The 121896-nt window shown below is 40.7% G+C and overlaps 1 protein-coding gene across 1 annotated transcript; it reads left to right on the top strand.

The window, feature by feature from the left end:
* Positions 1–299: 299 nt before the first annotated feature.
* ZNF827 (zinc finger protein 827) lies at positions 300–103923 on the top strand (the record flags this gene model as incomplete). The annotated part of the gene is made up of 14 exons (XM_080344160.1): positions 300–342; positions 25334–26344; positions 31086–31258; positions 41566–42049; positions 53489–53722; positions 66591–66839; positions 67546–67603; positions 72063–72166; positions 93279–93416; positions 94963–95134; positions 96538–96704; positions 99773–99964; positions 100078–100255; positions 103116–103923. The coding sequence occupies 14 exons, from the start codon at positions 300–302 to the stop codon at positions 103921–103923; spliced, it is 4011 nt and encodes a 1336-aa protein (XP_080200286.1).
* Positions 103924–121896: the final 17973 nt, after the last annotated feature.

The following is a 121896-nucleotide window of genomic DNA, read 5'->3' as shown; positions in this document are numbered from 1 at the left end:
TTGCCCGCCGGGAGCACATCCCCGGCCGCTGAGGGATACTGCGACCGGGGACAAGCCAGGTGCACGACCGGGTTGGAGGGGGGGGAGAGGAAAAAGAAAGAGAGAGGGGGAGAGGGAGCCCTTCGCGGTGGCTCCGGGAAAACCGGCTTCAGCTCCCTTTCCCCCGGCGAAGAGGGAAAACCCGCCCCGGTTAGCGGCTCCCCCGGGGGGCCCGGCTTTGTGCCTGTCTGTGCCCCCCCCTCCCGGTCTTATTTGATCTCCCGTTAAACCAAGGAGGAGAATGTGAAAAAAGGGGGAAAATGCCCAGGAGGAAGCAGGAGCAGCCCAAGCGCCTCTCTTCACGTAAGTGCCCCCTCTTTTTGCCATTTTTTCCTTCCTCCTCTCCCCGTCTCCTTCCCCTCTGCAGCCGCCTCCGTCGTTTCGTGCATTAGTTTAGGGTTACAGAGGTGAAACTGACAAAGACACAGCCTGGGTTATTCCTCTTTTAGGTCTGAGCTAAGGCAGCCATGTTGGTGATGAACAGCCTTGTGCCCTTTTAATTTTTCCTCTCTCTCTCCTTTCCCCCCTTCTTTCTTCGTGTCTCTCGCCCTTTCCTCCCTCTCCCTCCCCTCGCCCGTGATTGTGCATTTGTGCTGGGGGGGGGGGGGAGCGGTGTGGGTTTCTCTTTGGGGCCGGAGGGAGGGGGGGGGTCTGTTTTATTGGGGTGGGGAGGGGGGCTAGCACCGGAGGAGAGGGCGGCGAGAGGGGAAGCGACTGCTGGCGTCTTGTGCGGAACCAGCCGAGAGGTCCGTCCCCGGCTAAAGGTTGCGGCGGGGCTGGGCGGCCCGGGAGCGGGGGGAGGCGGGCAGCAGAGGGGGCCGGCGGCGGCGAGGGCACCCCGCACCGACCCCACGGCCACCCTGTAGGGGGCCGGGGCCGCTGCCGGCGGGGGCGGCGGGGAGGCAGACCGTGGCAGGCAAGGTCCCTGCAGAGCAGGGAGAGGCGGTGGCGGCAGGCTCGGGGCTCCTCCTGGCCGCAATGAAATGAAGGGTCAGGCGAAGCCAGGCGAGACTCGGGCTTCGGCGGCGCTGCCCCAGACGAGAGCAGCAGAGCACAGGGCTAGAGTGCATCCCGATCCTCCCGCCTGCGGGCACCCCGTGCGCACACACACGCACACACACACATCCCCTGACACAGCTCACCCTGCTCTGCTCCTTCTCACTCGCTCCCCCCCTCCCTACCTATTTTTTTCCTCTCTTTGCAAAATAGTTAACTTTTCTCCCGCTCTCTAGCCCCCCTCCCCTTGTATTTAAGCGCTCTACAGCTATTGAGAGTGAGACGAAGGGGAAGGGACCTAAAAATACCCTGCCCCTACTTGGCCCCAGGGTTGGTTTAAGGAGAGCGGGGGGTGGATGGTGGGGTCATTTGCCTGTCTCCGGCACATCTGCTCCGAGCGTGCCTGCAGCCCTTCCGCACAGGGCGAGAGCTGACCCGCCGGTGCCGTAGCCGGGCTCGGTCATCGGGAGTTCACCGGGGCGACCCTGGCCCCTGCCCGGGGGGCGCCACTGCAGGCGGAGCGCGGCCCGTCCCCCTCTGCCTTATGGGCGAAGGGGCTGGGGCAGCGTTTCTCCCGCACCCTTCCGTACCGGCACACGGGCCGAGGCAGCGAGTGTCGATGCGGGGGTTGGCGGGATGGGGGCAAGGGGGGGCGGAACTTGCAGCCCCGCAAATATTTCACTGTCCTTTTCCTTTCTGCTGGAGTCAAGGGCTTGACTAGTGGTGTGGGGTTTTTTTCGGGGGATTTTTTTTTTTTTTCTTCCTCCTCCTTTTCTCCTTCCCCTCCTCCCGCCGTTTGCCCCCGCGTAGCCCTTTCGTTGTCCGCCCGCTAGAGGAACCGAGCCGCCAAGCCCCGGCGCTCATTCCCGGCGCAGAGCGCCGGCCGGGGTGGCGGGCACGGCGAAGGTGGCGGGAGCGCGGCGCCCGCCTCTGCAGCGCCCCGGCCCCGGCGCGGCAGGCGGGGGCAGGGGCCAAGCCCGGGCGCGCAGGGCCTTGCGTGGCCGTAGAGGGGCGTTTCGGTGGAGGGGCCGCCGCCCCGTTTTGGCAGAAGCCCTGCGGGAGCGGGGAAGCGAAAAGGGGCTCTCGGGGCCGTAGGAGGCTGCAGGGCGGGCGCTGCGGCCGGCCCGGCGGCTGACCTTGCCCTCGCCCCCGCCTCGGTGTGGCTGCCCTCCGCCTGCCGCTCGGGCTGACATCAAACCTGGGCTCCATTTTAGCTCGCTCGGGCGTGCCGCTCCCGTGAGCGGAGCGGGGGCTCGGCTTCGGCGCCGGGCTCTTGCCTGCCCCTGCCTCCGGGTTGCGGCGGAGGCTCCCCCCGGGCCCGACCTCCTGACCGCCCGCGCCGGGGGAAGTCACGGCTTTTTCTGGGCCAAGGAACAATTGCCTTCATTGTGCAAATCGAGTTGTGCGTGTGGTGTTTAGTTTTTCTTAAATGCACGGCCTAATTTGCAGTTTTTTCGGGTTAATTTTCTAGTTTAATTCACGGGAGTTTTTTCCCTCATGTGTGACACGCACATGCTATATGTCACACACGAATGCTACTGGGTTTTTTATTTTTTTTTAATGGGCCTTATGTATTTTCTTTTACAACTAGATTACATTAGATTAAAAGCTATTGTTTAGCAGTAATAATAATAATATATTGGATAATTCAGAAAGAATTGTAGGAATACTGTTGTAGTTTGCAGTTCTGCAAATTCAGAAAATACCTTGGAGTCCGTTGCGTTCAGTGTGCAAATGCTATAAATACTGATTTTATTTTATTTTTTTTGGCAACACGTTGCTTTAGTGGGTACGCGGTGTAAAAAACAGTTTTATTCTAGAATTCCTACTGGTTTCAGCAATACATTTCATAGAGGAACACTGTGTGTATTTCACTTTAAAGTATTAATGATAGCAGAAGAATGTGAAGTGCACTGTGGGCATCTGGAAAGAAGATGGCTAATACTGTATTCAACCTTAACTCTGCCCCGTTGTGGGTATTATGCTGTGATTCACTCCAAAGTTTTGTTACAGGTCCCTGCTGGTGCATGAATGCTCTCCAGTGCACTTAAATGATGTAACATTTTACTGAACCTCTCTGTGATGATTTGGATTCTGTTGCAATTGTTTGGGAAATAAATAGTAGGATGTTGGCATACAGGATAATTTACTAATGTTACAATGTAACTGAGCAAATGTAACTCAGCCTGGGAAGTCTTGTGGAGTCTAGTATAACTTAGGTAGGAACTTAATTCTCTCAGAATCTTGGGGCCATAATTAATTTATTATAAATTCTTACGTACCCTAAAATACAACTGAAGAATGGTGTCACTCTGCTTGAAGTGACAGTGTACAGCTGCTGACTGGGACCTTGATTTTTATACTTCTGTCCACTGACTTAGTGGGATGGCCCTCGTAAATTTAGAGGTAATTTGACAAGAGAAGACTGCACAGGCAAAACACGTGCTATGCTGAAGTTCTCTATAAAAGAGTTTGCTAGAGATGTATCAGGCTGTTGTAATAATTTAATTTAGAGTCAAGGAAGTTGCTAGACACTCACACTTCAGTGGTTGAAGGGAAAAGAAGAATTAATGTTACTGGATGTGGGAATACTTTGTTTTGGTGGCACCTGTTTGAAAGGGCAGAGTTAAGGTTGAGCTTCCAGTCACTGGTGGTGTTTACAACATAATTTAGCTTGGAAGGCTCCTTTGGAGGTTGTCTGGCCTAGTCCCCTGTTCAGAGCAGGACAAACCTCAGAGTTCAGTCAGGTGGATGAGCCCTTTGACACTGATATTAGCACATAAGTGGAATTTCCATGTGTAAAGAAGCCCGTTTTTGGACACTATTTAGTTGTGGATGCCAGGAGAATGTTTTCACCGACTCTCTGTGAAATACAAGAGAAAGTGCATCCTTTTTCATTTAAGACATAAGTGAATGAGGAAAGGACTTTAGGAATTCCTGTGTCGACAACGGCTCATGCATACCCAAATGAAATACTGCAGCAATGTGGACTCAGTTCACAATGACAGAGTTAGGTCCGTAAGTTAAAAATTTGCCTGGTGCATGTGTGTCTTGTGATTACTTTTGGGTACAACTAATTTTGACAGGTCAATTCATTTTCACTGGGAAGTTTAAAGGAATTCTGCTCATTCCTTAGAGAGTGTGTACGTGTATTGTTTATTCCCCCCCCCCCCCACTTCAGTGCTTAAATTCAATTAGCATCAGAATCTTTAAAAAATGTAGTTATAAATACAATTTTGCTGTTTTGCTTCTCCTTGTTGCCTTACTTTCCATTCTACCTCACACCTTTATTTTCTTTTCTGAGAATTCCTGAAAGTCTGTTTCCTGTGAACTGCACAAATGTGACTTGGAAGAGTTCAGCCTAAAAAGTAAAAGTTTTCGGAAGTTGCAGCCCACTATATTGCCTTAAGTGTAGCAATCAATACTCCTTAGGGTTTGATTCTGCCTTGAAGGCTTGTAAGCACTGCAGTTTGTGAATTAATACTACACCACCATTTATACAAAGTTTGCATTTGTTGTACAATATCCGGTAGAATTAGATGCTATGTTTAGAAGTTCAAGCTACTGCTGCTTTCTGAAGAGCGTGTTTAATGTAGGATAAACTGCAATGGCATCTTGTGTTGAATTTATTTTGTTGAAGAAGGACATGCAGAATTGATATAATATTGGTTTAAATATCAAAAGCTAGGTATGCGATAATGATGGGGAATAATTCTTCTTGCTTTCATGGTCAAGTGTGGTGTTAGGTATTCCAGATACTGTGGTGAAATGTTCAGCTGTTTCTGTAGAGTAAAAATCCCCTTGCACTTTGTGAAGCTTTTTATTATATTGGTTTTTATTGCTGGTTATATCATGAGAGTGTAAAGAAAATACTGTCAAACAAGTAAATTATCAGTGATTTAGAGCTTCCTTCTTTTTTATTTCTGTAGCTTGCTTCATTTGATACTTTCTGATAGCAAGAGAAAATGTGTTGAATGGGTTTTTCAAAAGACGTCCCAATGTCAGAAAAGCCTTTACCATCATTTGGCATTTGAGAGTTGCCTCTAAGACAAAAGGCTTTTACCAGGACAGAAATCTTTCTCTTTTAATAGAGTTTATTACCTTTCTAGCAGACATTGTATGTGTAAGGGGAAGCTTTTAACATATTTTCTATTTACTATTTTTAACTTCTTACTGCTGCAGGGATCATCATATAGTTCATTGTCGACAAGAGGATCCATGTAGGGAAAATTATTATTTTTAGGATTATTAGGTTAATAATTTCATTGCTATCATCATGGTTGGCCTGGTGGAACTACAACACAGCTCTCAAATGAACAGCAGCCTTTTGGTGGATAGATAAGCATCCACATTACTCCATCTGAAAACACTGTTGGTTTGCCCCTCTCGTGATAGTGAAGTTGTCATAGACTTTTCAGAAATACCTGCTTCCTTTATGGGGATTCTTTCTGACGTGTGAAGTATTTGTCTCTTAAAATTTGTGATTTTTTCGTTTGTTTGTTTTAATTAGACAAACTAAGTCACCTGGATGGGGCTATGAGCAACCTGACAGAGGGGTTGGACTAGATCACCCTTGATGGTCCCTTCCAACGCAAACTATTCTACGATTCAATGATGAATTTCTAAAGCCATTAAATGGTAGCCTATGTTTTAGTGTTATCTGATAGTCCAAAATAGGAATAAATTACACTGGGGTATAAATTGGACTACCGAAGAGTCAATGTTGTGCTCATTAAACTATTTAAGTCTTTAGGATCTTATGAATTAGATTTTACAGTGGGAAGGGGTGCAAAAGGTTGTAAAACAAAACCACTAACTTTTTAGTTGGCCAAACAGGAAAACCTGCAGGCAGAGCAGTGGAATGGGAAATATAAGAACATGCGGACAGAATACATTTTGAAATTTTAAAACAGATGAAGAGTATGACAATCTTTGTAACAGAGTGATTGTCTTTTTCATATGTAAGAATGCAGGAATAGGAAGAATTAAGAGTTAAAAATAAATAAATAAAGAAGAGCCAGGAGGAGCTGGCTGTTCAAAGTGAAGTATTAGTAATTTCCTATAATTTAATCAGACCAGATCCCAGAGCAAGATAATGAAAGCATGACCTACAAAAGAGGACTTTTTGGAAGTTAAAAGGGTTTCAAACATGAAGCTTCACAAGGCATGTGATTTGTCTTGAAGAATTGTACAGAGGACTTTTTTTCTTTCCCATTGCAAAGAAACCATAATGTAGACATTAGTTCAGATGGTGAGGGAGAGCTCAGATGACTTACGTCTGGAATCCTTTACTGTTACAGCTGTTAACTTACTCCAGAGTCATGCTTGAAGAGCGTATCTTCTCCTGGTTTCTGCTATGCCATTTTTTTCTTGCCTAGTTTGCCATTATGGTGCATTATTCATGTAATTTAGGTTTACATATACAAAACTCTTCAGGATGCATGGAGGCTAAAGTATCATGTGTTTCACAGAAACAATAATATGCAAAGAATCGGGACTACAAAGTAGCTAGCAAGATGTAATAGAGCCCAGTTTTCAAGGGGGTGAGGCAATTCTTTCTTCTCTCTGCCCCCCAACATAAAACTTTTTCTTTTTATTCCACTTTGAAAAATTGGGTTTTTAATGAAGAATAATAACTGATAGGGGCATGAAGAATAATAAATTATGTTGGGCTAAAGAAAAAAAAAACAAACAAAAAACAGGTAAACAACCAAACCAAAACAAACACCAACAACCACTCAAAAAAGTGGATAATATCCCTTTCTCCAAAGGTACGGTTTGCTTGGGGTTTTTTTTTGAGGGTGCTTCTGCTACTGTTGAAGAATTTTTTTAAAAAAACATATTTAAATAACAAAACTCAGACGTGACCCGTAGTTCAATTGAAAGGACACATACTGCAGGATACAGTCCCCATTAGTTCTGCACACATACACTGCTTTGTGGCTATTTTACTGAAGAATTCAGCAATATGTATCCATAAGCTCACATAAGAGCTTGTCTTTTGTTTTTTCTTTTTCTTATAGACTGACTCAGGGTCACAATTAGGGAAGTGTTATTCTCCCAAAGACAATTCCTCTTTTCCTCATTTAGCTTCAGTAGCATTTACAGGCTGGTATCCTATTTGGTCTAGACTCCAAACCTGTCTGAACCTGTGGGTGTAGTAGTTAGCTCTGTTCCTTAAAGGTTTTCCTGCCTTTCAAGGGTTTTCCTGCTTGTGGTGTAGTTACACTGAGTAGTAGAATCCCAAGTTAAGCCTAACACTAACATAAGCATGTTCCAGTTTGCAGGTTAAGTGAAATTTTAAGAATTTACAAGTTTTATTAATTTGATTCCAAGTTTGATTAATTGAAAATCGTGGAAGTGTCATGGCTTGGTGTTGGTGTGGGGTTTTTTTTTGTTTGTTTGCTTGGCTTTTGGGGTGTGTTTTTTATTTGTTTGTTTTTTTGAGAAGCATGCAGTAAGGAGGGAAAAACTGTGCTGCATAAATAGTCCTTTCCCTCATTCTTTTCAGTACTTTGGCAGTAGGGATGGAAGCTGTGGGGGAAGAATAACTAGTGCTGGTAATATAGTAAGACCAAGAGAGAGTTGTTTTTATGCAAAACTGATGATTTAGCTACTGTTTAGAATAAATTGTTTTAAAAGTGAAAGGGTTACCAAGTGGTAGAAGTCTTGTAATGAATTATTTAATCAGCAGTTTCAGAAAGCAGAATTAGGTTCCAAATATCTGCACAGTTACATTTATTTGGGATGCTTTCTCACTAGGGCAGAAATAAAATTTTTGAAGCAACTTAAAGCAAGCTACTGTCATCATCCCTTTGAATTCTGCATAGTTCTACCTCTAGGGATTCCCTTCTTCAGGAAGGTTTTATAGCTCTGCGGGCCCTCGTCTGGGGTTTGCTGCTTGGATGTGTTTTTCCTCTTTTGCAGGGCTTTCTGTATAGGTACGAAGAATTCTTCCCTACATGGTCTTAAATTAGGAGGATGGAAGTTTTATCTCAAGGTTTCTGTAATGGAGAAAATTTGGCACAAGCTCACTTTAAAATTACAGCTTCCTATTTTAAGTGGATGTTTTGGACATGCCCTGGGTCTTGGTGCATGTTAGAGTTTGTAAGATGCTGTATCAGGGCAAAAGTGAGAGTTGCAGTGAATTCTTAAAAATAGATGGTAAGTAGCTTTTAGAAAAATGCATTGAAAGAATCGATGGCTTTACAAGTGTGTATTTAGCCTTATGAGTGATCCCCAGGTGTGACTTTATTAACGAACAGGAATTCTTTGCAAGTCACTTCTACACTTCATTTTGAATTGTGTAGCAGTACAAATAGTTATTTATCTCAAAAAAGTTATTTTCTCAAAAAGTAAAATAAAACCAGATCTGTCACATGCTAAGTGGTCATGCAGTGCAAAGTAGGTAAGGAACAGAGAGAGTGGCAGGCAAGTGCGTTTGGTGGCAGCTGATGGTGTAGCTGTTTGTGTTTGCTTGCTTTCCTGAGGCACAGGGGGAGTCTCTCCCCTTACAGACCCCTGTGCTAAGTCTAGACTGGCAACTAGTGATCGAGGAGCCATTCGTTTATCTGTGTGTGGAGCAGAACTTCCCCTTATCTACCTCTGTATTTCTAGCACTTTGAGGCCATGAAGAGCCCTTTTCAGGCACCAGTGTAAACGTAACAGCCTAGAGCTGCTCTAATTTCTGCCGCCCACAGGCTCTCACCCTGCTCAGTGCTCTGGAAAGGAAGGGCTGACACAATCCTTTTGTCAATTCTGCATTGCCAAAGGGAGTTCTTTGCACAGCAAATAACTCTGAAGGGGGCTCTTCTGCCCACTTCGCGGTACTTTTACATTGCCCATAAGGTCTAAATAGACTTTACCATAATTGTTTATATTGTCTTCCTGCACAGTGCTGTGCCACATTGAGACAACAAAGCAAGCTCTAAATAAGCCACCTTGTGTACAGGAGGCAGTTATCACAGCAGTCTACCCAGGTTAATTCAGCTATAATACTTGTGGATATACTCAAGCTGGCTCAGATATCACTACATAGCACTGCGTTATTTAGTATAGACATACTCTCATGAGAATTGGAGTAGTTGTCTTTGAAGGCATTTACTGGCCTGCATAAAAAGTGTTGGTAAAGCCCCCAGAGTTTCCAGCCAAGAAATGCACTTTGGAAAAAATAAAATCGAATCCCACTGCCATTGGCACACTTGTTTATTTGTTCAGCAGGAAAGCCAGCAATGGAATGGACATGAACATGAAACTTCCTCTTTGCTTCTAGCTGTTCCTCTGCATCTGAATTTTAGATGGATTTTTAGGCAGAATGTAGAAGTGGGTTTCTGCCATTTACACTGTCTCTGTGCCCTAAATAGCCATAGCATTACTTTCTTGTACCAGGAGCTTGGCACAAAATCCTGAATCTCTTTGAAATAAGGTCTGGGGAATGTCCACTTTCTGTTCAGTGCTTGTACATTAATTATGTGACCTCTGATTTTTCTTAAGGTTGAAAGCTGAGGCGGTGACTTTAACAATGTGTCTAGGAGTCAGGAGTGCCTATTCCACATGGAAAGGTCTGCTTCTCCGTGTTAGCCTAACACTATGAGTAGCTTCCTAATCCTCTCTTGTTTGGCTTTGCTTGTTAACTCCAAGCAATCCTCTCAGGGACAGAGAAAGCAGCTGTCTTTGGGACCAAACACAGCATGACAAAACAAAAACTTCTTGAAGCTTCCCTTAGATACGTTACCATAATATCATCCTTGTGGGAGGAATTAGAAACACTGAGAATATAATTTGCCATGTTTTAATCTGACTTTGGGAGAGAGGAAAAATTAAATTATAGGGAACTAGATTCCTGTGACATTTATAAGGAGGAATAATTTCAGTATCTGAAACTTAAACCTTTTGTTTCTGAACTAGTCAGAAAGCTAATGTGCATAAAGCACCTCAGGTGAGTAATGGGGCAGAATAAAATGGTAAATCAGGAGCACATTATTTACCAAAAATAGAGCAGGTGAAGCTGCGTATAGCAACAATAAACAGACTAGTCAAAACAAAGGAGACCTTTGTTAGAGCAGGTATTCTGGCCTGACGTCACCTGTTCTGCTTGAATATTGTCATACATACAGTTTGTGAGCTCTTCTCTTCACTTTGTGACCCCTTCATAGAGGTTGTAAACACAACAGGGATAATTAAAGGCACTGTAGCAGCTTGATCTGAGGCTTCCCATGTTTTGTTTATTGCAGCCTACATATTAAGGTGACATAGGGATTTCTATTTGATTTTGTTGTTTCTTTTACCTTGTTGATCATGAAACAACCTTCATAAATGTGTTCTAAAGAAACAATTCCATATATTTTAAAAGTTATTTCTGAGAGTCAATGTTGCGAGTGGCTAGCATGGGGTTTTCTCTTTATTTTAATAAAAGGGAAAGTTCACAGTATTTGCTGTCATTACCTTTCCTGAGTTCCACTTAACATTATTTTTAATCTAGGATTTACTGTTTATTATCAGCAATGGGCCAACTTTGCAGCCTTCCTCTGATCTCCCTTGTGCTGCTGGATGATGCAAACAATATGGAAGTTGCCTTGGCTTTTCCAGACAGGTGTTCTCATTGCATAGGGATGTTCCGAAAGGGGAAGTAATGCTGCTGTTCTGTACATCTTTCTATCACTGCAACTTAGAATAGACTGTGAATCAGAGATGGAAAGGCTCAGAGTTGGAGCCATAGCTGGAACGCACTCAGATCTGTGTACTACTAGTTAACAGCCATTTCCAGCTGCTGTTGATGAGCAGTCTCTAGGCTGAGCCTAGGTTAGAAAACACAAGGAAGAATCAGCTGTAAAGGCTTATGCTGTGTTCCTCCTTTGCCAAAGACTCACCTGTCACACAGGAGCGAAACTGGCCCTATGGGTAAACTGAACAGAAGTGTCTGGATTATTGAATATGTAGAGGTAACGATTCTTTCGAAGTGAGTGGGATGAATTGCTTCTGCCAGAATGCCACTAGGGCTCTTGTAAAGCTGTCTTATTCATGCTCAGAGAAGGAAATAACGAGCTGACCAAAAGAGTCAAAGTAGGCATAGGTCAAAATGTACAACAGTACATGATATCATCAAGGCAGGCAAATGCAACCGCTACTTTGACAGTTTTTCAGACTCCAATACATCCTTTATATGAAGGCAAGCCAGCCTTCTGCAGCAATATAGAGACCGAGAGATAGAGGCTGTGTTCTCCTTCCTTCCTTAGAAGTTAGCTTGGTTAACTTTGTGCTCAGGAGATGAAAACCTCCCTTTAGCAAGCAAATTTTTTTTCTCTTGCTATTTTACTGGTGCTGTAAGTTGTAACTGTGGTTTGGGGTCCAAGAGTTTTAGACTGCAGTGACAGAGCTGTTGGGGTTGTATGATGTTTGTGGGGATGTCATGAGGACAGTTCACAGACATGAAATCTCCAGCTTTTTTGAGTTCTTGCTTTTCCTTCTTTCCTGTGGCTCAACAGGAAGTTCTCTTCAGACATTCTTCACACATATTGGGAGTTTCACAGAGAGCTTTTTTGGTTTTTTCCCTGCTTTAATCCTTGTGTACCACCACTACTACACTGATGAGGACTGGTTTTCTTCCTTTTCTTTCTCCAAAACCACTTCTGATATAATCACTGCTTTTATCACTTGATAATTCTTCTGTTATTTCACTCTCTGCCAGTCAATATTTATGATAAATTTTCTAGACCAGCTCCAGAAGATTGGTCAGGAAAGGCAGGAAACTAGTAAGTGTCCCATCAACTTTGGTTTTCTACAGTAGTGATAAACATCAGAAAGTGCTCTCAAGGATTACCCTGTGTGTGAGAATGACAAGGAAATATTGTTTCCTTCTTCTTTGTTATATCTGTATAGTGCATAGGAGTATAAGCTAGAGAATCAGCCTGCTGTCTTAGGCACATGTAACTCAACAAAAAGATCGTTTCAGCCTCAGAGAGAGCCCGTGTTCTTATTAGATGTCCTCTAGCAAAGATGCATTTGGCAGTTTCTCAGGGAAACCAAGGTAATAACGGTTGAGGTTGTATATCTGTAGCAGTTGTCCATTGGAGGAAGGGAGGTAAGCAGGAAAAATGTGGGAAATGTGCTCCTTGAAATGACTGGATATCTTCTGGATGTTGCTGTATGTTTTTACAGTGCTGCTGAAACCTCCTAAAGAGCTTTCCTCAAGTATTAAAGCTATGCTGGGCTTACATTGGTCTATCCCTGCACAAACCCTGCTGGGAATTCACCCCTTCTCAATTCTAAAATTTGACTGTGCCTTTGAAGAGACACAGGAAACCAGGTCTACTGCACAGTCCTTTGTTTTTAATAACTTCTGTGTACAGAGGAAGAAGGATGGTATATCATTATAATTTTGGTTTCCGCTTCTGTTCTCATTTTCTGGAAATCTCTTGCTATTGCCAGTGAGAGGAAGTATGGAAAGAGGAAGTTTACCTGAGAGCATGTGCATCTACCTTGCCATGGATTTGATATTCCATGTTGAGCCTAAACCAGCTCACTGGCAAGGACAACGTCCTTCTGTGGTTTTCCCATACTCCCCTTGCACTTGTGAGGATTGGACTGTTCTTTGGATTCCTACCAGGAGCACTGAAGCATCTTTATCTTGAAGATGAAGTCAACGCTTCAGTAGAATTTTGCCTGTCTTTCCCTTCCTCTGTATATTAATGATTTGTGCCTATTTTATAGAGGGGCATGTGTGGCCTGGGGATAAAGGTGATTTGGACTTAATAGGAGGAGCTGGGGGAAGACTGGGAACTTCATGGCCTGTTTATATGCTCAGCTGTGCAGGAGGTATCGATGGAGAGACAGCATGTGCTCTTGCTGTGCTGTTCAAGTGAGCTGTGAAAGCACTGAAAGTCATGCACAGAGCAGGAGTAAACATGGAGACAGCAGCCTCAAATAATGACAGCAAGGGAGCTTTGTTTTCTGGAGCTGTTGCTTTGGTGTTTAGAAATCTTTTTTAAATAAACCTGTTGTAATCTTGTTTACAGTAATTAAGGATTTCCTAGTAATTTAAATAGTTTGCTTTAGCAATGTACAGATCATCTTCGCATGGGTACTGGTAATATAAGGATTAAAACATTTACACAAGAATAAAAGTCAAGGAAACAGGTAATTGACTGATTTATCAACCTTAGCAGACAATTTTTACTTATACATCGTGGTAGCCATGGTAAATTTACTCTGGATTGCTTAAGGCACAATCCTATATGGTGCGTACAACACATGAGGGCAACTCCTTGAAATGTATGGGTGAAGGAGCAGGTAATCAGCTGGTGTGGTTTTGGTGCCTCAATTAGCCTTTTGGTCAATGCTTTGTCCCCTAGGAAAATTTGGAATTGCCCTGTGCAGCATAGCTTAGAACATAGGTGAATGATAGCTTTTTCCTGGAGGTTTTAGATCAATTTTAGCATTTCGGGTAATGTGAGAACTTTTTGTGAACTGTTCTCAGGCCATAACACTAAATTGCAGTTGTGATTAGGGAGTTATTTATTTTCATTACAAATTGTTTGTATGCAACAAAGTAACATGTTTGGACACTTTTCTCATTTTAGTCAGCCCCTTTTGCCAGCTGAAATGACACTTGCAACTTCTCATCTGCTTCCTCTCCAACTGTAAGGAGGACTAAAATCAGGTTGCTGTTGTGACCCTGTCAGTTTTAAATGACTAGCCACACTAAAATGAGTTACATGGATTGAGGGTAAGCCAGTGTTGTAATATTATATAGCATAAGCGATCACCTTATTCTTGGCTGCTATAAAGTGTGAGGAACACGTGCGGATTCTTGTAACTGCTTTTTACTGTTGGGGTTGTGACCACGCTGCAGCTTGCAGTGCATTTCAGGCAGTGAAGATGTATTTTGTTGCAGTAGAGAGTTGAGAGCTGCCACTGCAGCCAGTTCTGGGGAGGTGACAGGTCAGGTGCGGGCCTTAATAAAGATGAATTGTTAACTGGTGAAGGCACTGAATTAAGAGCAAGCAGTTACAGATGTACCTCAAAAGGTACCAGAGAACATAGGTGTGCAAAATAGAGAGGACCACCAATTTTATTTGTTACCAAGTTAAATGAAGATTAGAAAGCAAAGCTTTCCTGTCTTTTTTGGCACCTAGATCATACAAAATGTGATATAATAAACTATTATTCATATCTAGAGTTAATGCCTTACTTCAGTTTTGCCGTGGAGGTTTCTTTTGTTGTGAAGTGTTCGCTACATGAAAGTGACGATGGCAAGGGTGCTTCTCCCAGTTTTCTTCTGGTGTTTCCCAGAGCCTTGTGGATACCACTGACAGCCAAAATGAATATAGTCACTTTAAGATACCTTGAACCATCCAGTCAGCAGATAGATTCCCTAAACCATGTTTTATGCTTAATCTTTGTCTTGGAGACTGATCACTGCAGTGCCAAAAAACGTTGTGGAATATGCAGAAAGAAATTCTGCTGGTCTTACTTGATCTGTTAAAGGCAGAGGCTTACCTCTCAGAAAAAATGGATGAATTTTCTTTATTTCTGAGCCTTTTATTCCAGGTCATAGATCAAGTTTTTGTCTAGTTCCATGGTCATTCATATGTGCCCACCCCCTTCCTTGAAATCCACTTTCTTTTAAGGGATGAAATGCATTAAGAACTGAGATTGTTATTCTGCTTGTTTTCTTTCAGATATCTTAGTAACATAGCATGATCTTTCAATTTTCTCAAGCTGAACTGTCTAAGTGAATGGATCTTGTCTGCCATAACATGGAAACAGGACTGTGTAATGATAAAGTGCTGAGTTACTTCATTGCTTGAGCTCATAGCGATTGCCTACTCTGACCACACATTTCCTTCCTTCCAGCTTTTTTGGTTTTTTTTTTTCCCTTTTCTTTTTGTAATTCAGGAATAAGTGTAGCCTGGGATTTTGTCAGGGGAAAATAATAATAATAATTATTTTTAAAAGTCTGTATTTTGGTGTTTCTACGTCAAAAATACAATAGAAGACTATGACCTAGAACTGAACTACTACAAAGCAAGTAACCACTTGAAAATGAGTAACTGAGCCTCTGGTTTGCAGGTAGACCGTGTTTAAGATAAGGTAGTTTTGTGTTTCTGCTTAGAATTTCCTAATCAAGACACTAGTTCTGTGTTCCATGAGCAACTTTGCAAAGAAGATTTCATTAATGACCTGCCAAAGGAATAAAAATACTTACTCATTCATGGAGTTAATTGTGATTCAAGGATGGCTTTAAAATATTACTGATTTCTATATTGACCATTTGGCATTAATGTGATTACCTCCTGAAATAATTAGATGTAGAGTGGAAATTAAGTTCACTCACTTAGAGATCTTCTTGCTGTAGCCAGCTTTTTTTGCTGGATTTTGTTTGCTAGAGTTTGGGGTTTCATTGCTAATGAAGGCTCATGGTGGGAAATCGTAAAATATTTCCCCTCCTTTATGAAGGTCTTGACTCTATATGGTGAGGATGATAGAAGTCTTGAGAATAATCTTTAACTCTCCTTATTTTGGGGGTGCCAGCATCCCTATTACCTTTTGGTATTTGATACTTTCTCACTACAACAGCCCATTGCCATACACATCTATCTAGAGCAGGGCTGTCAAGCCTGTTTTTGCTGGAGGCCACATCAGCCTCGTGGTTGCCTTGAAAGGGCCGAATGTAATTCTAGGACTGTGTAAATGTAACTACTCCTACATTCATACAGTCCTAAAATGACATTCAGCCTTTTGAAGACAACCACGAGGCTGATGTGGCCCCCTGTGAAAATGAGTTTGACACTCCTGATCTAGAGTAAAACAGATGAACAAGCAAAGTAGACTAACTGGAAATAATTTAAAGGAGATTTTAGATTTCCTTATAACTACGAGAAGGCAGAATTTCTCATCACTGTAGTGAACTTGACATGTGAGCCCACACTTGTAAACATGCGCTGATATGAGACACTGCTGTTCCAAGTGCAGGGAATCTCTCTAGGTGGGCTTGCACATGGACCACGTAAACCATCAGAGATTGTTAAAGCTGATTCTCGGTTCAAATAGAGCTATGGGAATAACAGTTGATCTCCTGCATATTTAGTTTGTCCTCAAATTTATAATACTCTATTGGAGTCTTAATCGATCTCACAGCTGGTTTTAAATAGACTCCAGGGAAGCCTGAAATTCTTGATAAGGGTCTTGAATCTGGTTCAGAAGTTACTGCCTAAAAAAGTGTTTGGTTTTATAGCAAATGGTTTATCATATTGCTTGTTTTCATCAGGCAAAAGATATGTTCCTTTGACATGTTAATATACAGACTTCGGATTTTCAGTTGGCCATATTCCTTTGGTGTAAAAATCAGTGTGGTCACTATCTTGTGCTTTATGAAAGGCTTGCCCAAACTCAACTGTAGTTTGTTGTAAGATGTTCATGAGGGCCTGTGGAAAAAACTTCCAGTAAGGTTGGCTGTGGTATTTTGTTCAGTCCCCATAAAAGTGTTACAAGAAGGACATCAGTACCATAAAATATGTTCTGTAAGAAACATGATTTTCTATTATTATACTGACACTTTAGGTACTTTATTAATTTGTCTTTGGGCTACTAGCCAGCCTTTGCAGCATAAGCAGTCCTCAGAAATATTTGTTTAATCTGAAAACCTTAATCATAAAAATCCACAGTATTTGTCTGCCTTCTCTCCAGGAATTCTAGGTATTGGTCACGTCAGCTGATGAAAACTTCTTGTGTGGGGTGTTCTTTTGTGGGGCACCGTGTAAGAAATGGTCTTCAAAAATATTCCCCTCCTCTAAGGCCATGTGTGTTCTGTTCTGTTTTGTGCATGCATCTTAAGTACTTCAGCTCACTGGGGCTCAAATAGTGGCAAAATCCAGCTAGGACAAAGTAACTCTAAATTGTAGTAAGACAAATATTATACATATATCATTATACATGTATGTTATTATATATATGTGTGTATATATTTGTAACATTGTTCTACATTTGCATTATATTAAAAGATATACTGCTCTGCCCACCTACTTTTCAGGGTTGCTGATTATGAGGCTTCACTCTTAAGATATTATTTCTTGGTCTTTAGGACTTTTCTCAGGACGATGGTGGCAACCAATTCTAGAGAATTTTTTATTAGTGTCAAAAAAGTCTATACTGGCCAACCCAGCTATAGATGTCCTGGATAATGGTTCTCAAGCAACCTGCATGATATTGGAGGTTGTGGCGATCCTGACTGCAAGAGCCAGCTCTTCCCTGGGAGGTGTAGTATGTTGTTGAGGTTGGGGGGGGCAGGGAGAATACTCTGGTGTTTTTCATTAAGGTGTGATATGCTTTGCACTCCAAAAGACCTCAGGTGGCTCCAGTTGTTGACTCCTTCTCCTGCTTCCTCTTTCACATGAGTTTTGTTCTGGTTTCTTGGCAGATTGTTTTCTGCCAGATTAGTGAGTTGACATTGGCTCCTCAAGCAGTCAAGCAAACAGCAGAGCAAATGTAAGGGAGGGCACAAGACCAGCACTTCTGTTGGTCATGAGCTTTTGTCAACTTAACAGTGTCTCCTAACTGCACTCTAAGGCAGTGCCTCTTCATTTGGTGCTTAAATCTCTGAATCCTGGTGAAAGTGACAGTCCTCAAACACTGATCCACAGCTATGAACTACTTGCCTAGAACAGAAACATAGTTAATCTTTCTTGGAGGCAAGGTGCCAAACATCCATCGTACTAGGAGTTATGTTTTGAAGAACTTGTTTTAGGGGAGATCAGACTTGTTGTCACTATCAGGTCCCATCTTGTCATCTGTCAGCAGCCTTGAGAACCTTCATCAAGTAGTGATGGCTCACCTCAGGAGAAACCATGTGTTTCTGTCCTCTTCCATGAATACTTAGCTAGTAAAAGAAGGATCTTTTTGGCAGGTAACGATATCCATTTGACACATTTATTCTGGGGCTTGTGGCTGAAAATAATAGGTCACTGTCTCTGTTTCCCATCTACCACAGAATTCTTATCCTTTGAGGGAAAGGAAATAAAGACAGTTTTATGTTGTCCATGATAAGCTTTTTCAGTAATCCATCCTACTTCCCTTCTTCGTTGGAAGAGTCCATCACACCTGGATTCTGTCTTTAGGAGGAAACTGAGGTGCTGTACCTGTATTTTGACCTTCTATGGTTGGATAGCAGTTGGCAAACCTGAATGCATATTTTTTCTGCACATTCATAGTTGTTTGTGCATATGGGCAAAGCATCTTCGAGACTTCCAGTTACTGCAAAGTGAGTAACAGGTTTTTCTTTAATCTTGTTCATCTTGAAGCTCCTTTTTTTAAAAAAAAAGCACTACTAGATAAATTGGTAGGTGAATATTCTGGGATTTTCTTGTAAGTGGATTTTTTCAAAGTCACTTTAAGTTAGGGATAAAAGTAGAGGATCTATGCCTTGTATTTAAAAGCTGTGCCTTTCTTTTCCCCTCTCTTCCTTCCCTCCAGTTAGGAAAATCATTATTTTAGAAGATGTGGAGATGAAATACAGAGTCCTACCTAGGGTTGCTTTTCCTGTCTAATTGTGTGAGTATTTTCACACATCTTAAACACAGGGGAGAAGTACAGAACAGAAGAGCTATGGCTTTTTGGCAGTTCCTTCTTGCAGCTGTGCTGCTCTCTTTAGGTCATCCTACAATAGAGAAATTTGGTTCACCAGCAACGCTGCTAGAACCATTTTGTGATGAGGTCAAGAGCTGAATAATCATCCTGTTGATAAGTGAGTGAGCCAGAAATTCCACTGAAAGAGGACAGTGACTTTCTGTGCCGCTTACCTATTATAGGTCACAGAATTCATGGAGGGAAAATGGGGGACTGAGGGCACTCTAGCACATGACTGTTTATGTAACTGTGACTTCTAGGTTTTCTTTGTTGCTGTTGATATAATAAAAGGAGTTAAGGCAGGCCTTTGTGTCCTTATTAAAATCATGATTTTCTTGCAAGCATCCCTATGGGAAAGTCAACATAGCTGCTGCTCTGGATGTATAGTCCAATCAGATGGAGCTGTAAGTGCTTTTTAGAGGTGGAGCCCGTGGGATGCTGGTGCACTCTCTACCCAGTTTCTCCAGAGCAGTCCTACAGCACTCACATCCACATGGTCTGGTGGGTGTGGGAACCCACAAAGGTTGTACAGCTCAAAGAAATGACATTCACTTCTTTTTGTTGGAAATGTTTAAAAAACAACCTGAATACAAAAAGCATGGTTTGTAGGCAGCTAGGCTGAGCAATTTATATAGGATACCACAGAAGAGACTTCCCATATAGGACTGCCATTTTTAGGCCTATACGTGCCACTTTCTGTAGGGTCCAGTTGTGAAGCCAGCAAGGGTTTATGTGAAGCTGACATTCAGAGATGATGTGAATTAGAAAGTGATGTGATATTAGCAAGTGATCTGTTGTAACTATTTCTTCCCATTGCTGAAATGATGCACTTACACAGTGTACATAGTTTACCTAAAGGTGCCTACTGTATTCAGTCCTTAGGTCCTTCATTCTTTTCTCCTTTGTATTATCTGGTCTGCACTAAATTCTGATGTGACACTTTTGTGGATGATAGTTCTCTCTGAATGTGCTGTTTGCACTTAGGACTTCAAGTTCATCTCCTCTAATTTCACCCTGGAGCTTCTCCAATATGGCTTTTTTTTTCCATGTTCCACTAAATGTGTTCTACCCAGGATGGCTAGCAAACAGTTTCTGGCAAATTTCAAGGTTTCTGTGCCAGTGGTACTTAGTATGTTTGGCTGAAGGAAGTGAGCATCCTTCTGTATTCCAGTTCTAAAGGGCGTAAATTGACTGACTGTCACAGAACTAAGATGGAGACATCATTGGCCTTGTGTTCTCTTCTGGAATGTGCAGCCATCATGTGATGGTAAACTCCTCTTATTTGGATATTATGCTGATGATAACAGTTATAATGGAACCTGTAAAGAGAGGGTGTTCTGAGGTGGACTGTGAGAAGAGTGAGCTTTGGTCTGATCCCTAATCCTTATTTGAGGGATATAAGAAAGCAGACAGGAGGGAGTAGGACATGGGAAGCCATCAGGAGGCCAAATATGAACACACTAGTTTACTATTTGCTTCACTTCTTCCTTGTCCATGACTAGTTAAATGCCTTTATAGATGTCTGTGCCTTCTTGGTTGTCAGCTGCTGCTTCTCATTCATTCCCATTTTCTTGCTATTCTTGATAAAAGTCATATGAGGCTAAGTTCTAGGTTGCTCAGTTGTTGTCTTTGCCTTACTTTTGATGCATCTGCCTATTTTCTTAGCCTTAAACTGATCGCTCATCCGAATCTGTGTTTCCTCAGAACTCCTTCATTTAAGTTTGATGTGTCCTTTTAAATTCTTTAGGTATCTTTGCAGAGCTCCTCAGTTCCCCAGTGTAAACCTATCACTTAATCCTAGCTCTTTCAGTAGTGTTTAGTGTAGAAAATACAGAGAATGGTTTATGATAGATGTTAGAGATGGAATAAGATAAGCTGTTGGGGCAACAAATTAGGAAGATGATCTGGGTGCCAAAGAGCCAACAAATGCAATTTTAACTTTATTTAGATTGACACAAACTTGAATGAACATATCTGAAATCCTTATATAGATTAAGATATTTGATATCAAGATAATAAAGATGAGGTTTGGCTTTCCTGTCCCTTTAAATACTGGCCCTGTATATTCCCAGATTTTTCTTGAAATGTAACTGCTGAAGTTAGGGCAATCTTACCTAATTTATCTCATCAGCGATTTTCCTGTGCACGTTTTTTTTTTATTTTAAATGATTTGACTTCTACCTACTTCTACATTTAATTTTCATTCTGTAATCCCATAATTACAATTTCCATATGTTTCATATCACTGTAGCATATGGATTTGCAATGTTAATTCTGTATTGAAGTTCTTTACTCATTGCACTGAATGATTAAAGTGAAACTTTGTCCCTATTACCATGAAAATTCAGTTTCTTTGGAGTGGGTTCTTTAACTGTAGCCTCTTATCAGATAATCTCTGGTGATCCAAATGGTGTTCTTTCAATTATGTTTTCACATCCCATGTCTGTCGCTCTGTCCCATAACCTGGAGACTGTTCCTGTTTCCTTTTGCTACACAGGCTGTTTCTAGATCTAGCCTACTGCGTTCATATTTCTCCACTCCAAGTCCTGCAAAGTAGAACTGTGGATCATCTCAGACTTGCCAGTTTTGTGAATGGCATGTGTATATTATGTTTCATACAGTTAAAGTTTCCTGCATTTGAATTGGGTGACTCAGATATAAATCAACAAACATGTTTGTCTTTTTCAGTTTTCAGATAGAAGTAGTTTGGGCAAGTTAATATTTACATTTCAAGTCATATCAGGGTCAAATTCTAATCACTGCTGTAAGTAAAAGGGCAGATGCTCACAAAGTGAAATAACATACTTTGGGATCAACAAGATTTGTCTCTCAAACTGATCTCTTGAAGAGGAAACAGAACTTCTCTGTGTTTGAAAACAAGCAGATGAGTGGGCGAGTGAGAGAAACTGGCGCTTCTTCAAACAGTGCTTCAGCACACGTGTGGCTTTGCCAGAGATTGTTTGATATTGGGCTACATCACTGGCAGCAGCTGCCCAACAGTATTTTGGTGCCTTTTGCTATCTCTGACAGGAGTGAGAAGTACTTGTGTGAGGCTCCGGGGTGCTGTGTGATGGGCTGTCCCGAAGCATGCAGGACCTCATGCCAGTGATAAATGGTTTGGGAAGCAGTTCTCTCTCCAGAACTCCCATGGAAACCAGGAAAGAGAAGCGTTGTCAGGTCTTGACTCTTGAATCATGTTGAGAAGAGACAGTCTCATGAACTGTTGCTTGGTAAAAGTTGGTGAGATTGCCAGCCAGCAAATGAATGAATTTGCACCAAATGAAATTGGTGCAGATTTGCCCCCAACTCTGAAGTTACTTTTTCCTGCTTTGCAACTTCTGTGTGGTTTCTTAACCATTCTTAGCATTTCAGGTTGCAATAGAAATGAAACGCCAGTAGCTTAATGTCCATAAGTAATTCTGTAATAAAAACTACAGTATATTTATGGTGGAGAGAAGAAATTTAAATGTGGTATTACATTTCTATTCCTGGCTTTCAAGGACTTTTCACTGGAGCTCCTTAGCTGTGTTACAAGAGAAGGGAAAAATGTCTCATGCAGATCTTCTGCCACAGACCTGGAAAACAGCTGAAGTTTCTTGACAGACACATAGAAGTTGGCTCCTGTTTCAGGCAAAGCTGGTCTGGGTATCCCATGAAGTCTCTGAGTTCTGCGGGAGGGTTTTCTTTAATTTGAAATTGTAGGGGAGATGGTGGATTGGGCTGATTTCTCCTGGAGTTCACAAGCTTGTTCAAACTCACAGACTGACAAGTTGATGTGAATTGAAAACCTTCCCTGAAGGCCATGAATGGCAACTTTGCTTAGAAATGAAATTACCACTCTTCTAAATCAATTCACCGATGTTTAAAGGGGGCTTGACTGAGCTGACGATGAGACACTGATGCTGGCCTTTTCAGCATTAACCTTACAGCCTTAAAGTACAATGGACTTGATACTGCAGCAGCTGAAGGAATTACTGATAAGAGGAAAATCAGAACTGTGTCAGCAGTTAGAGATCTGGTTTCTGGGTACAGAAGAAACTGCACTGGTGGAAAAAAAAAAAAACAAAACAAACAGCTGGCTTTGGGCATAGAGATGCTGCGAGGAAATTTGCCCTTTGTTATGGAGACTGCTTGAAGATTTGGAAGTGCTTGAGTGATTACAGGTAGATTAGCAACAGGAGGGGGAGCTCTCACCCAAAGAGGAGGGAAATTCTGGACTTGGTAGCAAACCTTTAAATGAAGAGTACCGCACTGCTGCTGCTCCCTGTCAATAAAATGTTGGTGTCTGCCTTTCATATAGGCAAGACCAACAGAGAACGTGTGTGTCTGGAGAAGGAAAGGCAATCCATGTCCTGCTTCTGTCTCTTCTGCTATCGCTACTTTGTTGTTGTTGTTGTTCTAGGCATAGTGTAGTTGTGTTACTGTCAAGGAAAGCTGTGTTGCATCCCTGCTGTAGCAGATTATTTCCTTTCCCCACCCCTTACCATCAACTTCAAATACCAGTGTCCTGTTCCTGAGATACTGTGAGTGTTCCTGAGATGTCAGCTTTAGAGAAGAGGGATTGAGAATGAAAATATATGCAGGACATTACTTTTATGGTTAGAGTAAAAATAGGTGCAGGAGAGAAGGAATAATTAATTTCTGGTGCAAGTAGGATGAACAGCATTGAGAGTTTTGTAAAACAGTGCTATTTAGCTGGTATTTTAAAGGCTGGTTGCAACTAGGAAACACATCAATGTTAAGAAATTGACGTACTTGGCAAGGAACAGAGAAGTTCAGGGGTTTAGTAAACTAGAAGTCTCTGTAAACCAGAAACCCACTTCCTCTTTTAACCGTTTATGCTTAAATATCTCTCAAACTGGAATTTTTGGATCTAGAACTTGTTTGCATCTGGGATGAGTGGATGGATATCTCATCTGACTACACCTAACTGTACAGACATGCCTCAAGTTACTTTTTAGTGTTCACGGGGTGGAAAGGGAATACATTCAGTTCTCCTCTAACCAGCATAAGTGCTGGCTTAGCTGATTATGATCTATCTTTATTTGAATGTACATGGTATTGGCCTTTATGCGCGTGTTATTGTTAACCTTGCCATGCCTGTGATGTTAAGTTGGATAATGTAAACATAATTTTAAGTAAGTACTTTGGGCTTTGCTTGGCTTTTGTTTGTTTTGAATAGGAAAGATGGTAGCCCTCCTCTGCTTAAATGACTAATCAAAGGTAACTAAGTGCTTTTATTGTGGGCTCTTAAAACACTGGTGAATTTTTTTACGAAGAGTTTTGAGAAAAAGGAACTTATTGTGAGACTATTCCTTATATTCTGTATGACATTAAAAAAAACCCCTTTCCTTTCAGAGTATATGTTGGTATCTATACACTTCTGATACAGCTGGCTGGATTTTCCCCCCTTAAATTAATTGGATCAAAGCAATAATATAAATCTAAGTTTTTCTTCGTCAGCTTCTCTCCAAGTTTTGTAGTTTGCCAGAATTAAATAGGGAATCTGGGAATAATACATGATCATAGATACAGTACATATCATGCAGTATTATTTCCCACATGTCAGTGGAGGGTTATATTAAATCCCTTTGTTTTGCTGTAGTATGATTACAAAGATTCTTTTGTAGCTTGGGACATTGAGTCTAAAAGCAAGAAATGTGAGAGGTATCTGGCAAGAGAAGATAACATGAATTTAATTCTAGCAGTGCTTTTGTTCTTGACTACGTTCTGATGGGCCAGCAAGATTTGCAAAATAAGTGTTGGTCATATCTGTGTGACTTTGAATACCTATCAGGAAGAAGAGCAATCCAGGGTCACAGTGCTTTAAACGCTGTTAGTTAGGTCTCGGGAGGGACTAGATGTGTTGTAGTTAACAGAGAGGAGAAAATGTAACTAATGTAACTAACTGCATAGAGACCAACAGGGTTTTTTCTGTTTTTTTTCCTCCCCCCCCCCTCCACCCCCCCCAAGTTTTGGATAATCTTTAAAACTTTTACATGAATGAAGAGTGACAAGCAGGTAGTGTCTATATAAGAAGAAAAAGACCCAAAGTTTAGTTTTGTGCGTGTGATATATTCTTTTCCCAAATAGTTGGAGAGATGAGAGCTGTAGCTTGCCTTTATGTATTAGTCATTTCAGCTTTTCAGGAATGAATTGTGTATTATCAGCACAAATTTATTTTAGATAGGGGTCACTGCAGGATTGGGCTGAGATTTAAAGTCACTGGAAGAAACTACTTTGAGTAGCTACACACCTGATCTGCTTTTGAAGGCTTGCCTATGCCAGCTGTACAGAGACACAAGTATCCAGTAATTTCTAGGCCTGTTAAATCCCTGCTTTATACCAGAGAGTTCATAGTATTTTACAGGACGTACAGACTATACTGATAATGAAGAATTTGCAATACATGAATATATTATGTATATTTGTATTGTTGCAGTTTTAGCTGTTCTAGTTATGCTGACTGAAGGATGACAGGCTTCAAAGAAACACTTACTTATTTTCAAAAAATGTTTTCCTGGTCAGTCAATCCAGGCTGATGCCGAGTCCATGCACTTTAGGGGGATGTTAGGAGAGTATTTAGGAGGGTCATGCAGAGGCCAGGCATACTTCATGCTAAGACGCTATTTTACGCAGATTTGGGAATAATACTGTTGTTCTTGGTTCCACACAGATGGTACCAGACAGGAAGAAGTGGAAGGTGAACTCAGTGAAGAAGAACGCTGGTTTGGAAATTCTTCAGAAACTCCTTCAGAAGCATCATATGGAGAAGTCCAGGAGAACTTTAAGTTGTCTCTCGAGGACAGAATCCAAGAACAGTCCACTTCCCCAGATACTTCTTTGGGAAGTGCAACTCCTAGCAGCAACACAGCAGAGCTGGGAACCGTTGAAAATGAGGCACTAAGAGACACATTACAGAGCAAAGAGCACCTTTCTCCTGATGTGTCATCTCTGTGTGAAGAAGAACCTCCTGGTCCAAATAAGCCCCTGAGCAGTAATTTGAGGCGGCTGCTGGAGGCTGGCTCCCTCAAGCTGGATGCTGCTGTTACAGTCAATGGCAGAGTTGAGTCCCCTGTAAATCTTGGCTCAAATCTCTCCTTCTCTCCACCTGCTCATCATGCCCAGCAGCTGAGTGTTCTTGCCAGAAAGCTTGCTGAGAAACAGGAACAAAGTGACCAATACAATGCAAGTAGTCACTTTATTTGGAATCAAGGTAAGTGGTTGCCAAACTCAACCACCACCTGTGGTTTGTCCCCTGATTCAGCTATCCTGAAACTGAAAGCTGCAGCCAACGCTGTTCTGCAGGACAAATCACTTTCAAGGACTGAAGACACTGTAAGATTTGAATCCTTTTCCTCACCGTTTAGTTCTCAGTCAGCCAGCTCCACATTAGCAGCTTTATCTAAGAAAGTAAGTGAAAGAAGCATGACTCCTGGGCAGGAGCACCCGCCTCCAGCTAGTTCTTTCCTTTCTCTGGCTTCTATGACCTCTTCAGCTGCCCTTCTCAAGGAGGTTGCTGCAAGGGCTGCAGGCACTTTGTTGGCTGAGAAGAAGAAATCACTGGTTGCTGAGGATCCCCTGCAGCTTTCAGAGATGAAGCAAGAGAAAGCAACTCCACCACAGTCTTTGGAATTATTGTTACTGCCAGTCCCTAAGGGAAGAGCATCCAAACCCACTAATACAGGTATGGATACAGTTTGAGCCACTAAGGAGAATGTATTTGTTTTGCTATAGGCTTATATAACACCTCTTTGGCGGGATCTGGACTTGCTTTGGTTGCCTGTATTATGAAAATAAGAAATAGGTACTTTAGGTAAATGACAGAAGAGCTTTTTAAAATGCCACTTGAAGACCAAACTGTCACAAAAGTTTCCATATTTGAAAGATATGAGTGTACAGTTCAGTACTCTTTTTTTTTTTTAATTCCTTACAATGGTATTTCCCCCTCTCAACAAATTCAGAATAAGTCCACAAAAAATATTTAATGGAGAAGATCAAATAATCTCTGTTAGGGAGCTCATGGTATCAGTGAGCATGTACAAAACTAGTGCTTTTGAAATACTGGACAAGGGAGAATTCTCCCTCCTGCTGTCTCTGTCACAAATGGACTTTTGTATAATCCTTACTAACCTGTCCTAATTCACCAGAGTATATTATTATGTTGCCACTTTTCATTAAAATTTTTTGCAGCAGCATGAACAAATTTCATGTTTGGTCTTTTACAATCCTTTGTCATTTTCCAAAAAAGCAAACTGCATTTCTCTAATTTGCTCAACAAGAACCATTTTACACTTCTGACTTCCCTCCACTAGTTCTAGCTGTCAGCAGTCAGGGAATCAGGCTTACAGGGAATGAGAAGAAACAGTCTTGTTAACAAAAGCTTTCAAGAACTGGTAAGCCATGCAGGGAAATTTAAATGATCCATCTTCAAAATAAGGAAAACTAAGATTTCTTTCATCTCTTTCTATAAGAAGTTCACATCACAGGTTCGTATTTCTGGTAGAACATACAGGCTTCAGGTTTTGGTGTTGTCCCTGCAATGATGCTCTGCTACAGAAAGGAAGGAAGCATGTCAGGTATCTTCAAGAGATGTACAATTGCTCAAGTGGTTCAGAATACTGGAGGTTTATCAGGCTGAGTTTTATCATGTTTACTCGCTTGACTGTACAGGTGGAGCAGACTGGTGGACAGACATGAAGCCTGACATGGACACTGTATAATTGCACTGCCATCTTTCCAACCTAGCCTTTTTGTTTAGGGATATGATGAGGTCTGATCTGTCCCTGCGTGACTCTTAAAAACTCACAGCGTAGAAGCTATTGGATGGATGGCAGTGCTCATTCCTCCCTTGGAGGAAGAGCGGGCGGGATGCAATGAGGTGCAGCCAGTACCAGTTTTTTCCTCTGAGTTAACATGTGTTCTACAAATGCTTTGCTGGTGTGTTTTGCCAAGGCAATTAAAGTGGCAAACTATTTTTGGCATGGGTCTGGCCTAAGGTTTTCATTAGCTTAGATTAAGTTCTTTTCGGAGTAACATAAGCTAAACCAAAAAAAGGTCCTTTTGTGTGGTAATAGGAATACCCACACTGGCTACACCAGTGTGACTGTGGGCGTGAATTTAACATGACTTTCCCCGTGAAGACTGGCCTTCATAAAAGGCAGTCAGCTATGCATAGAAAAGGAGGAAGGTTAAAATGTATTTGAAGTTATTATTTTATTCCCTGCTGAAGAAAAAGCTACTCACATCATAAATTTCTACTGAGGAAAAGTAAATGGTTGTAGTAAAATCCAGATTCTGTGTTTGACCAACAAACTATAGGATTTGTCTGTGCAGCTTATACTAGAGGAATGCTCTGTGCAAGTGTGCTGGTAGGACCAGCACTTAATAAACTAGCTGGGATGCAGCAAATTCCTAGTAACTATTCTCTTTGTGGAAGGCCAAAGCATACTGCTGCTAAAAGATGACAAATGGGGGCTGACTGCCTCAGGTCCTTGGTAACCAAGGAATAACTATTCACTTTTTATAATATATGGGACTAGTATCCCAAGAGGAAGAGTGTTCTCTTTCAGTTCATATGCACTGGGCCAATGCCAGTTGGCATCCAAGCAAACTTTATAGTGTAATGTTCATTACAAAAGTTCTCTAAGTCCCTTTTCTGATATGCTATTAAGGTTTTCTTTTCTAAATAATTAACTGACTGAAAATAAAAAGCAAGCTGTTGGTTAGCATATATGGATGTTGATTATGGAAAGCCAGATTCCTGGATTCCTTCAAACATGGAGGAATGCAGCTTGCAAAAAGAGGTCACTGTTTAGTGACTTTTGATTGAAGACTTCACTTCTGTAGAAGTTGAGTAGGGCAGCTGAGCATGTGTTTATGCCATGATAATAAATATCACACATTCCCAATTTCTTTTGCACCTACAATCTTATGGCACTAAAAGCAGAAAACAGTATTTCATTTTATAATATTTTATCATTTTGTTTGTGTCTGATCGCTCCTTGAGCCATGGGGTTTTTGTCTTGTTCCCAGAGAGGGACCTCTTTTCCCAGTAGGCCTAGCTTGAGAGGTGTTTTTTTCCCCTCATACTTGAACATTTATGGCACTGGTGAGTTTGCTTTGTTGTTATGAATCTTATTCACTTACCCACCAATTTCAACTAGCCTCGGTTATGAGATCAGTATTCAATGAGATTAATTAGGTGTCTACAAGTAAGGAAGAGTAAAGATGGAGGCTCTTTAAAGAGAAATATGTTAATAACCATGTTGAGCCATTTGCTCAGAATTATCTCAGGCAAGAAGCTGGAGCCATAGCTTATCAGAGCATAGTCACCTCTGAAATGGCATGTCAGGTTTTCATTACTTGCATAGGTTATTGTGAAGTGGTACAGAGAACACTAACTTCTCTATCAATTTGTAAATATTGCCAATTTTAAAAATTGCTCTTGTGTTTGGGATGAAATTTAAAAGGAAGCCTGGAATCTCTGTTAAAGTTTTGATGTTGTTATTGAAAGAGTGTGGGTGGCACACCCTAATTTACTGGCTAAATGCATGTTTGGTGTCACTTTTTGCCTGCAATGCTTGCAGTTTTGTTCCTGAAGTTTTTTTGGGAAGCACTGACTGATTCTCTCCATACTGGAGTCCCTCTTTCCAATTAATTGACACTGTGTGACATAAAATAAACATCAATAGAGATGAAGGAAAGCTGAAGCCTTTTTTTTTTTTTAATGCTGGGGTTTATATAGTGAAGAGCTAACATGTTTCAGCTTTGGAGAGCACTGACGTAATTCATGTGTACCATTAATTGCCATTGTTATTGGTGAAGTCACGTGCATTCAGCCCAGTTCTTTGCGTATTTTGTAATGTGCTAAATTACTATTGATCCATCTTGTTTGCAGATTTATTTTTAATTGGGTGGAAAACTGGTAATAGCTTGTAACACATGTATTTTCTGGATCCTTTGTGATGATAACCAGAGACGGGAGAAAAGATGTGACTGAAGGAAAAGAAGTGATAGGTAAAAATGCTGCCAACATGTTTTTATTGTGGGTTGTCTTTCTTCTGCCTTTTGTGAAGAAGTAAGTAAAGGTATTGGAAAACTGAAACGCATGCAATTATAGGATCGGTTTTGGCTTACTCTTTAGAGATGCAGAGCAGGCAACAATTTGATAGTATGTTGAGCATGACAGAATATTTCACAAGGAGAATTTCTGAACTTGCAGAAGTTCATGCTTTGATAGCGTGTCCTTTTTTGTACTTACATAATGACTGTCTAATCAGTTGAATTACAGTGGTTTTGTTTCATACCTTATAGCAGGAATTATATTTTAGGATATAACAAATCTTCCTGGAGGTTTTTATCACCTAGTTCTGATGTTTACTATATCCTTATCAGAAGGAAATAACTGATAATAATAAGATTAAATATTCTGAGAGAAACTCCAAACAGCAGGATGCACATTGCTGAGCTCTGGGTATTTGAAAATAGTCTGTCTTTTACAGTGAGGAAAAAACCTTCAAATTCCATGGTAGTAGTAGGCCTTTCTTTATACTGAGCAGATGAAATCATGGTGAGAAGATGAATTTGTGATTAGTCATGTAAAGTCAGCAGCAAGGAATTTCTCTTTCCTTCAACCTTGAGATGGCTCCACACCTGATAGACTAACCATATTTGCTTGATAAATGCCGCCAAAGCCTTATCTTATCTTAGGTGAATTGGCCACTAAAACACAGTGCAAACATTTAGTAAGCGAGTAGATTTAAAGCACTGGCAACTAGACAAGCAGAAGAAAACCCACAACCTGAAGATCCCTGATGGCTGAAGTTGTGGCAGCTTCTGCTCGAGCTGTAACTAAATGCTTTCAACAGCAGGGATTCTGAAGTCATTCACTTCTGGAGTTAAATATGTATATCTGATATGCAATACCAGCATGCTTTTCAGTTAAGTTTGGATTGTTCTCTGCTTTATATCCTGCTCCCCTGCTGGCTAACCGTCAGATACAGGATACTGGATCAGTTTTTAAGTTAAGCATATTTTCCATACCCTACTACAACCAACCTTTGATAGGAAATGAAACTGCAAAGTGATGATTATGAGGGACATCATCTCAGTTGAGTTAAATTATAAGGAACATTAGGACTAGGTGAAATAGGGTAGCATCCTCTGCTGCTTAGCCAAGGGATGTTTGGGACATTAACCTTTATAAATTATGACCTTTCTTAGAGGGAGAATAACTAGATTAAGAGGAAATGGGATTGCAGGGGGAGGAGCTGAAATTTCTGGTACATGCTGTTGTTTAACTGATGTGTCTCTTTGCAGATGAAATTCTAGCATTGAAAAATGGTATCTTGAGTATGTTTACAAGGGGAAAGTATTCGACAAATGGCTGTAAAGGATCCTCTCTTTTTCTTCCCCCTTCTGCTAAGCCTCAGAAGAAGAAGGAGGAAAGCCTTTCCAGTGTCCCATCTGTGGCTTGGTTATCAAGAGGAAGAGTTACTGGAAACGGCACATGGTGATTCATACAGGTTTGAAAAGTCATCAGTGTCCTCTCTGTCCATTTCGCTGTGCACGCAAGGACAATCTCAAATCACACATGAAGGTAAGGGGAATGTTTACTGACAATCAAAATACTTGAATCATCAATTGAAAAATTATAGTATAACAAATATATTTCATTTGCATTTGCAAGATCAAAATTTCCCTAGTTGTACTACTAACGATGCCTTTATTTAAATAAAAAGAGAAAGGAGGAACTTTTTTTCATTTGATTGCCTTTCCATTTTGTGGAATGTGGAAACTGTCTTGGGTTATGTCAACTGAGTGCAGCACAAGCTGTCTGTGATGGACTTAGTTCTGGACCTGGAACTACCAAAAGCAGGGATATTAGCTGAGATATGACACCATGCAAACACAGCAGTGCTACTTTTCTGGGTGCCAGCCAGTATCTCTATGTGCCATTGCATCACACGAAGCCAGCATACCAACTTGGCCAGCACTAGCAGGGGATCTGCCTGATACTTTTCTATTGAGAGGCCTGTAGTTTTACATTCTGTTCACTGTAAAATTTAACTCTGGGCACTTCAGGAGTGAAGCATCCAAAACAAAACGGATGACAGATTATACTGTAATGTTTTGTTTTCAAATGTTTTAAGTAAGTTTCAACTGTGCTTTTAACTCAGCCTAAATTTTAGGCTCAAACTGAAGATAAGCTTTTGAAGGAAGCAACATCTGTTTTGATATGGAAAAAATAAACATGTAAAGAAGCTCTCTGTCCATTTAGCTGAAGTGCTACACAGTGCCTGGTCTTACAAGCTGTAGAACATACTTAGTGAAGTAAAAATGGTACTTGTCCCATTAGCCCATGGATGAAGAAGCTAAAGTGCTAGAGGTTTTCTTTGTTCATGCCGTTGAGTTATTATAATAACAGTGAAATGTTTTATTATTGTTAGCGTTTTGTCTGTTTTGGACAAACGTGTGTGTAAAAGAGTACTAGACTGGTGTGGAGGGGGACAGAAATGCTATTCAGCTTTTTATATGGTACTGGGATCACTGGACAGGAATCTAACCTTGCTTATACCTGAGTAAGTATTCACTGCAGTGTAAATGATTCAAATGATGCCAATGATCGAAACAGCAGATCTTGCTTGTTTCAGATCCTTGCTAGGTCTGAAATCATCTCCCTAAAGCCTGAAGGCTCGTCCCTTAACTCTCCTGCTGTGGATCAATGCACTATTCCCAGGCATCCTTGGTGTATCATGCTAAGCCTTATCACTTACAAGTAGGTTTGATGTTTGTGGCTCTTTGCTTTAGGACTTGGTGTTCCATGTTGACTAGATCACTCGGGTGGCCATCCTGAGTAGAAGATGGGTACTAAAAATGGGAACACAGTATGATAAGAAAGGGTTTTTGTTTTCAGTTGCTGACAGCCTGCACAAAACATACATCACCTAAAAGCTTGCTATTGCCTGGCAGGGGCCTGTTGTCATCCCCTGCTTTGTAAAGGGCATTCCTATTATTCCCTGCAGAAATTCTTGTTCTCTGCTTTTTTTGCAGGTTGAGGGCCTATCCTTTCCTTTTTGGCATGGTGGTCACAGGTAGATGTTGGAGAAAATTAGGGACTCTTTCACCATTTCTGTGTGATATCAAATTGATGGCAATCTGACAACCTCGTGCTCTTTTCTGCTACCCACCTAACATAAACCCCTTTTTTAAATGAGCCCATGTCATCTTAAAAGATCCCTTGTACAGCCATGTAATATATACTATTAATTATTTGGTAATATAGTAATTATTACTAAATAATGTTCAGTTAGATGTCATTGAGGTCAGAGTCAGGCCCAGAGCTGCTTGACACAATGAAAGAGATTACAGCCTCCTTTAGCTGTACTACGGAGATAAGATCTGACGTCTCTTCAGTCAACGCAGACCAATCATGCAAGTCATGATGGACTCAACAGTCTTTGCTGGTAAAACTGCTCCCTGTTTAAGAGAAGGCAATTGTCCTATAAAACTAGATGGCCTGTGTTTGGTCGTCTGTCCTTGTTGTAGTCTTATGGATAGATGTAAAGAATCACAAGTACAAGAATCTGGAAGATAATATTTTAGCTTAATTTCAGTGGGTTTCATACACTTTTCTCAGCTGAGTAGGCCATTTGTAAAAATAGTTTCTACCACATGAAAATTGAGGCATGTGAATAAGGTTGGGGCATGTTAGTCATGTTCAACAGACATAATTTGTGACAGACATAATTTGAGTTCCCTTTGGTGAAAGTATAGATTGATCACAAGATTAAAAATAAAAAATATCAGATTTCTTTTCTCATTATAAAAAATTGCTGTTTTTAAATTTGTCCCTAAATAAGTATGAGTTTATAGTAACTGACACATATATAAGCCAACAGATTTTAAAATGGAATGAATATGCATCAGAAATGGTACAGCACAGCTGGCAGCTACTTAAGATGCAGCATTCTGGTTATGCTGGACGGATGTTTCAGTTCTCTTCATTGTCCTAGGATCCTTTGGGAGGTACCTGGCCTTATCTCCTTCCTGGCAGGCAACCACCAAGGCAGAGCTGCCTTGAGCTCTACACCTGAATCTCTCTCCTCGTGAATCAATTGCGGCTATAGGTGAAGATACATTTTTCAAAATCAAAAATCTGCTCAAAATTAGGGTATTAAGCTTGTGTTTGTTGTTCATTATAAGCAAATTTTTATTCTAGGATGCTATCACAAGCCAAGCTTTTTTCCTTTATGCTGCTTTTTGGTTTTCAGGTTTTACATTTTATTGATTAGGATGACAGACAAAATCTGTTGAGGTGTTTTCTCCAGCTGCAGTCCTCAAAATCTATTAGTGTTGTCTTTTTTTCCCCCTAGGCAGCATAACCCTGAGCTGAAGCACCTTCTTTTTTTCCAGGTTCTTGTAGGCATTTTCCATTGAAACTGGTCATTTAGAGGTTTAATTTCCATGAATGGTTTGTGTGCGTGTCCATACAGGCCTTCCTTATTATGTGTATCTTTAGGTTAACAAATAGTAACTATATAATATAAATACTGTGTAATTTTATGGTAATTATAACATGTAAGACTGATTAGCCCAGAATACAACATTGCCAACATTTTTGGTGTCTTGTCCCCTGCTATAGAATGTCCTAATAGAGAGCTGGATTGATTTCAGCCCTGACCATATTCAGATCTACGTGTGCTACCTACGGTGTTGATGAAATATTCCTCCAGTAAGGGCACTTCGCCAGGACCAACACACAACTGGAGGCAAGGAAGTGAAAAGCAAGAAGGGAAGCAGAAGGAAAGTTTCCACGCAGGCATAGAATGAACAAGAGAGGCTGAAGAGACTGCCTTTTAAGGCACACAGCATTATCTTTAATTGTTATATGGTATTTAGATTCCACAGTAATAGGCACCTTAGTAATAGGCAATCCTAAAAGAGACACAATACTGAATTTTATTAGTCTGTTTTGGAGACAAATTGTAGGATATGCATAACCATAAGTTTTGGCCCTTATTCCCAGGAATCCAGAGGTAGCATCTTAGGACTTGACTCTGGTGTTGTGGTGTGGTTTCCAGGGGTGCTGAGAACACTGAAAATGAAACTGGACTAAATTAATGGGTAACCGAGAGAGGTGTCTTGTCCAAGCAGACAGAAAGGGCTGCACTTGAGTCTTTTTCTCTGCTTATCTGAACATATATTCAGTTGGAATATGTTGTTTTCTTCTTGAGAAGAAAGAGTATCTTGCAGAAAGCAACAGAAAGAGGTGGTGTAATTCTGCAAGATGTTTTCAGACTTTTCTGTTTTTCCTGGTAGGGAAGTAGAGATTAAATTTACCTCAGAGCAATGCCACAAGCATCAGTCAGATTTTGGCCAATGATCTTTGGATCATGCACGTATCTTCCTAAGCAATTGGTGGATGGATAGGCTGTGAGATCATACAAATATGTTCCAAGAAAGCAACAGGATATTAGGCTGAGCGCTGGGAAGGGGGAATGAGGAAGAGGAGCATATGGCCAAAAATAATATCTATAAATGTTCCTTGTGCTGCTATATAGACATAAGGCAGAAATGAGTAAGCCAGGTCTTCTCGCAGTGAAAAAGAAGTTTGGCATTGTGGACATGTGCTGCGGCGTGATGGATGGCAGAAAATGAGGGAAGATTAAGCTTAACAGAAAAGAGATGCAGTGGCAGGCAGGTCATGTGATGCTCAACCATGGGATCTTCATGCTTCTGTTCCTCATGCAGAGGGACCATGTAGTGAGAGCTCAGATGAATATTCCTATGTAATATGAAGAGAGTTATAATCAGCCTTCTGATTAGGGAGAAGCTATTCATTACATGATAGCAGGAATAAGGAAGGGCCGTGAAGAATGTAGCCAGGTGCTCACTGCCCCTCAGTGATTTGCTTTTCCCTCTTTCTTCCTTAGGTAAGGTCAGAAAACTGAATAAGCATTCCTAGTACATTTTGTTGAAGTACAGGACAGGTTATTTTAAACCATCTTCAGCTTATTGGGAGAAGGAGGCTGGCTGTGTTTTATGGGAGGGTTTTTTGTTTAGTTTGGTTTAAGCTAACCTTAAAGAGCCCTGGGAGGCACATATGGTTCCATTACCTCACCTCAGCCGAGGGGAGGGAATGCAGACTTGCACAGCTTTTCAACAAGTGAAATCTGTGCCTTGGAGTCTCAGATACATACCACAAGTGACTTCAAATATCTGTCTTTTAATCTTGTCACTTTTCATGTATGAGACAGGAAATACATTGAAATCTTAAATCTTAAAAGAAAAAAAAAGGAGAAGAAGAAATTTTTCTTGGAACACCTAGTCCAGTCCAGCCCTGCCCTGCAGAGAAGCTTTTTTTGTTTACTTTCAAGCAAAGCGAGGAAATAGTTGCAAAAAGAAAATACTATATAAATAATGTATGTGTCCTGAGGGGAAGCAGCATATCAAATCTAGTGCCATAGCGCTAAACTTTTGCCAGTGCAATATTTTTAAAAATGAGGGAACTTATCAGAAAAGAGCATGAAATGAAAAGGCAGAGGGCACATGATAGATGCAAAATAGAGCCCTCTCAAGTGTATTCAAATGCAGTCACAGAAAAAGGCATTTTACTAAAGGATGTTTTTTTTTAAAAAAACAACCAAACAACAAAGAAAACCAAACACACACACACACACACACACACACACACACACACACACACACACACACACACACACACAAAACTCCCCAACCAACAAAACCCAGAGAAATGAGTGATTAAGCAGGTATGGCTAAATGACTGGGTCATAGTTATTGTTGGTTGTAGTAGCTGCTTAAAAAGATGCCCCTCATTAAAATGTTAATCCACTTGAAAGTTGGTGAGAAAAATAAAACTTATAGTAGGCAAAGCAAAAGCGATAATCAGGTCCCAGAAAGTAAGTAAAGACTGAGTAGGCAGAAGCAAATAGAACAATGAATGGATTCAGCACCCCAACCCCCTTATGTTCTGAGTTTGTTTAGGGATGTAGGTTCTCAAAAGAAACATTTCCTTTTACTCTGCGTGTTTACAAAATAATAACCAAAAATATCCTGAGTCCCTCAAAAGAAAGTTGAATACCAGTCCTTCTCATCCTGTGCCTCATAACTAGAAGAGGAAAGTCTGTGTGAAGTACTACTCCAACTTACAGAAAGGGTAAAAGATCTGCCTCACCAGTACTACAAAACTGCAGGATGTGCCTGTGTCGGTTTCCTTCACCCCTACTCCCCATTGTACCCTCTTGGGTGGGATGATGTGTATTTCTAACTGTGATACATGTATATGGACCAGTTGTACTTCCAAACTGGCTGGTAAATCAACAGGGATGGTGCTTTGAAGTATTAAAAGATTATTAAAGAAACTGAGTAGGCAGAAGCAAATAGAACAATGATAGAAGAAATGTTAGTATGTCAACAAAAAATGTAACGGAAAAAAATACAATTATATGAATGATGTGATATGACAGGGACACGTGGTTTCTGTAAAAGAAAATCGTGTGTTCTTCTACTAAGATGTTTTGAGCATGTCAGGAAAATCATGGACTTCACAATCAGTTGAAATTTATTTGGTCTTTAAAAAAGCCTTTGGCAAAGCTTCTCACTGAGAAGCTGCCAAATAAATTAAGTAATGTGATGTACTATGGCAAATTAGAAATTCACCAAGAGACAGTAAAACAAAGGGTAGGAAGGAATTAACAATTTTAAGCATGACAAAAGGCTATAACAGAGGGGTGTTCCGTTACAAAGAGTGCAATTGTGCATATTTTAGCAATTGTGATCTGCACAAAATGATGAGCGTGGGTAAGAGAATTGTAGGCGATACAACCTCTTCTATGCCTGAATCAAGATTAGAAAAGGCAAAGCTTGAAAGGGAATAAAAAGGGGCCGGCTGACAGATAACTTCATTTACCCCCTTGTTTATTGTTGACAAATACAAAGTACTGCACCTTGGAAATGAGTCTAATCATGCACCTGGCTGTCTGATATAGTGAACTATAACTACTGAGGGAAAATATCTGGGTGTCGTCATAAATAGTTCAGTGAAAACCTTTTCTTGGCATGTGCAGCAGTGGTTAGAAAGTACATTAGCTATTTGAATGCCTGTAGAATAAAATGGAAATAACACTAAAAATATTACAATGCTGTTGTTAACATATGGTATGCTGCCACTTACAATATTTGCTTCTGGTCACTGTGCATCAAAAAGATGTATCAGAAATAGGAGGGATTTTGAAGGCTGGCAATGAAAGTGATTAGTGGGAACTCCTTTTGAAGTAAGAAGCTGAAAAGAATGAGACTGCCAGGTATAAAAGAGGTGTAATCAAAATAATCCATGTGATAGAGAAGATAAATTGAGTGGCCTCTTTTTTTTTGTTTGTTTCTTATAATGTGAGAATGAGAAGGTAGCAAGAGAAACTAAAAGAAATAAATGGGGAAAAAACCACCAACAACAAAAGATAATTTGTACCAAAGTCCTCAAGCTAGGCCTAAAGTTTGTAAGGAGTTTATACTCCTGTTGAAAATATTGCATACATGATAGCAAACACACACTGGAAAAAATGTAGAACCACAAAATGTCATCTGCAACTGGGAAGACTGGGGGGGTTAAAATAAAGATAATACAAGTACTTTGCACAGTCAGGGAGAATATCCACAGTTAAATGAAATAAACTCGTAAAGTAGAAGTCCTTAAATATTTCTGACATAAGTCAAGCAGTAGTTCTATGGGATTCTGAAAGAACCATTCTCTGTGAGCAGGTTGTGTACTGTGGTTGCAGCGTAATTCAGAGAGATCCAAATCTGGCAGCAGCCGAGCTCAGGGACTTTGGAGCAAAGCTGTCAGCTGCCCTCTTGTCTCCTCCTGCCTATGGTTGGTGCAGCAACAGCCTGGTTGGGTCTGAAGAGGACATCTGATGGTTTAGGGAGTGTTAGCACACAGTAAGAGCCATTCCCTGTCTCCAGGAGGGAGCAGGCAGCTTTTTGGACTGTAACGCTGTGTGACCTGGATCTCCCCTGTGGCTCTCTGTGTAGCTCTACAGGGTTTCTTGTTTCTTATTCTGCAGCAAGTAGTTGCTTCCTTGTCTTTTCCCTCTGAATAACTCAGAATGGCAGTTCTTTGCTCTTTTAGCTGCTGTCAAATGAGAAAATAAGGGATATTTTGTCCTTTAAAGGGATTTTAATGCTCAGCTTCTGCTTCTAACAGTGTTCAAATTTTTAAATAAATATGGTTATTTGTTTTTGAGAATGAAACAGAATTTAAAATCTTATGTTTGGACTGGACCCAGAACATTGGGGGCTAAATATTGGGCTTGATGTTGTTCCATATGGGGTTTTCTGTAGATCTAAAATTCTTCCTTTCAAAACTCTAAATATTTGGGTTTGAATTCTGCCATTCTTTAGCTGCCAGATAGAAACATAGTTTGTTCTATGAGAAGATGCTCTGTTGCCTTTGGGCAGGAGAAAAATCCGAATTGGATTAATCAGTCCTCCCTATTCTCATCCATTCTCGAAAGATATTGCAGGGGTGGCATGCCATACTCATGGGAGGAGAAGGTGGGCTCCCACACAGAGTGCACCACCTGACTGTCGCAGTGACAGCCTTTCTAAGACACTGTATTGATGGCTGAGATAAGGGACCTCTAGAAGAAGTGGTTAAATATGTAGGCAGGGAAATGTTGATTGAAGGGGATCCTAGAGAGAAACTCCAGTGCACAGAATCTCAGTGGGTGTAAGAAATAAAGTTGCCATGGTGAGAGTTCTTGCTACTGTTGGTACATCCCAGCGCTCTTCACGAAGAGCTCACAGGCCGTCCTGTTTCCAGTAGTGTAGACAGGCAATCTGGTTGGCATTTCTCTTGTAACCTGTTAATATTTAGAATCTATTGTGCTGCTATTCTTCTGCAAGTTTATTGCTTTAAAACTGTCTTAGGTTAGCATGAGTTTCTAATTTTTTTGTAGTTGTTGTTGTCAGGTGCAATTTTAAGATTCCAGAATTACTTTGTCTGTAAATGTTATGTTTATACGATACTGAGAAGGTCATTCTGTAAAGTGCCTGGTCAAGAGAAATTCTCTCTTGCTATATGTTTGTTTAGTACCTAATCTCCGGATCCCTCAAAGAATTACTGAAAGAAAAGTTATACAGCCCTAATGAAAAGTGTCTTCACCAAATGCAAAAGGACTAAAAGAGGGACATCTCCCAGCTTCACATTTATGCAGATCTGAATTTGAGTCCTGTCTACGTAGAACTAGGAATGCTGGATATGAGCTTGTGACTGAATTCCTCTTGCTATATAGAAAATTAATCAGGCCAAATCTACAACCATGAGAAACACCAGCCTGAGTTTTGACAGAGCTGTGTTTGCACCAGAACTGTGTTGTTACCCCAGAGCTCTGCAGTATCTGTACCAGGACTCTTGGGATCTAGAACTAGCTCTGCAGGAAACTGGTAAGTGCTGAAAGCCTTATCTAGAGCTGGGTCTTTCAGACTCCCTGGTATAGAGCCGAGCTTTGATTAGAGCTGGAGCTTTTGGGCTCCCAGGCTATAGAAGTAAACCTCGGGTCCCTGGCACAACTGGCTGCTATATAATATATATATAATAGCCAAGCCCAGGGAGCAGGAGGTAATTGTGCCACTCAGTAAGCTAGGGGAATCGCTCCTCATTTGCCATCAAACCTCCCTCTGTTTCAGGTGAAATATTTTGCATTGAACAAATTGCCATTTTCCAACAATAATCTGTCTCACTAAAATGTTTCCAACCAGCTCAAGTCATAAGTGAAAATGAATGCATGGAGCTCAGTTTGGTGCTAGTTTGTCCTGATCCCATGTTCATCAGTTAGTATGGAACAAACGTATGTGTTTGCCAGTCTTTCTGCAGGGAGTAGTTCAGAGTGCTGTTGTCAGGGTTTAAAATTCATTTATGAAGCTATAGGGAAAAAACTTTTCAGTATACCTGCCACTATTATGCTGGACTCAATTATTCTTTCCCTTTCATGAGTACTGTGTTAAACAATAAATTGTATCATTGTATGTATGTAGTTTATATTAATGAGTCTGTCTATTCAAACAATATGTAAACCATTACATGTGGATGGATGGAGTTCTCTTTAAAAGGTAATCAGGATTGGGCCTGAGGATACTAGGCATTGTAGTCATACTGGAGCATGCAGTCTCTATGAGAAAAAGCCTGCAGTAAAAATATGAAGACAGACGAACTGTGGTCATTAATGACCAATAAAATAGAATAAATGACAAACACCATCTCTCATGTTTGTATTTTCTTGTAACAGAGCTGTTTATTTTCTAGTAGAATTAATTTGCAGCAAACTGTTTCAATAGCATCTTGGTATTGCCAGGTGCTGTTTTTTCACTCTAATGATACATGAATTGCTGATGGACGTTGCTATGCAGGTTGGTGTTTTGCTGGGTTGCTCTGAACAATTGTTATTTATGAGTTTGCACAGAATGATTATGCTTAGCAGATCATGTAATAGATAGGGCTTTGTTTGGTTGGTTTTTAATCAAGAAAGCTACTAGTTGTAGCTTGGAAGTCTTTTTATTCACTGACAGGTCATCGGGAATCCTTCTGGTTGCAAGGACTGTTTGATCCAAAGCAGACTTCTGGAACATCTGTTTCTGCAGCGTGGAAATGTTTGGGGTTTTTTTTCAGTTGAGTCTGATATTTATGTTCTTTGACTTCTGTGTGAACGAATCCTACTGTTCTTGGTGCCTGACCTCTTTCAAGTGCTCAGAATGAAGAGTTCACTCATTAGTTAAATTTTCCTTTTTTTTTTTTTAATGATATGAGAAGTGTAGAGTTGAGATTTCTATAATGCTAGTAAACTGGTTTGCTTAATACATGCTTTTATCTTTCACCTCCTGAACCAGGTTCATCAGCACCAAGACAGGGGCGAGACCTTTCAATGCCAGCTATGCCCTTTTACCTCCTCCCGCCACTTCAGCCTGAAACTCCATATGCGTTGCCACCAACATTTCCTCAGGACAGAATCCAAAGTGAAGGAGGAAATACCAGAAACTGAGGTGAAGGGGTCACCACAGTTAAATAGTGACTCCTGCCCGGGACCACAGAGGGAAGGAGGTGGACCTGACCTTACGGGATCAGCATCTGTATCTAAAACACCCGATGTGGCTGGGCAGCCTAGTGGAGGTATTCCACCTTTACTGGTGAAGGAAGAGCCCAAAGATGACAATGGCATCTCAGCTGCACCTTTTGCTCTTAACACTGTTGACAGAGCCCCCAACAACACAAAGCTGAAAGACTCTTCTGACTTTGTGGTCAATACAGCATCAGCACTATTCAGCCAGGACATCTCTGTCAAGATGGCATCAGATTTTCTTATGAAGCTGTCAGGTAATTGAGCAGCAAGTGGCAGCTTCAGCTGCTCCTTTGTGGGCTAAGAAGCAATTTGCCTCAGGTTTCCTAAGTCATGGAATTGCAGGGAGTAAAACATTGCAACTTCTTAACTTTTAATTTCTTGTTTCTTTTGATAAGGAGAGGTGCATGATGGAGGGAAGAGGGGAAATGGAGAGAGAAGAGAAGGATTTTGCTGTTTAATTGCTGGGGTTGGGAGTGAGAACTTTTTATCCAGGCTTTCATTACCTTGCCAAATCTCATGTGGTGTGGTTTTCAGGCATGCTGAATACCTGTAGTTCTAGTTTGAAATCACTGAGGGTCACAAGTGCCCAACATGTTAGAAAATTCAGCTCTTAACTTCTCTGCCTTAGCCACTCTGTTAAATAGGACCAATAAAGTATTGGTCACCCTCCTTTTAGAGTAGCATATGAGGTCTAACCAGTCAATATGTGTGAAGTATGAATGTTGCTGTATTTCTGGATTATTAACACTTAAAAAAGGTAGTCCTAGAGATTCATGAGCAGCTCGTAATTTTTATTTTCCAATTTTAATTGGTATCTAATGCAAAGCATGTGTTTATTGTGTTTTCTTTCGTTGGCAGGTTATTACTGTAAGAATGATACACATATGTGAGACTGAAATAGAGGATGTATTTGGAGTGAATCTGTTCTATGTGTGCTCATATTGATTTGACTGAACAGTTCAGAATTGTGGATGTGCTAGGGGGATGCTGTATACTAAATGTTTTCAAAACTCACCTTTAATTCTTAAAGAAAAAGAAATTGGGAAAAATGTCACTGGAGAAACTTCTGTTTCACAAGGAGATGGCAGTCTCTATGGCAAGTTTTAGACTTTGGAGATAGAGGATAACCTTTTCAATAGAGAATAATTGATCACCTTTTTCCTTTAAATGGAATATAAGTTGCATTTTTGTCAATGTTATTGTCAGCTGAACTAGGAAATTAGCTCTGTCCTAATGCCATTGCCTTGGTGAAACTACGGGCATTTTTTGGGAAATGCTTGATGCTTCCACCTGCCCAGACCTTTATACCTCTGGGATTGCAGTTCCGTGTGGAATTGAGGAGACTGGATAAATGCAAGAAATGAAGCCTGAGGCTTCATGGAGCCAACCAGGAAAAAGGAATAGAGCTGAGGACAAGCAGGAGGTGAAATGGGCTAGCACAAATGGTTTGTTGTGTGGGTTGGAAGAAGCCACAAAAACCTCCCCTTAAAAACAAACAAACAAACAAACCACACAAAAAACCCACCACCAAAAGACAAACAAAAACAACAAACAACAAGAAACCAAACTGGTGGGATATTTTGTTATTATGACCAACAAAAAATGAGTGAGGATGAATCTATTTTGCTTATACATATTTTTAATTGAGTTTTGAGTTTGGACTCTATATGGCATCTATTTTATATGTTGTCTGACAGCTGTCCTGTATATGTTGTTGTTCTGATGTCCATCTTAAATTTGGATTGCTGTGTGCTAAGAGGTTCCACATACCAACTGCCCTGACCTGTAGATGGTAGTACTCGTGATGGCTGCATGTAGCAAGAATGGGAGCAGAAAGCAGGAGATGGGGGGGAAAGCCTGAAAGTTTTAGAAACATGCAACATTTATATGTGTTGTTTTTCATATAGCAGTTGATGGGGAGCTGTTTACGGTTTGCCAGACGGTCGTGTTTTCGGTGTCTGATCTATTGGCATCAGAAAAAGGATACAAATGTACATTTTTCATGCAGAAGGCCTATGCAGTTATTTTATGGTGACTTACTAAAGGTCTTGAAACCTGACTTGTGTGCACTGTTACCTAGCAACATGTTATAAAGTCACTGGGGGAGTGAGATGTATCTGTAATTTTGTATGTGTGCATATTGGGATGAAAATGTACTGCCAGTCACCAAGTTTACTACACAAGGAGAGCAATGTTACAAGGAAAGAAATTTCTTTTCTCCTGGGATTTATATTGTGCTATATACATTTAGTTCATGCTTTCTTCCATACAGGGTGCATAAATTTAGAGTAGAAGTAGTTCTCTTCTACCAAGTTGACTAAGTAATAGCTGCATTTTTTGACTTCTTACTGTGCTGAACCAAGTTCCTTTGAGTGATATATTAGGACACTCTCTTGTTTGGCCCATCGGAACCTCAATTATTGACCTTACCTTTTCAATGATGTAAATCGTTTGACATCTCAAATTGTATATGCCAATTGTAACAGCCAACACAGATTTGTTGAGACCAAATTATGTCAAAACAATCTAATTTTCTCCTCTGACAGGCCTTGTGGCTAAGAAAGAAGCAGCAGATAGATATCTAGACTTTTAGAGTCTGGCATTTATTCTTATTGCATATTGATGGTTTAAATGAATGTTTATTTTTGCTTGCCAATGTTTACTGCCCTTCCTCTTCTCAGCTGGTGTCCATTTGTATGCCTCCAGTCTCAGGGGAGACCTTGGGGCCTATTGGTTTTCATTTCTGGGCAGTTTTGGCTGCTTCTTTTTCCAAGCATCTGACTCAGAGGAGTTCTTCTTTCCCTTAAGACCTAAGAGTTATGGTTTCCAGTACCACCTCAGAGCAGAAGTTCAACTGGTGCATCTATGGTGGGAGACGGTACAAAATTGGTGTTTATCAACTATTATGAATTTTTAAATTGAATCTTAATAAGCACATATATGGTCTTGACTCTCAGTATTATTTCTGATTGTGCAATGTAGTACCTTTCTAGCCTAGATGAAATGGGTATCATATTGTTGGAAAACAGTACACTAAAAGCAGTTCCCAGTCGAAAGAGATGTGTAAAAAATGTGCAACTATTCAACAAACCATTGCACAAATACAAAACTAGGGAACAACTAGCTAGGTAACAGTTCTGTGGGAACAGAACAACCTCATACTGGTGCTTAAAAGACAATTATTGTACTGGGATGTATACAGAGAAACAGCTCCAAAGGAGGAGGAAACAGTCCTGCTCTTCACAGTTTCACTGAAGTCCAAGGTTTTGGCACTAAAATTTATGAAGAGTGTGGACAGTTGGAAAGACTTGAGAGGAGAGCAGCAGAAATGACTGGAGGTTTAGAAAACATGTCTAGTGAGGATGGATGAAAGGGAGTGAGGTTGTAAAGCCTATAGAGAAGACTAAGGAAAGTCATTAATAAGCCATTAATGCATTAGTAAGTTTGCTTTGGGGGAAAGAAATAATCTGTTGGTGATTCATCATAATTAGGACAAAAAGTAACAGGTTTATCTTACTGCAGGGTTTAAGCTGGCATTAGGAAAATCTTTCCAAAAGTTGATGTAATTAAACTTCTGAGATAGTTTGGCTGGAGAGATTGTGGCATCTCTGCCACTGGAGAGTTTTAAAAACAGGTTAGAGAAATACCTGCCAGATATGGTTGATCACATATTAGGCAGTAGGGTGGACTAGATTTGTCTGTCCCAGTCAGTGAACCATAGGACATCAGAAGCAGTTGCAAGAAATTCAAGCTGAACAGCATAAAGCCGCAAGCTGTAGAGAAACAAAGTGGGAAAAATATGTACAGATGTTAGAAGTTAGACCTGATTTTGAGTGGGACAGAAATCAATTGTGATGACACTGCTCATTGCTTGCCTGAAAGATTTTTAGTTCCATGTTTTCTGAAATAAGGCGTAGCACAAACCACCAAATGTAAATCTAAAAATAAACCCTGGAATTTTTTTTCAAGATTCCACTCTCTAGGTCCTAGCTTAAGGCAGGAGATGCTTTTAAATTCACAAGAAATTTAAAGGAATTATCTGAGATTTTATTTAAATTCAGAAAGGCTTATTGTTTGTAAAGACAATTAGCAGATGACTTTTGTAGAAACTTGAAAAATACTTGAGCATGGGCCTCTTTTTACCTTCAAACCTTCCCACTCTTTTTTTGGTGGGATGGCTTGTATGCTTCAAGTTGCCTGAGTACTTTGCTGGATCAGTGAGTGCTTGGCCACAAGGTTTTCTTTCCTGAGTCCATTAATTCCACATTGAAACTTTATAACTGCATTGATATCTTTATCTACAGAATATTTGCTTTTCTTATTTCAAAACTTTCAGTGGTGGACATTATGTAACACATCTTGTTAAATACTGATGTCCTTCCACCCACTTCCCAGGCTTGCTTTCTTTTGTAATAAAAACCGGATTTCACACTGATCCAAATTACAATGGCCAGCATACTCTAGTGAAGTTATTACTGTTGCCTGTGTTATGTGCTGATGTTACTTTTTATAACATTAGAAAATAAATGAATCCCATCAAAATGAATGTGATTCTTGCGCTATTGATCTCAAAGGAATTCTATGTGGAAACAGTAATTGTAAAGCATACTTCATTCCTGGCTTTGTTCCCCGCTGCTCTGCGTTCATCAAGTGCATTACTCTAGAAAGCTTGTCCCTTCAATCTTGTGATGGTGTATATTATCAAGCATGTCCAACTTCTGCAGTTCTTTTATGTTCCCCAAGTTACTCACATGGCAAATCTTTAATATAGAAAGGGGGAAGGAGTGATAACGTGGAGAGTTTGGGGCTGGCTATGTTAAACAAATTACAAACGATGTTTTCTCACAGTTTAAGTCACATCTGATGTCACTACCACGTGAGGAGTCAAATCTTTATTTTGGAAAATAATTCCACCATGGAATTTTGACTGTCCAAATCACTTGGACATTGCAGTCATGTTTTTGTAGCTGGTTCCATTAATGGAATAGTGAAACAGTGAATCATCAGACAGCTACATACAAATATTAGTGGATAAGCTAAGTAGTCACTTAGCTTATTTGTTCTGTTTGGCTCTTGAAAATTACTGCAGTTCTTAAAGGTAACACAAGTAATTTGAAATGTTGCAGCATTTGCCATTGACAGTACTGAAGTGGCTAGCTTGAACTGTTCAGACAGCTATTTTTAATATAATAAAAGCATGTCCAATTAAATTGTCATAATTGATGTATTTGTGTAGCAAGTTCCAAAGCAAAGACCATGCTGCCTATATTTAGGATTCATAGGTTATGCCAAAATGTAAAATTTCAATTAGAATATGTAAGTGCGCAGGACTGGCAATTATTGATCCATATCCTTAATTTGAAAATACTGTGAATTCCATAATGCTGCTGTCAGTGTAAATACTCCTGATGTCATCAAGTTCTCTCTTTGAAGTGTCTCTCCAGAGTCACATTTTCATAATTTCCTTATAGATGTCTAATTTCAAATAAAACTGGAAAAGGGCAAAAGCATGGCAAATTAAAACTTGGGCAAATAAAAAGCGTATACTAATCTTTGCCACTGATACATCACTCACCCTTATGATCTCTTTCCAGCAATTGCTAGTATAACATGCAAGAATTTCCCACCGTTCTTAAAATCATACCCATCACATTTAATAACTTGAAAGAATATGTAGAATTTAGCAAGATAAAGCAATGTAGACTCTATTCTAATGCAGTCATTGAAAATGCAGGATAACAAACTGGTTTTTTGTGTACTCAGCCCAATACAACTTAAAAGAAGACATGAATATGATTCTGGACCAGCTCTGTGCTTACAATTTAGTTTTAATATCTACACAAACTGTAATACTTGGAGTGTAAGACTAGCCTAGCCTGATGACTCTTTTGCTTCCCTGATTACAGCACTACTCTGGGCAGAAGTCCTAGCTCTTGAGCCTTCTGTCACTTTTATCCACAATGGGAATTGAAGGCATTGTATAACGCACATCTTGGAGCGTGGGGGGATGTGTTGTCCTCCAGGTGCCTTAGCAATTTGGCTAACTCTTCCATTTCACTTGGACCTAGAACATTGTAAAATTTAGAGAGGACCATAACAGGACTGATCATTCTCTAGTGCTGTCTCATTTTGCTTAACTATACCTCCTTAAATGCAAAGCAGATGTAGAGGAGATCAGGGTAATTAGCTGACCTTTTCTTAACCTCTGTTTACACATTTTTAACATACTTAAGCAAGATGGTTTGGAAGGCCTCATATTGTAAGTGGTCCCTGGAAGCTGAGAGATGGAAGGTCTTGGCATCATTGTACTTCTCATGATTGTCTGTTCTACCCTTCCACTGCTTTAATTAAAAAAATGAAAATATGTTTTGATGCAGAGCACCTTTGAGTCATAAGTAGTTTTTTCATTGATAGTTCCCATCCGCTTCCTTGGAGCCCTGTAGGTTAGTTTATTTGGCTGAGAACAGAGTAGAAGGCCTTGGAAGCGAGATGTCCTTGAGTTTGCACTCCCAGAAGGGTTAGGTGACATGAGGTGCCCTGGGTCAGGTTAGTGCTCCAGGGCAGAAAGCACTAAAAAGAAATGAGAGACCAGCTAGGTTGTCCTGCCAGAAGAACAGTATTTTCCTTTTGGGCCACTTACTGTGTAGACAGCCTCTGTGTTTAATAAATTTAACATATTATAATTTATCAGCCCAATTGGATTTTAGTCTGGAGATTGTCCAACAGGTTCCAACTGCACAGATTTTTCTTGCAAAGCAGTTATCTCACTGGTTGCCTCTTCTGCAGTGTTTGTACCCCTTACTCAGCTCTTGAGTGTCATCAAATATAAGCCACGGTCTCCATGCAGAATGCCAACTACCTGCACATTTCAATTACTAGAGCAAAAACAGCAGAAGACTCAAGTCATGCTCTTTATTGGCCACAGCTGCCTTCAGGACGATGGTGCCCAGTGTCGGGGAAATGCATCTTCCAAATACTGCAGAACTGATTTGTCAAAGATCCTTGGTTTCTTTTAACTGCCAGAGCTCACAACTTAACACCTGGAAGGGAAGGCTCCCCATGTCATTCAGATGGTCTGCCTCCAGATGACAGGACCTGGATAAAACACTGTCCTTTCTTCCTCAGGTAGAAGTCATACCATGGTTCTCCTGCTGCGGTTGTTCAGAGGAGAATCACAAATAAAGGTTTTCCAGCAAAGTATCAAGGATACCAGTTCAATTTGCAATGCCTTTTGCAATATGTCCTCACTTTCCCCTTCTCCTTCAGCCATGACCAGCCTACTCTTTCTCCTCCTTGTGCCTCTAGTTGGGCATCACTTGTAAAATATAATAATACGATGGTGCAGCAGTGTTCTGTGGTGTTAGAGATTTTCATTACAACTCCTTTTGACCCAGAATCTGTAGGTTCTTTCTGTTGTGGCCTCCTCTTTTGTGGCAACATTTTTTTTGTGGATTCTCTTTTCTTTCTCACGTTCTTTGCTCAGACAGATGGAACGATGACCAACTCCTTGCTGATTGTGACTTATGACATTGAACTTGGCTTGAAGTAATCAACTCATTTTACCTCTTTCAATTATATATGTTCTGAGCATTTAGAAATCCTCCAAAATGGACTGATGCAGTTAGCAGCTTCTGTGAGAGTGTTTCAGACTAGAAACAGGTGCCCAAAGCTTTTCTTGTGGCATTTGGCAGTTTAAGGAAAGTGTTATAACTTTCATCATCTACTTTTGCCAAATGGATTAAATGATCCCATTTTCCAGGAAGATAAAATTAAGCACTTTGGAATCTTCTGTGATCTATTTTTTTCTGGATGTGGAATGAATGGAGAATTATCAACCATGCTTGAGAGTCTACTGCCAGTTGGTTGCATTTGCTGGGTGTGGTTTGGTTTGGGGTTTTTTTTGTTGTTGTTTTTGTGGGTCTTTTTGTTTTGGTTTGGTTTTGGGTGGGTTGATTTGGTTTGTTTTGTTTGCTTTTTATTTTCTTTTTCCTCTCCTTGCTATGTACTTCAAAATTAAATTGCTGGGGTTTTTGCATGTAATCTGCAGGCAACACATCCTTCAGTCTGTTCTCACTGCAGTGCAGGATGAATGTAAGTTAAATACAAATTAAGTATATGTATGTGTGTCTATTTTTGTATGTAGATAGAAGATGTTATTCCTTTTGGGGAGTAATAATTTTGTAGTTCAAATATGCTTTCATAGACTTCAATATAATCTTTTTAGTCTTTGTCTAGTTCTGAGTTTTAAAATATTTTTAATCAGAAGGTGTTTTAGAAACTGGTCTCAGTCAACTTTTGTTTCCCTTACTTTCAATGATTTTCCTTACATCTGTTTATTGTTCTCCCTAATATGAGTAGTGAATGCATCATAGTTACTATTTCCCATGTATTAGCAATTCTGCTCATAATTGTAGATCCAAGATGGGACAGAAGCAAGGGTGATGAGGATTTTACTTGGTTTGGGGGGGGATTTTTATGTGGGTGTTTTGTTTGTTTTTTTTTCCTCCCATCCCCTGTAGTTTTAGTGTATGGATCTGATAGACTGGCTAACCTCCTCCTTTTTTTTATTTGTCATTCTATTTAGGCTTCCTTTGCATAGGAATCTACTTTAGTATATTTCAAGACAGAGTAAAAGCCCCATTGATTGAAACTTCTTCATTGAAACCAACCCAATAGTTGTCTGATTTTATCTGGTTTTGGTTTTGGGATGAAGAAAAATCAATACCTTGGGATAAAGAGCATAGAGATACCACTTGACACCTACCCTTGGTTTGGGTCAAGTTGTCTACTGAGTTTTGGCTTGGCAATAAGAGGGTTTAATAAATTCTAATTGCTTCCAAAAGTGCCCCCTTCTTGCGATAGGGGAATCCATAAGGCACCTGCCACAATAGTGCCTGACTCTGAAAAAAGCTCCTAGTTTAAGGCTGTAATACTATACTAATTCTGTTACAGTTGTTCTACTTGTGTGTAGATGTTTTTAATTGATCTTAACCTGGTGTTAATAATGGACCATAGTGTATGGTTGCAAACTTACACTAATCTATGTAAGTGAGATTAATATCACATCTGTATTTTAAATGGTAAAAGTGTAAGCTGACCTGGTCTGTAGGGCTTCCCCTACTTGTTCATTTTCTGCCCTGGTTCATGGGTGCAAACACAGCTGGCTTCACAGGTTAATGATTGTTCTCAGTGCGTCTACCTCTTCACTCAGACTCAAGTTTCCTTTATTTTCTGGGAAAATTTGAATTAATACCTTATTGAAATGAAAAAATTCAAAAGATTTAGTTCTCCAGATTCTTTCCCTATCAGTTGCACTCAGCTCCTGGTGGAGGCATTTTTCATATCAGTAGCAGCTAGAGTGGCATGTTTCCAAAGAGAAGGAATGCAGAACATAGTGTGGCATAGTAGGCTTGGGTCTTTTGTTGTTTGGGTGACCATTCATCACCACTCCTCCAACCCCAGAATAGCCTGAGATAGAAAGATGTAGGCCTGGATAAAGAAGATAGATGGATTTTTTTTATTGTTATTTTTAATTTTATTTTTTGGTAAGTACCTTGGTAAAGTTAAGATTGATTTGAGAGCCTTAACCTGTATTTTGATGAGTTAAAGAATACCTTATTGGTTCGTATTTCTTCTTTTGCTCTTTTTTAAAAAGGAAAAAGCAATTTCTAATACTCATAAAAGTGCTTATAGATCATATTAAAAACTACACATATAAGCTAATTTAATTTCTGAATAGTGAATAGCACCAGTGTGTATGTAGCTCCTTATGTGTATGCAGTTTATACCAGTTCCTTTAATCTTTTTCTTTGGTAATGGCTTGCCCACTAGTAAGAAAGGAGAAAAATACAGATAATCCAAAGCCGAATCAGACAACCCTGGAATATAAACTGAAAATATATGTGTTGTATTACATGGTAATGTAGTATAATAGCTTTAAAAACCAAACAGACAAACTTAAAGAAAACTGCAAAACAATTGACTGTGTGAAAATGAATGAAGCTCAAAGTAGCAAATGGAAATATCTGTTTGAGATATAGGTGGTAATTGTGCCCCATATTTTAGGGTTGAGGACTCTGGGAGATGGTGAGCACTTCACAGTGGCATGCAGGGGTTCAGATGTTCTAGGAGTCATATTTTGGGGGAACTGCTGAGAAGGAGAGTATCTGAGGAAATAAGAAATGAGGAGCTGGAGAGTAGGTGAGACGCAGTGAAGTGTACAAAAAAGTAGATGAAAGGCTTCAGCATGTGAATATTGCCAGAGTTTGTTGGGTTGATTTGACCTGTTAGTACCCTGCCCCTTCAGCTGGATGTCACCATCCCTGTGATATGCCAGTTCCTCAGCTTCTCCTGCTTATGTAATGGGTTTGTAAAACAAACAGCTCTCTGCAGCAGGCAATGCATGTTGGCTTCTAATGCCCTGCTGCAGCTTGTGAAAGTGGTGGCGGGGTTCATCTTTCTTATGTGGTCCCAGTGAGATTTGACAGAGCTCATCTGCAAGAGTCCTGAGGGTCGGCATGGGATTGTCATGTGGAAGGAGGAAGATAAGTGGCAGAGAAAAGAAAGGTAGCGAGGTAAATGGTGAGAAAGCTTAGAAAGATAACGAAATGGGGATGATGCTCTTTCTTCAATATTTGCAGAGACAGAGGTTTAGAGAGGTGAGAAAGATGTAAACTCATCAAAGTTTGGGGCACTGAACAAGTCATCTGCTCTCTGTTACTGGGAATTTGAAGTGAAAATTTGAACAAGAAAAAGCCACTAACAGAGATAGGAAAGGAAGTATCTCTTCATGGTCAAAAATAGAGAATTATAAGAAAAACTGTTGACAAACACTGCAAAATCTTTAGTCTCCTATTTGTTGTGCAGTCTGCCAGTGAATTTATATTGCCTGGGTTTAGAGGTGTTACTTAAGAGGAGTTCTTGGTTTCGTCCCTTCAACCAAATGCAATGCAAAGAATCTGTCGCTGTCCAGTGGTATTGGAAAGACTGTTCAAGAACAACATTGTTCAGTGCGTAGATTATAAGCAGCCCCAAGGTCTTTGTACTCTTCTCTGATGTTGTGCAGCTGTTTACATATGGAGTATTTGAAAATATTATTTTTAACTTGTTCTTTTTCCTTTTTTTTATGGATTTAGAACTTGGAACAGTACTGTGATAGCATCTCCTAGTGCAGAGCTGTCTTGAAAATCCTGCTATTCTCCTTCTTAACCAATACCAACTTCTAGGACCTAAGAATTTGCAGTTCTTTTCCTTTTATGCTGCTCTTAGGTTTCCTGTCTTTCTACTCTTCATCTCTTGCCTCTTTTCCATGCTCTAAGGACTCAATATGTAGTACCCGTGAGCTTTGCCAAATTTGCCCTTATGTGAAATGATATTTTAAACTTCCATCAAACCTATAAAAACTATACAAACCAATGACCAGGGGAATGCTTGTAGGAGGAGTAGGGTCAAAAAAGAGGAGAAGGATGTTTTCTAGAGCTCTGGTACATGCAGGTTTTGTGTTTCAAAACTGTGCGTTTGTATACAAGATGCAGATGTTTATCTCCTGAAGCATCTTCGAATACCATTTGACTTGCTTGCTTCCAGTACCTACTGTAGCATTTCTTAGGTTATGGCTTCTTCCGGCTACTAGCTGCTCTATGATTATATATTACATATGTCATTAAGTCTTGGTTCTTTCCTTCTCTTGACAGCTGCAAATCAAAAAGAGCCTTTGACTCCTAAATTTAAAGTGAAAGATGAGCCGAAGGATGAGGAAGCTGCAGGTTCAGCCTTGTCTCAGTCCAGCTACGTGTTCAGCCAGGAATCCGAAGCCTCAGCTCCAAACGTCCCTGAGGAGAAACTCAAGCCACAGGAAGCACAAACAAATGTGATGAGGCAGGACATGTCAGTCAAGGCAGCATCTGAACTCCTCATGAAACTCTCAGGTAGATATTTAATTTAATAATATTCAACTTCTTGATTTTTTTTTTTTTTCATGTATGCTAGCAGGGTTACCTTGCAGAAGGAATGTTTAGCTTTAGTAGCAAGTGAAGAAACAATTGAAAATGTCTGTCCACATAGGTTCGTATATATAAGACCTCTAAACTTGGTCTGTCGCTATAGTGTTTAATTACCTGTGCTCTGGTCTTCAAATTAATGACTATGGGATAAGTGAAAGGACATGATGCCCTAAAGCTTTCAGGTAGTGGCATTTTCAAAATCTACCAAAACATGTTAATACCAATTTATTCCCATGTGTCACTTCATCAACATCACAAGAAAGTGTGTTTGCACTAAACTATATTTGATATAGCTTTATAAATAATGACTTTTAAAGCCTTTTATTTTTCCTGACAATATATTTTACTCAAAATTATACGATACACTGTTAGAAAGATAATGTAAACTGAGCCAGCTTTCTGCTGTTAGGAAGACCACTTCAACTTGCCTACATTGTCTTAGTGATACATCCTTCTGCCGGACAATTGGACAGTATGCATGCATATACACATACATTCTGTTACAGCTGGAGGGAGTAAAACAAAAATGTATGTTCTGCTAATGATGGTTTCTCAGACTGTCAGAATCAAGGTTTAACTTTGGGGAAAAGGGTTGAATTCTCCCTGCTGGGAAGTGGTTTTTAAGTGAATGATGAAAAGGCCTTGAAGGTCTAATAGACTTCAGTTTTTAGAACTGAGACATGAAAGTCAGTCTGGGAGGCTGGGTCTCATACTTCCACACATAAACTCAATCAGTTAGCTTTTAAGACTTCTCCAAAACTGGACAAGACTTACATTTTAAGGATGCCAAAGTCACACAAGAGGTGCCAGTGGAAATGCTTACGAATTTAGTAACTTCTGAGCTCCCTGCCAAACCTATCTAAAATTATTCGGCTTGATTCGATATTGTCAACATTGAATTTGAGCTCAAATTTATACCTGAAAAACTCTAACTCACTAGGATCTCTCCCATAAATTCTAGCATGTAATTAATTCACTCCTGTTCATACCTGCATGCTTTAATTTGCAGCAGAATTTGAACAATTGATTTGCAAGCCTCTGTGTTGATGGTGCAAGAAGTGCTTCCCAGGTGCAAAAGTTGATCAGAGCAGAAGTTTCCAGTTTTTCATAGACTCCCAAATACCGAGCATTTGGTTATTGGAGTATGGTGTTCTAGTTAAAGAACTTTGCAGCCTAATGAAGGTTAACCCGTGACTTTATTTTTCTTGGTCTGTATAAACTTATATAACTATTTTCATAAAGAGCGAGCTCTGTAACTTAATGATTTCTCAAGTGTTTCAGAGACGCTAGGGTTCTTGATTGTGAATCTTGAATTCAGCAGTAGCAGGCTGTGTTTAAATAGTTTTATTACAGACTTATATTTGTGCTTTCAGTGCCTGTTTATATGGGTGAAATGTGCCATGTACAAGATCTTGGTCAAATCTTCAGTCACTTCTGCTGGGAACTCTCTGTCTTTAAAGGTTGTAGTAAGAAATATGCTAGTTCAACATTTTTCTTATTATCTCTTTGGGACTGAGCAGTTTGTGTTGATAGGAGTCTTTTTGGTTAATCTGTAGATTGGAAGGTAAAGAATTCCTCTGGGATTTACTCAGTCAGGATTGCTGCAGTTGGTATTCCTGAATCAGCCAGTGGGTGGGGTGATATCAAGTTTATCACATACTCTGTTTTCAACTCGTGCTTTTTTGAATTGCCATCCAAGGCAGAAACTATAAAGGAGGAAAGCACTAAGATGCAGTTTCATGTAGGACAAATAGAAGAGGAATATCTAAGATCAACAGCCTCTTTAGTTTTTTGGTGGGTTTTTTGGTTGTTGTTGTTTTGTTTTGTTTTAATGCTTACTCTGTCTGATAGAATACTCTGAGATCAATATTGACTTCCCAGCTTATTTTACGCAATTCTGCACTTTTTAGTTTCGTTTTGTTTTGTTGTTGCAGTTATTTAGAACTTAAACAATGAAGTCACTTCTTGATACTGGAAGGAGAGGAAGAGAAAAAAAAAAAAAAGGAAAGAGATGAATATGTCTGGATGTTCTGCTGTCTTTGAGAAATCTTCAGTCAAGTGCCCTTATTACATTTTATATAATTGAGTTTGTCAGATCCTTCTGGACTCTATATATTCTTGGTAAATTCTGAATGAGTTACATCTTTGCCTTGTTATTTTCACTTTCTTTTGTGTACTACTGATTACCAAAAACTTCACTACATACACATTCAGCAAGGGATTTCCAACATAATAGTACTTTGCTTTCTGCATTTCTGACATACATGCTTCTGTTACCCCTGAGCAATAATATTGCCAGTTGTCGCAGTGTCGTGGGAGCCTCTTGGGATTTAGGCACATACCTTGCTGTGTACCTTTCGTGTGAAGGATATGCTGATTTATATTTTTAAGTGGGAAATCTCTTTTCCCAACTGGAGATGCTGTGTTGCTAGGTCTTAGCTGAGCTTGTGCAGTGTGGTGGGAGGCCTTTCCAGCTCGAGAACCCAGTTTGGGCTGGCTCAGACTGTAAGAGAGACCTACTGCAAATCACCAGCCCTTATAATGGAGGGACTTGTCAGCCACTCAGGAACTACTCTGAACTGCTCTAAAGCTAGGAAGAGTTAGAAGAATAAACATATCTTACTGTAGTAGTACATTAACAGAACATTTAGTAGTTGTCATTGTAGAGGTAGATGTACAGAAACAAGAGAAAATCACACGCAGCTCTCTATTTTAGTTGTGCTACACAATGTTCTCTCTTTTCTCGTGAAGCTGAAAAGCTGTTGGGACACTTGCCTGCTTCTAGCAGCACACAAGCTGTGTTTGAGGTCAGGCCCTTACCCTGCATATTCTAGTACTTTGGTGGAGTTGGACCTTATCTGGATATGATGTGCCATTTTATACCATTTTTTTTCTCCACTGTGTTCCACTTGGATTCAGATCTTCTACCTCACAGTTCACAAACTTGATACCTAATCACTTGATACTTAGTTATACTTCTTCCAAAAGATTATTTAAGCTAAGAAGGCTAAAGTCTCTTGGGCATGTCTGGGCAGAACTGATTTCTATCCAGATAGTCAAAGCAAAAGTTCCTAACAACTGCTCTGCTATTAGAAATAAATGGAACACCCATTTGGGAGAAATGGTCTTTGGGGGTTAACAACCAAAGTTGGAGACTCAGTGTAGACCTTCAAACTACATTTTACAGAAAAACATAAAAAGACTACCGTGATTTATACAGATGCTAAAAAGGGGGAGCTGTGGATTCTGCCCATTACTAAGTCTTGACTGAGTCTAGATCCAAGGGTAAGCAAATCGATTTGAGGAGATAGTGGAGTGGCAAATCACTCTCATCTCTTTTTGGAAGGGTGCCATTCCTGCAAGAATTTAAATTCCTATGAAATGTTGCACAAAATCACTTATTAAAAATGGAACCAATGTATCTCAAATGCACCTGAATAAGTTTTCTACATTATTACCAGTTCTCCTTCATGGAAAAGCTAATTTAATTCTCAGAATGTTTATCTAAGTAGTGTAGCCAGTGATCCCTGGTCAGTTTTATACACTCAGTCTTGTAAATTCTAAGGTAGGTTTCAGAGAAGACTGGAATTTAAAATAAATGTTTGCATTTACATGCTGATGTTTGAGTCTAAAAATTCATTTTCTGTTGAAATAGTCATGCTGCTGATATGTTTTGAGCATATATTATCTGTCAGAAGCACATAATGTTTTGCCTTCTTGTCCAAAAATGAATGCATAGCTGGAGGTGTACAAAATCTATTCCAGGTACTAGCATTTTATAAGTAATATTTTACCCTGATGCCTTGAACTATGACATTAGTATGTCCCCATCTTTCCTAGAAATCTTGTCTGAATCACATTTGTCTTTATTCCAGCTATATTTGTGAAATGTAGTCATTTTGCATTTCAATAGTAACTGAGGTCGTTTTCCTCCTCTCTTTTTTTTGTTTTCAGTGGATCAACTCCCCATGTATTGCAGATATCTTCGTTATCACTAGCAAATCCGTGACCTTTGTACTACTCAGTTCCTTTTGGATTTCTTGTACTTTAGTCCTTGGGTCACATAGTGCTTCTTGTAATACACCAATTCCCCAATACCAACAATGTGTCACAATTTAGGGTTATCAGCAGATGCAATTCATGCATACTTACTTTTTATGCCAAGGTTGTGAAGTAAAATGTTGCGCACAATTGATTCCAAAAGCATTCTTAATCAATTCTGTTTATTATTGCCTAATTATATGACAATTGCTCTTCTAGCACAACTGGTTATTGTGGAGGTTTGGGTTTGGTGTTGGTTTTTATTTGTTTGTTTGTTTGTTGGTTTTGTTGTTTGTTTTTTGTGTGTGTGTGTGTGTGTGTTTAAGTCTTTATCCACTTGAAAACATTTATGCTGATTTTCTATTTTGTGCCTTGTGGGTGATTTTTTTTTTTATGCTGTATCTTACATTTAACTGAAATGACATGCATTAGAACTGCTATTTTAAAAGAGAAAGAAAAAAAGAATGGTAGTATAATTATAACATAAGATTAAGTCTAGAATGCCTCGATGCTACTCCCATTCCAGAAATGGCACATTGTGCATTAGGGCACAGTGAGGTAAAGGACCATCTGAGAAGGCTTTAAATTAGCTCGTACCAAAATCAATCCAGTCACAAGAGTATAGACTTCGAGAGGAACTAAATAACCAAAGTTTGCTGACTGGGAGTGCTATCTATGTGTGTGTGGCCAGACAGCTGGTGTCAGTTACCTCATTTTAAGGCTCAGGTGACTTTATGCTTGGCTGTCATCAGCAGCGTGACTGGACAACAAAAACATGTCCATGGCTGATAAGCCATTCTATTTAGGAGTGACGAAGTCTTTCCAGGTTTAGTGGGTTGCATTGGCAGTCTTCTGGTTTATGGCTACTATGGTGAAGAAAAAGTCCATTAGTACATCTTGGGGTGAGGTGGGGGGCAGACAAACTAGCCCTTCTGTATATTTCATTTTCATAACTTCATGGCTTGTTCTGGGAAGCGCAGGAATGGAGCAAGGCTGCTGTTTCTGCTGCTGTCAGGCCCTGGGAAGGGTCTTTACACCCAGATTGCAGGGGAGCTGTCGAGTGCTTTCATCCCTGCGCAGACAGCCTTGGTAATGGGCAGAGGAGTGAAAACACTAGCGAGTCTTTTGTTCCTTGGTCTCTAAATAGCTCATTAGAAAGCTCTGGGCAGCAGCAGGTGCTCCTGTAAAAGCTCAGAAAAGTTAGTGGGGAAGTACCTGACTCAAAAATAAGACTTTGTTTTGATGGGAGCTAGAGAGATGGCAAGTCGCATCACCAGATTAAAGTCCGCTACTAGCCAAGTGATTTTGTTTGTGTTTTTGTTGATATTGTTTTCGTTTGGTTGTGTTGTGGGGCTTTTTTTGTTTTTGACCAACAGAAATGTGAAAATGATTGTGAATGGTTAGAGTGCAGCTGTATTTTAATTACAATATACAGGGTGTTTCAAAAGGATGGAGCCAAACTATAATTGCAGTTTCACAGCAATTGGGTCTGTCTTTCAGAAACCCTGTAGAAAAAGGTAGAAGCTTTATAGATAGTTAGATCTATTATGGCAACATGTAGGCTCCAGATTTTTTTTCAAGATTTGTAGACACCTCCTGCCAATGCTGTACTACATTAAGTTCATATGAGGCCATGGTATATGCATTCAGTTCAATAAGCTTTTCCATGACATCTGCAGAATAACATAATCCCAAAAGAATTCAACTAGGGATGGATTCTTACCTATTGGTGAGGTTTGCCATCTTTCATGACAGCGTTAATGTCTAAACCCCAAATCAGGAAAAACATGAAAAAAATACTACAAATTCACAGAAGTACGGGGTGGGGAGTATGGAAGTCTGAAAAGTCTTAAGGTTTTTTTTCCCAATAGATCTTTTTAAAAAAAAAAAAAAAAAAAAATCACAGAAAAACAAGTACCTTATAACAGAATGTAGCTTTTAGTTCAGTAGATGCTATCTTATACCTTTAAGTTATAGCAATTAATCTTCCTTTTTTTCCATGGCAGAGTACTCTTGACATTTAATGAAAACTATGTTAATTTAAAAGCTTACATAATTTGGAATAATAAATCATAATGTCTGTAGTTCAGGTGTGCTTCTTTTGGTGTTGTGGATTATTTTACTGTATTTTGGATTTGTTACTAAAGAGTTTAAACAAACCCCTCAATCCTTTGGTTTGCTGCTATTCCATGGTGATATTCAGCCAGGTAGGAGTGGCCACAAAATTATGGAATGTGGGTATGTTGATTTTTTTCAAAGTGTCAGGGGTTTGTGGATGCACCAGACTTGCAGAAGAGCCTCTTGCAGCGACCCTTGCCCTTGGAGAGTCAACTTGTTAAGGCAGGAGAACTGGAGCCAGACTCTAGGCAAAGGTCCAGCTTGCTGCAGAAATGCTAGACTAGAATTTTCTTGAACTAGGAGACTTACTTAGGTTGTAATATGTTATAAAATAACAGTTCGCTGCACATGTAGACTTTTTATCAATTTTTTTTTGATTTATGATTTGAGGGGTTGGCTATGTTCTGCAAGTAGGGTCTTTCAGGTGCTCACAATAAGCCTACCATTTATATGGAAGGAGAAGCAGATGTGTATCACTGCTCAAATTAGTACATTGCTTTAATTTGCGCCTTCTTTTTGTTAGCATGCATTTTTGTGAAACTAAGCCTGTAGTTGCAAAATTCTATAACATGGAAGTTCAGTTTCCACTTTAACAAATAAGAGCCATTTTATCTTTTATTGTTGTTGTTTTAATGTGGGATCCTATTAGGCTGGTTCAAGGCCCATTGACATTGTCTTATCTAAAACAGCAGTTTGAAAAAAATACTGGCAAAATAAAGCATCGAGCACAGTGCCCCAGGGAACGTCAGATGTTACTTGTATCTCTGTAGCAGAACCTTCAGTGCTTGCCAACTGTTCCCTACCTCTGAGGTTTTATTTAAGCTGTTTTAGGGCATGTTTACTTCTAGCAAATCAGAACAATTAGCATAACAAAACGCCTGATTCTCCATACTGAAAGCTTCTGAAGTTGGTACAAGTTGACCCACTAGTTACCCCTGTCTGCTTGATTGTGAAAACTAGTACGTGGGTCCAATTTATGAGACATATGGGAAAGGCTTTCTTTTCTAAGTTGATTCATAAAGTTGATTTGTAAAGCCGATGGGCACTTCAGCAAATATAAGACACTTAGAATTTTAGTTGCAAGATGAAGTTTAAAATGGTGGGAAGACATATGAATAATTTAACAATGATTCATTTGATTTCAGCAATGAAAAGTCATTGGATAGCTATTCTATCAGTAAAAGCAATATTTACTATATGACTTGTAGTTTTTATTAAATCTGTGCACTTGACTTTGACTTTCAAATAAAGTGAAAAGCAGACTATGCTGCATTAGAAGAGCATGCTCAGTATGTCCCCTCTAGAATAGATGAGTGCTGAATGTAGAATACTGTACCAGTACTACCCAGTTCAAAAGGACTGTTGAGAATTAGTAAAGGGTCTAGAGAATGCAGCAGGCGGGATGAAGGGTCTAGGGCTCACCACAGGGAGGTATTGAAGGAACTGGGCCTGTTCAGTCCGGCAAATGGGAGACTAATAGCAGCCTGCAACTACTAGAAGGAGACTTTGAAAAGCAGTGGAGTCAAACTCTTCTCTGTAGTGGCAGATGGCAAAACAAGGCGCAACAGCTACCAGCTACAGCTTGGATGGTTCAGAGTGGACATTAAGAAAATTTTCTAGTGCAGCAGTAGGACAAGTGTTACCCAAGGATGCTGTAGCGTTCCCTTGCATGGAGATTTTGAAAGTTCTGCTAGATAAACCTGCAGCTGATGTGTTGTAGTGCTGATGATTCATGGAATAATTTAGTTTGGAGGGGACCTCCAGGGTTCATCTAATCCAAATTCTTGCTCAAAGCAGATCCAACAAGACCAGGCTGCTGAGGATCTTGTTAAGTTTCGAATGTGTCCAGGGATGGAGAGCTCAGTCTCTCTCAGCAGTGTGTGCCAATATTTTACCACTCTGACAGTGAAATTTTTTTCGGTATATATAAACAGAATTTCCCATGTTCCAACTTGTCTGTTGACTCTTATACTATCACTGTACATTTCTGAGGGAAGTCTGACTTTAGCTTCTCTATACCTTCCCTTTATACCTTAGAGAGTTGTCGACAGCAATAAAATGTCCCCTTAGTGTTCCTTTCTTAAGGCTGAACAAATGCAGTCCTCTTGGCCGTTCTTATGACTTGCAGGGGCCCCTAACAACCTTGGGAGCCTTCCGCTGACCACGCTCCGGGATGTCAGTGTCCATCTTGTACTGGGGAGCCCCAAAAAGGGCACAGTACTCTAAAGGCAATCTCATCAGTGCAGCATAAAAAGAATCTTCTCCCTCTTCCTGATGGCTACAGGTTTACTAATACAGCCCAGAATATGGTTGACCTTTGGTTGCCATGAGGGCACGTTGCTGACTGTGCACAAGTTATGCTGGATTGTGGTAGTCTTAACTTTGTGAGAGAAGTAGCTTGAATAAGTTCTCTCTAGAACTTGGCAATCTCTGTCTAGGTTGTGGAGAGGCATTGCCTAGGAGTTAATTTGAGAGGCAGTCTACTGCTGCACCTTCTTGAAGTGACACTATCAGGCCTTCAGGGATGAATGCTGTACCCTGAGCTTTTAGATAGCATCACTGTTGTTCCATGTGTGTTTTGGTTGGTTGGGTTTTGTTCATTTGTTTTTTTGTAAGTGCCACAATTTTGCAATGGCCTGCACTTGTGAATGCCAGAGAACCTGAAGGCTATGGAAGAAATGACCTCCTCCTGGAACAAGCCTGTCCACTACTGCATTTTTCATATCTGATGTGGAAAACTGTCTCACTTGATGTGAATAGGATGAAGTTCATTGAGGATTTATAGATCAGCTGATTAAAAGTTACATGGCTCTGTGAAGAAACAGCATCTCTGTGGCTTGGTGATAGTACATCCATGCAATAATTTTCTCATATTTTGTTAAGCTGTTTCTATATCACAAAGTTAACAGCACAAAAAGCTGTATTAGGTGATTGCTCATCTGGCAGAAGATGAACTAAATGTTCACTGCTGTGCTGTTGTTCTGAGCTTTGTCCAGGTTAGTTTTCAATATCATGGGTTAGGACATCATGGTCTGGATGTTTTAGAGGTACTTGAGTCTTTATCTCCTGATGATTTTTTTTCCAGGAATTAGATGCCTGTACTTTTATAGAAATCTGGCATGAAGAAAATGACTCTCATATACTAACTTTGTATTCTGATGCACTGCAGTTTATTTAGTGTAGCCTATCTACTCAAGGAGAAATGCAGTAGTGGAAAAAAGCTAAAGCTATCATCATTTTAATTAGAGACCTTTTGGTGTCCCAGTCTACTTGTATACCAGTGTAGTTGGAAGACTTTAGCTGCGCTATGACCACATGTGATACCTGAGTATGGAAGGAAGGGGTACCTCCTTACTCCACAAATGAACTATCTGTAGTACAGAAGGGAAAATAATCTTCAAGAAGTTACAGTTTGACTGCCTGTATGGGGATATGGGTATGGGCCTAATCTTAGTTACAGTCTTTCGGCAGCACAAGTTGTAGCACGGCTGGGTTGTATGCCTGTGATTGTTGCTCATGAGACAGACTGACTGTGTTTCCTTTTATTAGTTCTTGTAAAATTATCATAGGGACCCTCCTTCAGTTTTCAGTGTGTTTGCTTTTGGGAATCAGAGTATGACAGGATTCACATTTGACAGGGACATTCTGTCAGATCAAAAGGGTGCAACCGGGAAGATAAAGGTCAAAGGAAATTATCAAATATGTAAACGTAGTTAGGGCAATTTGAGTGCTAGCTGATTATGAGGGAGAGAAGGTCACTGGTATTGCTTGACTCTTGCCTTAGTTGGAGTTCTATCAGTTTGATTCAAAAGCATTTTCAGGACAGGGAATTAAACTCTGTGGAGCAGGAACAGAAATAGAACGAATATTTTAAAAGCAGGGAGAGCAACAAAGGTCAGCTTGACTCTGCACCTAAATTTGGCAGCTGGGTGCAGAGCTCAGTCTGTCAGACATCTGAAGACCTCATTTGTTTGCGGAGTTACCTGAGATTTTGATTGACAGGCTTACTTGATGCATTCATTTGCTGTTCTGTGTTCACTTTCAATGCACAGCATGCTATTTTTGCACTTTTCAACATAGATGCAATGTTCTGTGTCTTTATAATAGGCTAATGGAAGCTTTAAATTGAAAAAAAAAAAAAAAAAGGGAGAAAAATCTGCTTAACAGGACAAAAAAAGGCATTATATGATATTTCTAACTTGTCTTCAGTTGAGAATTCACTACAAAAATTTCCAAAGTCTGAAATGTATCTGGTGGATCATAGATGGTAAAGATTTGTATCAATGTTTATGCATTTCCTATAAAGGTCAAGAAATGTCATAAGAAAAGGCTGAAAGCACTCATGTAAATCATTCCTGGAACATATCCAGGTGGCTTTTATCTCTTGGCTTTGATTTTCTTTTTTTCTTTCCTCAAGACCTGTAAGCAGCAGAGACACTTTTTCTCCACTTAAGAACAACAGGAATGTTGGGAGAGGAAGAAACTAGGGGAATGAAAAGGAACTTGATGACACGCATCAGTTTAATTTTATGTAGAATGAGTATGTCTTCATGCTAATGGGATTCTGTTCATCTTTGGCTAGAGACTACAAGATGCCACCAGTTAGTTGCCTGGCTTGAGGATGTTGCCAGGGATGACCAAACCATGTTTCGATGCCTCTGAGATTCATTGTTTGGACAGCTGAAAACTGGTGGTGAAAACTGGCCTGGTGGTGTTCAAAACATTCATACTTGGAATGAAATCTGTGAGGCTGACACATTCATTTTTGAGTTAGAAAGGAGAAGAAGAACAGAGAGCAGCAAGAGATTATTTTATCAAGTGAAGTTAGTGGACTCCCCCTGCCCTTTCTTCCCTCTGACCTAAAGTTAATAGAAAATACTGTTTGTGTTTGGGCTTTTTCATATGAATTGGTATTCATTTATTTATTTTTAATACCAGAGTCTTCTAAGTAGTAGAATTTGACAGATGACAAAGAACTTCCATGTGAAGAAGCTTTTTGTGCAGGATCTCTCCACTAGTGACCTGATGTTATCAGGATGGCCAGCCCCTCTCTGTACCAGTTAATGTGCTGGTCCACAGTCACAGAACTGATCACGCCCCTCAGCCTGGACAAGGGCCAGGCTGATCTCTCAGGTCCTAATCCACTCAGTATTTAAGCTCTCAGTGTTCTGCAGTGTGCCTGTCCCTACCCTCTACCACAACCTTTTTCCCTGGGTGCTGTGTTTGCTTATTCCTCCCTTGGCTCATGAGGTCTGAGCAATTCAAACTCGCTTTCCCTTGACTCCAGCTGTGGAGGCTCCATAAGCAATAATTTAGGGCATGTGTTAATCGTGAGTAAACAGAAGCAGGTTTTCCTTAAGGTTTTCAGTATCTTGGCTAGTAGTAGAAGTACGTGTACAGGCTTAGGCAAAAATAATAAACCCCATGTACATTTTTTTGTTGGCATGATTTCTTACCTGGGTGGCCTTCTGGTATTTAACTGCGCTCATGCATTTATTTATTTGCTTGATTCTCCCAGGCATATTGCCTGCCTTAGGCTGCCTGTTTCCTGCATGTCTGCTCAGCGTTTGGCCAGTAGAGCCAACACCTGGTTGGGCAGTTTAGCCGTGATACCAGTGTCCTTTCAGGAGAAATCTGAATGAAGATCATTTAAAACCTCATCATCTGTCTCTGAAACTAAATTGAGAATAAATTCTACAGGTTTTCAGCTTCTCTTTTCACAGCAGAAAGTCTGAATCGAAAGGGCCTTATAGGTATGTGGTGTGTGGTAGGCAAATTAACTTAGAGCCTTGATTTTGAGATTTCAAAGCTTTTATTCTGAAGAAAAAATGATCACTTACCTTGCAGCCAAACTAGAGCATTCAGCAGCACCTGAGGAATTTCAAGAGTAGAAAGTGAACTACAAATTGGCTTCTAGACTATGGTTTTGTTTGCTTAGACCTCAGAAACCGCATAGGAAAGCAAGGAGGGAAAGGTATGGGCTTATGGAAACTGGTCATTAAGGTTATTGGATCTTGTAATGTATGAGGGAATATCTACACTTGTCACAAAATCAAGCTTTAGAAAAGCACGGGCCCCAGAATACTCCTCTCATCTTGAAAGCATGGACAGGTTTAACAAACTGGTTCTTTGCATAGTTGTCTGGAATTCTCCGTAAAAGAGAGAGAGAAGTAGATCAGTTTTCCTCCCCCACCCCTACTCCCATACCAATACTTCTGACTGTCTGTGCGTCTGCTGATAAAGAGTAATTTAGAGTTTGTAAGAGGTCTTCAGTGCCCACCTTTGGAGAGCTGCTGTGTAGTTGTAACTTCATTTAATAAATAAAAGCAAAGCTTCAGTAACTGGCGTGTGATCACACGGTGTTCATAGAAAGTGTTATAACTCTCTTATTTATAAGTACGCAACTGTTTTCTGCTCTCTAGTTTGAAAAATTATTTTCAAGAGATTGCTTCTATTTGTAATCCCCAGAAGAATACTGTAGCAGTCAGCTGTTTGCTTCCCTTACCGCTTGCAGTGATTCAGTTTACAAATTATAACTTTGGAACTGTGATTCCTGCTTTGAGTACTCTGAAAAATTGTTACCTAATTAAATAATTGTGGCAGTTGTTTATTTTTTTTAAATACATATTTGCAGCTGAGAGTTACAAGGAAACCCAGATGGTGAAGATAAAAGAAGAACCGATGGAAGTTGACATTCATGATTCGCAGGCTTCAGTGTTACCCAGCCAACCCAGCCAAAATGTTGGCTACAGCACTTTACTAGGGCGAGACATTAGTGAACACATACAGAAGGCACCAGAAGGTCGTGTGATCCCAGACAGAAATCTCTTCAGCCAAGATATATCAGTGAAGATGGCATCCGAGCTGCTCTTCCAGTTATCAGGTAAAAGCAGTGGAAACAGTCAATAGCAGAATTTAAAGAACAGAAAGGGATTGTCTATAAGCATTGAGGTGCTATGAAAGTGTGAGATTGCTAAGGCTGAAAAATAATAGGGGTTAGTGCCCTTCTACCCTCACATTTGAAACTCAGAAGCCTTGCCAAATGTCCCCCATAGTTAGCATATGCTTTAGTGCACGGTGACAGTCAGGTCAAGTTCACAATATTTGAACTGAATTGGAAAAGCCAGAGTTCAACTCCTGTATTTTGGAAAGCTAATTAAATAATTTGTGACAGCTGGTTGATCCAGGCCTTGGAGTACAGGGAACTTATAGATGGCAGTTACTGGCACAAGTGGCCAGTGGCTGCAGCATGCAGTGCTCCTGGGGCTCTACTGGCCAGTGCTCTTAACAAGGAAGGTAAATCTCAGCTATTCCATAAAGGCAATGATTTCAGCACAGTGTTTAATGAATGCTTGTATTGCACATTCTGCATGGAGCACTAACACTGAGATATGAAGCTGAAAAAATTTGTTGGGAGTTAGTTTAAGTAAGATTGTGCCCCCGTTCTCTAATCATGCTGTAACAATTTACCCTAAATTATTCTGGATTATGCTGTTATCAGAAAGCATTAAAATAGTTCTACTGTACAAAAGCTGATAGGGAAAATATGATATATGCTAACCACAAAAATCACGTATGTTCCCCTGCAGAAAAAGTGAGCAAAGAGCACAACCACAATAAAGATAACAGCATCAGAACTACAGCCAGGTAAGCGCAGTCCATTGTTATCTGCAAAGTTGTAGCGTAAATGGCATTCCTTCATTTTGCCTTGTGAACTCAGATGTGTTTATGTCAAAACAGGCCAAAGTGACTTTCTCCTCTCATCAAGTATTCACACATCATTTTAAGAAATATTTTTCTATTATTTTTCTGTAAAATCCTGAAACTTAAAAGAAGCTGCCTAGTACATGAGGTGCTTGAGGGAAGAACAAGCTGACAACTGGATTTTAAGACATAGGTCGATGTAAGAAGAGGCGATTTTGATTCAGTCTTCTGCCAAACTTGGATTTCTTGAATAAATTTCAGTTGAGTACTTTATCATCTCAGTGTCTTCTACAGATGAATCTTTAAAAGTCAGAGACTGTAAAACAATACTAATGAAACATTTGTTAAATATTACAGTCACATTAATACAACCAATGAAATTATACAGGAATTAGAAACATGAATCAATTGTAGCCTGTGCTGTTAAAGAAATATGCATTTCAGAGTATTTTGGCTGCTAACAAGTCCATGAATTGTTTAAATACACATGAGCAACGAACTGAGGTGTCTATATGGGAAATTCAAAGCTCTTGGGTAATAAGTGGTAGCTAGAACTGGTAAAAACTCAGGAGCTCGTGGTGAGGAGTAGGCAGGAATTGGCTGCCAAGTCCAAAACTTAAATCTTTGATACCTGCTTCAGCTCTCACCTAGCCCTGGGGGCAAGGGTACATTTATTTCCTACCTGAAGGTTCCCTAATCAGTGTGGATGGATTGAAGACTGAGCACACTGAAGTAGCAAAGAGTTCCTTCAAAGGTAGAGTAAGACCTTCTGTGCCCCTGCAGCCCCTTTTACAGATGTTCCCAAAATGTTCAGTGCCTGCTAACTAAGACAACTTTGTCTGGACTGAAATTGAAAAGCATTTCAGTTGGAGAAGAAAAGATCTCTAAAATATCTGTTCTTAAACTCCTATGTCTATCTCATTCATTCATGGGGAGTGTAATAAATAAATAATTTAATAAACTGACCAGCTCACTAAATGTACTTTAAGGACAGGTTGAAAGATAATTAAATTGAGCATTTAATTTCTGACTACTGTGAATGCTTTCTATATTTGCTAGTTTGGGAATTTGTGGGATATGCAGCCTGCATAACTTTCCTGTGACTCCTTAAAAGTATGAGCCTGAGAGATACATATAGGCATAAATACACATATTGTCCAACTACACTTTAACTATCCAGAGTGCATTGCAGGGAGGAGGTGACAAATAGTCAGTTGAAAATAGATTTGAGTGTCTCATCAGGTTACTGGCAGGACTGGTGTGAGAATCCAGAGCTACTTTTGGATCTATCAAAGATAATTCAAAGTAGAAAGGTTGAGGACAGTTCAAAGATAACTTGCCCTTCTCCTGCCTGCCAGCTTGTAAGAGGGCAGCACAGTTGGCTGTTGTCAAATTTGCACTGAGTTTTACTGAGAAATCCCGATAATAGCTGCTACCCATCAGGGCATGAAATGCTGCATGCCTGGTTCAGTTCTTCTAGGTGCTTTTCTTGTGTTATCTATCTATCAACAGAAGAAGACATGAATGAGAAGAGCTTCTTAAGGGCAAGTGAGTCAGTCTGCTAAATCCTACAAGTTCAAACAGGTTGACTTGAAAGACCTTGCCAGAAAACCCCCACCCAAAACCAAACAAACAGCTGGAAGTCTTCACTGATAAGGGTATGACGCCTTCTCAAAAATAGAATGTGATGGAGCAGCCAGTGGAAGATAGAGGCGCTCAGGCTGCATTAAGAAAACGTGCAGTGCTGCAGTTTGGCTCACTAGCCTTCATCTGGATTAATGACAGGAAGGAATTTGAATCATAATTGTTATGATTGGTGACATAATTGTTAAGTTTGCTGGCAGCTGCAGAGTTCCAAGGTGAGGCTGGTGTTGTCCACCTGTGAGTGGCTGGGGAGCACAGAGAATAAGTTGTGTCATTGGTGAGAATCTTAAATCAGCAAAGCCCCAGCAAGGTAGGGTACAGTAGCACTTTTTGCTGCCTGATTCCGTATTAACATTTCCAACTGTTGCCTGTCTGTTGCTATTCCTCCTGTGAGTATTCCTGGACTTTGTGAGCATATACTTCCATATGACTTTGCTTAAGCAGCCAAAACTGGCAAGGATTCCTCACAGTTCAATGGCTAAGTGAGACGGTAGAGCCTGCCATCTGTGATATGAAGACAGCAAGTGGAGAAGCAAATGATCTGGAAGTGAGTACATAAGCATAAGATGCCAAGATAAGTTTCTTACATCTAGAGAACTTTGTAGCCATAAAACTGGAAAAGTTCAGCCTAAAAAAAACCCAAACAAACCAAACCAAAACAACAAACAAACAAACCAAAAACAAAAAACCCCAAACAAGGAGCTCTTCCCTCCGTATATGGCACTGGAAATTGGAGGACATATCAGCTGAAATAAAACTAATAATAAGGCCAACACTGAAGAGACTCAGCTGTCATTCTAGAGGAAGGCAGAAAAGAGGTGTCTAAGGAAGGTTCTGTAATTCACTGGAGGCCAATGATGGAGAGGAAAATCCTTGGGACATAACACAATGCAATCTTCAGCAACCACCTGCTCATGACATATGGCCTAGCCTGAAATAGATGAGCTCTGCATCATCCCTTTTGCTTAGAACCAGCAGTGAACAGTGTCTCAGTGACTCAATCTAAGACACAGGCAGGCAGGCTGACATGGAAACCAGAGTGGATTACAAGATTTTGAAGAGTTACAACAGTAATAAAGCTTTTTTATTGGTGTTTTTTTTTTTTTTTCAAATCATTAAACCAATAAGAGGAATGTTGCAATAAATGATGCCATATTTTTATACAGCGTCAGTCTGTTTTATATTATGTCACTCCTGAGTGGGTGTGTGAGTCTTGGAAAAAGTTAAGTTTTGCACATGTGGGCTGGAGATGTTTGGCTTTATCCTGATCATTTGTTTTCTTGATTATTATGCATTGCTCAGCTATTTGCATACACTGAACTGTTCAGGTTTGGGGCATCTTCATGCCTTACTCTCCAGCACAACCTAATGTTGACTGTGTTTATGTTCAAACTTGTGTGGAAACACCAAAATATCCCATTAACTGTCACACATGGTGCAGCACAAAATCAATAATGGCCAAAAAACTTAATGAGAAAGTAAATAATGTGATTGCCAAACGTGTTACATGATCAAGTTAACTAATTATCAACAAGTTTCCCAAAGGCAGAAGAAACGTGACTAAGAATAGAAGTGACTCAGTGGAAAACACCTTGTTCACTCTCTACAGAAAGACTGTATGAGGAGAAAAAATACGCAAATGTCGCTGTTTAGATTGACACCGTGTGTATCTGGACTGGTAGGGTCAACTTGGTTGGTGCTGCTGGCATATGCTTTCTGGGTCTCAACTACCCACTGTACAATGCTTTGTAGGACCTTATACTATGTTCCTTACCCTGAAAGGATTATTGGATTTTATTACTGAATAAGAACAGGCTGCAGAAATGAGCTAGCCTCCTGTCCTGCACCGTGAAAACAGCTAGTGTAAATCAGCCTGTTAAGGATTTCATGTAATTCTCATTTTGCCTAGAAGAAATTGAGAATTTGCATGCAGATGGAATACACTAGCTTAGAAAACAGTTTTTGAAGAAGGACCATCCTTTTCCATTTTGAATTTCGTGATGCACCTCTTAACTGATGTCTGTCTGTACTGTAGACAATGAATTCTTGTTTCTGTTATGATCTTTAATTGAACAGAAAACAAAATACTTTGACAGTTTTGACAGTTTGGACAGTTTTTACTGCCTGTTAATTAAAACAAAAGCATGCTATGCATTTTGGAGTCAAGTACCTGATAATTTTTGTCCTTAATACTCTTTGCAAAGTAACCGTTCGTTTAGCTTATGTTAATTGGTTTTTGCTTTAAAAATCAAACTCATGGAGTTATCTTCATTCATGTAATGTCATATCAAAAATGAACTATTCAGTATCTTAACCTAAAATTTCAAAAGTTTAAAAATAATTGCTATATACCTCAGATTATTAAATAATACTATTCACCACATTTCCTGATTGCCCTCTCCACATACGACAGTAGAATATAAATTTTTGAAGCATTGATTTTATAATGATAAGAATGATATATGATTGTATTGTGCTATAGAAAATCTCAGATGTAGAAATGTAGTTTAAAAGCCTTTTAGGAGGACTTCAGATTTCACTCTGATTTGCAATTTTACCAAAGCCTGCCTCTACTCCACCCCTTGCCTCACAATCTGCATATCTTTCAGCATGAATTCTGTAAATGAAATGGGGCTTTTTAACAAGATGGTATTTGTTATAATATTAAGATCAAAATAATATTAAGATCAAAAATAATATTTACCTCTTCCATTAAGTGCTCTTTTATTTACAAAAAGACATCTTATTTTTCCTATAGCCCTTTCTTTTCTGAAGACACATTTAGGCAATCACCGTTCACTTCCAACTCAAAAGATCTCCTGCCTAATGAAACTACTCTTCATGGAAGAACACCTGCACCAGGTCAGATGCCTTTTTCTTTCATTACTGCCAGTTAATATATATTTTTAACATTTTCTTACTGTCAACTCTACCACCTGACCAATGCTCTTAAAATATATTTTGCTTTGTCAAAAGGCAACTCTCTCTCCATCACCATAAGTGCTTATTTATTAAGCAGAAAAAGAAAAAAGTTAAATATTGCAGAAGCATTTGTATTAATAGTCTTTAGACTACTACTTCCTTGAATTGTACAGGAGCCTATAAGAGATTAAACTCAGTGGTATTAAGAGAAGTGAGGGGGGTTTGCGTGTGTCCCACATAAGTATAGGAGTTTTACCCATGTTTGATTACTGTCTGCGATTCTCCTGTTACTGGCTATCTCCATCCCTCTGAGAACAGATGAAATATTTGCAGTATGTGTGTCAGAGTGGCTGAGCTTGGCAATGCAATTTTCCTGCCTTTAACAGTAATTTAGAAACCTTTTTGGAAAGATGTGGAATTCTTAAAAATGTGTTAAAAGGCCTCCATATCTGTGGGTACATTCCCAGAGATCTTCTGAGCTAGTTGACAGGCATTTTATGTCCAGATGTAGTCTGGGTTATATTCTGTATTAAACTGGAAAACATAGGCACGTAACAATACTATTCAAGGTGGCACAGAACACATGAAAAAACTCAAGACATGCCTTTACTGTCCTGTTGCAAAATAACTCATTTGCTACTTCATTGCTATCTGGTCTTAAATTAATAGCTCATGGCTTCTAAAGGTCAGTAATTACACAGCCATCCGTAGTGGGGGTTATTCACCTTTTCTTAGCAATCAATAAAGTTTTGGGCATGTTACTGCTAATTTTCAGCTATAGACTGTCATTTAATTTACAGCTTAACAGACCCTTCATTTTTTTAAATGCTTGAATAGTCACTTGACAACTTGTGAAGTGGCAGAGGAGGTTGAGCTAGGTGTTGTCTAGGGGTAAATATGCGTGGTAGGAAGAAGAAAAACTTTTGCAGCATAAGGACAAGGGTCTTCAGACTACTCTCAGCCACACTTTTGCCAGGAAGCAGTGGATTTTGTAACTCGGGGTGAGGAGAACCAGATCTGATGTGGTGCTTTTAAGTATTAAAATGTAAACCAGGTTAGCACTTCAGTCCTGGCTTTTTGACCTTGGCATAACATGGAATATTCATGTGCCCAGATGAAAGATGAGAACTCTTGGACTCCTCAGGCAGTGCTTGATACCTCAAAGGACACGGCCTCTAGCAGCAATACTCTTACATCATACCGAGATGAATGCATAAGAATCTTGATTCTCTGTAAGACTTCATTTTAAGTGAGACCACTAAAACTGCTCATGGGTTTTGGTGACACGGTTAATCTTCTGCTTAAAAGGTGTAAAGGATCTAGTTGGTGAAGACATCCTGGAGTGTTAGAATGGCTTCTGAGGAATGGAGTTTTGTATGTTTATGCTGCTCCATATTCCACCCTAGGGAATATAAGCATTACTTTGATAGGTCTGTGTAGTATAATACATATTGCTCTGTGATTATAAGACTGATATGTAATAGCAGCATGTATACTGAAAAACAAAAATGCCAGTTTCTGCTTCATTTTTATTTTTGGAACAACCCTATCATTCCAAATATGTTGATTTTTCTCAGCTTCACAATACATTCTTGGACCTGAAGTGCAACTTCACAGTAGCACCAGGAATGTGATTTAAATTTTTAATCAGTTACAAATGCGATATTCATGTAAAAGAACAGCAGAATACCCACAGGTAGATTTCCTACTAGTTTTGGCCTTGCAAGAGGAAATAGTCTATGTAGTGCTATGGATAGCTCAGAAGAAACTTCATCCCTGTAGGGAGTAGCATAAAGGAACAGTAACAAACCATTGTAAAGGCCAACAGGATGTAACAGAAAATACTGTGGAAATGTGTATGTGGTGTCCCATGGATAAATGGTACGTGTGCCTTCACTTGAGATTTGTTGTGGATTACTTCATCCCTGAAGCAGGATAGTAAGGATTAGAACAGCATAAGAAAATGACAGGAAATTCCCAGTCTGGTGTTGAATCTTCAAGTCATCAACTAAAATCCAAGCGGATTAACTACTAATGGCCAAGAGTGTTCATTAAGCAGTACGCCTGTCCAAAAATGTGGCTCCGTGCGCCTGTCCCCATGGCTAGCAGAGGCTGATGGAAATGCTCTGTGCTGGTTCTGTGCGACCAGGCTTGGCTCAGGCAGGCAGGATGGCCCAAGGAAGCCTTTGCTGCCAGTTGGTCTGGGTGGCCGTGGTGGAACCCAGTGTACATAGTGCTTCTTTCCAGGAGAGCACCAGTGTGGGTGGCTGTATCCCCAGACTCCTGCCAGATTTCTGTCTGCAGACTTTTTGGCACACTAGCTGCAGAGAAATTGGGAAAAGTGACAGGAACACAGGACAGTAATATATCCCATGTGTCAAGTTTGATTCTTTTCTATAATAAGTAACAATATTATGTAATATCATTCCTTAATTTATCAAGATCCACCTTAAATATATTGTGCTTATTATGTGTACGAAGACACTGTTTCAGAAGCTCACCTCTTGGAAGGGCTGGAACTACTATCTTTTCAGCCTGAATTTATTCACAGCAAGTTCTACTTTTGTTATTTCACTGACGGTGTTCTTCAACTTTGATAATTCATCTCCCTTGTGATGTTCACCATCTGTCAGAACTATATATGCTATTTTACAGGAAGTCTTACCAATGACATTTTCAGTGGCATGCTGTCTTCTGTATGTATATTGGAAATGCCTCTCCTGATTAATCCCAGTCTTTGTAACTACAACATGCTGATGACTCTCTCTTCATTTGGAAATCAAATAGTAGCATTTTTTTCTTTCCATTTACAATTTCAGCTGATCATTTCAGCATGCAACAGAAATTCTTGTTCCCACTTTCTAATTTGAATGGTTTCATTTGTTACTCTAGCTCTCAAGATTATTTCTTTAATACTCTGAAATTTCTGTATATTGATGATATTGTTTTCATTAATGCAGTGTTGAGGCTTGTTGTTGGTTTTTTTTGTTGTTGTTGAAGCTAGTAAAGAGGAGTTTTAAGTCTGGTTGGTCCAAAGTTCAGGCCATGAGACTTCAGCTTAGTGACGCCCTCAGCACAAACCATTTCAGTTCTTTTCATAGCCAGTTTATATGAAAATTGCAAGATTAGGTATTTAAGACGAAGAACACTTTTTGTAGGGCATTGAGTATATAAGATCCCCAAGGAGTATGAAATAATTAGGAAAGACCTATTAAAAGATGTGTGAGGGCAATGGACTGATCAGGGCATTTACTGGAGAAAAAAAATATGGTGATGGATTTGGCCTGAAATAAAGGTGAAGTAATCCTGATCAGCAGCAAGATCACAATAGAAGTGATTCTCATGCAGCAGCTTTTAAGTCTTTTCAAGGAAATGGCAATAAAATCTCCAATAACTGTCAGAAAGGGGGTTCAACCGCGCCACAGAAGTCGTGGTAACTCTATGGTGAATTCTTGATATTCTGAGGAGGGAAGGAAGTAGTTTCCTGTACTAGAGTACATCCTATAGTATTTCCAAGTGTCGGATAGATTTGGGGAACTACTTCCCTTCCTTTTTAAGGTATTTTGTATATTAATAACTGTACAAAGTTAATTGCCATTACATTAGACTTCTCTGTTCTACTATCACTGTCCAAATAAGCTCATTTTTTGCTCAAAAATTGAAGTAAGTGTTGATGTCCACATCAATCGAACACACTTCACTCAAAAATTACCATAGTATCAAAGTCATATTTAATACAAAGTCATATCAAAAAAATTCAATAATTTAAGCTTTCCCCTGTAAGAATAGAAAAATGACCTTTTTTGGCCTAGCTAAAGGTAGGGAGAAGAAATGAAAATTTCTATTGCAGTCACTTTAAAAGGCCATTTATATCTCCTGTTTATAAGACTCTTTTTTTGACAGAATAGAGTTTAGTTGTATTTCAGAATATTTAGTTCAGTCCAGATCTCTAGATGAATTAAAAACTGGTGTTACTGATCCTTAGCCCATCTTTAATGTGTTTTAATAGTTCTCCACTACCTCACTGACTCATTCTGCCTTCATGAAATCCAGATGAGTGATATTCACTATTCCTTTTCTGCTCAGTTCATTACTATTGACAAAGACTCCAGTCATGGGGTTTTGGGAGTATTTTTTCTTCATGTATATCTGTGTGTAGTATAACAATATTTCAGTATTTTCCCTTCTATTCACCAGGGACCTGGTATTCTCCTTCATTTACACTGACAGTACCAAATACTGAAACAGTCTCATCTATAGCTGATTAAATAAATTTTTTAAAAATCTGTCTTTTAATGAAAATTTAGTATTTTTTGTAAAACTGTGATTTTGATTGTGGTAAGTGAATTTCACGTGGCTAAAATAGACTTTTGGAACAGGAGGATGTAGGTTTTGGGAAGTTGTAGCCCTGTCTTTTTTAACTTTGTCCATTGTTGCCACTGCTAAATTTACCAATGAAATAAAGCCAAGAAAGCTTCTGTCCTCAAGTATCTTTTTGCACATGCATTAGAGCCGTTTCTGTCACTGTGTTTCCATGCTCTTTACTGACCTGTGAGACGACCGATGGGCCACGCTTCCTCTTCAGAAAAGTCCAGAAATCAGTATTGAATCAGTAGCATGATACTTAGTTCAGTAGAAAACTTGAAACGTTGTGCAATAATTTTAGATTTAGGTTCTGTCAGTTGTATTTTTATTGATGATGTAATTAGTGGCATTATCCCATATTTATGTTTATTGAACTAAGGTAAACAGGCATAACAAATTTTCCCATATGTTTGGAACTTCGGGACTATTCAGTAGATGTACACGTTTCTCCTGTTGCTGTTCATACTCACACACTCCTTCTTTTCTCTAAAGCAGTAATTCCACTGTAACTTTAATACACTTAAAGGGGAAACTGGCTGCTCCCTGGGCCACATCTTCGCAGGTTCTCCAGCAGAGCAATACTGACATTAGTGTGCCCACATGGCAAGGCAGAGCAGGGGAAGTAGTGAACTAATATATTTATTTATTTGTTTGTTTGTTTGTTTTTTCTTTCCCTAATAGTTAGTGGGAGTGTTGGGATGTGAGCAGGGTGAAGGCAAGGCCATATCTTTCAGCTGTGTGAAAATTCAGCATTTGTGTGGGATTGACGTGGCTGTGGCCACACTTATCTTGTTTACTTTCTTCTGTGACTGTAGTTGAAAAATATCTCCTGAGGGTTTAGAGTTTTAGCTTGAACGTGATAAATAATCAAGCTGTTCATGTTGCACAGATACCACATTCTTTAGTATGAAGTAGTATTTTGCATGTATCTTTCTTCCCAATCCCTTTTTAAAGACACTTTAAGGTTAATACACGTCTCAATGTTGTAATTTTTTCATATGTGACTTAATGCACCTAGAAAGTAGATAGTAAGGGCTCTTTTGGTCCAACCTGCAGACATATTCATTCATTCATTCATATATAGTATTCTCTGGCAGTATTTGCACTGTGATTCTGGTCTCCTGTTCTCTGCAGTGAACTGAACTTCTGCAACCATCTGCAGCAACCAGCTGAATTTTGGGTCATCAGTAGGTTAGTTAAGAAAGTCAGAACTTCAATAATTTGAATATGAGGTTAGAGTAAATCTGACTATAGTTTCCATTCCTTCACAAGTTGCCAGTGACAGTTTTCCTCTTTTGTCTCTTTCAGCCTACTGCCAGACTTCTATTTTTATGCTAACCTTATGTTGTCCCCAAGACCACTGTAACTGCACTGCAGAAATGAAGGGACACCCTGAGAGTTTGAATTCTCTGCTGTTGGCACTATGTCACCCTGGAAAAATGTCCTTAGGGGACAATGGAATGGGGAAGCCCTGAAAATTCCTGCTAAGTCATCAGCAATGAATTGTTGGCATTTAAATTGCCCTTGTATAGCTTCCCAGCTATGGAACCCTGGAGTTAGAACAATTTACACCTTCTTAAGAAGGTGGTAGTTGTTGTTCGCTTATATCTGCCAAAAAGTCTCTAACTTCACATTGTGGGTAATCCTCTGTTTACTTTAGGAAGGCTTTCTTCACAGTCCTAAATATTAGAATTTGTAAAGGAAAGACAGGGTTTAGGAGCACAATTACAAGCAATTGATTTCTAATTCATTCACAGCAGCAGAACCTGTGGATTCTTTGAGAGAATCACAGAATGGTTGAGGTAGGAAGCCTAGTACCACCCCTTGGCTCAGAGCAGTCAGCTTGTTGCTCAAGACTGTGTTCAGTCAGGTTTGGGATATCTCCAGGGATGGAGACTCTCTGGGCAACTTGTGCCAGTGTTTGACCATGCTCACAGTAAAAAAGTGTTTTCTTATGTTTAAGTGGAATTTCCTGTGTTGTAGTTTGTGCCCTTGCCTCCTCTCCATTGGGCATCACTGAGAAGAGCCTGTCTTCATCTTCTTATTCCCCCCATTGGGTATTTATGTAGATTAGAAAGATCCCACCGAACCTTCTCCAGGCTGAACAGTCCCGGCTCTCTTAGGCTCTCCTTATATGACAGATGCTCCAATCTTTTAATCATATTTGCTGGCCTCTAGACTTCTTTGAAAATCTAAAAGAATATTTCAAGATCCTGGCAGCGGTTTCTGTCCGTGTGAGATGGAACAACAGTTTTTATTGGCAAGTTTTTATTGCAGAGGGAGGGCATGTGCACACAAATTGACCTATATAGTGCATTTTTCCCCTACTTTATCCCATTATTAGTGCTTATGGTCATTTCTTTTGCTTTCAGTTTTGGCCTGAGTTATGAGCTCTGCCCACACAGGGCATTAGATATCCCCTTCAGTTTCTTGATGATGGGAGTGCCTGACCCCTGTTGGCTTCCTGGCAGGGTGAAGTGTAGAGTGGCACTTTATTCACAGCACAAGGCATGCTCCAGCAGGCACTTGGTCCTGTTGTTCATTTCGATCCCAGTATTTTTGTGAAATGTGCTTGCTGAAAGCAAAGCTGTAGGTGGATGCTGCACTGCTGTCATTGCTGTCTGCAGAGCACCATAGCAGGTACTCACTAAGCCTTGCAAAGTCTGGCTCTCTTGGTCCTCAACAGCACCCATTTAATTTTATTCCTCTTCCGGCACCTGTCTGAGGTAAGACTCAACCAACTACCCTTCTTTTTGTGTGTGTGTGTGCATGTGTGCGTTTGTGTAAAAATCCGTGCAGATGCACATAATATGAATACTGGAGAGATCCCTCTGACAAATCCAACCTGTATGACAGCTTCATAGATGGTAGGAGAATATTTGTGACAGAGTGGCAGATTGATCTGAGTAACTGATTTTAGTTCCTTATCTCTACTATGTATTTTCCTATAATCTTCATACAAAAAGAATGTAGTTTACAGTGAATGGTGTACACTCTTTGCCTTTGCACTGTGGAGAAGGCTAGGGACTGTCAGCCGTCGTGGTTGCTCTCTGAAGTCTGATAGCAAGAGACAGATAACTGGCAAGTTGTGGAAAGTGAGTCTGGGAAAGTGAGATAGTTGGACTGCTATTGAAGTGGGCTATGCTTGGCTTAGTTCTCCAAAGGAAGACAGATTTTGCAGAATTTGTTCAACATAATTCAGTGCTAAACTGTGTGACAGTGGTTCTGGCTCCAGCATGTTTTTTTATCTGTCACATCCTGTCTTCAGATTCCCAAGATGATCTGCCTGGGTGCAGCCTTGACAACTGCTTTGCACTACAGTCATCAAGCAGAGGGTTCCAAAGTTCTGGTTCGTTTCATGGGATTTTAACCAACCCGGCTGCAACCGATTACAGCATTACATTTCCCTTGCAGCTTTTCCTGGGCCTGGTACCAAACAGGTTTGCATCTAGTGCATGTGTGTTGCGAATCTGTGATACAGTAATAGCGACTCTGTCCTAATCAGCCATCACAAGTTTGTTCATAACAAACTTCCTTTCAGAGCTGAAAATACTATTATGCAGAACAAGCCATTTCTTGCTCAAACATGCATGGTGTGTTCTTTGGCTAAAATAGAACAAGTGAAGTATGTAGCATGTGCATATGTGTACATTTTAAATTTTTTCTCAGCAATCAGTATTCACTGGCCATTCACACTACTAAGGGGAATGTGATAACATCCTTCTGAGGAACACAAGAAAGTCCTAGAGAATACAACACATGCTAAATAGCAGGATGCATGAATTGTTATGGGTGTACAGAGTTCACGTCTTTTCCTTGTGAAGTCACTGCACTGATTATTTTGCCAATTATTTACAGTGCCTTGAAGATGAAAGGTGTTAATCAAAATGGACAAACAGAAAGATACACATTCAGGTTCATATCTGATGGCTGCCTTAAAAGGCACCTGACATCTGTCTGAAAATGTGTGATCCTTGTTCCATTACAGGCTGCCTTTATAACTTTTTTTCCCTCTAGTACTGTGCAGTCTTCTCATACAGGCAAAAATATTTATTTGTATTTCATTTCCCTTTTCTGTTTGTTCCTCCTAAAGCAGGATCAACCTCATGGTAAAGGACAGAGGAGCAAAGTCATTTCACTCAGAACAAGTACCTTCTGGTTTAATTCAGAATAAACCTGAACTAGACACCATTCATTAAACCCAGTAAACCAGAAGCTGTTAAGAAATGTCACCAGCATCAAATCCAAAGCAAAATGGCCAAAGGTAACAGTTTCATCCCACATGAAAAAATAAAACTTATCAACTGGGGTTTTTACCCTTTCAAACAGAGCTGGTTTTGGCGTCTCTTATTTTTTTGACAAGTTTTCTGAGTCTCTAACAGTTATTCAACATCAAGTGATTTTTAAAAAAAATTAAAATAATTGTTGCTATCAATATTTTAAAATAAATGTATAACACAACTGGAGGTCAAATTTGAGAAGGGCTTCCTGAGCAGCTACACTTGTCCAAAGTAAAGAATCAGACATGTGGGCTTTTGCTTACCGTGTCTTCTGCTGGCAAGTGAATTCAGGACAACATAGGACTGGCCAGCAGGTTCTTGGGACCTGTGTTTTGATGCAGGTGACAGAAGGCAACTTGGTGAAGAATGACCGTGAAGTGATACAATAAGGGGTTTTATTGAGGAAAGGAAGAAGGTAAGAGAGCAAAATAGCAACAGTTGGCTTCAGGAAGGACAACTTTAACAAACTTGGAGGTTTGTATGGAAAGAAGCTTAATAACAATTGTTGCCCAGTCTTTAAATAAACTTGAGCGCTTGAGTTGAGTGAGGCTTTTGATGCTGCTTTCCACAACATGTTCATAGTAAGCAGGGAAACCTAGGGTAGGTGAAACTTGAATTACAGGGTTGAGTGTATCCGTCAAACTGCGGGGACCAAGTACGGTTCTGCAAGCGTCTGTGCCTGCTCTGGTGTTATTCAGTCCTTTCATTAATGTTGTGGATGATGGTAGAGAAAGCATGTTTATTAAATGTCCCGGTGATGCCACATGTAGAGGTGCCATAAGCACTTCAGAGGACAGAATTAGAGTTCATTCTTATCTTGAGGAGTTGAAAAAACAGTCTGAAAAATAGCAGCCAATTCAGTGAGGGCAAAATTCTGTCCCCGGGGGAATGATGAGTGCCACGAAGTAAGGGGAGGGATGAATGTCCAGACGGTGCGATGCAAGGGCAGGATCTGGATTATTCTTGGTCAGACACTCTATCTAGAGCTGACATTGTACATGTTGTAGAAAGGACAGACATCCGTCTGAGAGGTCGGAAATGTCTGTAAGGCACATCTGGTGGTTGGGCTCTGCAGCTGGAGTTCTGAATCTGATGTTGGGCTCTGTAGTGCAAGAACAATGTGGAGGACACCAGTGGTCAGAGGTTTAGAAAATGCAAGCTGTGCATCAGGGTTGCAGGATTTGTGTTTATTTAGTCTGGAGGAGAGATGATAATGGTATTCAAATATGTAAAATGACAGCTTTGAGAGAGAAAGAATAAACCTTGCCTGTGTGAATAAGGAATAACAGGCTAAATAACAGCAGTGGAAATTTAACTTAAAAACCAAGTAAACCTTTCTAGCAGTGGGGTAGTTTTGCACTGGAACAGCTGTCACAGGAGGCTGTGGAATCTGTCATGAGAGGGTTTTTAAAAAAATAAGTTAGACAAGAACCTGCCAGGACTGACAGGTACATTTGGTGTGTGGCCGGTGTGCCTCCAGGCGAGGGACAGACAAGATGGCCTCTTGAGGTACCTTCCAGCTCTAGTTCTGTGATATAAATTCAATAGCAAAGCTATAATGGCTGTTAAATAACCTCTTGAAAGAGACTTGATGGATGAGGTTTTTGGTTTATAAATGCTCCGCATGCTGTGTTTTAGACTCTGCATCGTATTCAAACCCATCTGTAGGCTCATATCCTGTTTTGTCTGTCTTAATATCAGAATATTTTGTAAAAGTGAACATCAGCATTGAGTTAGACTGTTTCCTGAATATGGAACTTTTCCAAATACAAGCTCAACATGAAATAGAAAGATAGGACTTAAAATTACTTTTTTTCACTCTGCAAAAGGAATTGGAACACATCATTCCTAACATTTCTTTTTAGAGTTACCGTGGGACTCCCCAGTCCTCACCTATCTGTCTTGTACAAGGTTGTCTTCTATAATATTTGTCTGCCTAAGAGTAAATTAAATGCAGAATTCAACAGATTGTTTGGACAGCTATATCTAAATAAAAAACCCCATTGTTTAAAAACAATCTAAGCAAACCTGAGGATATTTGGTTTTATTTCTACAGCACGGTTTCAGTCAGGGTGCAGATTTGCCCTGCTGGTTCCTGGGTGTTTTAGCTGAGTTTGGGGCAGTGGTGGTTCTGATCAGTGCCCTGCAGATGCAGCCTGAGCAGAAGGTGGATGGGACAGCAGTGCAGAAGGACAGAGGCTGGTTTGCAGGTAGATGCATGTGCTTGTGATAAGAGAGCGAGGAGAAAGGTGAAGCTCTTAAAAAGAGTGAGTTAAGGGCTTCAGGGAAATGGCAGAATCACTGTTTATCACTTGTGGAATCTGTAATAAAAGGACTAGGAATGTTTTCTTTTACAGCAGCAACATCGTACTGTGAAGGGTGATACCTCTCCCTGGCAGCTTGGTAGAACATGGAAAGGTGGATCTGGCCGAATGTTTGCAGTTACTTTCATCTTGCTTTGAATCTTTTGTGTTAATTCAGTCAGCGCAGGAAGAGAGACTCAGTCTGCATTTGGGGCTTTATTTTGCATTCCCCCACTGAGGTTTCTGGTCACCAGCTTATAGCTTCAGATTTTGTGCCACTCAAAGTGATGCAGGAGGCTGAAAAGAAAAATGTAATCTAAAAGCCAATTTGTCTTTATTTGTATCTGAATTCTGGATGGGGACTACTAGTGTTAGCCTCTAGAAAGTGACCTCGATGTGTTATTACCTTCTCTCTAGGAAACAAAATCCCTCACTTTGCTGGACGTGCAAGTGGAAATTGGCACAGTGACAGAAACAAAAGAAAGAAAGGAAAATTTGTACATACATCATAGTGGTCCTAAAGGTGCATCAGTGTCTACAAATCATTTTAGAAAGGGTTTCTTAGAATGCGTGTCTTAGGCAGAATTGTAGGAAAGAAATTAAAAGAGTAGAAACCTGTTCGCATTATGGAAATTAATTAGTTGTGGTTTAAAATTAACAATAAGAGCAAATTGTACTTTCATAAGTTCATATGGACTGGATGTTGTAGCACCCAAACAAAATGTTGCAAGGAGTGTAAATGGATGAGCTAAATGTGAGGGACACCTGCTTGGGAGTGACTTGGAGAGCTTATGTAAATTCATTACATCTCATCTTAGAGTTATCAGGAAGTTCTTTTCAGAGGGATATTCTACCATTGTATTGAAATGAAATATATTGTGCAAAGGCAACAGAGAGCACATCATCAAGTTTTTAAATGGTGATAGATGCAGAATTTAATTTTTTGTTTACAATAGCTATTATTTCTAGACAAGCAAAAAAAGTAAAGTTATGGTGATGGGACCCTTTGCTACTGAAAGGAATGATCATCCTCTTGGCCAACAATGACCAGATAAGCTTTTAAAAACACATTTTGAGGATGTATTTTTGGTGCTTTCTATCCCTTTATTGCAACGTTTCAGCTCCCTCAGTGAAATAAACCAGTTTCCATCTGGACCACAATGCATTACTTCAGTTTGGTTTCATAACTGTAGGTGACCTTCACTGTGTTAACTCTGACCGAGGAACTCCTGGAGCCCGTGCAGTGAGCTAGAGGGACTCTTCCATGATTACTTGTCTTTGGCAAGTAAATTCACAGCTCAGGCCCTTACTTTGCATATGTCTGGAATTTCACATTTTTCTATTCTTATTGTGTAAGGAATGAAGTTACCACAAAGATGATCCTGTTTACGCTTTATGCTAAAGCACTACAGTGGATAATACGAGCTGGGGGGAATAGAGGTGTTGTTCACTGTTATCCTCAACTTGCTGTCTTGGTGTACGTGTTGTGAAAATAATTTTCAAGAAATGACTGCAAAGTTATTGCAGCTTTAGGGTTCATTAAAATCTGCAACTCCAGCTACCTGGCACAGAACTTACAAACACAGGCTGATATAAGTTTTGAACTAGGGAATTTCTTTCTTCTTCGTTGTTTCTTACACACTGAGCTTAAGACAGACAACAAAAGCAAATCTCAAAGCTTTATAATGCAGAGAAGGTTATCATAAGCCTCACTGTTTATTCAGAAGTCTTCTGTTGTGTAAGTGAAGATTAAATAGGTGTTAGCTTTGAAGCAAAGTTAGAAGGTGTGGAGTGGCCTTGTGTTTGGAAGGCAGCGCGTCCCTACCTGGTCTTTGCCCTGACTCAGGTTGTGTTTCTCTCACCCTGCTGCTCACTGTCCGTTTTTGAGCAACGGGCTCATTTTTAGCAGAGAATTGGGCTTCACTGTTTTACCATGTTCCTCTATGGAGTTATATTTAAAGCTCATCTTTTATTTGTTTTTATTCTTTCCACAAACCTCAACATCTTTATCACTTCTCAGTGACCCTTGCAAGGCAACCTTGTTGCCTATTGTTGCACATTTGGAATACTTCTATGCACGATATTAATGTTTCTTTTTGTGGGTCATACAAGCTCCTTATTGAAAGATTTCCAGCTTTCATGGTTGATGTTTTTAAAAAGAGCAAATTAAGCACCATGTTACTGATAGATAAAATCACTTGGGTTCTATTTTCTTCCATGTCAGGGATTTTAAAGTACCGTAATGACTGCATTTTACTGCATACCATAGTAATGTTAGACATTTGCAAAAGCATTTGAGAGAAAAATGAGAGCATGTAACTTAGCTGGTAAAGTTTTTTTATTTAGCAAGGAGACTTTCTCTGCTTCCTCTGTGCAGTTGTTCTGCCATCCAGATTGTCTGATGATGTGTTTTTTCAGGACTTACGAAACAAAAAGTCCATGTCGTCCTTGCAAGTGGAACTAGGGTTCTTATATTTGAGAAATATTTTGTGTTAATTTTTATGTTTAGAGTATTATTAAATCCCTCTAAATAACTTACGATATGTGACACATGTTGTGACCGACAGCACGGCTACATAGACCCTTCCTTTGTTCATGCTCTGCTGCCAGTGCTGAAAGGCTCCCAGACTGGTGCAGGCTCAGCGCTGGCCGCACACTGGGGTATGTGGGTTTGTCTGAACAGTGGCCCCTGGATTGGTGTTGTGAGTACAGCACTGACCGCTTTCAGCAGCTACAAAAAGGCATTTAAAAAAAACCCAACCAAACAAACAAAAACCCAAACAAACAAAACAAACCCAAACCAAAACCAAACCAAAAAGACCCCACTACTGCCAAGGGGTCAGGGGGTCAGGCAAACCAGCTTGGAGTTTCAGTGGAGGCTTGAGTCAGAAAAAACCCCATATTTTTATTTTTGTGGAGAATATACAAAATTTTTATGTGAAAAATGAAGTTGCTTATCTCAGGCTAATAGTGGATGAGTCTGCTCACAGTAAGAGATACATCCTAAAATAACAACAGACAGGTTGCTGTGGTGCTGGTGGTGACAAGTGAAGACTGCAGGACTGCTCAGGATCACAGATACCTTCAAGAAGTTGCAGGATATATCTTACTGAGGAACTGCAATACCTGGAAGAATTCCTCTGTTTGTTTTAACTGAATAATTTACTAGAAATAAGAATTCTGGTGCTGCAGATAAACCCTTTGTGAAAGTAAGTTGGGAAAGGAGTAAGATATATAGTATTTGGAACGCTGCAGTTTCATACAGCCAATATATATTTGAGCTTGTGAGCCCTTTGCAGGCTTTCAGCAAACAAGCTTGTAGCAAGCCTTAATTACGTATTTCACAAAAGGAGTTCTCTGTTTTTAAATACAGTGTGCTTGCCAGAGGTGACAGATGAACATGTAAGTGGAAGGCTCCGAAGCAATAAAATGCATCTTTGGTGACGGGGACACTGCAGAAAGTAGGAAGACATTATAATAACAGATCAATGCAGACTGAAGAAGGAAAGAAAACTTCTTTGACCAAATAAATGTTTTTAAAGCAGTGTTTGCATGATTGCCTACCTGCATACCTTTTTTCTGAATAAATCATTTATTGAACTTTGTCTTTTAGATGCAACAAAATAGAAATAACCTTACAAATGGGACAAGCTTTTGTGACATTCACATAGAGCTGCACACTATATTTACCTCTTGGGTAAATGTGTGGTGCCTGAAAGATCACAAATCGACAGGCGAGTAGCAATCCACTTGAGGTGGTAACCAGAAGTTATTTGATGCCTGTTTGAGTCATCAGAGTCTTTCAGAGCAAAGTGAGGTGCCTTGCTGTGGGACATCTGCCCTACTGGCAGCATTCATCCTCTCTCCATGAGCTCCTAGAAACCTCGTTACCTTGTCCAGCACTGTTTCTCAGTCAGTTTCTTCATTTTCTGGTTTGGTGGAGTTTTTTTAGATGCTTTCTCCTGTGGGAGCTTCCTTCTGCATCTCATATTTGTCACATCAAGCTTTATCCCCTGGATTACAAGGGAGGATGTGTTACACACTTCCTTTCCTCTTGTTCTGGATCCACTTTCATCTACCTTTTCCCAATTCACCGCCTGTTTAGAGTTTGGCTGTCTCTCCCTCTTAGCCCTCAGCCTCACCCTGGGTGGCTGTTCTGTCACCAGACCCTCTAGACATCTGACTTGTTTTCTTCATCACATTTGGGTTGCAAGCAGGATTGACTGAAAATAGTCCAACCACCACTCTCTGTTTTCTCCCTTCTGTTCACTTCGTTTTCAAACTTACTTACCTGATTTCTTCTTGACCATCTGTGTGGTGTCAAACTGTCTGAATAACCCAAAGTATAAATATGATCTACTCTTTCAGAAGAATGGAGAGATAATAAATGTTGACCTTCTTTGTTAAGGCTCATTAACACCTCTCACTTCCACATCTTTAAGGAATATCTGTTGCAAAGGACAATCTATTTAATTGCTATCCATATGCTTCCATGTGACCATAAGGATCTGCCCTTGTGGATTTTGTTGCTTCTGAGGTCTATGGAGGTGTGAAGACGAAACAGAGGAGCAGCTGTTTTAAGTGAATTACAGAATGTGAGAGCAGACAGTAAATCACCAAAGGTTATAAATATGAATTTATCTTCTTTGAATGACACTTCATGATACTTTTTGCTTGTTTTCTTAGCTTTATCTTTTTTGGTTAAATATTAGTTTCATTCTTTCAGTTGCTAGTATAAATGGTAGGGATGGCATTGAACAGCAGATTAAAATATAATGTAGTATAAAGGCTGTGAAGCAGTAATTGAAAAAATATTTAAGCTACTTTAAAGAAAATAATAATCCAGGTACCATATATCAGAGTCCAAAGCCAGTCCCTGGGGAACTTTTTGTGTTCGACAGCTACTAGCAGTCACAAGGCTGATTCAGTGACTCCAGACAGTTACTTATGTATTCAGGTCATGCTTTATTCTCTTCTTCAGTTACAGCTTCAACCAGCTACGGTCTCCTCTCTCAGCATTTCTTGACAAAAGTCAGGCTAAAGGCTTTTCAGAAGGGGTGGTCAATGCACTCTCCATATTGATATTACCAGTTTGAGGATTAAAAAAAAATAAATTAATCGCTAAATGTGAAAAGTGAAAATATATACGTGTGCAGAATTATGCCTAACAGCTTAGGAAAGGGATAGAACCATAGAATCATTTCAGTTGGAAAAGACCCTCAGGATCATCGAGTCCAGCCATAACCTGACCTAACTCTAGCACTAAACCATGACCCTAAGAACCTCATCTAAATGCCTTTTAAACACCTCCAGGGATGGTGACTCCACCACTTCCCTGGGCAGCCTGTTCCAATGTCTGACAACCCTTTCTGTGAAGAATTTTTTCCTAATATCCAATCTAAACCTCCTCTGGCACAACTTGGGGCCATTTTCTCTTGTCCTTTCACTTGCTACTTGGGAGAAGAGACCAACACCCTCCATGGTACAATCTCCTTTCAGGTAGCTGTAGACAGCGATAAGGTCTCCCCTCAGCCTCCTTTTCTCCAGGCTAAACAGCCCCAGTTCCCTCAGCCGCTCCTCATCAGACTTGTGCTCCAGGCCGCTCACCAGCTTCATTGCCTTCTCTGCACTCTCTCTGGTATTTCAATGTCCTTCTTACGGTGAGGGGCCCAAAACTGAACACAGGATTCAAGATGGGCCTCACCAGTGCTGAGTACAGTGGCACAATCACTTCTCTAGTCCTGCTGGCCACACTTTTTCTGATACAAGGCAGGATGCTGTTGGCCTTTTTGGCCACCTGGGCACAGTTCTGGCTCATGTTCAGCCGGCTGTCAATCAACATCTCTTAATCCAGATCACTGATAAATACATTAAACAGAACTGGTCCCAATACTGAGCCCTGGGGAACACCACTTGTGACCAGCCGCCAGCTGGATTTGGCACTGTTCACGACAACTCTTTGGGCCTGGCCCTCCAGCCAGTTCTTTATCCATCACAGAGTACACCCATCCAGCCCATGAGCTGCCAGGTTCTCCAGGAGAATACTGCGGGATACGGTGTCAAAGGCTTTACTGAAGTCTAAGTACACAACATCCACAGCCTTTCCCTCATCTACTAGGTGGGTTACCTTGTCATAGAAGGAGATCAGGTTGGTCAAACAGGACCTGCCTTTCATAAACCCATGTTGACTGGGCCTCATCATATGGTTCTCTTGTATGTGCCATGTGATGTTACTCAAGATCATTTGCTCCATTACCTTCCTCAGTACTGAGGTTAGACTGACAGGCCTGTGGTTCCCTGGATCATCCTTCTGGCCCTTCTTGTACATGGGTATCACATTAGCCAACTTCCAGTCAACTGGGACCTCCCCAGTTAGCCAGGATTGCTGATAGAAAATGGAAAGCGGCTTAGTGATCACCTCTGCCAGCTCCCTCAGCACCCTTGGGTGTATCCCATCTGGCCCCATGGACTTGTGGGTGTACAAGTGGTGTAGCAGGTCACTAACCGTTTCCCCTTGGATTATTGGGGCTTCATTCTGCAGTAATGTAATAGCAACTCGCTCAAGTGCTGGGCTTTGTTTGCCAGAAATTAATGTATTTGAAGGGGCAAGAGGAGGAGCAGAACAATATTTCTGCAGTCGATGTCCACTTCATCCTCATCTCAGGGAAAATTCATGTGGTGGCAGTCCCAGCAGTTTCAAACCCCATGTTGGATGATCAGCTTTACACAGCTACTTGTTATGAAGTTGACTTGAGGTTAGTGGGAAAATGATACCAGGTGATGCAGAAGGGCAGAAAAGGCATCAATAAAGATGCATTTAACTAAATTTCATTGAGAATTAGGTTTTACCTTTACATAAAATATTTAACTCTTGAGACTTCTGTGCAGAACAATTTCAAAAATATTTTTTATTAGCCTGTAATATACTGAGTCTTAATCTATTACTTTTTAACGATGTACTGGAGAACTTGAAGGCCTTCGATTTTACTGATCGTATTTTGTTTCAAACTCCAAAACCCATACAGGAATGCAGTCTATTACTTTAAAATTTCAATATTATTTTGCCATGTATGATTTTCTAACATAAAAGCTTTGGAATTTGCTGTGGAGTATTTTTTTAAGGCAGAAATCTATATAAAGTCCTTTTTTTCTTTTTTTTTTTTCCTTCATTTTAGTATAGGGATGTCATGGTGAAAGACTGATTTCTGTGGGCCGTCTCTCACAAGGGTGATTTATTATGTAACATCAGTTGGTCTCAGTCTCTCTGCTTTCCAGCCACGGGGCGACCCTCTGTGTAAGGTACTCTTAAAGGATAAGGATGCTGACTGCCTTGCTTTGGGATACACAGAGGACGCTGTGCACAAACCACTATTATGGCCCCAGAGTTACTGGCCTTGTCCTCACTTCACAGAAAATACCATTCCCCAGCATTAATTAGAGGCAGAACCCAGGGACTGAAGGTGGATGTTGACTCACCTGCTTCTTCAGGTCACTGGCGAGATCAGTTGCTGGGTATGTTCTGGGGAGATTTCTGGACCGCTGTATGGACACACAGCTCCAGTTTCCAGGCTGCAGGCAGAGCTGCCCAGAGGGCAAGGTGGGTGGAAGCAGGTGGTTTTCTTGGAGCTGAGAAATCTTCCACAATGTCCTGAGGCTCCTGTTGCACTAGAGACCAACTCTGGTTTGTCACAAACAAACTAAGCAGCTTGCTGAATAGAAAAAGCACTTTGCTACTGAGAAAAGATTCAGCAGAAAGAGAAGAAAGCAGCACTGTAGTTAGGACTGCAGGAATAAACCTTTCAAAGATGTACCTTCAAAACACTTACAGGATCTTCTTTTGCATCAATGAAAAATATGCAGCTGCTTGGCAAGGGACCAGCTTTCACCAGCTCGGGTTTATCAGAAAGCTGATATTTTTCCAGCTTCCCATGAGCTTCCCAGAACTGACAGCTAAAAATCCACCACAGGGAAGAGGATATTATACTCTTAAAAGATAAAGAGGGGATGATGACTAATGCTGAAGTGAATTGTTAAAGAGACTTATTGACTTAATTGAGCCTGCTTGTTTGGTGTGTGTCCCAATTAATTCATTTTTGTTGTGACCATATTGAAGCATCCTACACCCTTGTGACCTTCTCTTATAATTATTTCCATATTCCCTCTTTTGAAGCGCTGTTTTGATTATGTACTCAAAAACCTCTGCTAAAATATCTGTAGCATTAGTACAGAGCTAGATTTTTCCATTGTTTTGAACTCAAGGATGGTAATGAAAAGAATCATTATTTGTTGAAGTTCTTGAAGGTTATGGGTCACTTGGAGCCCTTAGGGAATGAGGGATGGGGTGTCTTGTTTTTAAGTTCACAAAATGACTACTTTGAATAGGCAGAACTTGTTCTCTAACTAGAAATTTGTTGAGAAAAATGTGTTGTTGTGTGGCGGCACTTAGTAGTGCCTCCTAATTCCTGTGGTGTGCTGAATATTGTACATATAGAGGGTCACAGGAGAAAGTAACAGCAGCTGAAAGGGGCCGGCAAGTATGACCCTCCCTAAACTTGCTGAGATTGCTACGTGGAATCTCTGTCCAAAATGGAGCACTGTTTTTATCGTTGCTTAAATTAACCACAGTATTAGACAAGTATTTGCCTAAACCACAGGGGAGCTGTCTGGACACCTGTCTGTGACACTCTTTCAGACATGGCAGGCAAATGCAGTGGTAGGTGACTGTTGGTAATGTTTTGCCTGTACAAAAAGGGTGTTCATTATTCAAGTGCTCTGTTGGATTCATATTTTGTTTTGTTTTGTGCCAAGTTCAACAATGGTAACTTACACTTAGTATGATGTTTTCATACTCCTCAGCTCCCCTCCTGACAATCTCAGCCCAATAGCTTTCCTCCATCACGGCATGCACACATGCGCTGGTGGAGCTGGTTTGGGCAGCGAACCCACAGCCAGTGTCAGGTTAGAGAAAGGTGCTCTGCATGTTGCATCTTCCGTTCCAACAGAAATAAAAGGTCTTTTAGCAGAAGTAAGTCTCAAACAACCCCCACCCCCACCGGCCATTACATTTTAAAAGCTGCTGCATGCCTTTGCAGGTTTGTGCACCTCTTAGTTCAGCTGGCCCTTCTCCTCAGGACCCTTGCAGAGAACATTTCTTTACACAAGGCTTGCTGGTACTTTTCTCATGTTGAGCTAAGTAGTACCACTGCTGTCCCCAGTCTCCATCGGCTCTGTGCTCCCTTCTGTCCAGATCCAAAATGGCCATGCTTTTAACTTCTTGAAGCGCTCTGTGCCTTTTTTTCTCTTCCTCGTTCCCAGACCTTTTCTCTCTACTTCCTTACAGAGTGCCTTCATGTCAGTGTTTTATGCTGTATGGAGTTCATTTTTTTGTACAGCAGACTCTCTCTGGTTTTGAAGCAAATAAAAACACTTCTTTAAAGATAATGTCTCACTCTGGGTCTTAGTTTTCCAATGGATAGCCCTCTGAGTTGCTGGGGATTTTGATGCTTGGGGACAGTAGGTGCTGGGTAGACCTTACCCTGGATGCCACCCACTCACTGGCATGCTGTGTCCCCTTGGCTTAACTATTGTTTGAGCAATCTTCTGTTCTCCTTCAGTGTAAGCCTGCTCATGTAGTAAAAGTTCTTGTGGCAGTAGAATAGAAAATATCAGCCATGAAAAATAATCCAGTGTAAAATAAACCATCATTGCAGATCAAGCCTTCTTCATGCGCCAGGTGAAAGTGGGTGATGGAAAAAGCCAAAGAAATGGTCTCTCCACAAAAACAGAATGAGAGGTTAACGTTTTGCCCTGCTCACTCTTGACTTTTTTCTCTTTATGTAATCTGGTTTACCTCTTTGACTATGTCTGGAACACTTTGATTAAGTGCTTTGCTTTAGAGTATGTATGAAAGATGCTGTACAAAAGATTAATTTCCTTTCCATCACTGGGAGTTTCCTTTTTACGTGAACTCATGTGCCAGATCACACAGCAGCCAGCTGAGGCGTTGCGTTTTATATGGCACCTACAGAACTCTACTTGAATGAAATCTGAAAGTCTTTGGAGTTCTTAAAATACGACTTTCTGTTTATGTCGGTTTTGGCATAGAACCTGAAAAGCTGGGACTGGAGGTGGGAAATGGATTGCCATCTTGGAAATTTAATGACCAGCTCTTTCCCTGTGACGTGTGTGGAAAAGTGTTTGGTCGACAGCAGACTCTGTCCCGCCATCTCTCACTGCACACAGGTAAGCTGATGTTTAGGGGCTGGTTGTTGCAGCACTGAGGAAATTTCTATGCTAGTCATGGCTTGTTTAAGTAGAGATGGAAGATGGTAAGCAGGAGAGCATGTGAGCCATCCTCAGCTCCTTGCACTTAGAGCAGAGCCAGGCGCAGAAACAGGTCAGAACATTGGAGGGTGTTCAGGGAGTTAACTAATGTTTGATTTATTTACAGCCTACTTGTAATTTGTCTTTACAAAATGTGTAAGTTCAAGCTTGTCCAGGTTCCAATAGACCATCCTGTAGATACCAGCTAGTTAACCAAGCCTGTTAATGGAGTTCTGGAGAGAAGGCACAGCCCTTGGCCTTTCTTACATTCACCTGATGAGCTTTTTAAATGTTACTGAACAATAAAAAGTTCAGCCTTGGTATTTCAGATCTGGTAAAACAGCAAGGATTTAATATCCATCATTCACCGTTGCTTTCATCACCTAGTTTTTCTCAGGGGAACAGGGGCTGCCCTACCCCATACCAACTTTCTTAAAGTGAATCAGCTTCAAATCAACTGAGACTAACAGAGTCTTTATATGGAAGATGCACCTTGTCAGCCTGCTGAGGTGCACTGTGCAAAACAAGACTTGGAAGCAAGAATTTCTCATACAGTGCTGAAAAATATTGTTGGTATAATGCCAGTGTGTGTTGTACCATCTAGCAGAGCTACGCTGAAAAGGTTCAAATGCTCTGTTCTGTGGCTTTGTGAGGTTTTCTCAGTCCTAAGCTGCTCTGTTGAATTTCTTTCCCCTAACACTTGTAGCATTATGTGTTAAATTCAGAGCAGCAGCTCCTCAAAGGGAAAGGCTGTAAAACCTGATGTAAGGTTTGGTTTTTTGAATCAGCTCTTTGCAAAATAAAGCCTGGCACATACAAAAAAAAATTGTTGCCAGGACTTAGAAATGTTTAATGTACAATAAAATAATTTTTTATTTTAAAAGTTGTGAAGCATCAGAAACTCATGATGAATTTGTTTAAATTCTTTAGTTGTTCTTTGAGTGGGTATTGGATTTTTTTGTGTTAGTTTGTATTCAGAACTGGCCTAATGCTACAGCATTCCCTTTCCTCCCCACCCTCAGATTTTAATACAAAATCATCAACCATCAGCTCCCTGCAAGTGATCGCATGGTCAACCTCAAGAATAACTGGACCCAAAATCAAATAAAAGATGATAGGTAAAGGAACTAGTTGTAGGTTATCGACATGTTTCTGTACAAGCTCTGCTGCAGCTCTCAGAGCTGCAGTTGTCCTAGTATTCCCCTTTATAAAGTTTTATGTTGTCTGATTACAAATGGTAGTCCAAATAAAAAAAAAAAATAGCCCTAAACTACCTCCAAATGAGTTTTTTCTGAGTAAATGCTGTGAACTGGTGTAACTTTCCAAAATGTTGAGCTTCCAAAGTACCTCATTCTGAAAGCTGCTTGGAGAAGCCCAAAGGGATGCATACTTGGTCATTGGCAGCTTTATGAATAGCTTGCTTCAAAAGGAAGTATACATTCAAGTTTTTCTATTTCTTTTTCAGAAGAGAGAAAATACAAATGCCACTTGTGCCCCTATGCTGCTAAGTGCCGTGCTAATCTGAACCAGCACCTGACCGTCCATTCTGTGAAGCTGGTGAGTACAGACACTGAGGACATTGTCAGCGCTGTCACTGCTGAAGGCAGCGATGGAAAGAAGCACCCTTATTACTACAGGTGAGGACCCAGGCAAGGGCTGTGCACCAGATGCTGGAAACTCAGTGTCTTACCTGCCTGCTAAGGTGTTGCAGGGTGGAGCTGCGATGGAAGTATTTGTCTTGCCCATCTCTGACTTAGGCTGAGCAGCAAAACCCAACGCTGTTTGGCTTGGTCAGCCATTGGGAAAGACTCTGGGTTTTGGGAGGTGTGGAGCTGGATTTTTTAAATGGCCTTGTGAGGCAGATGGGCTCGTTTAAGTTCTGTGTTTGGAAACATCCCATCGTGTGCACAGATTCATGGCAAATCTCAAGCACTGTGCTTCCAGTTACTTCTGACAGCTCCATTGTCTTCAGCCAAATCTATGAAATGGGACAATAAATATAATAAAAATTATTATCTCCATATACACATTTCCTCCATTTGCTAGAGGTATATATATTCAGGGAACAACATGATGAAAGAAGGAAAACTTTTAGGAGAATTAGCCTGAAAAATTAAAAGGAGTAGCCTAGATAAAATGGATATTTGGGCATTCTCCTCATTGTATGCGCTGTTGTGTGCTCTGCAACTAGTGGCCAAGCATGATTACCAAATCACTCTTAGTTTTAGTCATGGTGCCAAGAGTAGATTTAATTACAAAATCATAGAAGTAAGAAATAAATCAGACCTGCTGGATTAGATTATTTAGTCCATCCCCCTGGGAAAGCAAAATAGTGCCCTAGAGTATACGCCTTTTAAAATGGTTTTGGCTTGTTTTAAATGTTAACAGCCTAATCAAAGCAAGGGGAGGACTCGGCAAAAAAAAAAAGTTAAATTAAAGGGTCCTTCCCATTGCCTCTCAATATCACTGTTTATGCACTGGCTGTGAAATCTGTATCTCTGCTAATTATTTGCGGAGCTGATGACTGCTGTCTTCCAGTCAACCATAAGAAATGTTTGAACCCATTTTTACTTGCTTACACTGAAACTGCCAGGCAGTTTTGCACAAGATCCCAGTTTGGCATGGGAACCATTCCAGGGCTTGAAAATAACTCCTGGAGTATGCAGCAAGCTCTCCGTTTGTCAGTGTATCAGCCATACTAAACATCTTGGCAAAACTGCAATGCCTCTTATTGCCCAAAGGAATCAGCTAGGTGATGCGCAGCATCTGGAATCTGTAGTTTTTAATTAAGTTTATGATTATTTAGCGCCATTATAGCGTGTACCAGGATTGTTGCATTGTGCCTGCCCTTAATCACATCGGCATGGCCATCAGTGAAAAGGCAGTTCAGCAGACAAAAGAATTTTCCAGTGAACACTGAACGGTGAGGAAGAGAAGAAAACTGTGCAGTGAGATTTTTCTTGCAAATTCAGGGCAACACGCTTCTGTTTGTGGTTTGGTTTTTAAAGTTTCTTACTCTTGAATTCCCTTCTGCCTACAGCTGTCATGTGTGTGGGTTTGAGACGGAGATGAATGTCCAGTTTGTCAGTCATATGTCCCTCCATGTGGATAAAGAGCAGTGGATGTTCTCGATTTGCTGCACAGCATGTGATTTTGTCACCATGGAAGAGGCAGATATGAAGGCTCATGTCAACAGCAAGCACACAGGTGATGATCCCCCTCTCCCAGCTGCAGTCATCTCTCTCTTCCTTGCTTTTTAGCTGCAACCTTCACACTTCCCATTAGCACTCTCTTCACTTTCACTGAAGCACTTGCTAATTAAGGCCTGATCTCTCAAAGCTGAAGTGAATTGGACTCCAGCCAGGCAAATAATCTGGTAGCGCAGATCAATTTTCAAGCTTAGCAAAATAAATGAAGGGCTACTTAGCCCTCCTTCTTCCTATTCCCCTTTTCCCCCAGATCCCCTCCCCTGTTGAAGTCAGCATAGTTTGTTTGTTTTTCTGACTGGTTTACTATTTCATCAAAATCCTAGACTTGAGTGATGATAAGGTGACTTTGAGTGCTAATTGCGCATACCTGGCTGTAAATTTGAAATACACAGAATGTTGAGCTTCACTCTTCAATGTGTTTGCCTCCACAGTCTATCAGTTTGGAATTTCACGCTGATGTTTAGTTGACGCTGTAATTCAGCAATACCATAAGTGTAACTTTATATTAAATAACAAGTCATATGTTCTGTCCCTGGTCCTCTTCACTTAATACCCAAAGATAAGTGCAATAGTGGTTTTCAAACAAGCTCCATGTGCTTAGTCCAAGTAATGAAATCTGGTATCATTTAAGGAGAATAAAATTACAATCGTTTTAATGAATTTCTCTTATAATACCAGGCAGAAGCATTTTGCTGTCACAAACTACTAAAAATGGTGTTAACAATACTTAACCTGAAATGCACATATTTTCTATTGCTAAATTGCTCTTCCTGTCCTTCCAGCTATAAAATTGGGAAAACAGGAGGGGTGGAGAAGGAGAACGGTGAGAAGAATGCAGTTGGTTGTGCTCACAGATACATAAGTTAGATGTAACTACAGAAATACAAACTACTGGAAAGCCCTCAAGGGATTTTATGGCAGTGTAGCTCTCGGCACTACTCCCTGCTATCTGAGGTGTTTGCATCTAACTCCACTCCACATAAACCACGATTCTGTGCAGTCAAGGCAAATGAGAAATGCCACCCATAGCCATATGAAGAGCTTGCATTGGAGCTTAAAACTGAGCTGTACTCCACTGTGTGTTCCTGTCATGGCTAAAAGACTGGAGCTGCTGTTTGTCTTTTAAAGACAGGCAAAACACTCCCTTGTTATTCCTTTACCCCGTCAAACTGGCAATTCAGCCAAATGCTTACACATGTGGCAAATACAGAGAGTTAAAAACAGAATAGATTTTCTGGGTCACTTGACCCCAGTCCCTTATCCTGTGAGGTTACCAAGTCATAAAAGGCCTGTTTGGAAGGATGTTAGCATGTGTCTTCAAACAACTGTAATTGTTTTAAACCAAATATTTCTACAGACAGGCAGCTGCAGATTTTCCTGCATTAACGATTATGGACCTTTTTAAAATTGCCAGAATGTGTCATACTAATAATCAGAATACACATACTTTTTTCTTGTGCCAGAACTGTCCTTGATCTGAAACAGCAGCCCACCTGTCATTCCCTCCACCTTTCTTCCCTCCTTCCACAGTATTTATTCCCTTAGTATATTTATGAAGAACAACCCTTACCCCTCTAAACGTACTTTGTGCTTCATATGAGAAAAAGCTTAATTTTCTCACTGTACCAGTCCCTCGCTGCATATGTTCTTGTTAGAACCTCTGCTCTCGACATAAGCAATCACAGCTGTACAAGGTGTATGAGGTGACATGCAATAAGCAGTGGTGGCCCTGTAAAACAGCAGCAGCTACCGGCAACAGCTCACACAATAACATTCTGTGATCATATTTACCTTCCTTGAAGGCTCCCCCATGCCGATTGCTCATATTCATCCCATATCCTGCTCAGATTCTTCTTTTGTTTTCCTTGACCGTTTCCAACTTAAGAACTCATTTATAGCAGAAATTCTTGGTACTGGCCCTTCAGGTCATAACCTTGTGCTCTGTACTATTAAATTTCATTCTATTTCTATTACTCTGGCCCCCAAGGTCAGTGAATCTTTCTATATGATATCCCAGTCATCCTCCCTATTGACAGCTTGGGTCATCAGATTTCATTAGTGCATTCCTACATTTTTATCTTAGACTTAAAGGTGCTGCTCATCAGTTTAAAGCTAGGCACATAGGTACTGGTGTTTGCAGAAGCCTTGATCAGAGGGGACTTTGTGAGATAGATAATATGAAGTTTTAGTAAAGTCTCTTTTTACCACAGCTCTGATTAAACCAAGACAGAGGTGGGAGGTAATAATTTGCCCATCCTTGCCTTGTTGGCTCATGGCAGGTTCCTAAGAGAACCCTCATTCTCGTTCATTTCCAGTGCGTGATAGGGTTTGGGGTTTGAATTTCTTGCATTTATTGCACACATAAGGAAACTCTGAGGGGCTTCAGCTTTAGATCCTGTAAAGTAATGGAGTTTTTAATTAATTATGTTCAATAAGAGGTCTTAATAACAACAGATAAATCTTGAGACCATGTTGTTATCTCTTACAGTCATTACTGAGGCTGCTTTTCAGTATGTTGAGTGAGATTATTCTCCTTTGCCCTTCCTCCCAAATGTACTCATTGGACCCACAGAAATGGAAAAGTGGGGGAATTTTAGCTTGGACTTGTAGGTCATCAACAGCACTTCTGGTTTCTGCACCCCAAAGTTACCACAGCACTTTTTCCTTTCTCAGTGACAACTTCATTGTTTTTGAACTCTTGAGATAGTCAAAGTGGTTTTTTTGGGATATTTTCAGCCTGGTAATGAGGTAGAGTTGTATGTATGTATGTATGTATGTATCCTTCCCACTACCATCACAGACAGACTATATTCTAGGATAAACTGAGAGATATACTGTTGTAAACACTAATAAAAAGGAAGGAGGGTGCAACTACAGTTTTTTAACAGATCAGTGAATGTCAGACTTGTTTATAAACACGTTTGAATATAAACACTTCTATAGTATATTTAAATAACACATATCTTTAGATATATATATTCAAATAGTTTTCCTGAAATGTAAAACAGTATTGAGATTCCATCTAATCTGCTGTACTAATTAGTGCTCTTTATTCCTGTTTTTCAGCTGAAGAGAGGAAGACACCCAGTGAATCTAACAGTCCGTCGTCATCTTCACTGTCAGCACTGAGTGACTCTGCCAACAGCAAAGAAGATGCAGATGTAACCCCAAAAACCAAGGCGTCAAACAACCTGCTGGTCATTTCTGTAGTGCCTGGTAGCCAGACCTCAGTGAACACTGAAGAGAAATCAGAGAAAGGTAAACCAGTGCTAAACAAATACAGACTGTCACCTTCTATGCAGTGGATCTGGCCACAATGTAAGGAATATATTTGCCTGTGGTGGTGATATTTTTTTATTGTTATTTTTCAGGCTTTGAGTGTGTTTTTTGTAACTTCGTCTGCAAAACAAAAAATATGTTTGAGCGCCATCTGCAAATCCACTTGATCACACGGATGTTTGAGTGTGACGTGTGCCACAAGTTCATGAAGACACCTGAGCAATTATTGGAGCACAAGAAATGCCACACTGTCCCCACCGGTGGGCTCAAGTAAGGAAAGCAAGTACACAAACTTTTACTGTGTTAAGCACTTCTAATACTGTGGGGATAGGGCAAAAACAAGTCAAATGCCTGATAATCCAGATTTTGGGCTTCCTTTTATTTATGTAACCCAAGCCCAGTCCTTTACAGTTGCCTTAGCATATGCTTGCATCGTTAGAGCAGATCGGTAACAGAGCAGCTGATGTAGTATCCACTGTCTCAGAGCTGTAGCAAAGTATGGTCCTTTCCCTTTGCGAGTCAATAGGAGACAGTACGTGATGGGTCCCACAGAGAATGAGGCAGCACTGCACAGAAGTGTTGGCAGACGAAGAGGGGTTGTTTTTTAAGGCATCACAGCAAAAGAGAGCACACACCACACGCTCTGTTGTGCACCTGGTTCAAAGAAACTAAACCCTGTACAGTCTGTGCAACTAGGTATGAAGTTGTAACCTTAAAGTTTATAACCTTTGTAGACTCTAATGCAAAGTTAGTCCTCTACAATAATTAATAACTTTTATGCTTTCTGCTTTGGTTTGCATGCCCCAGAACAATCTCTATTGTATAAATTAACGTGTAACAAGTAGTACAGTCTTCTAACTAAAAAGCGCTTTGGCTTAAGGTGGTGTCCTTTAAGGTCTGTTGGCGCAGAGCAGTGTTTCTAGAGAATGAGTGCGCCCTTATGTCAAATTTGGACCCCTGAGGGCAGGAGCGACTGCTGGGGCCATATGCTCGCTCTCTGCGTGTGGGCAATGTGACGTTATGCAAGATGCATGTCCCTGGTCTCCGTTTGTTCCAGCTGCTGCAGGAAAAGAGGCTGAAGCCACTTTGAGCCCAGCTAGGGTTCAGCACAGGCCTCCCTGCTTCAGCTGCTCTTGCTGAGCAAACTAATGTTTTCAGTGCGCTGCACCTCTCACGTGACGAGCACACGGCATTTAATGTTACCACAAGTAGCTCCATCAGTTTGCACTGCAGTTTCTGAAAACTGGTTCTGTTTGCCAGGCAGCGTCTGGTCTCCAGCTCAGTAGTTCCATGAACTGTGGTCACTTGAGATGTGATGACTGAATCTGGGATGAAGACCAGACTGAGAAACAAGTAGTGTGCCAGAACGACGGGATGTCTGCCTTGGACGTACAGACCAGTTGTCTAATGCACTTTGGGTTTAAGCTGCACAGACTCTGTTCTATTTACCACGGAAAAACCATGACCTATGACTCAGACCTTCCTGACAGAATGGGCTTCTCAGTCTGCATAAGTTATTCCTGCCCAACTCAAGTAATAATGAGGTACCTTGAAAGCTGCACCTAAGAAAAAGCTCTGCTTTTTTTTTTTTTTTTTAAGGCGTCCAGAAGAGCCTGAAGAGATCTAAGTAAATTGTATTTTTCTGTCTCCTGTTTGCTGTGAGGGAAGAGAAAAAAACATGATTCCTCCAGCTCCAGGTCAAAATCTGAGATTCTGATCCAGAGAGCACCCAGCCCAGGAGAGGTATGTGTGCACAGACAGCTGAATCCTCTGTTGCAATAGAGCTAATCACGTTAGCAGCCTCAATGCCAGGCTCCCTCTCTGGATCAGAGTACTTGATGTGCGTCAGGAAAAGTGTGCAGATGTTTTAGTATCCATTTGTCCTCAGGTATTACTCACTGCGCTCAAAAGTCTCGCAACTAGCAGGTAGATTAATATCAAACCTGTGTGTGCAACCAGTTGTAGCAAGGGAAAGCACACATGGAAGGAAAGGATCTCTGCTTAGAAATTATCTGAAATGATAGAGCACAACTAGCAGACCTGCTAAACGGTGAGCGCAGCGGGAGGTGGAGACATCTGTAAGACAACAGCCAGGTGTCTTAGTTGTATCTTTTTTATCTAGACCTGCTCTTTTAGTTCACCACCTAGATCTGGAAAGGAGCGCGCTTTGTTTAATACAGCAGAGAGCCCTGGCAGGCAGCTGTCCTCACCAGCTTCCTCTCAATTGCATAAAGCAATAGCAGGTGTGCTTTGGGTTTGTTGGTGTCCAGCCTTGTTCAGATCAGGCTTCCTTCCAAGCTTTCAAGATTCCCTCCTGCAGCCTTCTCGGCCCTTCCTGGTCCAGGAACCAAGGGTGAGGCCCTTTGCCACGTCCACCCCAGTCTGGACGCTGCTGCTGTGAGTAAGCAGAGCCCACATCCTGTTCCCACACAGGAACAATTCCTGCCATGGCAGAGGCGGCTGTAGGCAAACGCTGCCAAGCACACGCCCCCTTTGAGCAGGGCTAGCTCATCTCCCAGAAACGGGAATCCCTACAAGTCATCCTAAGCGACCGGCTTTCAGCTGTTCCTAGCAGGATACCCAGGAAGCTTATTGTTCAAGGTCACATAAAAGGAATTTCCTAAGCTTTTGCTGTACGTGTGGTATTACAAGTTTATTCCATCTTTACTTAAACAGCTGCTTTCATACTCATCTGTAAACACTCACTATAAAGCACTTCTTAATGGAAAAAATGGCAAAAGTGACTCCGTGCAAACACTAGGAATGTCGTTACACAAAGTACCGGTGCATCAGTCACCACCTCTGCACTACCCGGCCTCCTTTGCAGAATCTTCCCCATCAAGGTAAGCCAGAAGATTAAAGGGGTGCTCCTTCAGAGTGAATCAGTGCTTTCCTAGGAACGTGTGCGCTCTACTGCCATTAAATGGGGAAAATACCTCCTCTAAGTAAAGACTTATGTCGAGGTGAACCAGGTACTCTAAAGAGGCTTTACAGGGAGAACTAAGGGCCCTTTTCTCTTCTTTAGTAGGTCAGAGAGGGGCTGAATGACAGGGTTAAACCAGGAACATGGGTCTTCCAGCTGAGTGACTTCTCTTTTCTCTGTCCCCACCCTTCCCTGCTGTGTTGCCAGGTGCCCGTTCTGCATCTACTCCACTAACCGCCCCGCAGCGATGGAGTGCCACCTGAAGACTCACTACAAGATGGAGTACAAGTGTCGGATCTGCCAGACAGTGAAAGCAAATCAGCTGGAGCTGGAGATGCACATCCGAGAACACCGCCTTGGCAACCATTACAAGTGTGACCAGTGTGGCTACCTGTCCAAGACCGCCAACAAGCTGATTGAACATGTGCGTGTCCACACCGGCGAGCGCCCTTTTCACTGTGACCAGTGCAGCTACAGCTGCAAACGCAAAGACAATCTCAACTTGCACAAGAAACTGAAGCATGCTCCACGCCAGACTTTCAGCTGTGACGAGTGCCTGTTCAAGACTACCCACCCTTTTGTCTTCAGCCGCCACGTGAAGAAGCACCAGAGTGGGGACTGCTCCGAAGAGGAGAAGAAGGGCCAGTATTCAACCTCCAAGGAAGCCAGTCCACTCCTACCAATGAACAGCTCCAGAAACCTCCTGTCACCCCTCTCCGTTATGTCTGCCTCCCAGGCTTTGCAAACAGTGGCTTTGTCAGCTGCACACGGCAGCGGGGCAGAGCCAAACCTGGCAGTGAAAGCCTTGGCCATCAATGGCACTTCTCTGTGCTTTGATAAATACTGGAACTCAGAGTTTGCCCACCTTATTCCTTTAACAATGTTTTTCCCCAAAAACCACTACGAGCTCACATTCCATCCACCCAGACCTCAGACTGCACCAGGAGGTGCCTCTTCACCGAAACACTCCTTCCTTGCCTACCTTGGACTAACAGAAAGGGCAGAAACTGTCTGAGGGCAGTTACTTTCTGTACCAAAAATACCCCAACAAACCCAGCAGGTACACATTGCTGCAAAATGTAGACCGAAGAGGTAACGAACACTTGTGCTATATCATTAGTAAGGTTTAGAAAATGGCTCTGTGTGTATACTTATTGCATTGACATGAAAGCTGCTTTATTAAATCTTTAAGAGGTGACCTACTGCATACTTCTACCTTCAGAGGCATGTTCCCAGTACTCTTATCTAAGAAACTATTTTGTCTTGTTAAGCTGAAAAAGAGTGTCCTTAATGGCAATCAGCACTTGTAAGATTACATATTGATGCATTTTATTTTTGGTCTTTGTGTGCGTGCGGGTGCGTGAAAGAGAGTCTGCCTGTAGCGTGCCAGGACGTTGCTTTTGCACATCCCTTGTAGTGGCTTATTTAATTATTATTATTCTTTTCCCCTTTTTTACACACTTGCTCCCTCCCCTCCATCTCCCCCTGAACTGCAGAGTTGTGCGACGCTTAGTTCAGGGTGGCTCCGTGTATTATTTCAGTGCTCTTTGCAGCTTCCTTTAGTTGTTTGATGCCTTGAACTCATTTGTCAAGGTTTGAGGATTTGGGGCAGAACTGATGAGGAAAAAGTTGCTTTCAGCACTGCAGGATGAGTGTGACAATGACAAGCGTGTATATGTACACACACACATGCATGTGCAGTGTGTGCAGTCTACACAGCCACACGGCAGGCCCAATTCTTAACTGTTACACAAGTGTAACAAACACCTGCGCCTGGGCCATAGCATACATCTTTTGTTTTAAAAGGGCATATAAATATTATATATATATATATACTGTATTATGCAGTGGTTACCTTTTAGTTTGCAGGAACAACTTGTATAACTAAAATTCTATGGTGGAAAAAAATCCAACGAGGGGATTTAAAAAAGGGTATGGATGAATTCTGGGTATAAATACTCAGACTAAAAAAAAAGGCAGTTTTGCACAGTGCTTTAGTCTTGCACTAGTTTGTTTCTCACTTGCAAAAAACAAAAATTTTCTGTGGGCTGAAAGTAAGACAACTGTATATTTGAAAAGGTACCAGTATCCTCTTTGAAATACGAAGCTATAAAAATACGCTGTTTGAACCATACAGTTCTCTTTTATACCCTCAATATTTCAATTGTACTTGCAAATTCTACAGTCCTATTGATACCCTCCATGTTATTAGTAATACTTTATTCCTTTTTGTTAATGGCAGATAGAGCGTACGCTGCTAGGAAGCTGACTTTATACTTGTTTAACGTTCCTATTTGTGGTCATTAAAATGACATGTTATATGTAGCACTTTATTGCAGGAAGAAGCAAATGTGGATTGGTTGTATAACCTTTGTTAATCTCAAAATGCTAAAAGTGATCATAAGAAGAGAAGCTAACTGACTGTTAATTGATTTGTGTTTCTTAGACAACTTAATATCCAGGATTATAATTACTCTGCATTAAAATTGGAAGTATATAAAGTCAGAAACATTTGAAAATTATCATGTGATTTACAGGAATGTGTTCTTACTGGATTCTTGTTTTCCATGGTGTCTCTTGGATTCGGATCTCGTTGTCTTTCACCAGGTGCTAGAGATGTCTGACCCAGCTTTTGTCAGAGTCTCCTCTCTGTCCCGTGGCCAAGCCACCGGAGGAGGTGCCCTGAGTCACATCTAATGTGCTACACACCCACCCTCACGCTGTCCCGGAGGAACTTGTTCTGCAGGAGCTTGTGGGATGAGGGGGATCTGACAGGCCACTTGGAGCCAGCCCCTTGTTTGTGACAGCGCCAGAGCAACACTCCAGTTCAGAAAGGTATTTCTGGTCCACAGGGGCTCTTAGCCATATGCACAACTAGAAACATAATCTCAGTCTTCATTAGTTCTTAAATGAAGCTTGTGTAGAGATACATTGTTGCTGCAAAACTTGCATCACTTAACCTATCTGCAAGATTCCTAAATTCGTTTTGCACTGAGACGGCCAAACATTCTCCACTGTCATGACCAAACTCTTCCTGTTCAGGGAAGACACCCTGATCTGTGCACAGACTGGAAGCCACTTACAAGGGGAAAACATCCAAAATAGTAGCAGGTTGTCATTTGGAATTACTAATTAAAGGACAGAGAAGTCCCACCATTTTGTTTACATTCCAGCAGACAGTTTTGGTTCTAATGAGCATGTGACAGTTCTGTCTGTCTAAGCAGCGAAGAAAAGCCATCTGTTCCAAAGTACCTGTAAACCTTTGTAAACAAACACCTACCTAACTCAGGGCCCTGTTTGCCATGCTTTACTCATTTACAACTCCTGGTTACTCCCCATCCCCCCCACCACAGTACAAACAAAATGCTGTATCAGTAAAAAAGCATAAAACACCGAGTCTCTCGACAGCATGAAATATGCAATTTGCATCCAGAGACTCTACCAGTTCTTTAAAACCCACTCAATGTATCTCAGACCCCCACCATAGAAGAGCAAAGACTTCCAATCAGCTTGTTTTTCAAACCGACAGGTAAAGTACAGCTGTCTAGGAGGAAGAAGTAGGAATATTAGTGGGACACTTTGTGTAAACCAAACTGCAGTTTGAATAGGGCTGGAACTTCCAAGACCAAGCTGTCAGCACGTGAATGCCATGTGTTTGACAGCTGTACCCAGTATCTGACATAGTAATGTTTAACGTACCTGGCAAATTTGCTTAGCACTTTGGAAAGGATAAATTAATTCTTTCTGGCAAGTTATAGAAATTTTCTCTGTAAGGAAAAGTGTGTTAGGAGGTTTTTATTTTTTTAAGAAAATAAAAGTACAGTATTTATCATGCATATTAAAATAATTGGTTTGAAGTTCAAGACTAAAGAAAGGAATGTTGTCCAGAGGTACCCCCTACTGACTAACGACCAACAGTTCTGATAAATTCCCCCCACCATAAACGTAATTTCATACTGGTTTTCACTATGCATTCTTTAATGAGAGCTAGTGTGTTTCTCCATTTGGTAATTCAGTTGAAGTTCTCAGCACTTTTTTCTTTCTTCTGTCTTTTTTTTTTTTAACTTGTTGTATTATGTTCAAATATCATTCTGTCAAGGTTTGTGTACATTAATAAAAATTTGTATTGTATAAAGCTTTTTGCATTATAAGGCTGTACAGGGTCATTTTGACAGTAACTGGTATATTCCTTTGCATCTTATGTTGCATTGCCAATTTCTAGTGTATCCAGTTTGGAAGTACAATATACTCTAATTAAAAAGGTTGACTATATTCTTGTTTCTTTTTGGGTTTCTATCCTCTCTTGTTTCACCTAAAATAGTTCTAGGCTTGATTTGGGGGAAGGGGGAAAGGATTCTCCTACAAGACCAGAAGATATGCAAAGAAAGGGTAAGATGTTATCAATGGTTTAAATTGAAAATAAAAGCTGATGAAGAAATAAAGCTAATATTGCCAGGATGGTAATAGGACCTCTCTCGGTGCGTTAAGCAGTAGTTTAGTGAGCCTGACATGGTTTGGGAGTAGCCCCAATGAAATCAGAACTCCTTTCATAAAGAGGAGCTATGTAGTGACTTCAGGAACGTTGCACATTAAAAGACTGTAGTGGAAATGAAGTTTTTCTATTGTAAAAATATCATTTCTTCATTTTGTCAATATCATAGGAAAAAGGGTTTTTTTCCACCAAAGATTAATGAAATAATTTAAATGCACAGAAGCAGCTAAGGAAGGAAACCCTAGGAGCAGACAAGTTTCCAAGATGCAAAGATACTATTGGCTCCACTGAAAAAGAAAAGATTGTGAACATCCTAAAAGGAAACCAGAGTATTTAAACACTAACCGAGGAAAAAAAAATCTGGGTATTCCTTAGATAAAAAATTATCCTCAGATAAATCAATGTTAACATTAAATACATGTGGATTGCCCTTGCCCTCAGTTAGGGTAGTAAGGTCTAATCAAGTGAAAAAAAACCCCTTATGTTTATTTTTACTGAGGTGTGGACACCAATTTTCAGGTTTTCTGTCAGTACCGTGTGGAGTACGTGGTGCTGTTAATGGCTTGTGTGTTGTTGACTCCACTGCTCCTCCTTCTGCCGGTGACTCGTTAGGTGAAGGGCAGGCAGTTCTAGCTTTGAAAAGAGGCTGGTAAGTCACGTTCAAGAAGAGGTGGTGTTGTGCACTACATCTGTAATAGAAAATACAAAGGGATAACTCTCTGAGGTTTTTTTTTTTTTTTTTGCACTAGACATAAATATTTATCCTAGTAATTAAAAGATGATCATGCAAATTCTCTGGTATAATGTTGAAAGGTATTTCAGAGGTTGATCTACCAGGCCCTGATTATATCTTATGTAAATTTATACAGTTCCATTGTAAATTATTATAGAAGTTCATTTAATTGAGAAAATGGTTTAAGACGTAGGTTCAACTGTTCAGGCAAAACAAGCAGAGAAGGTGTAGGGAGAGAGTCAGAGAGCACCTTGGCTGGCAGAGAGGTGAAGCACAGTACCCTGCACTGTTTGACAGTGTCTCTGTTTCTCTTGGAGGAGGCTGAGCAGAGGACTGAGCTCTCCTGCCTAAGCCACCAGCTACATGCAAGTCTGGGAGCAGCTCCAGCCCTCGGGTCTCACTCTAAACGTTTGTTTAAAAAAATCAGGCCAAATCTCAACCATAAGCACAAAACTTCCTCTTGTAATCAGCTTGTCTAGCATTGCCAAAACCCATACATCTGACAGAAGAACCCAAAGAGGAGTATTAGTGTCACATGCTGATATGTGACAAAGAGCCACCATCCTTTGCCACAGGTGGCTATACCATACTTGCAGACCTGCACAGCTTTAATCAATTCAGCTGTCCCTAGCTGCCTCTTCTGTATCAACAACAATATGCATGTGTGGTGATAGAAAATATCTCAGTTATGTATTGACCCTCTCAGGACATCAAGAACAGCCCTGTTTTCATTCTGAATCTACATATATTTTTAATATGCAATAGATGTTAATAATAGTAATAATTTACTTCACGTTGTCATTTTTTTTCAAGTAGAATTATTTCTTATAATCCTACACCTGCTATAGTCATCATGTGCCCAGCAGAAGAAGGCTTAAGAGAGATTTTGGAAAATAAATAAAAACGTCTAAAATTTTCTGTAACACTTGACTATATATATATATAATATAATAATAATATATATATATATTATTATTATATATATATTTTTTATTTTTTTTTTTCTTTAGGAGGATAGCATCATTTGTGCAGAGCCATGTTTTAAAATACATGTTGTGTTAAAAATATATCAGTTGTGCTCCAACCAGACAGACATCTGCATTATATCACCCACCATCATATCTGCTTGCTAATTGGCGTCCATGTTGACAAGTCTCAGCAGCAAGGTTAAGTACTGGCTGTAAAAGCAATTCAGCCTCTTGCTCGAGGGGTCAGAGCTCAGGCAGCAGGTGCAGGAGCCTGCACAGCCTCTTCCCTGCTGTATACTTCCTGAGAGCTCATAAAACACCAGCGCAGTCACTCCTAACCGGAGGGCTGCCAACCACTACGGTGTCTGTGGAGCTGCACTACGTGGTATGTATGTTGCCCAAGTACTCTGCAAGGGAAGAGGCACCATCTTTTGCATTAAAGTTTTAGAAACTACCAGAGAAGCATCTAAAAATGCCAGGAGTGACAGCTAATCTTGGACGTGGAGGAGCTGAGGCCCAAGTGCCCAGCCAGGAGCCCTGGAAAAGGGATGGGAGTGGGCTTAGTGCCCTGAGTTCAATGCCTCCTAGAAAATGTGCAGCTTCAAGGTAACTTGTCTTGAGCAAACAAATCAACTACCTGCTTTTAAAAATCATGGCCTCAAGGGCCTGGTGGGAGGTTGGAGGGAGCAGCCTGCCACCAGTTATCCAGGAGAGCGCGTCGGCTGGAGTGCGGCAAGGCCAGCACCGAGCCAGTCAGGATGGGGCAGGCATCACACGTACTTTTGGCAAATTTAGATTAAGTTAACAGGTTACATCTGAAGCGTAGACCAGAATTTTACTTGGCTTGTTGTGTAGTTCTTGAGAACACAATGCTACATCTACTAGGAAGGCATCCAGTTGCTTGATACCAGGCAATACATCAGAAATGCAGCTGTTGTGCTTCCACATGTGCACAACAGCTGTCTTAGAATAATCATGCGTAACCACTGCTGGCTTCGTCTAAGTATGCATCACTTCTTAAAAAAAAAAAAAAAGGAAAAGAAAAAAATAATAAAGATAATTTAGAGCTGGAGCTGAGCAGTAGCAGCGGAGACACACAGACCCCAACTGGAAATGTGTCATTAAGTTAAAAACCAAAAAACAACAACAACAACAACAAACATAAAACACCCTCAACAGCTGTAGTTGTCTGTATGTATATCTGCTCAACTTTACAGAATCACAGAATCGACTGGGTTGGAAAAGACCTCAGAGATCATCGAGTCCAACCCTTGGTCCAACTCTAATCTGTTTACTAGAACATGGCACTAAGTGCCATGTCCAATCTGAGTTTAAAAACCTCCAGGGACGGCGAGTCCACCACCTCCCTGGGCAGGCCGTTCCAATGCCTGACCACTCTCTCTGTAAAGAATTTCTTCCTAATATCCAGCCTAAATTTCCCCTGGCAGAGTTTAAGCCCATGGCCCCTTGTCCTATTGCTGACTGCCTGGGAGAAGAGACCAATCCCCACCTGGCTATAACTTCCCTTCAGGTAGTTACAGAGAGTGATGAGGTCACCTCTAAGCCTCCTCTTCTCCAGACTAAACAAGCCCAGCTCCCTCAGCCTCTCCCCATAGGTCTTGTGCTCAAGTCCCTTCACCAGTCTTGTTGCTCTTCTCTGGACCCGCTCCAGCACTTCAATGTCTTTCCTGAACTGAGGCGCCCAGAACTGAACACAACACTCCAGGTGTGGCCTCACCAATGCAGAGTACAGGGGAAGGATCACTTCCCTTGTCCTGCTGACCACGCTATTTTTGATACAGGACAGGATACCATTGGCCTTCTTGGCCACCTGGGCACACTGTTGGCTCATGTTGAGCTTCCTGTCAATTAGTACCCCCAGGTCCCTTTCTGTCTGACTGTTCTCCAGCCACTCTGCACTCAGCCTGTAGCGCTGCAGGGGGTTGTTGTGACCCAAGTGCAGCACCCGGCACTTGGCCTTATTGAACTTCATCCCATTGGAATCAGCCCACTTTTCCAGTCTCTCCAGATCCCTCTGCAGAGCCCTCCTGCCTTCCAGCAGGTTGACACTCCCTCCCAACTTGGTGTCATCAGCAAATTTGCTGATGATGGTCTCAATCCCCTCATCTAAATCGTCAATAAAGATGTTAAACAGGACTGGACCCAACACTGACTCCTGGGGAACACCACTAGTGACTAGTCAAATCTCTGGTTTCTATCACATACCTTCTTTTTTCCAGCACTTCTTAGAGAGCATTTCCCTCAAACTGTGGCTTGTTCTTCTTCTGGCAAGGTGCCTGTTTAAATAAAGAATAGCAAAATGCTCTCTATCACTGAGCCTAACGTGACCAAAACCTTGGCTGCAGCAACCATGAGATGATGGAGTTCAGGATCGCATGTGGCAGGAACAGAATAGCAAGCAGAATTGCAACTCTGGACTTCAGCAGGGCAAACTTTGGCCTTTTCAAGCAATTGCTGGGGGAAATCCCATGGGCAAGACTGCTTGAAGGTAAAGGAGCCCAAGATGGTTAGCTTTCAGGGGCTGCTTCTACCAGGCTCAAGACCAGAGCATCCCAACACATAGGAAGTCAAAGAAGGGAGCCCGGAGACCTGTGTTGTTAAACAGGGAACTGCTGGGTAAGCTCTGGTGGAAGAGGAGAGTTTATAGATCATGGAAGGAGGGGCTGGCCACTTTGGGGAGAATATAAGGCTGTTGTCAGAGGGCAACTAGGAAAGCTTAGGCCTCCTTAGAATTAAACCTGGCGAGAGGGGTCAAGAACAACAGAAAGAGCCTTTTCAAATATGTGGCAGATAAAACTAACACCAATGTAGGGCCACTGATGCATGGGGTGGGTGCCCTGGTGACAGAAGATACAGAGAAGGCAGTGTTACTGAATGCCTTCTTTGTCTCTGTCTACTCTGCCGGAGGCTGTCCTGGGGAGCCATGTACCCCTGAGTCCCCAGAGAAAGGCAGGACAATGGAGGAGTTTGCCTTGGTTGATGAGGACTGGGTTAGGGAGCAATTAAGCAATCTGGACATCCATAAATCCATGGATCCAGATGGATGCACCCACAGGTGCTGAGGGAACTGGCTGAGGTCATGGCTGGACCACTCTCCATCATCTTCGCCAGGTCTTGGGAAATGGGAGAGGTGCCTGAGGACTGGAGGAAAACAAATGTCACTCCAGTCTTCAAAAAGGGCAAGAAGGAGGACCTAGGTAACTGTAGACTGGTCAGCCTCACCTCCATCCCTGGGATACTGATGGAACAACTTACCCTTGGTGCCATCTCAAGGCATATCAAGGATAAGAGGGTCATTAGGGGCAGTCAACTTGGCTTCACCAAGTGGAAGTCATGCTTAACCAACCTTATAGCCTTTTATGAGGATATAACCAGGTGGACAGATGATGGCAGAGCAGTGGACGTGGTCTATCTTGATTTCAGTAAAGCATTTGACACAGTCTCCCACAGCATCTTTACAGCTAAACTGAGGGAGTGTGGTCTGGATGATCAGGCAGTGAGGTGGACTGTGAACTGGCTGAAGGAAAGAAGCCACAGTGTCGTGGTCAATGGGGCAGAGTCTAGTTGGAGGCCTGTATCTAGTGGAGTCCCTCAAGGGTCAGCACTGGGACCAGTACTATTCAATATATTCATCAATGACTTGGATGAGGGAATAGAGTGTACTATCAGCAAGTTTGCTGATGACACCAAGCTGGGAGGAGTGGCTGACACGCCAGAAGGCTGTGCTGCCATCCAGCGAGACCTGGACAGGCTGGAGAGCTGGGCGGGGAAAAATTGCACGAAATATAACAATGGAAAATGCAGAGTCTTGCATCTGGGTAGGAACAATCTCAGCTTCCATTATAAGTTGGGGAATTACCTATTAGAGGGGGCACAGGGGAAAGGGACCTGGGGGTCCTGGTGGACAGCAGGATGACCATGAGCCAGCACTGTGCCCTTGTGGCCAAGAAGGCCAATGGCATCCTGGGGTGTATTAGAAGGGAGGTGGTCAGTAGGCCAAGAGAAGTTCTTCTTCCCCTCTACTCTGCCCTGGTGAGACCACATCTGGAATATTGTGTCCAGTTCTGGGCCCCTCAGTTCAAGAAAGACAGGAAACTGCTGGAGAGGGTCCAGCGGAGGGCAACAAAGATGATTAAGGGAGTGGAGCACCTCCCTTATGAGGAAAGGCTGAAGGAGCTGGGTCTCTTTAGCTTGGAGATGACAGGACTGAGGGGTGACATTGATGTTTATAAAAATGTAAAGGGTGAGTGCTATGAGGATGGCGCCAGGCTCTTCTTGGTGACAACCAACAATAGGACAAGAGGTGATGGGTACAGACTGGAACACAAGAAGTTCCACTTACATATGAGAAGAAACTTCTTCTCAGTGAGGGTAACAGAACACCGGAACAGGCTGCCCAGGGAGGTTGTGGAGTCTCCTTCTCTGGAGACACTCAAAAGCGGCCTGGACACATTTCTGTGTAACCTCAGCTAGGTGTTCCTGCTCCGGCAGGGGGATTGGACTAGATGACCTTCTGAGGTCCCTTCCAATCCCTGACATTCTGTGATTCTGTGCAAGTAGGCGTCACTCCCTGGCTGGTCAGAAAAAACATCAAATACTGCCATGATTCTCTCCGTGTTATTCAAGACTGGAATGTTCATTCACACACTAGACTGAAGAATTTGCTTTTTAACAGATTTAACAAGAAGCCAGTTGGGAGGGTCAAAGCTGTAACTAAGGTGCTCATGCATAGTTGCGTAAGACTTTAGAACCTATTTATGCGTAATTGCATGAATGAATATGAGTACGTTTCTCCCGGCATGCACTCGCTGCCTCCTTAACTGTTTTGTCACAAATAACTGCAATAGCCTGGTTTAGCCCCCTGCTCAGATAACTCTTGCTGCTCCTTCTCTGCCTGAACACCCACAACAGGAGCACCACCAGCACAGTGTCCTGCACTGAACAACAGACCTGAGGGCTCGGGCACTTCCACACTGTCACATACTTTGTAGCATCACACGCACAGAGTCTGTCTGGGTACTGAAAGCAACTGCTGCTTGAGGAGAAAGAAAAAAGTCATTTGGCTTCCTTGCAGGAATAACTCCTCTAAAACCATAGGTAGATTAAGGTAGAATTTCTTGCTGTAATGAGCAAAATAAATTATGAAAAACAATACATGTCCTGTATTTCTTGTATTGCAGGGATTAGTGCTTTCCTGATATCTGGAGTTTCCAGTGCACAGCATACAATTGCATTCCATTACAGTTAGAAGTGGTTGTCTCAGCATTAATATCATAGTAACTTTTCCCCCAAAACTGAGGAAAAAAATGTAAATGGCATGGGAATATAAGTAAAGATAAATAATTGCAGGAGTGCTTCCTCCCTCAGTGTGATTCTGAAATAATATGCATACATTGGTGGCTGTCACTCATGCCAGTGACACCTTTAAAATGAACCAGAATAGCTCTATTTGCAGGTGTTATCAGAGCGATGCCCGTTTGCACTCTGAATATTTAGTAAGCAAGCATTCAGGCTTCATGCTTTTATACCTAGCTACCTATTTTTAATGGGACTGCATACCTAGAGCTTAATGAAAAGTTCTAAATATAAAGTTAATGTGATCTAAAATTTGCACTGAATCTTTTAAGTTGACATTTCAATTAAAAATAAATAAGATCCAGTTATATGGTGATACTGTGATAAGATTGCATTTTTACCAGTCAAGTTTCATTCTTATTCAAAGTGACAGATTTTTATAAGATAGAGCCAGGAAGAACAGTCCTCCAGCCACTCAAACCGGGATAATATAATTAAGGGTGCACTTAATCAATTCCCAAAATTCAGACACGTTGGGATATCACATTTTATGGATAAATGCATTTTGCAATAAACACACTTACTTTCCCGTGACTAGTCTATTAAAGCTAATACTTGCATAATAAAATTTAATTCACATCCAATTTTAACAGGAAAACACCACCAGATACACTGTAAGAGTTTATTATACACACCTATATGTGTGCACCTACCATCTACAGCTCTCGCAAGTACCTTCTTTCACTTGGCTGCAGCAGCTCTGCTGTATGACACCAACGTGCACACATCTGGCAGCGTTCGGCTCTGGATGGAAGGTCTCTGCACATGTGATGTCCCACACATCACCTTAAGTCCCAGCGCTCGCTTGGTGCTGAGTTCTGGCTGCTCCCCATAGCGTGTGTACCTGGAAAGATCCCCTTCTAAGGCATTCCCAGTAGTCTGGCTGGTCTAGGTCAACTCCTGTAACAAGGAATTTGACAGGAAAGAAAGAATCCACTCATATTTTCTTCTGTTTAGGTAACCCAGGTTCCATTAGTGTTGCCATAGTAAATCACATCTGACATCTTCCTAATATGACTGTCTGAGACATAAGTACTTACGATACAGTGGCAGAATTGAACTGTTGTCACCAAATTCAGTTCTTTATTTAAATCTACTCAGATCTCTGGCACTGCGTTCCACAGTTTACAAGTAAAACCACTATGTAAAGAAGTACTCTGTTTGCTGCAGTTACAGGTTGGTGCAAAAGTAATTGCAGTTTTGGACCGTGAATTTTAAATCATTATAACTAGGCTCAAACACATCTTTATTAATCAAAATAGGAACCATTGCAATCAACACATTTTTGCCAATAAGTTTGTTCATTCTTGTAGTGTAAAAATCCATGCTTTTTTGGATTCAGCAAACTCTTGGAAAGCATTTTCTACGTCCTGCTGTTTGTGGAAGTGTTTTTCCTGCAGAAAGTTGTCAAGATGCTTGAAGAAGTGGTAGTCAGGTGGCAAGAGGTCAGGTGAATGTGGTGGATGAGGCAAAACTTTGTAGCCCAATTTGTTCAACATTTGAAGCATTGGTTGTGCAATGTGGGGTTGGGCATTGTCATGGCAAAGAATTTGGCCCTTTCTGTTGACCAGTAAAGGCTGCAGGCGTTGCCATTTTCAGTGACTGTAACATTTTTTTGGTGTAAGTTTGGCTTTGGGAAGTGTGTTTGAAGTTCTTCTTGGTCCAATCACTAAGCTGGTTGGCACCAGTTTTCGTATAAAATCCACTTTTCATCACACATCACAATCCAATTGAGAAATGGTTTGTTGTTGCATGGAATAAAAGAAGATGACACTTCAAAATGACTTTTTTTTAAATTTTTGGTTGGCTCATGAAGCACCCACATATCGAGCTTTTTCACCTTTCCAATTTTCTTCAAATGCTGAATGACCACAGAATGGTCAGTGTTGAGTTCTTCGGGAACTTCTCCTGAGGCTGCAAGAGGATGAGCTTGGATAATTGCTCTCAGGTGGTCATTGTCAGCTTGCGATGGCTGGCCACTCCACTCCTCATCTTCAAGGCTCTCATTTCCTTTGTGAAACTTCTTGAACCACCACTCCACTACATTCATTAGTAGTTCCTGGGCCAAATGCGTTGTTGTGAGTTATAGTGTTGTGAGTTATCTCTGCTGCTTTACAACCCATTTTGAACTTGAACAAGATAATCACTCAAATTTGCTTTTTGTCTAACATCATTTCCATAGTCTAAAATAAATATAAAATAAACAGCAAGTAATAAGTCAGTACCAAAAAACATAAAGAAGGAAAAGCGCATTAAAGTTACGTATAACATAACCACATTTATTTAAGAATGTATCCAATATCAAACAGCAAATTTAAACAATGCAAAATCCACAGTTCCTTTTGCACCAACCTAATAAATTGTTCTGCAGAAATAGCTCCTGACTGGCCCTCCCCAAGTTACTTTATAGCTGCCAGCTCCAGGTCCTCAGGCTGGACAGTCCCACTCTGTCTGGTCTCACCACAAAGCAGAGACCACTTCATCCTTGTGACCATGGCTGTTACCCTCCTCTGGACCCCTGCACTTAATGCATGAAGCTCGTGCTGCTCACAGCTCACTCCCACATGAGGCAAAGTGGTTCACCCTGCTAGATCAGCCCAGTCATTCCTCAGTTCCAGCCAGCATCCTGCTCTCATGGTAAATGCTACTGACCAACACTTCAAAAGAAATAAGATTTTTTTTAAAAATCCAGAAATTGCAATTGCTCAGAGGTTTCTTCCACTGGAATGTTTTGCTGTCAGACATGTTTTAAAAGACACAGGAATTTCCTGTGGAGCAGAATTTGTGGCTCCCAATACTGAGCGCTAATGGCCATGTTCTGACAGACTGCCTTTGGATCTGGTTTTCAAAACCCTTTACACAGAGAGGTTTTCTTGAGCATTAGTTAGAAATGGGACCTTTTCCATCAGGATTTTTGACTCTTTCACTGTTACAGCCAGTTCCTCAACTTCTATATTTGCTGTTGGCAGCACAAGTGATGCAAGTCTTGTCATTAGTTTTTGTCACCTAATCAACAGCTTGTCAAGATCCAGGCTCTTATTTGGTGGTAGAGACTCACAAGAACTCTCCATGTTTAGGGAGCCAAAACAGGTGGGGTATATTTTTTTTGTATACTTCAGAAAATTTGTTTCCCGTGGGACTTTTTAAGCTTTCTGGCCTAGACTAAGAGTGGAACAGAGACACCTTTTACTTTTAATGACCAAATAAAAATAAAGTAGATCACCAAAAACTTTCACTAGCAGCCAAAGAGCGGCCAGGATGCTGAAGCCTCTAGTGTGAATGTTCCCTAGCTGCCAAAAGTTTGCATGGTTCAAAGCTCCTCCCAAGTTATCTGCCAATTCATGACAGGCAAAAAACTCAAAGAAATCCCTTAGCTCCGCAGCTCATTCTAGAAACCTCAAAAAGAAAGGCTGTTTACCTCTAACTCCTCTGAGCTCTGCTGTCTGTATGTATGTTGACACTGAATTTACTGTGCAAACACCAAAAGCCAGAGAACTTCCACCCCAGCGGTACTCACAAAAGCACACATACCTTGCCTCCTCTTGCTCTGTTCTTGCAGAGGGTGGCCCACTTGTTATAACAAGTTGCAGTATCACAACGAAGTTGAATCAATTATCCTGCTTCTACAGTAAGACTGCTACATCCCTCAAATCTTCTCAGGCCCAGTAATGCAAGTGGATTTTCTGAAGACCTCGGTTAAAATAAAAGGAAAAAAATACCTGCAACACTCAATAATGCAATTAATATTGTCAGTTAAGTGAAATCTGAAATCTTAAACCATCCTAAGGAAATGTTCAACTTGCATTCTGATGGTAGCTTTTTTTCTGCTTTCCTCCCAGGCAATAAATAGCACAGTCAATGATGAAAGCTACCTTCAAGGAAAGATTCCCACCTGCCTGTTCAAAGGTCTTTGAAAGACCTCCTGGGAAGATGGGAGAACAGAGAGAGACCTCCCAGCAGTAGGCACAGGCCAGAGACAACTGCCAAGTGCTCTGAAACTGCAGGAAAAAATGTCTCGCCCATTTCCGCTCCAGCAGGCAAACTGGGACACCAGGCAGAGACAGCTCACGAGAGGACAGCAGCCTGCCTGCACACCACCCATTTGCCCACACCGATATCTCATGGTGTTCTGCATAATAAACACAGTTTCTCTTCCTAATGGACAATCAAGTATGTGCCAGACCCCATCCAGTCCTCAGGTCATTAAAAGGAGGATCTGAGACTCAGGTGGTAACACCTGAGATTGGCAATAAAACTCTCCAGGAATGGAGAGGCAGGAGTTTGAGGCTCTAATCAAAGAGCTGTACACAAGGACTTGAAACCAAGACTTTCTCACCAGCAAGCTCAGTATGGCTGTGGCCTGACAGAGCCTGCAGGTTATTTTGGACATGAGAGGTGTCAGAAAGCAGATTAATGCAACCTAACTAGGAAATGGGGAATGCATCCACCACGGTTCACAGGCTGGCCCTGAAGCAAAACGACTGGCTTAATTTATAAGGCATGGAAGTTAATCTCAGGGTACTTCCAGTTCACCTGTTTATGATTGAACAGTATAGCGTAATTCAAACCCATGTCCTGGAAAGGTGAACAGCAAACAGTCACACCAGCTCAGGGCACCGGCTTCCAATCATCTACCCTCTTCCTTGCACAAGTAATGTCAGAAGATGAACACCTTATTCAAGTAATTATCCATCCTCATCCCTTGACTGCACATCTTATTTTGACTGCCACTGTATCCTATATCCCCTCAACTATACAGGATTTTTTTTACTAAAAATATGAAATAATGCAAACACACCAAATACCACAGTGCCTTTAAAAAATAAAACAACCCCCCCACACACACACACACCAAAAACCAAACAAACACATACCAAAACACTTGAACCACAGTATTTTCTTCTCTCCTCCTCTTTTTTTTTTTTTTTAATAAGGAAGACATTTCAGACAACCCAAGTCAGCAGACAAATTAAAACAAACAAGCCTTTCTGATCAAAATGTGCTCTTTCTAGAGACTGAGACTCACTCATTAACTCCAGATTCTTCAGCTGTTGGGAAATACAATTTGACAATTTGTAGAGGAAGACTGATTTTTATTTACATACATCTATAAATAAAGACTTCATACCGTGACACCAGCCGCTCAGGTGCATGATAGAAGTTCAGCATCAGGATTTTGGGCGAGGGACTAGTGAGGGTCCTTTTCTAACAGCAGCTGAAAAATGCGCTTTCCCTTATCACCTCTAGCACTGGTGAAGAGGGCTGCATCTGCCAGGTGCCTCAAACTGCCTCCGGCCATCTCAGGCTAGAGAAAGGTCTGTCAGCTTTTGCCAAATGAGTTAGAAGACTGTGATGCAAAGATACTGTGTGGAAGGAAAGAGACAACCTTTGCAAAGTGGGATTTTGCTCTTAATAATTAAAATATTAATTTCACGCTGGCTCCAGCAACTTTCCATCTACAGACAAAAGTAAAGAAAAGGGAAACAATGAATAGTGCGACTCACTGCCAGAAAGATTGCAGAAATACACCTTTCATGAGAATCTTAAAATATGAGCAGAAGGAAAACTTGCGGGATGGATAGTTTCAGCAAGGCCAAACCATGTAAACAAGAGATATCAAGGAAAAATAAAGGTGGAGGGGGGAAGCAGGATCCAAATGGATTTGAATTTGTTGGGGCTACAGAACCTGGGTTTCCTGACTAATACCTTGAACTACTTAACCACAAAGAGGCTTCTTGAAAAAAGTTATGCCCTTAAGGTTATTTACACAACAGCTGGGAGTCTTGATCCTGCCAGCTGTGCATGTCCTCTCCTCCAGCTGCAAAATCTTTTATATATTTAAAAGTCCTGGTCAAAACCAAGACAGAAGTACAGAACCCAGAAGAAAATGAGACCTGAGGCAATTGATTTAGGACTCTGCTCAACATTTTCTTTAGCATATTCTCCCTGGTTCTGAGTAGCCCGATACACTTATTTCTGAAGGAACAGTGAACAGTTAGACATACTGAGGAGGGGGGAAAAAAGATGGCAACAAGTGGTTGTTCCTTTTATGTTGGCTGTAAATCCCAGTACAACATACAGTGCACCACATCAATTCTAAAAAAGTGCAGGCAGATACGCAGCATGCTGCTTGCCCTCAGCACAGAGCAGCAGAGGTAAAATAAGGCTCTATAGCAAGATGTAAAAATATGCAGATCTGTTGTAAATATGAGTCCAGTTTTAAGGAGGTCTAATCTCTTCTAATTCCAGAAAAACATCACTGCTACCCTGAGAGAGTAAGCCTGCCCACAGATCTCACACAGCCCCACAGCAGATGCAGATTTCAGCCAGTAATGTGAGCATTTTTAAGGAGCAGTGTGGTGCAAGAAGGCTATTCACCAGCATTAAAAAAAAATAAATGAAAGCATTCAAATAAGCTCAAACCGAAACTTTGATAGGGGCAACATGGTAGCTATACCTTGGTGGATTAGCGCATGACAGAAGTTTTTTAGGAAGAAATAAAGAAGTCCTGAGGAAGTACAGCTCTCTCCATCTGAACCATACAGGAATGTAAACCTTACAGGAGGTGGTCTAGTTGCCAATGCCACGACTGCTTTGCTGTAACTCCAGTAGATCTGGTGATGGATCACAAAGCCTATGAGTTGTTTCATGTCATGCTTGGTGTTAAAATTCTACATGTTTTTGCAGATTTGCAGGAGGAAAGTTGAGAACTAACAGCAACTCCCCTAGCTCTTGGAAAGGATTCATACCAAGAGGAACCACTAAGCCACCCGATGCCAGAAAAATACAAACAACACAAGCCCTGAAATCTCCCTTTCTGCCACAGGGACTCAAGCTTTGCCCTGCCCAAATGGCGAGACCAAAAGCATGAACCGAGAGACTCTCCGAAGAGATGATTTGTCTCTTTTTTGTAGGATGTTTTTACTGAGGTCTCTCTGCAGTTCCCTAGTAGGGAAGGCAGACGTACTCAACACCAAAATTATGTAGCCCTCAGCATTTACCATGAATCATTTGGCATCAATCACAAGAGATTTTTTTTTTTTTCTCTTGCTGAATGTACACTATTTTTCCTATGTGGGACTGTTTGACTACGTCTGGTGACTTATTACCAAGAAGAATGAAAGTAGGATGCATCACTCAAAAAGACTTACTAGCATTTACAGTTCAATCTGTGATCAGTTATTTAACCAACTTCAGTTGTGAAAACTTAACTGTAGTTAAAAAAACAAAACAAACAAACACACTCCAAAAAATCTGAATCCACTTGAAAACAGTTAAAGAGACGAATTAGTAAAAAAAAAAATAAAAAATCAACCAACCAAAAAAAAAATCATCAAAAAACCACACCATGAACAGCCAACTAGATAGAGGCAGGGAACATCTATATTGTCTTTGCAAAGCAATAACTATTATGACTGG

The sequence above is a fragment of the Nesoenas mayeri genome, assembly GCF_963082525.1.
Source record: "Nesoenas mayeri genome assembly, chromosome: 4".
Taxonomy (NCBI): Eukaryota; Metazoa; Chordata; class Aves; order Columbiformes; family Columbidae; genus Nesoenas; species Nesoenas mayeri.
The sequence above is the reverse complement of the archived record's forward strand: the minus strand, read 5'-3'. Positions and strand labels throughout refer to the sequence as shown.